This window comes from Apodemus sylvaticus, chromosome 1 (genome assembly GCF_947179515.1).
Source record: "Apodemus sylvaticus chromosome 1, mApoSyl1.1, whole genome shotgun sequence".
Taxonomy (NCBI): Eukaryota; Metazoa; Chordata; class Mammalia; order Rodentia; family Muridae; genus Apodemus; species Apodemus sylvaticus.
The window spans coordinates 24,389,859-24,495,291 of record NC_067472.1 but is presented as its reverse complement, the minus strand read 5'-3'; the positions used below and the strand labels follow the sequence as shown (position 1 = coordinate 24,495,291).

The 105,433-nt window shown below is 43.2% G+C and overlaps 2 protein-coding genes and 1 pseudogene across 2 annotated transcripts; 2 read left to right on the top strand and 1 right to left on the bottom strand.

Annotated features, from left to right (window-relative positions):
- The first annotated feature begins 20,307 nt into the window (after positions 1-20,307).
- Positions 20,308-60,559, top strand: Kif11 (kinesin family member 11). The gene is made up of 22 exons (XM_052186650.1): positions 20,308-20,582; positions 26,180-26,312; positions 26,483-26,580; positions 26,667-26,745; positions 29,681-29,866; positions 29,976-30,100; positions 31,735-31,822; positions 32,089-32,331; positions 36,596-36,691; positions 40,470-40,558; positions 44,345-44,432; positions 45,455-45,643; positions 46,286-46,493; positions 49,438-49,610; positions 51,295-51,420; positions 51,499-51,657; positions 52,744-52,850; positions 53,369-53,648; positions 54,520-54,742; positions 56,580-56,728; positions 57,572-57,691; positions 59,059-60,559. Exons 1-22 carry the CDS (start codon positions 20,506-20,508, stop codon positions 59,203-59,205), a joined length of 3,183 nt encoding a protein of 1,060 aa, XP_052042610.1. The 5' UTR covers positions 20,308-20,505; the 3' UTR covers positions 59,206-60,559.
- A 4,133-nt stretch (positions 60,560-64,692) lies between these two features.
- LOC127685242 (cation-dependent mannose-6-phosphate receptor-like) lies at positions 64,693-65,617 on the bottom strand (annotated as a pseudogene).
- A 12,814-nt stretch (positions 65,618-78,431) lies between these two features.
- Positions 78,432-84,068, top strand: Hhex (hematopoietically expressed homeobox). The gene is made up of 4 exons (XM_052186648.1): positions 78,432-78,795; positions 80,764-80,942; positions 81,138-81,188; positions 83,032-84,068. Exons 1-4 carry the CDS (start codon positions 78,432-78,434, stop codon positions 83,251-83,253), a joined length of 816 nt encoding a protein of 271 aa, XP_052042608.1. The 3' UTR covers positions 83,254-84,068.
- The last annotated feature ends 21,365 nt before the right edge of the window (positions 84,069-105,433 follow it).

The following is a 105,433-nucleotide window of genomic DNA, read 5'->3' as shown; positions in this document are numbered from 1 at the left end:
TCTCAAAAATTGAGTGGATGGATGAATAGATGGATAGGTGGATGGATGGATAGGAAGATGAAGAGAAGGGAAGAAGGAAGAAAATGAAAGAGGCTGTGAGAGCCCAGGCTATCTGGATAAGCTACCTAGGAGTTGTCCCAACCTGGGGGTCTAGAGTACATTTTTAAGACTCCAATAATTTTTTAACCAATAATGTTCTTTAATATTTCATTTTTAGATTTAATTATATATGTGGAGGAGAGGGTATGTGAAATAGGTGCAGGTGCCTTGAGAAGTCAGAAGTATCAGAGTTACAGGCAGAGGTGAGCTACCCACGTGACTACTGGAAGCCAAACTCAGGTTCTCTGCCAGAGCAGAATGTACTCTGTGATCGCTGAGTCATGTCATCAGCTCTCTGTATTTTAATTGTTTGGTTGGTTGATTGGGGTCTTCTGAGAGTTTTTCCTCTACTTTTCCTGCCGAGTCAACCCAAAAGTAAGAAGTTTTATAAAGAGGAGCTCACATGCATTCTGCTTTTGATGTAATAAAGTCTCAGAGCCTCTAATCATTCCTGCTAGGAAGCTGAGGCTTTATTGTGCCTCCAGTGTGGCTACTGAGGCCTTCTAGGTAGACTGTCTGAGAAGAGATGGGTTTTTTTTTTAAACATTTTTTGTTTGTTTGTTTGTTTGTTTGTTTGTTTCGAGACAGGGTTTCTCTGTATAGCCCTGGCTGTCCTGGAACTCACTCTGTAGACCAGGCTGGCCTCAAACTCAGAAATCCACCTGCCTCTGGCTCCCAAGTGCTGGGATTACAGGCATGCGCCACCACCGCCCTGCGGGCCTCCAGTCTTCTGAGGGTCAAGGTACATCTTCTCTGACTAAACCCAGACCCGGCAGTCCTCTGCTGTATATGTGTTGGGGGCCTCATATCTTCATACAATTTAAAAGCTTCTCTCTCTTTATTTATTTTTGTATCTTACTCAGACCTGTGATGCAATTATGCTTTCTGATTTTGTCATTTTACATTAGAACAGTTTTTTCTTTTCCTTTTCTTTGTTTTCATTTATTTGTATCTTTATTTGTGTGTGCGTGCATGCGTGCAGGTACATGTAGGCACATGTTTGCACAGCACTCATCTGAAGACAGAGAACTTGCAGGAGGCACCCCTCCTCCTCGGTGGGTTGTAGGAGTCCTGCTGTTGTCCTTAGACTCTGCACTCCAACCCATCCCAACAGCCTGCCTTTCTTTGCTTATTTATTTATTTACTTAGGTATTTTTGAGAACAAGTCTCATATAGGCCAGACTAGCCTTGAATTCTTATAGCCAAGAATGACCTTGAACTCTTGGTCCTCTTCCTGTTTCCCAATGCTAGGATCACAGGAGGACTGGTGCACACCCAGCCTGAACAGAATCTTATTTTGCCATACAGTAATCATTTGTTCTCCTAAAGCACTTCATTTCCAATATTCTCATACTTGCAAAGGACATATTCTCATACTTATATAATTTTATATATTTTTCTTCCTAAATGTCATGAGACAAAGTAACAACAAAAACATTTACCAATTCATCAAAAGAGAGTTGAGCCTGTTTCGTTTATGACACAATATAACAGCCTATGCATATTATTAACCCACTGTGTTATTTGCTGCAGGTCGTAAGCAGGCTACTGTCGTGGCTGCTTGCATGTTTACTTTCTTTTTTAATGTGTTTCGTTGAGTTTAATGTGTTTTGCCTGCAAGTATGTCTGTGGTGTCGGCAGAGGTCGTTGGATCCCCAGGAAATGGAGTGCCAGAGGGGTGTGAGGTGCCTGCCATGTGGGTGCTGGGAGTCAGACTCTGGGTTCTCTGGGAGAGCTCCGCACTGCGGAGGCTGCTCTCTGGCGCCACCATTCAGACTTTTTTTTTTTTTTTTTTTTTTTTGGCTTTGTTTACCTTTTCTTTTCTCACCAGAGTTTGAGGGCTATAGAGTAGTGCCAACATTTTAGTAAGAACTGGCCAAGTTAACAAATGACCTTGCACAGTGAGTTGTCTCAGTATAGCAAAGGCAAAGGGAGATAAATACAGAGAGCCAAGAAGCTTTCCACAGTAGCTCTGCAATTGTAGTTTGGGATGTAAAAGAAGCTGATCCTCCCCCTCCCTGCCCAAGAACCGGGAAATAGTGAATGGTTAGTTTTTTGTAGAATCCAGTGATGACAGGCTGAACCCAGAGCATTTGTATTTGGGACAGGTAAGTCTACCCAGATGGTGTTAAGGTCTCTCACTAGGCATCTCACAAAGGGGATGTCTATTCTTGAGGAAATCTTTACCTGACTTGCTTATATGAAGTTCCTGGGTTAGTATTCAAGGAAGAGATAGAGAAGTTAGACAAAAAATATAATTCTAGCGGGCGGTGGTGGCGCACAGCTTTAATCCTGGTCCTTGGGAGGCAGAGGCAGGTGGATTCTGTGAGTCTGAGGAGGACAGCTTGGTCTACACATCAAGCTCTAGGAGAGCCAGGGCCACACAGAAAAATCTTGTTTCAAAAAACCCAATCATGTGTGTGTGTGTGTGTGTGTGTGTGTGTGTGTGTATACATACACATATATTGGGGGATTAATACATTTTTTGAAACTACATCCCAGAAATGAGTCAGAAGTAATAGAAAGATTAAGTCTTTCTATTTTCTCTACCAGAGATGAAGTATTGGCTCAAAAGATATCCGCAGTGGGTAACAGACCCTCCTCCCCTATTGGAGTGAGACTTGTTCACTGATTCAGCTGAGGTATGCTCTCGATCAAGGCATCCCCCAAGAACAGAGAAACTTACGGAAGTAAAGCCTTGGCCCACTCCAGACCCAAACCAGTCTAGCTGGTAAGGCTGCGGTGATCTTGAATGGAGGAGACCCCCAAACCAAAACTGTCCACTAACCAGTTATGAAGGCAGTGGGAAACTGACCTTCCTAGGGAAAGCAAAACATATGGTGACCTGTAGTTTCTCAGATCAGGACTGTGTGAGGAGAGGCACAGAGGGCAGCTACCACCTTCAGCCCTATGCTGTGCTCCCTCCTGCTCCAGAGGGCAACGGCAGAACACATTGGAATTCAAACCAGAGAGAGAGGGGACCAGGAAGAGGGAGTCCTCACACTATGTCTGGATTTGTCCTGGGCAAGTTGTCAGTGACAAGCCACAAGGCATGCCAAAAGGCAAACGTGGAAAGGGTCCCAGAAGGAAGGCACATGGCAGCACCTCACCCTTGTGAACTGACCATGGTGGGCTACCTTTCTTCCCCATCCACTTAATGTTCCACCGAAGGAACCGTGACCCACAGAGCACTGGTAGATCGTGGTTACAAACTGAGAGGCGTTGGGACACTAAGTCAATGCTGTCCTACGCAGCTACCTCCAAACTGCTCAGCCAGCCACAGCAGGCACAAAAGTAAGAGAGGCTTCGCTGGATGGGCCACCAAAATGCTATCTAAGCTATTAGATAAGATCGAAGACAAGGGTGAGTTAAGAATGTATCAGGAACAAAATAAGTAAAGAGAAGATCTACTAAAATATACTACAAAGACACAGCCAGCCTACGCCTGGGGAAAGGATTCTATTTAAAAGGAAAGTTGGCGGGGCTGGAAAGATGGCTCAGTGGCTAAGAGCACTGACTGCTCTTCCAGAGGTCCTGGGTTCAATTCTCAGCAACCACATGGTGGCTCACAACCATCTATAATGGGGTCTGATGCACTCTCCTGGTGTGTGTCTGGAGACAGCGACAGTGTACTCATATACATTAAATAAATAAATAAATCTTTAAAAAAAAAAAAAGAGCTGGGCGGTGGTGGCGCACGCCTGTAATAATCCCAGCACTCTGGGAGGCAGGGGCAGGCAGATTTCTGAGTTCGAGGCCAGCCTGGTCCACAGAATGAGTTCCAGAATAGCCAGGGCTATACAGAGAAACCCTGTCTCAAAAAACCAAAAATAAATAAATAAATAAATAATAATAATAATAAAAATGTTTTAAAAAGGAAAGTTTCTAGGTTGGTCACAGGAAACATCTGTATGGAAGTTGTCTGGATCATTAGGCAGATATCTTTTGCTGAGTAATAAACTTTGTAGTGTGAGTTACCTCTTCTGTGTACAACAGTATATAGCTCACTAGAAGTCAGACTCCAAGTTGTCTGGGCCTACTTATCAACTTACAGAATTTTCTACACTAAAATGAGGATACCCTAAGACAAATAGTTGTTAGGGCTTATCTGCTCAACTTTTCCCAGATAAATAAGGCTTCTGCCCCGAGGCACGAGTGGCTGCTCTGACCTCTCAGCCTTCCCGTGGCAGTTAAGAACCTCCTTCTGTGGCTAGACTAGCTCAGCACAGCCTCCTGTCCCAGAACAGTGTTCACTCCCAGGGACCTTTCTCACGATACGCTTTCCATGACTAAAGGCTAACAGGTAAAAATATCTGTAAACCTCTTGGTAGTAACTGTAAATGCATGATGTTAAAATCCTTTTAACATTTTATAATCCTTATTGTGTGTGAGACGTGTGGGTACCATAGTGCATGTGTGGACAATACAATGCAGTTCTCTCTTCCGCGTTTATGAGAGTTTGGTTATTGTGCTCAGATAATCAAGTGCTTTTACTCATCTTACCCACAGTCGCCAGTGCTAACGCACTCCCAGCTTTGGGGGCCTGTGCAAACAAGGGGTCCTTAGGCCTAACCTTCACTGGCATTGTGATAAACTCCATTATCTGGTGGAGATGGACGCACTGTATATGAAAGTGCAATGTTAACAGGGTCAGTTAAAGTTATGGACAGAGAGAAACCAGTACCTTTTGAAGTTCTATTATGGATCTGCCCTTGTACTTACACTTTTCATTAATCCTTGCTTTACTCTCTGTCCAAAGAAGTATTCCTCACCAGAACGGAAGAGCTGTGTCAAGGGAGATTCAATAACTTGCCAACAATTGGCCAAAGCAGTCGTCGTTTTAGCCAGGTGGGGCTGATGCCCAAAGTTACCCTCAGCTACTTAGTGAGTTTGAGGCCAGCCTGAACTACATAGTGGGACCGTTCTTAGCTCAGTTGTAAACTGACTCAGGGTCCTAAGGTGCTGAACATTTAACAGTTACCAAATGGCAATCAGAGGCAGTGGCTCCAAGGTCCTTATCTTATACCAAAGAAGATCAAAGACATGGACCCTTAAGGAAGAATGCAAAGAAGTGAGTTTTCTGAAGATTTACAGAAAGGTGAGAAATGTGAGAGAAATTTCCAAGTATGTGAAGAGGAATCCCAGAGAAGAAAAATCCAAGACCTTCCTTTGTCTAGGGTTTCCATGGACAGAACCTGAGTAAAGTCTAAGGTCATTGCTACAAGATTTGCATGTTCTCCTGATAAACATGGGCCACACTGATGGAGAATGCCCATACTCTATGCATGCCCCCTGGCCCAACCAGGGAGATAGATGTTCATGTCCTCTTCATCACTGCCCACCAGTAAGCTGTGACTGAGCTGAAGCACGGTGATCTCAGCTTCAAGGTAGGGAACTAGGCGACATCCTGGAGCTGGGAATAGTTAATCCGCTTTGGCTCCCAGTGAGTCGAGCACCCTACACACACACACACCAGTTAATTTTGATATGCCTTGACTAGCTCACTGGGTACTTTTTTTTTTTAAAGATTTATTTATTTACTTATACTGTAATATAGAGACACTGTAGCTGTCTTTAGATTCTTTTTCTTCTAGCCCTGCCCGGCTTGCGCACTGTAGCTGTCTTCAGACACCTCAGAAGAGGGCATCAGATTTCATTACGGATGGTTGTGAGCAACCCTGTGGTTGCTGGGATTTGAACTCATAACCTTCGGCACTCTAAACCGCTGAGCCACCTCTCCAGCCCTCGCTAGGTACTTCTAAACCTCCCCACTGCTAACACACATTCCTTCCAGGTATTCCTGCCTTAACACGTTCTAAATCTACATTTTATCTTTGTTGCCTTGTCATTTTCTGGGCAGCCCTCCTTTCTACCTACATTGCAGGATGATTTTTCTCCTTCATCTCTTAAATCTGACCCCTCTTCCTAGGAGTCATGGATTCTTTTTTTTTTCTTTCTTTCTTTCTTTTTTTTATTGAGTATCTTCTTCATTTACATTGCCAATGGTAAAACCTTTTCCAATTTCCCCCCTCCCAAAAGCCCCCCTCTCCAAAGATTCCCAACCGCTCCTCCCACCCCTGCCTCCATGTATATGCCCCTCTACCTGACACACTCCCACCTCCCCCCCACACCCCTGTCTGTTTCCCTTTGTTGGGGCCTCTATTGAGCCTTTATCTGACCAAAGACCACTCCTCCCACTGATGCCCAACAAGACATTCCTTTGCCACATTTTTGGCTGGAACCATGTGTACCCCTTGGTTGATGGTTCAGTCCCTGGGAGTCTTGGGGTATCTGGGTGTCCGAAGTCATTGTTCTTCCCATGGGGCTGTAAACCCCTTCAGCTCCTCCGGACCACCCTCCAGATCTCCAGATCCTCTGTTGGGGACCCCAAGCCCAGTCCAATAGTTGGTTGCTAGTTTCTGCTTCTGTATTTGTAGGACTCTGGCAGGGCCCCTCTGGAGACAGCCATGGCATGCTCCTTTTAGTACACGCTTCTTGTTGAAGTGTGGGGGTTTGGTGCCTGTTTATAGGATGAATCCCCAGGTAGGGCAGTCTCTGGGTGGCCTTTACTTCAGTCTCTGCTCCACACATTGCCTCCCTTATTGCTCCTGTGAGTATTATGTTCCTTTCTCAGAGGAACCATAGCACCCTCACTTAAGTCTTCCTTCTTCTTGAGCTTCCTGTGCTGGGTGAATTATAAATTGTTTATTTTGAGCTTTTGGACTAGGATCTGCTTATTAGTGAGTGCATACCATGTGCGTTCTTTTGTGACTGGGTTACCTCGCTCAGGAAGACACTTTCTAGTTCCATCCATTTGCTTAAGAATCTCATGAATTCATTGTTTTTAATAGCTGAATAGTACTCCATTGTGTATATATACCACAGTTTCTGTATCCATTCCTCTGTTGAATTCTTTCTAGGTTCTGGCTATTATAAACAAGGCAGCTATGAACATAGTAGAGGATGTGTCCTTATTACATGTAGGAGCACTTTCTGGGTATAATATGCCCAGGAGTGGTATAGCTGGGTCCACAGGTAGTAAGTACTATGTCTCATTTTCTGAGGAATCACCAAACTGATTTCCAGAGTGGTTTTAACAGCTTGCAATCCCACCAACAATGGAGACATATTCCTCTTTCCCCACTTCCTCTCCAGCATCTGCTGTCCCCTGAGTTTTTCATCTTAGCTATTCTGACTGGTGTAAGGTGGAATCTCAGTAAAGATCTTTATTAACCCTACATCTGATAGAGGCCTAATATCCAGTGTATACAAAGAACTTAAGAAGTTAGTCTCCAGAGAATCAAATAACCCTATTAAAAAATGGGGTACAGTGCCAGGTGGTGGTGGCGCACGCCTGTAATCCCAGCACTCTGGGAGGCAGAGGCAGGCAGATTTCTGAGTTCGAGGCCAGCCTGGTCTACAGAGTGAGCTCCAGGACAGCCAGGCCTATATAGAGAAATCCTGTCTCGAAAAAACCAAAATCAAAAAAAAAAAAAGGGGGGGGGTACAGAGCGAGCTAAACAGGGAATTCTCAACTGAGGAAACTCAAATGGCTCTAAAGCACCTAAAGAAATGTTCAGCATCCTTAGTTATCATGGAAATGCAAATAAAAACAACACTGAAATTCCACCTTACACCAGTCAGAATGGTTAAGGAATCATGGATTCTTTGATTCTTTCTTTCTCCCTCCCTCCCTCCCTCCCTCCCTCCCTCCCTCCCTCCCTCCCTCCCTCCCTTTCTCCCTCCCTCCCTTGCCTTTGTAATCCAAAAATCCCGCCTCCATCGTCTCCCTGCCCAGCCACTGGCTGTATGGCAATTCCTTGGTACCAATCAAAGCTAGCTGGGGGCAGGGGACCCTCAGTGTCTAGAAGCCTGGCTTTTGGGAGTCGAATTAAGGCAAAGCATTAGAACCATTTCCCAACAATGTCCTGTATCAAAAGCAAAAACAAAATTGGAACTGAGAATTTAGCACAGTTGGTCAATCCTCATCTAACATGTCCTGGGTTTGACCTGTAGCATAACCCTGAGTGTGGCCCATTCCTATAATCCTAGCATATGGTAGGTAGAAGAGAATATGGAGTTTGAAGACATCTTCAGCTAATGAGTTGGAGGCCAGCCTGTGCTACATGAGACCTTGCCTGAGAACAAACAAGCCAAAAAACAGAACAAAACCAAAGAACAACCAATGATAACATCAACAAAAGAAAGTGGACAAAGAGAAAATCTGTGCTAGACTGTTTCCCACTCCACAAACACCTACACGTCTGGCTCAGAAGAAAAAGACATTAATGCCCTGAAATTGTTCCTTGCCCCAAATGGAAACAGTGCATGCTTATTACAAGTATCCTTTTATATTCATGTAAATTATCTACCATCTCAATTATTCTTAATTATTTTTAGTTTGTCTATGCTAAAAGCCCTGTCTACTGGCCCATTTAGAATGGAGTTCACCATATGGACCTGAGCCAGGAATTCCTAATGAGCTGGATGGATCAAAGAAGAAGGAAGCAGGCAAGCTGACAAAAGCTAACAGTGGGGATTCTAGATCAGCATTCACCTCCTAATTGGTGACCTTCAGAAAGAGAATGTTTTTAGAGTTTGGTGGATGTAGCTCAGTTGTTGCATACCAAGCCAGTATGCCCAAGACCCTGGTGCAATCTACAGGACCATCTAAAAAAGTTTTAACTAATCTAAGGTATGCCGAGAGAGAGAGAGAGAGAGAGAGAGAGAGAGAGAGAGAGAGAGAGAGAGAGAGAGAGACCGTAGTTACACAGGCATACAAGAATGCACACACACTGGGGTTATAGCTCAGGGGCAGAGTGCTTTACTAGCTTGTGAAAGACCTTGATCCAATCCCCAATACTAAAACTAAAACAAACCAAAGGAAAAGCCAAATCTCTTGTATTTTAAATATACTGAATCAAAATGTTCTGCTAATTAACTCAAGACAAATAATGAACCAACCCCCACATTTTCTTTTAGATAAACTCTTGAAAGTAGCTCAGGCTCACTTGGAATTCACCATTGTGTGCTCCAAACTCATAATCCTCCTTTGGCTTTCTGGGTGCTGGATTTCAGGTCCTAGAACACCCAGTCAGAGTTAGGCTTTTTTGTTTGTTTGTTTGGTTGGTTGGTTTTTTGGTTTTTTGAGATGATTTCTCTGAGTAACCTGGCTGTCCTGGAACTCACTCTGTAGACCAGGCTGGCCTTGAACTCAGAAATCTACCTGCCTCTGCCACCCAAGTGCTGGGATTACAGGTGTGCACCACCACTGCCTGGCCAGAGTTAGGGTTGTTTTTTTTTTGTGTGTGTGTGGGGGGGTGTTGGTTGTTTGTTTGGTTGGTTTTTGGTTTTTTGGATTTGGTATTTTTTCGAGACAGGGTTTCTCTGTATAGCCCTGGCTGTCCTGGAACTCACTCTGTAGACCAGGCTAGCCTCGAACTCAGAAATCCACCTGCCTCTGCCTCCCAAGAGCTGGGATTACAGGCATGTGTCACCACCGCCCGGGGAAGAGTTAGTTTTAATTATTCAACAATTTTTACTGAATAGAAGTAAATAGACAATAAAGTTACAAAGACCAGAGTGAAAGGGTTGGAATGGAAGGGCATGGTCCCCATGAGAAGGGATACCTAATGTCCTTCTGGTATTCTGAGACAGAGTCTCCTGAAGGCCAGGACGGCCTCCAGCTCTCTATGTAGCTGAGGATTTCTGTGCTTGCATTTCTTTCCTCCTGCCTCTACCTCTGAGTGCTAGGATTACATATGCGTTTCCATAACTAGTTTAAGCAGGGTTGCAGACCAAACCCATGGTTTGTATATGTAGGCAAGCACTCTGCCAATAGAACTACATCCCAGCCCTACAGAGTCTTCTATATATGCATATATTATGCATATATATGCATATATAAAACCACCACCGCCCAGCTAGGCCCCAACTTTCTAAGTTAGTGTCCTATAGCTGTCACAAGAGATCAACACCACAAAATTGGTGGCTTAAATGACAGAAATTTATTCTTTCTTGAGATCAGAAGCTGGGCGGTGGTGGCACATACCTGTAATCCCAGCACTCTGGGAGGCAGAGGCAGGCGGATTTCTGAGTTCGAGGCCAGCCTGGTCTACAGAGTGAGTTCCAGGACAGCCAGGGCTATACAGAGAAACCCTGTCTCAAAAAAACCAAATCTGCCGGGCAGTGGTGGCACATGCCTTTAATCCCAGCACTTGGGAGGCAAAGGCAGGCAGATTTCTGGGTTCGAGGCCAGCCTGGTCTATAGAGTGAGTTCTAGGATAGCCAGGGCTATACAGAGAAACCCCGTCTCGAAAAACAAAAAACAAAAAAACAAAAAACAAAAAGAAAAAAAGAAAAAAGAAAAAAGAAAAAAGAAAAAAGAAAAAAACAAATCCAAAAAAAACCCCAAAAAAGAGATTAGAAGTTCAAAATTGCTGGGTAGTAGTGGCACACACCTTTAATTCAGCATTCGGGAGTCAGAGATAGGCAGATCTGAGGTCAAGACCAGTTGTTCCACATAGTGAGTTCCAGGACAGCCAGAGCTACACAGAGAAAACAGAAAGAAGAAGAAAAAAAAAAATCAAGGTGTTTGCAGATTGCAGGGCCGCACTTCCTACAATGTCTGGGAAGAAGCCATGTCTTGTCTTTTCCAGTCCCTGCAGTTACCAATATGCTTGACTGATGTCAGTCCAGGAAGCATCTGTCTCCACATTGCTGCCTCCTGTGTCTTTTCCTCTTCTACCTCTTATGTGAACATTTATCATTGGACTTAAGAATACAACTGATTATTCCAGAATCATATCATCTCTTCTCCTTGAAGAAAAGCACACAGCTAGGGCAGAATTTTCAAATAATTTAACATTTGAAGGCTTCTAGAATTTGAGTGTGACGTGTGTGTGTGTGTGTGTGTGTGTGTGTGTGGTACGCATGTGAGTATGCATGCTCACATATGTGGTTGACACATGTATGTGGATGCGTGTGCACATACATGTGAAGGCCAGAAGTTGACCATAGGTGTCTTTTGTATGTTTGCTCAGGATCCCACCCTCATACTTGCAAAGAAAGGGTTTTATCTGGAACCATCTTCCCAGCCCCTAGAATGTGTCTTTAGTTACCAACACCCAAACTACTACACCACATTACCAGCTCCTGCTCTCCCTAACCTCAGTTCTCACAGCCAACTGACGACTGAAATTCTGTCAGTGCTCCAACAGCTTCCATGTCCGGTTAATGCCATTGTCTTCATAAAACTCCCTCATTCTCACTCCTGGCTGAGCAGCTGGGAATAATCTCTTTGATCCAAGCTGTCAGAGTAGTTAGCCACTCTCCAAAGGCTCTTGTTTAGGTTGTAATTTCCCTTACTTGCAACAGGTATTCTGGAAGATGCCAGAACTCACTGTCTTATTACATCTGAAACAAGCACAGTGCTTAGGAAACACAGTTGCTGGGTCAATAGTGATTCAGTTGATTCAATCCATTTACAGGAAATCACTGGGCAGTGGTCAACATGTTAAATCAGCATCACAATGATGCAATTGGCAATATTTCGAATGAGACACTTGAGGAAAATTTACCTAATCTTTAATTTGTTGTTGAAACTAGGTCTTGCTAATTAATCTTTACCTAGGCTGTCCTCTAAACAGTGGCCCTAAGTGCTAAAATTACAGACACATGCCACCATGCTTGGCTAAGACCTGACCTCTTTGATAAACACACTGCAATATGAAGAAGAGACAGAGGAACCTGTGGGTTAAAAGACGGCTCAGAATCAAATCATGGCAAATGTTTTATAAACAATTATATAAAGGCCGGGCGGTGGTAGCGCACGCCTGTAACCCAGCACTCTGGGAGGCAGAGGCAGGTGGATTTCTGAGTTCGAGGCCAGCCTGGTCTACAGAGTGAGTTCCAGGACAGTCAGGGCTATACAGAGAAACCCTGTCTAGGAAAACCAAATCCAAAAAAACCAAAGAAAAAACAACAACAACAAACAAAAAACAAAAAACACAATTATATGAAAATGTAAGGAAATTAAAATATGCCAACATTTTTTTGTTTTGGTTTGTTTCCTTGGAGACAGTGGCTGACCTATAACTTGCTATGTAGACCAGGCTGGCCCTAAATTCAGAGATATACTTGCCTTTGCCTCCCATTTTAAAAAAAAAAAATATGATTGTACTCTGTGTCTTCTTAAGTTTGTGATTTTCTTGCCTTAGCCTCTTGAGTGCTAGGATTACACTATTCTACCCCCAGTATGTTTTTTCTGTTTTGAGCTAGGACCTCATGTAGCCTAGGCTGGCTTTGAATTCACTGTGTAGTTGAGAATGATGTGTCCAGCTTTCTAAACCACTCTTGAAAAGAAATCTGGGTTTTTCTTCCTTGATTTTGAGATTGTATTTTAATTACTTTCCACTCTTCCCTTTGCTCCAGATTCCCTTCCCACCACTCCTTCACATCCATGACCTCCTTTTCATCAACTTTATTGCATACATATATGTATTTGCATATACATATATTCCTAAATTTAACCTGTAAGATACTTGTGTGTTTCCAGGACTGACCATTTAGCATTGGACAACCAGTTGGTGTTCTCTTCCCTGGGAAAGAACGTCTCTCCTGCTCCCGGCCTTATCCAGTTGTCTGTAGCTCTCTGTGTAGGTTCAGACCTCACAGGCTTTTCTCCATGCAGTTTGGTTTGACATGTTTATTGGGGTCTTCCTTATTTAGCTTACGTTTGGGCTGTTGTGTTGGTGAGACTTTACAAGTATAGCTTCTGAAGTCCCCAGGAGATAAAATCTCATAGCAAAGCCCCTGGCCTTCTGGCTCTTACAATTTTTCCACCCTGTCTTCCGCAGTCTCACCCGAGCCTTTAGTGCAGAAGTTGAATTGTAGATGTATCCCATCCACAATTCTGCATTCTAATCGGTTTTGGTTTTCTGTAATAATCTCTGTTATTGCAAAGATTACTTGCCTTGCTGAGGGGTGAGGACTACACTTATCAGGCTAGCCCCTGGAGGAGGGCATTCAAAGTCTGGGTATGGAGTGGGATGGTGGAGGTGGCACAAAGGGTCCTGTGGGGTGTGTGTGTGGGTGTGTGTGTTATCCTGAATGACTGGAAGATACTATGAAGCCCAGATTGACCTCAAACTCAGAATGATTCTCCTGCTTTCAGCTTCCCAAGTGCTAGGATTCCAGATGTGAGCCATTGCACAGGGCTTCCTCAAAATGAGTCTGAAACATTCATACCAAGCATTACTAAGTATTAAGCTCTCAGAGTTAAGACCATTATATGATGATGTTAGCATGAAGACAGACAAACAGCCATGAAGTGCTGAGCAATACCTACTAAAACTGTGCTTTAATATAGTTATTGTACTGCCTGGTTTTGCATGTCAACTTGACACAGGCTGGAGTTATCACAGAGAAAGGAACTTCAGTTGGGGAAATGCCTCCATGAGATCCAGCTGTGGGGCATTTTCTCAATTAGTGATCAAGGGGGGAGGGCCCCTTGTGGGTGGTGCCATCCCTGGGCTGGTAGTCCTGGGTTCTATAAGAGAGCAGGCTGAGCAAGCCAGGGGAAGCAAATCAGTAAGTAACATCCCTCCATGGCCTCTGCATCAGCTCCTGCTTCCTGACCTGCTTGAGTTCCAGTCCTGACTTCCTTTGGTGATGAACCCTTTCCTCCCCAACTCGCTTCTTGGTCATGATGTTTGTGCAGGAATAGAAACCCTGACTCAGACAGTTATCCATAAGCTAGTCCATAATTTCAGTTTTAGCTATAACTAAGCACAACAGAAAGGAGAAAAGATTTGAATGAAAATACATGTGCTATAATGTTCATAACTGTTAGTTATAGTCCCAAACTGGAAACAATCTAAATGCTCACTAACAATAAAATACACAAAAACTAAATATGCATGGAATGCTCCACAGTAACAAAAATGAGGAAAAATGAAGAGAGGAAGCAGGAAGCAGAAGGCATAGTAATTCAAGGAGATCCTTGCCTATGAAGCAAGTTCTAGCCCAGGCTGAACTACATGAGACCCAAAAAAGCAAACAGAAAGAGTAAAGATTAAAAATTCAACGTATGGGCTGGAGAGATGGCTCAACAGTTAAGAGCACTAGCTGTTCTACCAGAGGTCCTGAGTTCAATTCCCAATAACCAAACCACATAGTGACTCACAAGATCTGATGCCTTTTTCTGTTGTGTCTGAAGATGGTGACAGTATATTCAAATACATACAATAAATAAATACATCTTAAAAAAACAAAAATAGCTGGGCAGTGGTGGCGTACACCTTTAATCCTAGCACTTGGGAGGCAGAAGCAGGTGGATTTCCAAGTTCAAGCCTGGTCCACAGAGTGAATTCCAGGACAGCCAGGGCTACACAGGGAAACCCTGTCTTAAAAAAAACCAAAACCAAACCAAACCAAACCAAAACAAAACAAACTGAAACAGAACAAAACAAAAAAAACCCAAAATAAGATAAAAATTCAACTTATTTTGTGTAGAGAAAGGAATACAAGGGGTCTTGAGAGAGTCTCTATGAGGAAATGACATTTATATTGTCAGGGCAATGTAAAGACAATTGTGAGATCAGCGGAGGGAAAAACAAATGTGGGAAATAGCAATAGAAAGTATTCCAGGAGAAAATCTGGTCAGTTCCGGGCCTGATAGGAAGCCAGGCAACCAAACAGGCAACCTCCGCTTTCCTGTTCTCCACTGACCTTTGCTACTGAGCCTGTACTATTTAAACCACAAAACAGTACTCCAAAGATGGATCTGGGAAACTTTATACTTTTTTCCCTAAAGACAGGGTCTCATATAGCTTCAAACCTTGAACTCACTATGTGTGAAGGATAACTTGAATGTCTAATCACTCTGCCTCTACCTCCCTAGTGGGATTCTGGGTATACAGTACCAGGCCTGGTTTTATGTGATATGGTTACCAAGAGCTCTGTGTAAACTAGATGAGCACTTGATCAGCAGAGCTGCGCTCCTGCACTATGTAAGCGCTGTAAAACTACTTTTTTTTAACAAAGTTATAATAAACTGTGCTTTCTTCATAGTTTACAAGAGCATGCAGACATATGCATTATTGATGTTCACACCTACATTCAAACCCACAGACATAAGAGACCCTAACATGATCCTAGCAGCTACAAAATACACACTTAAAATTAAGAATGGCATCTGCAGCTGTTCACTAAAGAGTATTGTAGACATTACACAAGAGTCTTAAAAGGTCTTACAAATAGGAATGAGGCTTAAGGGCAATTTTTAAGGTCTTGGAAGAATGCTTAATTTATGTTAATCCAGAATGCAAAACCACTGATTTGTGATGTTACTGATTTTAAATATATATACAGACAACTTGAAAAATTATATCAAGATTTAATAGTGATGTGTGCTGGGAAGTGGAAATCTAATATGTAAGAGGTACAGAAGCAAGAACTCAGCAAATGAGTGAAATGTTCAATGAATTATTCAAAAGCATTTCTGAGAACTGAAGGGAGTTGCCAGGCTGAAAGGATTCTGAATGTGTGGTCCAATAGATGAAAGCAGATTTGGATATAAACTTATGATTGTAAAAACTCTAACTTACCCACTAAATGTAGTACTGAGCTTCAAAAAGGCAAAATACCGACTTAATAAAAATAGTAATATTGGGGACTAGAGAGATGGCTCAGTGGTTAAGAGCACTGACTGCTCTTCTAAAGGCCATGAGTTCAACTCCCAGCAACCATATGGTGGCTCACAATCATATTTAATGGGTTCTGATGTCTTCTGGTGTGTCTGTAGACAGCAACAATGTACTCATAAAATAAATAAATAAATCATTAAAAACAAACAAAAACAAAGAATAGTAATATTGAGTATGCTGGATAGAGAGTGTAAAGGTTGGTAAACTCAGGGTCCAAATCCTCAAGTCTATAAGTCAGTAATCAACATTTAATAATCATGAAACAAAACGAAAGAGTGTGCAGAAATTCCTTACAAAGCTGGAAATATACCAATATTAATTTTTTTTTCAGCCAGACAGAGGTGGTACAACACCTTTAATCCCAGTGGTTGGGAGGCAGAGTCAGGTAGATCTCTAATTCCGAGGCCAGCCTGGTCTACAGAGCGAATTCTACGACAGCCAGGTTTACACAGAAAAACCCTGTCTCGAAAAAGATAAAAAAAAACAACAAAAAATTTTTTTTTCAAAAACTTGGAAGTGATTGCTTCTGGCAGGGGTTTGGAGGCATCAAGGCAGGAAAATTGCTGTTATAAATGTTCTAAAAATATTTAAGATGTTTTGATTTGCCTACATTTTACTCTAAGGAAAAAAATCTTGGGCTGGGGAAATGGCTTACTCGATAAAGTGCTTGTTACTTAAGCAGGAGGACCTGGGTTCTGAACACCTGCACTGATGTAAAAGCCACGTGTGGTGCGACACCCCAAGGACAACACTGGGGCTGCAGAAACCGGAGATTCCCTAGAGTGTGGTAGCCAGCCAGCCAGTCCAGCTGAAATGGCAGGCGTTCACCAAGACTTTGTCTGATAAGATGGACGACATTTTCTTTGTAAAGTAAATGAATGAATGAAATTGCAGAAAAATAGATCAGGGAAGTGTAACATTCAAAGAAGTGACCAAAACTCAGAAACAAAGCCATAACTGGGCAGGATTTGGTGGTGCACACTTTTATTCCCAGCACTTAGGAGCAGAGGCAGGAGGATCTCTGTGAGTTTGAGGCTAGCTCAGTCTACAGAGGGAGCTCCAGGACAGCAAGAGTTACATACAGACCCTGTGTTAAAAATAACAAAATGCCGTAATTATATCTAATAGCTTTTGTACTAATTTAAAAAGAAGGAAATTTTAAAACAAATACCAAACTATTTTTATACAGATTATGGGTGCCTGTTTCATGAGTAGATCATTTAATTGAAATATTTATTAATTTAATAATATATATATATATTTTCCAAGACAGGGTTTCTCTGTGTAGCCCTGGCTGTCCTGGAACTCACTTTGTAGACCAGGCTGGCCTCGAACTCAGAAATCCGCCTGCCTCTGCCTCTGCCTCCCAAGTGCTGGGACTAAAGGTGTGCGCCACAACCACTAAGCTAAAAATATACTTTTCAAGACAGGGTTTCTCTGTGTAGTTCTGGCTGTCCTGGAACTCTATACTAGACTCGGCAAACACTCAGAGATTTGCCTGCCTCTGCCTCCAGTATTGGGATTCAAAGCATGCACCAGCACTGCTCAGCAAATGAACCTTAAAAGCAATGACCCCCTCAATCTCTTGAATGAGAAATGCCAGGACAAATCAACAGGCCACGGCGTTATCTGGGTAATATGAATGTTAACTACACTTAGCATGGTAAAAATAATTGGTAAGGGTGGGCAGCCTTGTTTTTAAGTTACCAGGGCATCATGCATGTAGGAAGCTCTCGTCAGCTGAGCCATATCCAGTCCTGTGCAGACTTTCAAGACAGAAATGTGGATTAACTTCATTCAGGTTCTCATTTGAGTTGAGGTCTCCAAGGGCAGTGTAAAATAGCATTTCAGAGATGGCCACTGCTTAATGCAACAACTCTTATGCATATTCACAGAGCCTTGATATCTCCTGTAATAAATATATCTGAGTTTTTCCTCCCAATCCCTGCTCCCAGAATGACAACTCTGAGACTAATTATTTATAAATAAATGCGTATGTCATAAACTTTGGCTTGTTCTCTGACTTGCTCTTATTATAACCTGAGTTCAGGTACCTGCTGGTTTACGTCTCTCTCCTCAGTGTTTCCTGGTGAATTTCCCAAGCCTCTGACTATTTCCCAGAATATTCTCTCCCCTTGCCCGATGTTCTGCCTCCTATTTCTTGCCTCAGCTCACTGGCCAGAAACTTTTTTTTTTTGAGACAGGGTTTCTCTGTGTAGCCCTGGCTGTCCTGGAACTCACTCTGTAGACCAGGCTGGCCTCAGAAATCCTCTTGCCTCTGCCTCCCAAGTGCTGGGATTAAAGGCATGCGCCACCACAGCCTGGCTGAGAGTCTCTCTTACAATCTCCATTAGCATTTATGTTGTGGTCCGGACAACAGGTACAACCCATTTGCATTGCCTGCTCTACAGTAAGAAGTAAACAGAGATATTTCGAAAGTCAATAAATGTGCACTGAGCAAACCAAAAAATTAGGTGGGACAAACAGTAGTTTAACAGCTTGGAATTTGAGGTCAGAAGTAACTGAACTTTTCTCCTGATGGTTAAAGCTCTATGGCTACAGACATTATGTTTACTTGGCCTGTGGGTTAACTACTGAAATAGTAGCTCCTATTGCAGAGTTACTCTGAATAGGTAGATGATATGCACAAATCCTTTATTATAGTCAGCCCTCACAACTGGTAGCTCTCTCCAGTAGTGGAGGCCCTTGGTGGGCATGCTGTGCACACCTGTAATTTCAGCCCTAAGCGGGGTCGGGTGAAGCATGAACATTTGCACGTGTCTGACTGGATAGTGCTCCATAGGGGGACATTTAAACTCTTTGTGCTTCTGTTGTTTTTCTGCTTGTTTTTTTTGTTTGTTTGTTTGTTTGTTTGTTTTGGTCTTTAATCCCAGCACTTGGGAGGCAGAGGCAGGAGGATTTCTGAGTTTGAGGCCAGCCTGGTCTACAGAGTGAGTTCCAGGATAGCCAGGGCTACACAGAGAAACCCTGTCGCAACAAAAAAAATCAAAAAAAATTTTTTTCACACACACACACACACACACAATCACGTTTAAGGGTTGGGAATGCCCGTTAATGGTATAGTACCTTCCCAGCATACACAAAGCCTTAGGTTGGATCCTCAGTGCTTCCTAATGCTTTCCAGGAGAATGATGCTGGTATAGGGACAGGCTGAAATTCTGCTGTCCAGAGCTGTCCCCCAGGAAAAGGCATCGTCTTTCAGTCTTGGTAATTTATCTCACAGCTCAACCTATATAGATATGCTTTTGGGCTTCACTTCAAGTCAGAGAGGTGAAAACTTTTACTCTTTGTAGTTCTGGCTCAGACTGTAAATAAGTGAATTTCTTTGTACCACCTCTTGTTTGTGTGTGTGTGTGTGTATCTAGCATGCAGCAGACCTGATAAATCAGATAATGATAATTTTACTACAAGGAAACCCAAACTATAAGACGTTAAATATTTTCCTTCAGGCACCAAGGATATATTTACTTTGTAAATATATGTAAATGTCTGTTCAAGATACTGGAAAACCAGCTAGGGGTGTAGATGGTAGAGTGCTGGTCTAGCAGCTAGAAGCCCTGGGTTTGATGCCCAGTACAGTATAAATGGGTATGGTGGTAAATGCCTGTAATCTCAGCACTGGGGAGGTGGATGCAGGATGATCAAAGCATTCTCAGCCATCCAGAGAGCCTGAGGCTAGCATGAGCTACATAAAACACATCTCATAAAACCCCAAAACAATGTGAGACAAGGACCCAGATGATATTTACATTAATGTAGAAAAAAGAACACACACTTTGTGAGATATTCTGAGATAGCAGTGAGTCTCTGGGGCTAGTTTTTGGAGACTGGGTTTCTCTGTGCAACCAGCCCTGGCTGTCGTGGACTCGCTTTGTAGATCAGGCTGGTCCGGAACTCAGAGAGATCCTCTGCTACTCCGCCCGGCCTCCGCGGGTAGTTTACCAGTAGACAGTTGGCTATGCTTAACCCAGAGGACCAGGGATCCGGACTGTGGAAGGCGGGTATTTGGAGAGGTCGTGGACGCCTTCCCGGGTACCCGCTAGTTACTTCAGAGGCTAAACCGCATTTAAGATCCGGTGAAACAGAAAAGCAGCTCCGGGAACCTACTGAGGCGGAGGGATCAGTCTGTTTCCCCGGCCCCCACCTACACTTTAAGCGGCCCAGACTGCACCTCCACAAACCTCTCCGAGTCGTTTGTCACCTCTACGGAAAGCGAGAGGCCTCGGAGGGTGGGAAGGACGCAGCGAGCGAAGCGACGAGGGCGTCTTAGGTCCCAGCAGCCCGCCAGAGGCGGCAAAGAAAGCTTGCACAGCGTACTTCGGCCTAGAAGAGCCAGCGTGCACCGCCCTGCACTGCCTCTGGCCACGCCCAGTTGCGGCCACGCTGACGACACGACGTCCCATGATGCCTTGCGCGCTGCTCTGCTATTGGCCCGTAAGTCGTATCCTTTTTTAAAATTGAGGCGCCGAATCGTTGCTGATTTCTGAGCAGAGGAGGTTCGTCCTCTCCGGATCTTGCGGGGCGGTGGCCACGGCCAAGAGGCCTGCGTGGACCTCGGGGACGCGGAGCTGCAAGTCGCGGTTCTCCTGGCCTTGGCGGCACCGGGCGAGAAGAGGCGGTGTCGGGTTCTCACTTTGTCGGAGTCACCGCCAGGCCGGCAGGTTTTGGCTCGACCGTCATGGCGTCCCAGCCGAGTTCTTCTTCGAAGAAGAAAGAGGAAAAGGGCAAGAACATTCAGGTGGTGGTGAGATGCAGGTAAGGAGAGGCTGGGACGAGCCCGGAAGCGGAGGCTTGGCTGTTGGGCTCCCTCCTGCGCCGTTCCGGAGAGCGCTGTGTTTACCTTTCTGAAGGAATCTAAATCATCCATTTCTGGGGCTCCCCGTGTTTTGTTCGGTAAGAATGCTACTGTGTTCAGTTCTAAATTAGGGTTTGTTTCGGAGGGGAAAGGATGTTGGTGTTGGTTCAAGTTAAGCTGCATTCACAAAGAATTCGCTGAAAAGTGCGTTCCCTTTTAAAAGCCAATGTCGAAAATTTAGCTGTCATTGCCCTCTGCTACTCCGTCCGAGTTGTCAGTTTGGGAATAATGCTTCATACTTACTTTGCATGTAGTTTGGCGCTTTCCTTGGGGTTATTTCCACTTCGGAAAGAGCAACAGTTCTTTATTCTAGATGCAATAGCTTATTCACTTCTACTAACCGAGTAGATATTGCTGAATTTAAGTTAAGATGTGAAGTGGGTTTATGAAGCTCCCAAGCTAATGAAGGTACACGTCTATGGTGCAGCATATTTCTTTCTTTCTTTTTTTTTTTTTAATCTGCCTTTGTTCATAGACCAAAAGAGTTGTGAGTAGAGGGAGGATGTAGGGGTTCAGCTCTCCCCGACTGACATCCAAATGACTTACCCAAAATTTTTAATTTTTTGAATTCTTGTGATGTTACCGAGGCTGGGCTGAAGCTATATGTTGGCATACTTTACTGTCTCAGCCTCTGGGTAGTTTAGCTGAGATTGCTGGGTGACAAGTGTGTACCACCGTGTCTGCCATTTTGGTGGGATTTTGTTTGTTTGTTTTGGTTTTTTGTTTTTTGGATTTGGTTTTTTTTCGAGACAGGGTTTCTCTGTATAGCCCTGGCTGTACTGGAACTCTGAGTCCAGGCTGTAGACCAGGCTGGCCTCGAACTCAGAAATCCGCCTGCCTCCACCTCCCAGAGTGCTGGGACTACAGGCATGCGCCACCACCGCCCGGCCATTTTTTTGTTTTGTTTTGTTTTGTTTTTGTTTTTGTTTTTTCTGAGACTGGCCTCAAACTTGGACTAACTCCCTGCCTTAGTTCTGAGTTTTGGAGTTATAAGCTATTCAAGTTTGAGGCACCTGATCCAAGTTCTTAAACTAGGTGTCAGAGAGGGGGTGTGGCAGCAACCTCTAGTCTAGCCAGACACGCTTAAATTGCTGCACCCTGGAGCTTTAATTAATTAATTAAAAAGATTTATTTGTTGTTATATGTAAGTACACTGTAGCTATCTTCAGACACACCGGAAGGGGATGTCAGATCTCATGTGGTTGCTGGGATTTGAACTCAGGACCTTTGGAAGAGCAGTCAGTGCTCTAAACCGCCAAGCCATCTCACCAGCCCTAATTTAGTTATTTAATTTGGAACTTTCTTTTTAATCAACAGGAATGCAAATATACTTAAGAATTTAGTAAAAACAAACAAACAAACAAACAAATAAATAAATAGAAGAATTTAGTCAGGCAGTGGTGGGGGGCACCTCACCTCTAATCCCAGCATTCAGGTGGCAGAGGCAGGAGAATCGCTGAGTTCGAGGCCAGCCTGCTCTACAGATCGAGTTTCAAGACAGCCAGGGCAACAAAGAGAAACTCTGCCTTAAAAAAAAAACACACACACACACACATATATATGTTTGTGTGTGTGTGTATATTTACTTTTATATATATTTTTAAGGGTGTGCTTTATATGAGTACACTGTAGCTATCCTCAGACACCCCAGAAGAAGGTATAAGATCCCATTACAGATGGTTGTGAGCTACCATGTGGTTGCTGGGAACTGAACTCAGGACCTTTGGAAGAGCAGTCAGTGCTCTTAACTGTTGAGCCATCTCTCCAGCCCCAAAATTTGTTTTTAATAATGTGTACATGTGTGGGTATTTGCATACATATGTGAGTGTCTGTGGAGAGCTGAAAAGCATCACCTCTAGAATCTAGAGTTACAGGTGGTTGTGAACCGCCACCAGGTGTGGGGACTAGAAATAACTCCAGTTCTCTACAAGAACAAGAAGTGTTCTTAACCTAAGCTCTAACCCAACAAATGCACTTTTTTTTACAGTTATATTGCAGTATTATTATTATCATTATTATTAGGCAGTATTGTATTTTCCGTGTGCTATTATTTCCTTTGTTACTTACAAAATATTTGAGACATAAAAGAATACCAGCACTAGGGAGTCAGAGGCACCTTTGTAACTTGTGCTTTTATTTATCCTTCAAATTAAGAAAAAAAAACATCTCCTGTGTCCATATTGTCCTCCTACATTTCAAGGCTTGCCTTAAGAATTTTTTTTAACATTTTTTTTACCAGTGAAAAACAGTTACACGTGTCTGTTACGTACAATAGTTTTGGCATAGGTTTTTCTTTTTCTTGTCTGGTTAGTCTTTTCACTGTCATGTAGTGTTCCTGCAACCAGTCTCATTAAGCTTTAATAAGCAATAAGTGAGGCTTTCTTAGGCTGTTGTATGTGGCTGTTGTATGTAGGTTTGTGTTTGGTGGCAGGGTCTCTCTATGTAGCTTTCTGCCTGGTCTCCCACTCCTCTGCGTCCAGGCTTGAAGTCAGTGCAGTCAGTGCTCCTGTGGCGGCCCCTGAGCTATGGTGATACATGTGAGAGTCACCATTGCTTGGTTTTGATGCTGTTGCTGTGCCTTTGGTGTCTTACCCAAGGAATCATTGCTAAAGCCAAAGTCGCCAGGCTTTTTCTTCTGTATTTCTCTTAAGTTTTACGGTGTCAGGTCTTAGGTACAGGCTTCTGGTCCACTCTATGCGATGGTAGGTGAGCCCCTGGCTTCAGTGTGTGGGATACCCAGTTTATCTGTCACCCTGTTACAAAGACTGCTCAACGGTTTTGGCTCATTTGTCTAAAATCATTTGCCCATATAGGAGAGGGTTTATTTATGAGCACTCGATTCCACTGGTCTGTGTCTGTGCCAGTCCTGTATAGTTTTGACTGCTTACACCTTTAGAATAAATTTTAAAATCAAGACTCGTGAGTTCTGAAGTTTTGTTGTTGTTGTTGTTTTGTTTTGTTTTTTTGTTTTTTGTTTTTTGTTTTCATGTTTGTTTGTTTTTAGTTTTTTGGTTTTGGTATTTTTGAAACAGGCCCAGGTTTTTTTCCTGCCTTAGCCTCCCAAGTGTTGGGATTTACCATAACTGGCTTCAGTAATAGTTTATAATTTCCATTTAACAAATCTTTTAAACTATGTGACTAAATTAATTTATTAATTTCTTTTTTTGTTTTGTTTTTTGTTTTTTTTCCGAGACAGAGTTTCTCTGCATAGCCTTGGCTGTCCTGGAACTCACTCTGTAGACTAGGCTGGCCTCAGAACTCAGAAATCTGCCTGTCTCTGCCTCCCAAGTGCTGGGATTAAAGGCGTGCACCACCACTGCCCATATTAATTTAATTCCTGATGTTATTTTAAATTGAATTACTTTTGTAATTTTCTTTCTAGACTCTTGCTAGGCTGTGTTAGTGCAACTGATTTTTACATGTTAATTTTAAATCTTATATGATGTGTATGTCAGTGCCCGCAATCATGTGCTACAGGGTGTGGTGTGTGTGTGTGTGTGTGTATATGTGTATGTATGCATGTATATAAGTGGGTAGGAGTTTGGGTGTCCCTGGAGTTCAGAGGATGTTGTAGGATCCCCTGGAGCTGGAGCTGCAGGTGATTGGGTACAGTATGGGCTCTTCACTCTTCACTGCTGTCTTTCTAGCTCTAGGTTTTTGAGTTTTGATTTGTTCACTAGGGTATCTTTACTATCTATCATATAGTAAGTACATGATTGAATATTTGTGTAATGACACAGGCTTTACAAAAAAAACATTTAAAGACCGTTAGTCTACCTCTTACCATTTTGGCTTGAAATTTTATACATATGAATTGAGGCCCAAATTGGTGGAGTTGGGAATCAGCAAGAACCTTGCAATTCTAGGTAGAGAAATTGGGGTAGGAAAATAGTAGTTTGGAAGTATTTTTTCTAGTACACTCACACTCTCCAAAATATCTCTTAAGAGTTTTCAAAACTCTGTTTTCCTTCCTGGATGGCCTATACCTTGCTATGTAGACATGCTGGCTTATAATTCACAGACTCCTGCCTCTGCCTCTGCCTCCTGAATGCTGGGTTTAATGGCATGAGTTTTCATAATTTTTAGCAATATGTGATCTGTATAAATTTATTACTCTGTCCTAACAATTTGAACATCATTCATTCAGGAGCTTAATCTCATGTTGATGCTAGAAAGTAACAGATGCTGGGAATCATAGAATAATTGGAAAAGCTTTAGTCTTTGGAAAGTAAATCTGTTTTGCTTTATACTTGTAGATTACCTCAATATATTTTGGTTTTAACTTGGATTTTAGTGAATTCTCAATAATGTTGTATATTCCTATGAGTAATATGCATTCTTCTAGGCTTCAGTATAGTGGCAAAATGGTGGCATTACTATTACCCAGAAGTTAAATTTCCCAAGATCACAAATTTGTTCTTCTGACCACTCAGTTATATGCTAGTGAATGGGGTTGGGAAGGAAGGTTGAGGTATGCACCTTAAATATCATCTTGAGGGAGAGAGGTTTTCTGTTTAGACCTTCCATACATAATGTGCATACTCAGTGGGGTAAATAACTCAGACTGTTCCCTTTGGCTCAATTGTGTGTTAAGTATGTAAGTATTTTATGGATTCTACTCTGTGGATTGTAGTTCTTGGGTTTTTTTTTTTTTTTTTTTTTGATTTGTTTTTTTCCAGACAGGGATTCTCTGTATAGCCCTGGCTGTCCTGGAACTCACTCTGTAGACAAGGCTGGCCTCAAACTCAGAAATCTGCCTGCCTCTGCCTCCCAGAGTGCTGGGATTACAGGCATGGGGGTTGGGGGGGGGGCAGCTGGATCCTAGTTCTTGATAGGAATTCATGCGGATCTTCTTTGAGGCTTATGGGTAGAAGAGTGTTGTGAAGATGAGTTCCTGAGTTTTGTTTTGAGACAAGTGCACATGTGCCTACTGAGCTTCATCCTTAGCTCAAAAAATAACCCTTTTAGCCAGGCTACCTGTCTGTTTCCGAGAAACCCTGTCTCGGAAAAACCAAAAAAAAAGAAAAAAAAAAGTCTTATGGTTTTCAGGAAAGCCTGAAAAAAAAATAAAAATAAAAAAGATTTAAGAAAGAACCCTTTTCTCCCCACCCCCTTTTAAGATTTATTTATTATATGTGTAAGTGCACTGTAGCTGTCTTCAGACACACCAGAAGAGGGCATCAGATCTCGTTACAGATGCTTGGGAGCCACCATGTGATTGCTGGGATTTGAACTCAGGACCTTCAGAAGAGCAGTCAGTGCTCCTTTTGTTTGTTTGTTTGTTTGTTTGTTTTAAGACAGGGTTCCTATGTGTATTCCTGGCTGTCCTGGAACTCATTCTGTAGACCAGGCTGACCTCAAATTCAGAAACCCACCCGCCTCTGCCTCCCAAGTGCTGGGACTAAAGGCATGCACCACCACTGCCTGGCAAAGGAAAGTGTTATTATTTAACTTTACTTAACTGAAAGTCTCTAATTGTGTGTATTTCCTTTTACAGACCATTTAATTTGGCAGAGCGGAAAGCTAATGCCCACTCAGTGGTAGAATGTGATCATGCGCGTAAAGAAGTTAGTGTGCGAACTGCAGGCCTGACCGACAAGACCTCAAGGAAAACATACACGTTTGATATGGTGCTTATCTTCTTCTTTTCTTCGATTATTCACTAACGTAAAGTGATTCTATGGAAAATGCATGCTTCTGAGCTTCATTGTCAAGTTTGATGAGCTGGTTTCTAATAGGCGAGTTATTAACATGAATGATGTGGTTTCAGAGCTTTCTTTCTTTCTTCTTTTAAAAATAGGTGTTTGGAGCATCTACAAAACAAATTGATGTTTACCGAAGTGTTGTGTGTCCAATTCTAGATGAAGTTATTATGGGCTATAATTGCACGATCTTCGCGTAAGCAAAGCAACTTCTCAAGTTCAGAAGTTTAGATATGTGTCTTTGATTTTGACTTAATACTATTTTTTTGAAATTTTTCATAGATATGGCCAGACTGGCACTGGAAAAACTTTTACAATGGAAGGTGAAAGGTCACCTAATGAAGCATATACCTGGGAGGAGGTATTTATTGCTTATGATGTCCTTTTATCTCAGTTGTAGCAAAAATTTAGCCAACTGAAATTTGTTGATGGACCTGTGTTGAAATGCAGAAGATTAGAGAACTGTACCAACCCTGAACCTTGGTTCTTTATTGTGCTAAAGAACAGTAAGGAGTAGATTAGTGAAGTTACTGTTGTGTCAGAAATATATGGTCTCACTGGGAGAGAGAAGACCAAAATGTACAGTACAGTTAAGTGACAAAAAGAGAGGATCTTCTTAGACTCCAGAAGAGCAGGAGCAGAGTGCAGTCTCTCCCCTATCACCCTGTTTCATCTGTAGGGAAATGATTAATGTTTATGATTAATGATTATGTCAAGACTCATAGCAGGTACCAGAAATAGTAAACAGTGCAGACATTATGTTCTTTCTTACATATAACATCTAATTTGTAAATTAAGTACAATAAAATTTTATCAATAATAACTAATAATATAAGAATTGTAGCAATATACTATAGTATGTTATTCAAATATGGTTTCTCTGTCTTAAAATTTTATTATACTTTTACTTTGTCACTTAAACAAAACACTTTATATTTGTCTCTTTGTTATCCTCAAATTGCCAGAACCACACCACTGCTATTGTGCTTTAGGTCATAGTTTAAAAATTATTATTGTTGATGAACATAATTTTTTTTTTCTATTTTGGGTTTTTTTTTTTTTCCGAAACAGGGTTTCTCTGTGTACCTCTGGCTGTCCTGGAACTCACTCTGTAGACCAGGCTGGCCTTGAACTCAGAAATCTGCCTACCTCTGCCTCCCAAGTGCTAGGATTAAAGGCGTGCACCACCACCGCCTGACGATATTATTATTATTATTATTATTATTATTATTATTATTATTTTAAGATTTATTTTATTTATTGTTATATGTAAGTACACTGTAGCTGTCTTCAGACACACCAGAAGAGGGCATCTGATTTCATTACGGATGGTTGTGAGCCACCATGTGGTTGCTGGGATTTGAACTCAGGACCTTCGGAAGAGCACTTAGTGTTCTTACCCGCTGAGCCATCTCTCCAGCCCCGCGATATTATTTTTGAGACAAGATCTTATACTGTAACCCAGGCTGGACTGGAACTCACTATATATTGCCCTTGGGCATGTAATATTTGTTGTATCTCAGGCTCCTTAAACTAGGATAATTTGAAATAAGAGTTACTCAAATCTTTAGCATTGTCCTATCAGAACAACAGATATTATAGCCAATAGTGCTACCAAGTGGCTAATAGGCAGGAAGCATAGAGAGTATAGATGCATAGAATCGGGGACGATTCACATCCCTGGCAGGATGCTGTGTAAAAAAGTTAAATCTGTTTTTCCTCCGAGCTCCTGCTCCTGCTCAGAAAATGACAACTCTGAGAGTAATTATTATTAAATGCCTAGGTGATAAGCTTTGGTTCATCCCTGATTAGCTCGTAGCTTACTTAACCCATTCAAACTATTCTATGTCTTCCACATGTTAGTTACTTCTCCTTAAGTCCTGGCCCACTTCTTTGAAGTCTCCTCAGCATCTTCCTCAGAGTCTCTCCCTTCCTCTCTTTTTGTTCTCTCAATATTTCCCAGAATCCTCTCTCTTCCTGCTCGTGTCCCATCTCCTGTTTCACCTCATTGGACATAGGTGTTTTAATTGACAGGTGTGATCCTCTCTACAATTGTGTATTACTTTATCATGCTACTTAGAACGATGCCCAATTTTTAAATTTAAATTTAACAGCTGTTTTTCAGTTTTTTTTTTTTTTTTTTTTTTTTTTTTTTAGTTTTTCCAGACAGGGTTTCTCTGGTTTTTCAGTATTTTTCCATTTAATATTTTAGATTATGGTTGACTATAAATTAGACCAATATGACTTGATTAGTTAATTAGGTTTTAGTTTTAAATTTGCCTTGCCATAGGTGTCTCTGTGTCTCCTCCTCCACACACACACACACACACCAAAGTGTGAGGATGCTCAAAAGTCTTTTATCAGATGATACATGTTTGTACGTATAATTTAAATATATATTTAATAAGTTTGTACTTATAAGTTAAATACATATTTTCCCATAGCTTAAATCATCCATAGATTACTTGCTATACCTACTAAAATGCAAGTACTATGTAAATAATAGCTATACTCTATTTAGGACAGGGGCAGAGTTGTTTGTTCTGAGACTGGCCCTCTCTGGCTGGTCTTAAGCTTGTTGTCTAGCTGAGGCTGACCTTGAGCTGACCTTTTCTCCTAACTGCTGGATACATCCACCACACCCAGCTTTGCTATGTATGTGAGGGCTCTATCTGCATGTTTGTCTGCCTGTCGGAGAAGGGCATCAGACCTCATTACAGATAGTTGGTGGCTGCTGGGAATTGAACCTCTGGAAGAGCAGTCAGTGTTCTTAAATGCTGAGTCATCTCTCCATCCCTCAGATATAATTTTTTTCAAGTATTTTTTGTGATTGGTGGAATGTAGAACAGCTGGATGGGAAGGGTTAACTGGCTCTTATTGAAATATACTATAAGCCAGGTGTAACGGCTTGTGACTGGATGCTACTACTAGGGTGCCTGAGTTAGGAGAATTGCAAATTAGAGCCCAGGCTAGGCTATATAGTAAACCTTAAATAAACTAAACTTAGGTATGATGGTGTGCCTCTATCATTCCAAATACCCTGGAGTATGAGGCAAAAGTATCTCAAATGTAGGCCAACCTGGGCAATTTAAGGGAGAGTCCTGTCTCTACAAAGAAAAACAGGGATGGGAGATATAGCTGAGTGGTAGAGGACTTGCCTAGTATGTGTAAGACCTTAGGATCAGTCCTCAGTGTTGCAAAACAGTAATCAACTCTGCAGGAGGTCTTTGTCATATTTTAACTGTATAGTAAATGACATTTTGAGTTTATTTTAATTCTTATTAATATAATTTCAGGATCCTTTGGCTGGTATAATTCCACGTACTCTTCATCAAATTTTTGAGAAACTTACTGATAATGGCACTGAGTTTTCAGTTAAAGTGTCCCTATTGGAGATCTATAACGAGGAGCTTTTTGATCTTCTTAATTCGTCTTCCGATGTTTCTGAAAGGCTGCAGTTGTTCGATGATCCCCGGAACAAGGTAACTCAGGGTTTGAGAAGGAAAGGTTCCACATTTCACTGTACAAGTCTTTTAAAAGTCAGTGTCCTTTTCTTAATAAAGTAATAGATGTTCTTTGATATTTGATTAGAGAGGAGTGATAATCAAGGGCTTAGAGGAAATTACCGTACACAATAAAGATGAAGTCTACCAGATCTTAGAGAAGGGCGCAGCGAAAAGGACGACCGCAGCCACCTTGATGAACGCTTACTCTAGGTGAGAAGCCATTGTTTCCTGTGCTCCCTTTTCCTTTTACTAAAACTTTGGAGGCAGCAACTTAGGATGAGTCAGGGAATTGGGTCACAGAGTAGGTGTGGTGCTATAAGGGGAGTCCTTGGTGCTTGGCACCAGGTTCATAAAGAGGCTGGCAATACTGGAAGATTGTTGAGAGGATAACAGCGATAAGTTAAACTAGTGCAGAAGTATTAATGTTCTAAAGACATTCCTTTTCAAATGATCGTCTGCTGAGTGTGGTGTGGTGGTTCTCATGTGAAATTCCCACATTTGGGAGGCCGGGGAAATGATCCTGAGTTGAAGATAAGCCCTGTATGTGTAACTGGGCCAGCTTGGGCTATACAAGCCCAACATTTTCTTATTATCTCTAACCTGTTGACTCAAAAACCAAACCAAAGCAAGGTGTGGTGGCACACGCCTTAATCACTGCACTTAGGAGGCCAGGCAGGTGGAATTCCAGGCCACTCAAGGCTACATAGTAAGACTAAGTCTCAAAACCATCCATAAACCAAACCAAAGAGTTGAACAAAACTATGCCCCCACCCCATCCCCCAGATAGGGTTTCTCTGTATAGCCCTGGCTGTCCTGGAACTCACTCTTTAGACCTGGCTGGCCTCGAACTCAGAAATCTACCTGCCTCTGCCTCCTAAGTGCTGGGATTAAAGGCATGGGCCACCACTGCCCAGCTAAACAAACATCTCAGTTTTCCCAAGTCAGTTGATATTTATGCTTTTTGTTGTTTTTGTTTGTTTGTTTGTTTTGAGACAGGGTTTCTCTTTATAGCTCTGGCTGTCCTGGAACTCACTCTGTAGAACAGGCTGGTCTTGAACTCAGAAATCCACCTGCCTCTGCCTCCCAAGTGCTGGGATTAAAGGCATGTGCCACCACCGCCCGGTGATATTTATGCTTAATTGCATTAATCCCACAATCTTGAGCTAGAAACTCGTGGGTAGAGCTAGCTGTTGATCTATGGTCTCTTAAGGTACTTGTCCTGCAAATTGGGCTATCTGAGTTTGAGCCCTAGAACCCAGCCATATAAAGGTAGAAGGAAAGAACCAGCTCCACATACATAGAATGTGCCCTACCCTTACTGTGCACAGGCTCAATCCACACATAATGCTTCTTAATGTTAAATCAGTGGATAATAATAGAAAAACATAAGAAAATAGAACTCAGGTATATAGTTTGCACCTTCCCTTTTCTATAATTAACATAAAATAATTTTTAAAAGTACAAAGAAGACCATACAAAATTACCATAGTCTCTAATGCTAATGACATTAATAAACACATTGATGTTCTTCTGGTTGGGAGTCATCTGCTCTGAAACACTCTTCAGATTTGCCTGAAAATTCTGTGTGTGTGTGTGTGTGTGTGTTTTGCTGGGGATGGAACCCAGGAACTGCAAAAGTTCTAGGGTAGTTTTGATAGCTTCTTTGATAGGGTCAGTATTGTAGGAAACAGGGAGAATTTTGTCTTTCTAAGTTCTGTTTTCTGATTGATGGTGTCTTGGCCCTCCCAGTTGCATTCAGAGCTTCCCATCCTGCTTTCAGTATTTGATAGGGAACAACTAATGTTTCCATTGTAATGAGTAGACAACTTTATCTTGTTTTCTAGTCGTTCACACTCAGTGTTTTCTGTTACGATACACATGAAAGAAACAATTGACGGAGAAGAGCTTCTTAAAATTGGAAAGTTGAATTTGGTAAGCATCCTGCCTGCTGCCACTGTGCTGTTCTTGATTACTTCCTAGAGAAGCTGAAATCCTCACTTGTGGACAGTATTTTTATAGTTACTTCATCAATTTGCTTTGAAATGGGAGAAGGAATTTGTTGTGGAAAATGTATTTTGCTACAATTTAGAACATTATATAGTATAAAATATATAAAAGAATACAAATATTTGAATCCAAATTTTAACATATCCAAATTTGACTTTTCTTTCTTATTTTTCTTTTTTTTTAAATTAAAGGTTGATCTTGCAGGAAGTGAAAATATTGGGCGTTCTGGAGCTGTTGACAAAAGGGCCCGGGAAGCTGGAAATATTAACCAGTCCCTCCTGACTCTGGGAAGAGTTATTACTGCTCTTGTGGAAAGAACACCTCATATTCCTTATCGAGAATCTAAACTAACTAGAATCCTGCAAGATTCTCTTGGGGGACGTACAAGAACATCTATAATTGCGACCATTTCCCCTGCATCTCTCAATCTTGAGGTAAGCCCTTTGAGAGAAAGCAGCACCTGGGGGAATAGCCTGCCTGCCTGCCTGCCTTCCTTCCTTCCTTCCTTCCTTCCTTCCTTCCTTCCTTCCTTCCTTCCTTCCTTCCTTCCTCCCTCCTTCCCTCCCTCCTTCCCTCCCTCCCTCCCTCCCTCCCTCCCTCCCTCCCTCCCTCCCTCCCTTTCTCTCTCTCTCTCTCTCTCTCTCTCTCTCTTTCTTTTCTTTCTTTCAATTTGGTTTTTTGAGACAGAGTTTCTCTGTATAGCCCTGGCTGTCCTAGAACTCACTCTGTAGACCAGGCTGGCCTTAAACTGAGAAATCTGCCTGCCTCTGCCTCCCAGAGTGCTGGGATTACAGGCGTGCGCCACCACCGCCTGGCTGGGAATAGCCTTTCTTAACTGTCATATTTTTAGAGTTCATTTACTGGCTTCATTTTATATTATAATATAGAACAATCTTGTACAAGAAAAAGCTGGTTATGACTTCCAAAGTAGTTTTTTAAAATTTTTTTTGTTTTCGTTCTTTCTTTCTTTCCTTCCTTCTTTCTTTTTCTTTCTTCTTTCTTTCTTTCCTTTCTTTCTCTCCTTCTCCTTCTCCTCCTCCTCCGTCTCTTCCTTCTTCTTTTGGCTAGTTTTCTTTTGAAATAGGAATTGTGATGTCTTTCAGGCTGACCAAAACTCATGATGATCTCCTTGCCTCAGTTTCCAGAGTGTTGTGATGGCATATGCTGTCAAATTGGCTCATAATTTTCTTTTTTTTTTCTTTTTTTATTGAATATTGTCTTCACTTACATTGCCAGTGGTAAAACCTTTTCCAATTTCCCCTTTGCCTAAGACACTCAACCCCTCCCCCTCATCCCTTCCCCTGCCCACTCCCACCCCCCACCCCCTACCCCTCACCCCCCACCCCCAGTTTCCCTTTGCTGGGGCCTCTGTTGAGCTTTTACCTGACTAAGCACCATTTCTCCCACTGATGCCCAACAAGGCCTTCCTCTGCCACATTTTTGGCTGGAACCATGTATGCCCCTTGGTTGATAGTTCAGTCCCTGGGAGTCTTGGGGCGTCTGGGTGGCTGAAATCATTGTTTTTTCCATGGGACTGTAAACCCCTTAAGCTCCTCTGGACCATCCTCCAGCTCCTCCATTGGGGACCCCATGCCCAGTCCAACAGTTGGTTGCTAGCATCTGCCTCTGTATTTGTAAGGCTCTGGCAGGGCCCCTCCGGAGACAACCATGGCATGCTCCTTTTGGTATACACTTCTTGTCGTCCATAGTAGTGTTGGGTTTTTTTTTGATTGTTTATAGGATGAATTCCTAGATAGGGCAGTCTCTGGGTGGCCTTTACTTCAGTCTCTGTTCCACACATTGTCTCTCTTATTGCTCCTGTGAGTATTTTGTTCCCTTTATTAGAGGAACAAGAGCACCCTCATTTAAGTCCTCCTTCTTGAGCTTGGTGAATTGTAACTTTGAACTTTTGGGCTAACATCTGCTTATTAGTGAGTGCATACCATGTGTGTACTTTTGTGATTGGGTTTCCTCGCTCAGGATGACACTTTCTAGTTCCATCCATTTGCCTAAGAATTTCATGAATTCATTGTTTTTAATAGCTGAATAGTACTCCATTGTGTATATATACCAGTTTCTGTATCCATTCCTCTGTTGAGGGACATCTGGGTTCTTTCTATCTTCTGGCTATTATAAATAAGGCAACTATGAACATAGTGGAGCATGTGTCCTTATTACATGTAGGAGCATCTTCTGGGTATAATCCAAGGAGTGGTATAGCTGGGTCCGCAGGTAGTGCCATGTCTAATTTTCTAAGGAATCACCAAACTGATTTCCAGAGTGGTTTTACCAGCTTGCAATCCCACTAACAATGGAGAAGTGTTCCTTTTTCTCCACATCTTCTCCACCATCTGCTATCCCCTGAGTTTTTCATCTTAGCCATTCTGACTGGTGTAAGGTGGAATCTCAGTGTTGTTTTGATTTGCATTTCCCTGATAACTAAGGATGCTGAACATTTCTTTAGGTGCTTTAGAGCCATTCAAGTTTCCTCAGTTGAGAATTCCCTGTTTAGCTCTGTGCCCTTTTTTTAATAGGGTTATTTGACTCTGGAGACTAACTTCTTGAGTTCTTTGTATACATTGGATATTAGCCCTCTACCGGATGTAGGGATCTTTTCCCAATTTGTTGGTTGCCGTTTTGTCCTATTGATTGTATTTTTTGCCTTACAGAAACTTTGCAGTTTTATGAGGTCCCTTTTGTCGATTCTTGTTCTTAGAGCATAAGGCATTGGCGTTCTGTTCAGGAACTTTTCCCCTGTGCCCATGTGTTCAAAATTCGTCCCCCACTTTCTCCTCTATAATCTTCAGTGTGTCTGGTTTTATGTGTAGATCCTTGATTCATTTGGACTTGAGCTTTGTACAAGGAGATAAGAATGGGTTGATTTGCATTTTTCTGCATGCAGACATGCAGATCAGATCTCCAGTTGATCCAGCACCATTTGTTAAAAATGCTGTCTTTTTTTCCACTGGATTTTGTTTTTTTTGTTTTTTTTGTTTTTTTTGTTTTTCGAGACAGAGTTTCTCTGTGTAGCCCTGGCTGTCCTGGAACTCATTCTGTAGATCAGGCTGGCCTCAAACTTAGAAATCCGCCTGCCTTTGCCTCCCAAGTGCTGGGATTAAAGGTGTGCACCACCACCACCTAGCTTAGCACTTCATTTTTTAAATACAGATTTATTTAGCTTATGTATATGAGTAGAGTGTCACTGTCTTCAGACACACCAGAAGAGAGCATTGGACATTGGATCCCATTACAGATGGTTGTGAGCCACCATGTGATTGCTGTGAATTGAACTCAGGACCTCTGGAAGAGCAGTCCATGCTCTTAGCCACTGTGTCATCTCTTTAGTCCCTATTCTTTTTGTTTGTTTGTTTGTTTGTTTTGTTTTTTTTTTTTTGTTTTTTTGAGACTGGGTTTCTCTGTGTAGCCCTGGCTGTCCTGGAACTCACTCTGTAGACCAGGCTGGCCTCGAACTCAGAAATACACCTGCCTCTGTCTCCTAAGTGCTGGGATTACAGGCATGTGCCACCACGTCTGGCCCCCATTATTTTTTTATGGGTGCATAATTAATTATGTACATATAGGTATTGTGTAACACTGTTTCTGGCATCTCATGAACAAATATCTACTCACCTCAGCAACAAATGTCACCTCAAAGAACACAGGCCAGACCAAAGTAAAGACATTACCAAAGATCAACTTGGTGAACTAATGGGTTTTATTGGGGTAACTTACAGTAGTAATATGAGTGAGGTTACTTATATGATCAGATATCACTCAAAGACATCTGCATCACCAATCGCCTCCCATCCTCAGTGTGCATTTGCTCATGACAGCTTAACTTGCATACAGCTCAACAAGCTGACGAACGTCTCCTCCAAGTGGGTGGCTGGTGTCTGTCTCTCTCAGGCAGCAAGGTTTGTTTGGTAGTAGCTCTGCTGGTCTGAGAGTGTCTCTCTGGGAGGGGCCCACTGTGTCTAGTTCAAGGTCTTTTTGGTCTGAGTGAATCTCTTGGTAGTCTTTACTACTTATAATACACTTAGAGAGGGAGGGGCCTGGTGTATCTGTTTCAGGAACTTCAGAAACCTGCATTCTTTTATTTCCTGAGCTTCTCTGTACTACAGAACATCATCCTTAATGAATTTCCTTCTAAGACCAAAGATTTTATCTTTGAGAAAATTGTTTCTGTAGTAAAAAAAAATAAAAGGATGTTTTGTTTGTTCACCAGCTGGTGGAGTTCATTGAGTTTAAGACCTGTGTAGGAGGCTTGAGCTGCTGGCTCTGTTGGTAAAGTGCTTGTCATACAAGCTTGAGGAGACCCGAATCAGATTCCCAGTTTTTACATTGAAGCTAAGTTTGGTGATGCAGTTCTGACTTTGGGAGGAGACATTCAGATCTCTGGAGCTCACTGGCCAGCCAGTTCAGCCAGTTCAGTTCATGGTCATTGGGAGGCACCACCTCACAGCACAGGTGGAGTGTGCTGAAGATGTGCCACCATGTCCCGACGGCTTCCACACTCACCACACATACAGCACACACAAGGATACAACAGTGGGTAGATAAATACGATCACACACTAGATAGATATGATCAAACACAGATAGAAATTAGATTGTAAATTATGTAGTACTTTTTAAATAAGAATATCTTTATTTTCACCCCATGCCCTCAGTAATTATTAACCTTTCCTTTTCATAACAGGAAACTCTGAGTACGTTGGAATATGCTCACAGAGCAAAGAACATAATGAATAAGCCTGAAGTTAACCAAAAACTCACCAAAAAAGCTCTTATTAAGGTAATTATGATTTTGTTTGGTTGGTTGGTTTTGGCTTTTTGACAGGGTTTCTCTGTGTTCCTGGCTGTCTTGGAACTTGCTCTGTTGCCCAGGCTGGCCTGGCACCTCTTTCCTGATGCTCCCCCTGTGCAGCATCTTTTGTACTGGGATTATAGGCATGAACCACCATGCCTGGCTTATCAATATGCTTTCTATAGAGAGTTTGCCTTTCTTACACATTTCCTAGACAGAGAATCATTAACTATTTTGGCTTTTGCTTCTTTCTTTTACTTGGTATAACATTTGAGATATAAAAATGTTGTTTTATTAGTAGTTTATTTCTTTATACTGGTGAATAATATTCAAGTATATGGATGATACTATATATCAACCAATTGATTATTTCCAAAAATACCATAAGATGCTTGTAGAATTTTCTCCATTCTTCTTAGCTCTAATTCCTGTACTCATTAGTCTCACAATTCTACAGAATTGTGTAGTTTCAGAAGTATTATTGAAGGAAATTGTGTATAGCTTATGAACTTTTAGAGTTCTCTTTTTAAATTTTGTAGTATTCTCTGGAGTTTCACCGAAATTGTCATGAATTTTGATAGGTTTTTTTAGTGTTGAGTAGTATTTTATGGTATTTGTGTGCTATTTGTATAATTTTTGCCACTCTTGAATGATTTATTAGAATAGCTTCATTTTTTTTATTTCAAATGAAACTGCTATTTATATTAATTTGTAGAATTTGTGTAAACATACATGTCTGTCTTACTTTCTTATTGCTGTGAGGAAACACCATGACCAAGGCAACGTATAAAATAGAGCATTTAATTGGGGACTTGCTTACAGTTTCAAAGGGTTTAGTCCAAGATCATAGTGGGGAGCATGGTGGTAGGCGGGCGTGGTACTGAGCTCACATCTGATGTGAAAGATGGAGGCAGAGAGAGAGCAGGGCTGAGCCTGGCATAGGCTTTTGAAAGCTCACCTCCAACAAGGCCACGCCTCTCACTCCTTCCCAACAAGTCAACTGGGAACCAAGGATTCAAATGTATGAGGCAGGGGTTAGGGGACCTGGGGGATGGGGGGGGGGCATTCTCATCCAAACCACCACAGGACAATTACTGTGTGTCCATCTGTGGTCATGCCATGGCATGCCTGTGGAAGTCTATATCTCACAGTGGGTTCCAGCGGTTGTTGGGCTCCTGTGACAAATGCTTTTACAGCTAACACTCCTCCTCTACACTCAGACTTTCATAGCTTTGTGGTAATTGTCTGAGTGAATTAGCTGTGATACATGGTACCTGGATGCTTCAGGTTTTTGTTTTTGTTGTTTTTTTTTTGTTTGTTTTTTTGTTTTTTTTTTGATTTGGTTTTTTTGAGACAGGGTTTTTCTGTATAGCCCTGGCTGTCCTAGAACTCACTCTGTAGACCAGGCTGGCCTCGAACTCAGAAATCCACCTGCCTCTGCCTCCCAGAGTGCTGGGATTACAGGCGTGTGCCACCACCGCCCCGGCTTGATGCTTCAGTTTTTAAGGAATGACTAAAGTAGTTTCTTGTGATGGTGTGAAGTTGAATCTCTGAAGCTCAGGCTGGCATTGGACTCTAACCCTCTTGGCTCTGCTTCCCCAGTGCTGTATTACCCAGTGCTGTATTACCCCAGTGCTGTATTACCCAGTGCTGTATTACCCCAGTGCTATATTATTACCCAGTGCTGTATTATTACCCAGTGCTGTATTACCCCAGTGCTGTATTATTACCCAGTGCTGTATTATTACCCAGTGCTGTATTACCCCAGTGCTGTATTATTACCCAGTGCTGTATTATTACCCAGTGCTGTATTACCCCAGTGCTGTATTATTACCCAGTGCTGTATTACCCCAGTGCTGTATTACCCAGTGCTGTATTACCCCAGTGCTGTATTATTACCCAGTGCTGTATTACCCCAGTGCTGTATTATTACCCAATGCTGTATCACCCCAGTGCTGTATTACCCCAGTGCCGTATTACCCCAGTGCTGTATTACTCAGTGCTGTGTGCAGGCCGCACCACTGTGCTCAGCTCTGATAAGCTGCTCTTTAGAGTGCCTATATAATTTGGCCTTTCCACAACAATGTAGGTGATGTACTTTCTCTACATCCTCATCCACATTTGGTGAGACAACTGTTTTTCCCTTTGGCCATTCAGAGAACATGTGGTGGGTTTAGTTATATCACTGGGTCTACTGTACATTTCCCTAATGACCAATGATGTTGGACATCTTCTTGTACTTGCTATTTATGTGTCCTCTTTTGTTACTTGTTTTGTTCTGTTTTTTCAAGACAGTTTTTCTGTGTAGCCCGGTCCTAGAACTCACTCCTGTAGACTAGGTTGGTCTCAAATTCAGAGGTCAGCCTGCCTCTGCCTCCTGAATGCTGGGATTAAAGGTGTGTACTTTTACCATCTGGCTCAGATGTCCTTTTTGGTGACATGTTCATGTCTTTAGCACTATTTTCCAATGGATTTTTTGTTCTTTTATTGGGGCATTTTAAACGGGTTTTTTTTTTTTTTAAAGAATTTTTTTTAATGTGTATGGGTGTTTTGCCTGCATGTGTGTGTACCACATCTATGCGGTGCCAGTAGAATCAAGAAGAGAGGGAGTCAGCTTCCCTGGAGCTAGAGTTAGTTATAGATGGTTGTGAGCCAAAATGTGGGTGCTGAGAATGGAGCCTAGGTTCTCTGGGTGAACAACCAGTGAGCCATCTTAACTGCTGAGCCAGCGCTCCAGCCTTTAGGTTCTAATATAGTTTAGTTATTTTGTTACATGTAAGCTTTTCTGGATATTTGATGTTTGCAAACATGGTTTCCTCCTTTGTTGGATGGCTTTTCATCTTCACACAGGCTTTTGCAGAGCAAAAGCTTTTAATTTTTTGAGTTGTCTAGTATATCAAATTTTTCAAATTTATGTGGGCCTATTTCTGGACTGTGTTCTATTCCATTCATTTATTCATCTCTTTTCCCACCAATACTACTTAGTTTTAATAACTGTAGTTGTATAAGAATTCTCAAAGGTTGTCCTGGTTAGTTTTTTACCAGCATGACACAAGCTATAGTCATTTAGGAACAGGGAACTTCTATTGATAATACATGACCAGACCAAACCAACTTATAGGCAAGCCTGTGGGGTATCTTTTTTTTTTTTCAGTTAGTGATTTCAGTCAGTTAGGCAGATGATCCTGGGTTCTGTAAGAAAGCAGGTAGAGCCAGCCACGAGGAACAAAACCAGTAAGTAGCACTCCTCGGTGGCCTCTGCTTGAATCCTGCCTCCAGGTTCCTGCCTGGCTTTCCTCAGTAAGGGAGTGTAAGCTTGAGTAAATACTTCCTTCCCCAAGTTTTGTTTGATCATGGTGTTTTATCACAGCAGTAGAGATCTTAATTATTTAAAGGTAGTTAGTTTATAATGAAAACATTTAAGGAATTTTATTATGGCCATTGAAAGACTATCCACTACTGCCCAGCTGGATTTTTTTTTAAAAGCATTTCTAAACAAATTGGTATTAATTTTAAACTATAGTTATAGCTGGGGGTAGAGATCTACACATGTGACCTCAGCATTTCAAAGGCTGAGACTGAAGGTTGCCAAGGACAGCCTGGGCTGTGGGGTGAAACCCCCCTTCTTAAAGTATGATTGTAACTTTTTATGTTTGAAAATCATAAAGGGCTAGCATGTTTTATTTCATGCATATGCTTCCCACACTGAATGATAGAACAAAAACCAACTAACTTGTTACCTATCTGTAACATTCCTCTTGCATAGGAGTACACTGAAGAGATCGAGCGTTTGAAACGAGATCTTGCAGCAGCTCGTGAGAAAAATGGAGTGTATATCTCTGAAGAAAGTTTTAGGTAAGACTTTGGTTATAGAGTTAATTTCTAAGGTATTTTTGGATTTTGGTTTTTTGAGACAGTGTTTTCTTTATAGCCTTTTAGTTCTAGAACTCACCCTGTAGACCAGGCTAGCCTTGAACTCAGAGATCTACTTGCTTCTGCCTCTTGAGTACTGGGATTAATGGCTTGCTCTACTACTGCCCAGCTGGATTTTTTTTTTTTTTTGAGCATTTTTACTTATTTTAAGCATATGGAGGGTTTTCCTGCCTGTATGCTGTATACCCCATTTCAGGCAGTGATATAGGGGCCAGAAGAGGTGGCCTGAAGATGGACTTTAAACCCTGTGAGCTGCCCTGCTGTGCTGGGAATCAAACCCAGTTCCCCAGAGGAGCAGACAAAGCTCTCACCTGCTGAGCCCTCTCCCCACTACCCTTATTTTTGTTTTTGGAAGTAATTTTACTATGCATCTTCCAGGCGGGGCTGAAGCTTTCTGAATCACAGTTACTGGAATTATAGGTGTACCAACATACCCATTTCTAAAACCATACTTTAGATAACAGTAGCTTGAAGTAAAATTTACTAATGCTGCAATAAAGAAATAATGTCTACTGCCCATAAGTGCTTATTTTGGTTTGACATTAAAAAGTAGTTTCTGAGCCAGTGTGACGGCTGTGGGCAAAGATCCTTGCTGCAGACTCAGGACTGGAGTTTGATGTCTGCAGCCCACTTTGTGGAAGGAAAGATCCTGCTTCCACAAGTTGTACTTTGACCTCCACACCTGTACCACAATATTTGTGCAGGCTCGAGTGTTGTGTGTGTGTGTGTGTGTGTGTGTGTGTGTGTGTGTGTGTGTGTGTGTGTGTGTGAAGAGATGGGCCCAGGTAAAGGTGCTGGCCTCCAAGCCTGAGGACATGAGTTCATCCCTAGAGTCCATGTGATAGAGGAACCAACACCCCAGAGTTATCATCTGACCTTCATGTGTATGCTGTAACACATGTGCCATCTCCCTCCCTAAATAAATGCTTAAAAACATACACATACAAATACTGTTATCATACTTTTTAGAAAGTCTTTTAGCTGAGTTTGTATTTAAAAAGATTATTGGTTTATGTGAAAAGTTATAAGACTAGTACAGAGAAATCCCATGCATCATGGTTTTTCACTCATTTATTTAGGCAGGGTCTCATGTAGTCCAGACTGGTCTCAAACTCATTGTGGAGTCAAGGATGACCTTTAACTTCTGATCCTCCTGCCTCTACCTCCTGAGTGCTGGGATACAGGCATGTACTACCTTGCTTAGTTTTATGTGGTCCTGGGGCTCAAACCCAGGGCTTTATTAATGCTAAATAAGTACTTCACCATGTAAGTCACATCTTCAGTCAGCTCTTTTATTTTTATTTAAAACCGAATTTTGCTCTGTGGTCCTAGCTGGCCTTAAACTCACTGCAGGTCAGGCTGGCCTTGAACTTATAGGTATTCCTACTGCAGCTTTCTAAGTACAAAAATTATAGGATAGGCCATAAATACTATATGGGCTTCCATGTATTAATTACCCAGTTTCCACCAATATTCCTTTATATAACTGTGATTCAATAGTAAATTTAGGAGACTAACACTGGTAGCACATGTATGGATTCTATACCATTGTGACTTACGTTTACATTTGTGTAACCATCACTGCACTGGAGATAGGAACCTCTTTTTTTTCTTCTTTAAAGTCATTTTCAATTTCTTTTCTTCCATTACCTCTATCCTCTGACAGTTTAACACTTGAGCTAAACCACCAGTCAGTCAGTCGTTTCTGAAATTTCCCAACACCCAAGAAATCAGCATAACTCTTTAAGTGGGTCTGGAAGGCCTGTGAGTTTTATGGTTAAAAGTGCTACTTCGGCCTGGAGAGATGGCCCAGCAGTTAAGAGCACTGACTGCTCAATTTCCAGCAACCACATGGTGGCTTACAACCATCTGTAATAGGATCTGATGCCCTCTTCTGGTGTGTTTGAAGACAGCAACAGTGTCCTCATATACATGAAATAAATAAAATAAATCCTTAAAAAAAGGAAAAACCTGACCTTTCCCTATGTATTTTGCCTTTTCAGTATTTCTTGTTCTTGTTAATTCCATCACTATGAATAAAGATTCCTAAAGCTTAAAAGTTTTCCTGATACACCCTATCTCAAAAAAGCAAAAGAAATGAGAAAACAAAATTGTTTTTCCTGATAGAATCCATGCATAATTCCACATGACTTGAGAGATTCCTAGTTCCTGAGTGAGCTTGAAAGTTTCTGCTGGTGTCTAGGTCTGAGAACAAGACTGGCCCTAGCTGTGCAGTTGTGGCGCACGCCTATAACCCCAGCACTTGGGAGGCAGAGGCAGGTGGATTTCTGAGTTCGAGGCCAGCCTGGTCTACAGAATGAGTTCCGGGACAGCCAGGGCTACACAGAGAAACCCTATCTGGTGGGGGAGGGGGGAAGAAGACCGGCTCTGTAACTAGGGTCTTCTCCACAGCTCCCTACTGCTACAGTTCCTCAGCACATTTGCTAAAATGTCATGATGTAGAAGTTCTAGCCAGGCGGTAGTGGTGCATGCCTGTAATCCCTCTGCCACTTGGGAGGCAGAGGCAGGCGGATTTCTGAGTTTGAGGCCAGCCTGGTCTACAGAGTGAGTTTCTGGACAACCAGGACTATATGGAGAAACCCTGTCCCGAAAAAACCAAAAATAAAAAATACAAAATATAAAAACAAAACAAACAAAACAAAAAAGAAAACCCAAAACAAACAAAACAAAAACAAAGAACTGTCTGGTATAAGGCACCTGAACTGCTAAAGCTGAGAAATTTTGCCCTAGAGAATCTCACAAGTCCTAGTACTAGTATAACAGTGGTACTTGTACACCTAGTCTTATATAACAGTGGTACTTGTACACCTAATACACTGTGAGTGGGACATCCCCTGTAGATTCTGAGGATCGATACTGCTCTATATACCTACTTTGAATCAGTCCCTTAGCTGGTTTTAGTCTTTTATCTCACCTATTTCTTGTGATGCTTCATGTCTTCAAGTCTTAAGCACTTAGAACACTGGGGGCATTTTTATATTATGTATCACTGCTCACAGCCTCTTAGGTTATATCCTGCCCATCTCTACTTTGTATTAACTTCCCCACTCTGTCATTTTTTCTATTTTCTCAACATAAAGTTTTATTTTATATGTATTCTATGGTGCTAGGGATCAAATCCAGAGTCTCTTGTGTGTGCTGAAAAGCATCCTATCACTGAGTTACTTCCTAGCTCCTTAGCATATCAAGTTAGATTTGTATACACATGCCTTTCTTCCATAGAGAAAGGTTCTTAGTTTTAGGGTAGAGGTCAAATAAGAAATGTTGCATTTATAAAACAGGGAGGGGGCTGGAGAGATGGCTTAGTAGTTAAGAGTACTGGATGCTGTTCCAGATGACCCTAGTTCAATTCCCAGCACTGGCATGGTGGCTCACACTGGCTGAACCTCCAGTTGCAGAGGGATGCCCAAGGACACCAGGCTTGCAAATGGTACACAGACATATAAATGTAGGCAAAACACTCACACCTAAACTAAACATAGGTAAGTGTTCCCCCAAAGAGGCTGCATTTGCTTATTGCCATTTATCACTGCCCAGTTATCATCATGAGGGAGAGGAGTGTGGAGATGAGTTTGTGTAGCTGCCATGATATTGTTCTATTATGTTGTATTATTGTGATTTGCAATACCAAAATTTTGTAGGATTTAGAACAAAACATTAAGTATTAAATTTGTATTAAACTTTTAGAGCCATGAATGGAAAAGTAACTCTTCAGGAGGAACAAATTGTTGAATTGGTTGAAAAAATCGGTGTTCTTGAGGAGGAGCTCAGTAAGGTAGGCATTCTGGGTGACACACAAGGTCACTGAAAAGGAACTGCTCAAAGAAGTTTAGCATGCATAGGAACTTTTTTCTTTCAGTTTTTTTTTTTTTACAGAATTTTTTTGATTCTTATATTTAAGGTAAGTTGTATTTTATTTTTACCTTTGTTAGTAATGAAAAGCCTTCTATTTTGACACTTAATACATTTAAAAGAAATCACAGTCAGGCATTTGCTTAATGACTGGGTTATATTTTTGAGAAATGTATTATATGTGATTTCATTATTGTGTAAACACTCTATAGAGTTTACTTGTACAAGCCTTCAAAGCCTGCTACAATCCTAGAATTCATGGTTTACTTAGCTTTTATTTTGAGACAATTCTCATGTAATTTAGGCTAATGTCAGACACATGCCTTCAGCTACCTAGGAGGCGGAAGCAGACGGATCTCTATGAGTTAGAGGCCAGCCTAGTCCATGTGGTCGGTTCCAGGCTTCCTGGGCAACATAGAAACACCCTGTCTCAAGAACAGCAAAACTTACTGTGTAGCCAAGGATGGCCTTGGACTTCTCATCTCTACCTGGATTCTAGCAGCACTTTACTGTGCCTGCTCTTTATGCAGAGCCTGGGAGTGGGACCTAGGGCTTTGCTTATGCTAGGTAAGCACTCTGCCAGTTGAACGTTCCCCCAGTTCCCTTTCAAGGTAAGGATTGCAGACATTGGAGCTATGGGACACTTAGACAGCAGCCAGGCTCTTCCTGTGCCACCCTCCTGGTGCACTTTACTATGGCTGTTCAGGGTCCTAGGGGACCCTGAAGGGCTAATACCACTGCTAGACCTGTAACATGTTTGAATAGCTTTATAGGAGCAGGCCAGATACCATTGAAAATGTTGTAATCAGTCTGACAAACTATTACAATTTTTACATTTGAATAATTTCTCTTCCCTGTATTTTTAACTAGCCAAGTGTTTCACCAGCCACAGCATTTTTTTTTTTTGATTCTTAAAGAATTGTTTAATGTATTTATTACATGTAGGCTACGGAGTTATTTATGGATAGTAAGAACGAACTTGACCAGTGTAAATCTGACCTGCAAACCAAGACACAGGAACTTGAAACCACTCAGAAACATTTGCAAGAAACAAAATTACAACTTGTTAAAGAGGAATATGTCTCTTCAGCCTTGGAAAGAACTGAGAAGAAGCTTCATGATACGGCCAGCAAGGTTTGTCCTCTGTCTGTACTGAGAACACTGAAGAGTAGGTAGAAGTGTCCTTGCTTAAATTTTGATAAGATTTTATCTATTCCAAATGTTTTGTCCATTTATGAAACAATATTATTTAACCCTTTTTAAAAAACTGGAATGAAAGTATTACATATTTTAATGTATATTTTTGAGGAGACTGTAAAACAAAAGAAAAAACATTTATGAACAAACATAACTACTAGGATAAATTTGCAAAGTCAGTTTTCTTTGTACAGATGGTTGACTGGGAGAGAGGGGCTTGGTGGGGACTAAGCCTTCCTGAGCACCTGGTACATTAGCATAAGATTAACTTTCTTTTTTGTTTTTTTGTGGGTTTTTTTTTTTTTTTTTTTTTTGGTATATTTTCTCTGTGTAGTCCTGGCTGTCCTGGAACTTACTCTGTAGACCAGGCTGGCCTCAAACTCAGAAATTGCCTGCCTCTGCCTCCCAAGTGCTGGGATTAAAAGCGAGCACTACCACCGCCCAGTTTAAGATTAACTTCTGATACAGTGAATACCAGCTTGTATCTAGTTCTCATCAGGGAGGGGTCCTTATGGAGCACTAGCACACTGGTCACACTGTTGTAATGTTATCTTCTTTGTTTTGTTTTCTAACATGCAGCTGCTTAGCACAGTTAAAGAAACCACCAGGGATGTGTCTGGTCTACATTCTAAGCTGGACCGGAAGCGAGCCATCGATGAGCACAACGCTGCAGCTCAGGAGAGCTTTGGCAAAACCCTCAGCAGCCTGTTTAATAATATGGAAGAGCTGATCAAGGATGGCAGTGCCAAACAAAAGGCCATGCTAGACGCGCATAGGACACTGTTCGGTAAGTCTAAGCACTTCTGCAGCTGGGCATCGTGTGTGTGTGTGTGTGTGTGTGTGTGTGTGTGTGTGTGTGTGTGTGTGTGTGTGTGTGTACACGCACGCACACGTGTGCTCACGCGTGTGTGCTCACATGTGTGTACATGTGGAGTCCAGAGAACAGCCTTTCTTTTTTTTTTCCCCCTTAGGGACCGTCCACCTTATTTATTTATTTATTTATTTATTTATTTATTTATTTATTTATTTATTTATTTATTTATTTATTATTGAGTTATCTTCTTTTTGGGTTCATTGTTGTTGCTTTGTGGTTTGAGACAGGGCATCTCTGTGTGGCCCTAGCTGTCCTGGAAGTGGCTCTGTAGACCAGGGTGACTTCAAACACACAGAGATCCATCTGCCTTTGCCTCTGCCTCCTGACTGCTGGGAATAAAAGCATGTGCCACCACGGCCAGGCAAACTATTTTATTTTTAGTTACATGTATGTGTGTATGTCTGCATGGGTTTGTGTATGTGAGTGCATGTACCCATGGAGGCTATAGGTGTTGAATTCCCTCAGTGGGAACACCACCACCAGATACGGTTGCTAGGATCAGACTCACCTCTGTGAGTGCTCTTAACCAGCTTCCTATCTCTAGCCCTCCGCCTTAGTGCTGTTAGACAAGATCTTTCATTGGCTAAGTAGAGTAGGTTGGCTGGCTTACTGAGACCCAGGCTAGCTCACTTATGCTCTTATGCTCTCTCCTCTCTCAAACTTCTCTCCTTCTCCCTCCCTCTCCCCTTGTCCCCACTCTCTCCCTCCACTTCCTTTCCCCACACTAGTCCAACTGGTCTCTAAGGCCCCTTCTGTCTCTGCTTCTTAAGTACTAAGATTACAAGAAGAGTATCACTAAACCCAGCTACTATGGTCTTTGTTTTGTTTTGAAGCTGGCCCCAAAGTTGGTATGATGTAGCAAAGGAGGATCTTGAAGGTCTAATCCTCCTGTCTCTCCCACTTGAATACTGTAATTATAGGCTGTCATACCTGGATCTATGTGATAGCAGAGATGGGACCCAGGGCTTTGTGACTATTAAGTGTCCTAACAACTGAGCTAAGTTCCTAGCCCATTCTAGTCTTCCTGTATATGTTTCATATATGTCAATTTCATGGTTTTAATTTTTTATTTTTTAATTTCCCTCATTGTCTGTCTGTTTATCTTGAGATTGAGACATAGTCTCACTAAGTTAACCAATTATAGATCTATCTATCTATCTATCTATCTATCTATCTATCTATCTATCTATCTATCTAGAGATTGAGACAGTCTTACTAAGTTGACCAGTTTGATTTTTTTTTAAATATTTATTTATTTATGTAAGTACACTGTAGCTGTCTTTAGACACCCCAGAAGAGGGCATCAGATCCCATTACAGATGGTTGTGAGCCACCATGTGGTTGCTGGAAACTGAACTCAGAACCTTCGGAAGAGCAGTCAGTGCTCTTACCTGCTGAGCCATCTCTCCAGCCCCAATCAGTTTGAATTTAAAGCCATCGTGTAGCACAAACTGGCTTTAATTTGTGATCCTCCAGCCTCATCTTGCAAGCTGAGGTTTACAGGTATGAATCTTTTTTTTTTTTTGTCTTTTGTTTTTTGGGTTTTTTTTTTTGTTGTTGTTTTTTTCTTTTCTTTTTTTCTTTTTGGTGTTTTTCAAGACAGGGTTTCTGTGTATAGCCCTGGCTGTCCTGGAACTCACTTCGGAGACCAGGATGGCCTCGAACTCAGGAATCCGAACTCAGAAATCCACCTGCCTCTGCCTCTCAAGTGCTGGGATTAAAGGCGTGCGCCACCACCGCTGGCTACAGGTATGAATCTACATGTCTCAAATAACTAATACTATTGTAAACAAACAAAAATCCAACAGCTCAGGAGAGAGTGTCACTAGAACCTGTCCCATTGAACATGTCAGCTGTTTAGGCAAGAGATTAATGCTTTTGCTTTCTTTGCAATAAATTTTACAGATTGTATTTTTTAGACTTTTTTCTATAAAATAAGATTTATCAAATTATCACTAGAAATAAATTTTTTTTCGTTTTTTTTCTTTTTTTTTTTTTGGTGGTTTGGATTTGGTTTTTCGAGACAGGGTTTCTCTGTATAGCTCTGGCTGTCCTGGAACTCACTCTGTAGACTAGGCTGGCCTCGAACTCAGAAATCTGCCTGCTTCTGCCTCCCAAGTGCTGGGATTAAAGGTGTGCTTCACCACCGCCTGGCAATAAATATTTTTAAGAGATGAATTGTTTTATCAAGAGTTTTAAGTGTGTGTGTGTGTTTTAATGCTTCCTTTTGAGATAGAGTCTCATGTAAAAGCTTTACCTCCTGTCTACTATGTAGCTGTGAGGGCGACCTTGAATTACCTTGAACTGTGTGTATCTTAACCTGATCCTTCTGTCTCTACCTTTAAAGTGCTGGGGTTATAAGTGTGTTTCATGCCGGGCAGTGATTTCTGAGTTCGAGGACAGCCAGGGCTATACAGAGAAATTGTCTCGAGAAAAAAAAGTGTGTTTCACAATAATTAGATGTAGTTCTCTCTTTTTCATAAGCTCCTGTCTAGATTAGATGCTAATTTTAGAACATTCCGCTTCTTAAACCTGGTGGCTCACACCTCTTATTTTAGCACTTGGGAAGCTGAAACATTGTTGACTGGTGTTAAGGTCATCTCAAATGAAGAAAAATCTATTCTATCTTTAAAATTATTCTAAGGTATACTTACAGATGATATGCTTTTTAATATGCAAGGGCTTATAGAACATTCATATTTAAATTTTTTCTTGATTATGTAGTAAGAATTCTTTAATGCAGTTATTGCAAATTCTACAATAAAGATTGATTTTGACCTATTGAAGGTGGTCTCAACTCCATTTGAATACATTTATGCTAAAATTCATCTCTCCTTTCTTTCTCTTTTTTTTGTAGGTGACCTGATGTCTTCCAGTGTTTCTGCACTAGACACCATGACCACAACAGCACTTGAATCTCTCATGTCCATTCCAGGAAATGTCTCGACTCGGGTCTCTCAGATCTCTGATATGATATTGGAAGAGCAGTCGTTAGCAGCACAGAGTAAAAGTGTCCTGCAGGGATTGATTGTTAGTAAAACTTTTAATGTTCTTACAGTGATGGTCATCAGAATTAGTATGAACTGCTCTTCCAGCTTGAGAGTCTCTAGACACAGAGAAGGGACTTTTGTTTTAGTCTCCCCCTCCCCCTCAAAGAAAGACTGGTTCTCAAGAGGATATGACTAAACTTTGAAACTGTTTTCACTCATTTGGTGTAGCTGAGAGTTTTCATAGTCCATTGTAGTTCACATGTTATAATTTCAGCAATTGTGAAAGATGGAGACAGGCCGGGTGGTGGTGGCACACACTTTTTTTTTTTTTGGAGAAAAGAAAGATGGAGGCAAAGGATCAAGAGTTCAAAGCCATCCTTGGTTTTTAGTAACTTTAAAGCCACCTGAGGACGAGTCACAAACAAGAGTACCAGTTCCTAGTGAGACTTGTGGTCACTCACAAAGTTCTTGTGATTTCCAGCATCCACATGGCAGCTCACAACTCGTTGCAACTCCACTAGAAGGTCCGATGTTATCTTCTAGCCTCGGAAGGCACTGTATGCATATAGTACACAGACAAAATACTCCTACACACAAAGATAAAAATTGTTAAGTATTATAAACCTCAAAAAGAAGCAAAGATTCTATATAAAGGAAATAAGCAGTATGACCAAGAACTTCTTAGACAGTACAATACAGACTATAGATAAATTGAGCTGGTGAGTTGTCACAGCAGACGGGCTGTCTGTTGCCAAGCCTGACATATGGTCCCTGGAAGCCAGACAATTCAAGAGAACTGACTCTCCTAAGTTGCCCTCTAACTCAGGTTGCCCTGGGTCTCATTAGTCCAGACTGGTTTAGATCTCAGTATAATCATCCTGCTTTTGCCTCTTGGGTTTCATGCATGAGCTATAATGTTTGGCTCCAAAGCCTATGAGTTTTTGGGGTTTGTTTTGTTTTGTTTTTAATGTTTATGTGGAGGTAGGAGGGTATGTACAAGTGAGTGTGAGTACCTGTGGAGTTCAGAAGCCAATCTTGGATTCCCTGGAGCTGGACCCACCTAATATGGGTGCTGGGAACTGAACTCTGGGCCTCTACAAAAACAGCACAGGCTCTTAAGCACTGAGCCATCCTTCCAGCCCCCTAAGACCTACTCTTGATTTTTTTTGGCTTCGATTTTTTGATCAGTAACCTAAGGCTGTTTAAAATTCCTAATGTTAAGATGTACATGTAGATTTTGTTGTTTTAATTATGCTGGGGATCAAACTGGAGTGCTGGATTCTCAACACTTCACTCTTATTTTTCTCTTTTGAACTCTCCATTAGATTGTTAAAACTTGACTAAAAATGCAGGCATCATGGTACATGCCTGTGCTCCTGGTAGTGTGGAGGCAGGAGGGAAAGGGGGCCAAGAGCTTCCTCAGCTACAGTGAGTGTCAGGTCAGCCTGTGCTCTAAGATGCACAGACCTCAGCACATACATACACAAGAGATATAAACACAAAAGAGAAAGCTTAGCAGTTACTATACACTTAGTGAACATTGTTTAGTTACTGGAGTGGGACTAACAACAGGCAGAATATAAACTAGGTATGCAACTGAGTCTCTTTAGGTTACAAAGAATATCAATTCAGAATTTTGAATGTGTTTGTAAATATTTGAGATATATCAACCAAGATAATGCAAATGAACTCATTTTTAAGGAAGTATTTTTTTTAAAAATCAGGATGAACTTGTGACCGACCTTTTCTCTTCCGTGAAGACCATCATAGCCCCTGGTGTGGTCTCCATCTTGAACATAAATAGGCAACTACAGCATATTTTCAGGGCTTCATCTACAGTGGCTGAAAAGGTATACATGTTATCTTCTTAATTCCTCAGATTTGATTGGTTACCTTAAAAAAGAAACTAATTTTTTTTTCCCTCAAAGGTAGAAGATCAAAAAAGAGAAATAGACAGTTTTCTCAGTATATTGTGTAACAATTTACATGAACTCCGACAAAATACAGTTTCTTCCTTGGTTGAATCACAAAAGCTTTGTGGAAACCTAACTGAAGACCTGAAGACAATAAAGGAAACCCATTCACAGGTATCTCTTAACTACCATTTCTAATGCCTTAATGGATTCAATAACCTATCTCTCAAGGCCCAAGGTCACCACAGTTGCTGTTGTTTCTGATGGTAATTCTTAAAATAATTGAGAATACTTACTTTCAAGGGTCTTTGGGTCTTTTGTTTTAGAGACAGGGTTTCTTTGGGTAGTCTTGGCTGTCCTGGAACTCACTGTGTAGATAAGGCTAGCTTCAGAATGCACAGTGATTCACCTGCTTCTGCATCTGAGATTTGCCACCGCTGCCACCTGGCTCAAAAATACTTATTTAGGTGCTTTACCATATCAGGACAAACAAAATGGTCCTTTCCTCCTAGCAAGATGAACAGAATGGAAAGAATGTCTGTAGAGGAAGGCCGCGGCAGCATTTAAAGAGAGAGGGCTGCAGGGTCGTCCCCCTCCCCTGACCTGCAAGTTACTGCTGTGGACTAAGCTCTGGCTCCTCTCACCTCGGCCTCCTGCTCTCTGATTACCAGGGTGATCAGTGCTGCAGCTCCAGCAGCCATTCCTCTTAGGGCCTTAGTAATAACACACAGCAGAAGCTTGGTTAGTCAAGCTAAGGCTACATGATAAGACCCTTTCTCTAAAAAAGAAAGCCAAAGAACTTTTTGGTAATTCTTTACTCTTTTTTAAAAGCCCTAAAATGAAAAAAAAAAAAAAGTCCTAAAATGTTCTTTCAATGTTTTTTTCCATGCTTTCCTCTGTGTGAGAGGTGAAGTTAAAAATGTTTAGTCACTGGCACATGCCTTTAATCCTAGCACTTGGGAGGCAGAGGCAGGTGGATTTCTGAGTTCAAGGACAGCCTGGTCTACAGAGTGAGTTCCAGGACAGCCAGGGCTACACAGAGAAACCCTGTCAAGTGTTTTGTCAGGAATTTATATGGATGAGCTGAGTGTAGAGCTGCATTTGTAACCCCAGCACTCAGCAGCTGAGGCAGGAAGACAAAGCAAGTTAGTGGCCGACCTGAGCTCCATAGGGAGACCATGACTGTGTTACCATTCAATACAGAAGACAAACATTTAGATATTATCATTGTAATCTTTCTCTTCTCACTGTTTCTTACAGGAACTTTGCCAGTTAAGCAGTAGTTGGGCAGAGAGATTCTGTGCTTTGGAGAAAAAGTATGAAAACATCCAGAAACCACTGAACAGCATTCAAGAAATTACAGAGCGGTAAGAAAATTTTAACTTCTTTTAATGTCTTCTGTAAGCCTGGAAAGATATTCAAAAGGAAGAATGACTTCAGATAGTACAAACAATTCTGGTTTGCTTATAAGTAAATTTGTGACTTTTGGACTTTTTGTGTGTATATATATGTATGAATATATCCTTTTGTGTCCACCCCAATTTTGGGAGAGGGTCTCACTATGTACCTCAGCATAGCCTTGACTTTGAAGCAACTCTGTTTCTGTTTCCCAAATGCTGAAACCATAGGCCCAGGGTTTTAATTGCTTTTTGAGGCATTTCACAGGATGACTCCTATAAAATGCTTCTTGTTGGCATTTGCTGATTTTTCTCTTTCAACCTGTGGTTTTCCTGGTCCTCCATGAGTAATTGGTTGCCAGATAACTATCTATGGTTTTGGTGGTTGGTTTTTTGAGAGTCTTACTCTGTAGCTCACATTGACCTGGACCTTGATTTGTAGGGCAGGCTGGCTTCGCACTCACGGTTATTCTGCTATTTTCTTACAGGACATCTACTGATATAATCAACAAAACAACAGTTCACAGTAAGAAAATTCTTGCTGACTCTGATGGATTATTACAAGAACTCAGACACTTTAACCAAGAAGGCACACAGTTGGTTGAAGAGTCTGTGGGGCACTGCAGTTCACTCAGCAGTAACCTGGAGACAGTGTCCCAGGAGCTCACACAGAGATGTGAGACCCTGAGCACAAGTACAGTTCATTTTTCTGATCAGTGGACATCCTGCCTAAGCAAGTGGAAGGAGGAGCTTCAGAACTTAATGGAGGTGATGTGTCTGTACCTGAAGTAGCTTTGGAGAGAATACCTAGAATCAGAAGTAAAAGTATTCTTGACTTAGAATTGATTTTAAAACATAGAAGCTGGACATACTAGTGCACTCATCCAATGCCAGCACTCAGGAGGCAAAGATAGGGATCTGTAGTTCCAGGAGAGTCAGGGCTACACAGTGTGATCCTATGTATGTATGTGACCCTCATAAAAACAAACAAAACACCAGAAGCCCCAAAACATTATATATTCTTTTAAGATATAATGAATAACTTAAGCTTTTGACAATAATAGTAGTCATGTTTATACATGATATTCTTTCATGTTTTAGCATGTCTTTTAGGTCTCAAATCTAATTTACTATTTCTCCCAATTTCTGTTTTAAATTCTTTTTAAAGTTGAATCTTATTTGGTGTGTGTGTGTGTGTGTGTGTGTGTGTGTGTGTGTGTGTGTGAGAGAGAGAGAGAGAGAGAGAGAGAGAGAGAGAGAGAGAGAGAGAGAGAGAGAGGACACGAGTGTATATGGCTGTCCTAGAACTAGCTCTGTAGATCAGGTTGTCCTTGAACTCACTGAGATCAGTCTGCCTCTGCTTTCTAAGTTCTGGGATCAAAGGTGTGGGCTACCACTGCCAGACTATCAGTCTGATTTTTTTTAAGTTAGCCGTTCCTTATATCTGTTACTGGAGTAATGTTAAGGATGGATAGTGAGAAAGATGGCTTGGCAGATCAGAGTGCTTCAGGTTCCAGCACTGTGTGGTGCAGTGAATACAGGGGCTAATTGCTTTGGGAAGTTTCGAGGTAATAAAAAATGATATGTGGGCTAAAAGTGTTTACAAATTTTGTAATGAAAGCTCGCTTGTCCTTTACAGTTTGTAAATGGATGCTGTGAAGCTTCAAGTTCGGAGATCACTGAAAAGATAAGAGGACACACAGCAGTTCTCGAGAACCAGCACGGCTCCTTTGCTGCTCGGATAACTTCTGATGAAGAAAAATTTAAAGCAGGAAGCCTGAAGCTTGATGAAACTATAAAAGCTGGTTTAACAAAGCTTAATTGCTTTCTGCAACAGGAACTGAAACTAGATATCCCAACAGGTATGTTATTTTTACTTTTTAAGATTTATTTTACTTACGTGGGTCATGGGTGGGTGGATATATGTGCTTGCGTGCAGTGCCTTTGGAGGCCAGTCCCTCTGGAGCTGGAAGTAGAGGTAGGAATGAGTTTTATTTACTTTTCATTAAGATTTATGTAAATCATGCATGCCTGTAGACCAGGAAAGGGCACCAGATCTCATTATAGATGGTTGTGAGCCACCATGTGGTTGCTGGGAATTGAACTCAAGATCTCTGGAAGAGCAGCTAGTGCTCTTAAGTGCTGAGCTATCTCTCCAGCCCTCTGTAGTTTTAAAACAAATTTGTTGAAGTTTTTCAAATTGAATTCAACTGTATACAGTGTTAGATACTCTTTGAAACTGAGCCGACTTTTGCCTGACAGAAATTTATCATCTTGCTGTAATAAAATTTAAATATGGAAAATTTAGAATACCAAAATAATTCTAATCCAGTCTTAGCTGTCCTCTTGTCAGTGGCATATTCCTAGAAATTTGGGCACAATGGAATAATAGTTCATAAACATTCAGATAACTGACTTTGTTAAGAAAAAACATTTTTAAAGCCTGGTATAGCTTAAAAGTATGCATATAAACAAGTTAGATATCTTAATGTTTATGAAATTTTATAATTTATTTTCCTCAGGAGGCTGAGGAAAGAAAATTGTCGCTTGGAGACTATCCTGGGCTACATAGCAAGATTCTGATGAAAGAGAAAAAAAAATAAATTGTTGGGTGTGGTGGCGACACTTTATGACAGTACTCAGGAGGAATAAATAGGTAGGATGACCTGGAGTTCATCTTTAGCTACAGAGTAAACTTGATGCTCTCCTGGGCTGTGAGAGCTCCTGTCTCAAAAAACCAAACCGAAGCCAAAAAGCATTAAAAACAAATAAAATTAATGACTATTTAGTCAACAGTGTGTCTAGAAGAATGTTTTAATACCAAAAATACTAGATGAGTTTAAAAGCTAAATCTTATTTAATACAGAGCTCACTGCAGTGTACATTTTTTTTCCACGTCCCTCTTATTTACTGGCATCATTTAAAAATTACCAGTTTTAGCGGAGCAGTGGTGGCGCATGCCTTTAATCCCAGCACTTGGGAGACAGAGGCAGGCGGATTTCTGAGTTTGAGGCTAGCCTGGTCTACAGAGTTCCAGGACAGCCAGGACTACACAGAGAAACACTGTCTCGAAAACAAAACAAAACAAATTACCAGTTTTAAAGATCAGAAATGGCAAAGACCCATGATTGCTAATCTGTTGCACATTGACAGTTTATTAACAATTAATAGTTGACAGTTATTAATAATTGATTCCTCATTGCATTGTAAAGTCATTATAAAGTCCTTGAGTTATATACTTTTTTGAATGTTTTTTGTGGTATATAAATTACATCTCAAAGCTTCCTTTTAAAGAAGTAATTGTGAAGAGTTTATACTAAAGAATATTGGTTTAGTTTCTTCAGTCTTTCAGATTTATCATTAGCTATTAATGGAAATGAAATGCTACGTGAAAAGGCACTACACCAAATTTATAATGAAATGATAACTCCTTTCAAAGCTGGTAAAACTTTTAATTCCAATTCTCAGAATACCCCAAATCTTTCATAAGCTTAATACATCTTTTGTACTTTCTTAGAAATGAAAACTTCACACTTTTGGAGGTAAAATAACTTTTGAGAACTTCAAGATCTATTAAAGATCCATTACTACCTAACAAAATATTGCTAGCATCAACCAGTATGTGCCTGGTTGACGATAACATTAAAAATTATGTTTCATATTTAATTTCCCCCTGCTTTTCTAATGTCTGCTATAAAGGTATGACACCAGAGAGGAAAAGTTATTTATATCCATCAACACTCGTGAGAACTGAACCCCGGGATCAGCTCCTTGATCAGCTGCAGAAAAAACAGCCCAAGCCATTAATGATGCCAAACGACCCCGAAGGCAGCACAAAGACCAGCCAGGTACATTTAATACATAGTTTAGAACTTTTCCATATTGCATGTATGGGGGCACATGTGTGCATGGGAGTGGAGGCAGGAGGTTGATTTTGGATGCCTTCCTTAACTGCTTTCCACTATATATACTGAAGTAAGAGTCTCTCTCTCACTTGAACCCAGAACTACCAGTTACCAGTTCTCCCAAGTGCTGGGGTTACAGATGGGCTGCTGTATCCCCACGATGTTTAGAGAGGGGCTGGGGATCCAAGATCTGGTCCTTCCATTTGAACAGCAGATGTTCACCCTGTGGACGATGGGTGTGGTTGGTTTCATGTAACGAATGTTAGTTGCTTTTTACTCTTCAGTCCTATGCTGCTTTCTGTGAGAGTTGCTTTCTTTTAATGATTAATTTTTAATTAATTAGGCTAATAAATAGTAATAAGAAAAAGCCTATATTTAAGCTGTGAGTACATACCAGACACTGTTCTAAGTTCTTTCTGTGAATGCTAACTTAACCCTTTCAATAACCTTGTGGGATGGCTGCTGTATCTTTAAAATGATCAAGCTAAGAATTGTCTCAGGGTACAAAGATGAAGTTACAATTGGAAGCAAGGCAATCAAGCTCTCAGTTTGTGCCCTGTAGTTAATAGCAATAGATAAGTTAGTATAGAAAAGTAAGAAATTAGAACAAGTACAAGCCAATACATTATGTTTTGTAATTTTTCTAATAATTGTCAAAGTTTAACTTTCCTATAATGCTTCTGCCTGTACCTCCCGAGAGCTAGGACTGTAAAGCGTGCCCAGCCATACCCTGCTTAGTATGATGATCTAGCCATGGACTTACCTACTCATCACTTCTAACTTTAGGACACTGATGAAGAAGAGAGGGAGGTTCTGGAGCCATGCACTGAAGACCTTTTAAATCAAGAGACGTGTGTACATACCAGTGTAGATTGCTCTTCCAGCGGAGGGGTTCCATTTTTCCAGGTAATTGATAATGTATTTCACTCAAATTTTACAACTTAATATGAAGAGACCATGCCTTACCTAGCCAGTAGCCAGGCATGATAATATACACCTGAAATCCCCACACTTGTGAGGCTGAGGCAGGAGCTAGCTTAGACTAACAAAGCAAGACCTGTCTTTTAAAAACAAAGCAGTAACAAAAAACACTGTTACTTTTTCTGGAGGTCTAAAGGTCTCTCTCTGTCCCAGGTTTAACCTGTTACATTTTTACAGATTTCCTTAACTCCTTTATGTACTCCAAGGCAGCTTTACCCCATATTCTTTTAACCCTTTACTTGTTACTGGCCTGGCATAGCTAGTCATTCTTCATCACACCATGTGCCACACTGGCGGCCGATGGATTCTTTTTTTTTTTTTTTTTTTCTCAATGGATTCTTGCTTATTATTTGTGGCGTTTCCTTCTTTGGTGCTGGGGTTAGAATTCAGGGCCTTAGTCATGCTGAGTGATTGAGTTACATCTCTAGAGTTGATTTGCTATTTGTCTCAGTGTTCATAATTGAGCATGCAGGATTTTCTTCCTCAAGTAAGAGGTTTCCAGGGACATAGTGTAAAAATTCTTTATTTTTTCTTTCTTCTTTTTCTTTCGGTTTTTTGAGACAGGATTGTTTTGTGTAGCTCTGGCTGTCCTAGAACTTGCTCAGTAGCCTTCACTTCAGAGGTGTAGAATGTGAAGCACGTTTTCAATAGAGGATAAATAAAAGTCTTGGTGGTGGCGAATCTTCTTCTGTCTGAGCAGCACTGCCGAGTATTAGACTGGGTTTCCAATCATCTACCCGGCAGGTTGAGCACTTCCTCAGCAGCCAGCTCTTCCTGGAGCTTGGAGCACTTGGACTTGGGCTAACCTAACTGTCTCAAGATATCGGCAGTGTCCACCAGGGGGCAGAATCACTGCTGTTGAGAACCACTGTCTTAAAGGGAAATTTGTAATTATGTTTTAGAAATAATGCAAAAAAGTAATATTTCTTGCTAGGTGGTAGTGGCACATGCCTTTAATCTCAGCACTCAGGAGGCAGAAGCAGGCGTATTTGTGTGAGTTCAAGGGCAGCTTGCTCTACAAAGTGAGTTCCTGTATAGCCAGGGCTACACAGAGAAACCCTGTCTCCAAACAAAAAAGAGAGGCAAATCTTTCTACTTCTATTACTGGTAAAATAAAGAAGGCCTTACTTGGTTTAAAAAAAAAAAAAGTTGGTTCAAATTTGTGTTGAGTCTTTGTGTTTTGTGGTTTTCCAATTTAAACTTTTGTCTGTGATACATAGAACTTTGATAATAAAACATTACAATGTCTTGTTACATTATTGTGACTTCATTTCTCCCCCTTAAATCCACAGCATAAAAAGCCAAATGGAAAAGACAAAGAAAACAGAGGCCTTAACCCAGTGGAGAAGTGTAAAGTGGAAGAGGTGTCGGAGAACTCCATCTCCAAGAGCAGACTTCCGCTGCGCGCCTCCAATAAACCTATAGCTGATCAGGGCTAGGGTGTCGTCTTTAAAATACAGCCTGAATCCACAGTCTGAAGCGATGTGAGATGAAAATGGGACAGACCAGACTATGGGAGGCCCACAGTAACCTTAGCTGAGCTGAAAGTCTTTTTTTATAATCCCTGTAGTCCAAGTATGTAGTAATCGGGGTGCCACTTGGGATTTACATTGAATATGTGTGTTTCTAGCTTTTTATATAAAGAAGCTCTTCTGTAACAAGTACTTTTCTTGTATATAATTAAATATCAAATATGGAAATCGTTGTTCCAGGTTTAGACTTGTATTGCTGAATGCCATCTCCTTTGCTGTCTGTCTAAGGCTGCGTTCCATGTGCATTTCCCTACCACGAACCAGCCTTGTCTGTTTTGTCTTGGGCTAAGCACTTTTCTCACTTTTCCTGTCACTTAACCATTTTTAGGCCCACAGAAAGGTTTCCTTATTATGAGAAGCCCAGAGTTTTACCTAGAAATCTTACTTTTCACAGATTACCTCTACAATCATTGTCAAAAATAAACCTGACCCTGGAAGAACCCTTCCTCCGGGGCTTATTTGTTCCTCCTTGATACGCACACATCTCATTCCTTCCTGAGTTCTGACCTGTGTCCTCAGGCTCTCTGCAGTGTCAGCTGCTGTTACAGGAGACCTGTCCAGAGCTCTAACTCATCCTTTGAGGCCCCACTCTAAGGCCTGTGTCTCTTAGAAATGACAAGATTGTTTTCAAAGTACCAATTATGACAATGACTTCTATTTTCTCTATCTTTTAAAACTTTATTCCTTGTATATAATAAAATGTATATATACATTCTCTCTGTTGAAATATTAACCCTTGTTCTTTTGATCTGACAACCCTGTTTCTGGAAGTTGGCCATTTCAAGATAAACCAGAGCACCTACCTAAAAGGAATGTATGCAGAGAGTAAGTGTGGTCACATCAAGTTCGGTGGATACGGTTCAGAGTGATGTGACTTCTTATATTTTTGACACAATCTCACTCTGTAGCTCAGACTGGCTTTGGACTCACTATGCAGCAGGACAATCCTGTGTCATCCTTTCAAGGCCTGGGATTACAGGCACTGTCACTATGCCTGGCTTTAGAGATATGACCTTGTAACTAAGATCTAACCCTTAATAGAAAATTAGAAAAGATGCTACTTTAAGAAATCGATTTTCTTGTGCCATTTCTCCAGCTCATTGTAGAAATAGAAATGTTATTTTAATAAAAATAATGGATAAACTTTTCTGCGAACAGATGTCAACCTAATCTGTGGATATTATCTAATATGCTTTTGATAAATCTCTAATTGGTAATTGTTTTTAAATTTTTTAAATTAAATTATTTTAATTTTTTGTTCTGCCTGCTGTACGTGTGTGCACTACTTTCCATGCTTGGTGTGCCTGGAGGCCAAAGATCCCCAAAACCGGAGTTAGGACCGTTGTGGGCCACCGTGTGTGCAGCCAGAGCTCATAACCTCCCTCAGCGCCGTCTCCCCGGCCCTGAAATTTGTTTCCATTATTTGCTTGCCCATAATTTCTTATTTACCAGTAGTATGTATAGTGGTGAAACGCCTCAAACAGACTTCTTTATAGGTCCTACCAGGGAAGATGTCAGGCTTCCGGTGTACTCCACGACACAAGCTGTACTTCATGTTTTGTAGGGTGGGTCTTTTCCCCATATCCACATCATATGTCCAAGGTATCTGTGCGTGGAGTACACACGCCTCAGTCATGGTTCTCTGCGAATGGCACTGCGACTGTTTTAACTGTCTGACAAGCTACTGAACAGCAAAAGTGATACCCAGAGCTCTAACTTTGCCTGCATATCTTCATGTGCGGTATTATCAGGCACATGGTATCAGCAAAAATGGGAGTGTTGCATGGCATAATGGCAAAGGTTCATAATTGTACAACCTGGTAGGCTGAGGCAGGAGGATCATAAGTTTAAGGTTAGCCTGGGCTACATAGAAGGAACCTGTCAAAAACAAGCAAACAAGAATGCCTTAGTAGATAACTTCAAGGACTTAGAATATTCAAGTGAACTCTGGAAACAAATGTTTAGCCACCCGGCCTGTGCTGAGCCAGAGGGCAAGCCGGAGCAACCGCTGGCTGGGCCTTTTCCCGCTCGCTCTCCAGCTCGAAGCGTCTACAGCAGTGGTGAAGTTGCAGCCGTAAGGCTGAAAGCTACGGCTCCACTGGTAAAGCGGCTGCTGTCCAGGCAGGAGGATTTGACTTTGGATCCCGGCACCCACCCCAGAGCTGAGCAGGGCCTAGCAACAGGCACCTGTAGCCCTGGGCCTGGATAACGGGGAGATGAAGAGGTGGGTCCCCAGAACTGACTGGCCAGTGGAAAAAGTCCATGTACAGAATCCACTGCATGAACATACGAGAAGATGGGGTCCTAGTGATGTTGGTGGCTTTAGTTCCTAAGGAGGAGAGAAGCTTCATTCTCAGCCTGTCTAGAGCAATCTGAAGGACAGACAGACACTATTGGATTAACTCAAATGCAAAGTGGGAAACAGTTCTCACATGATACGGCACAGATGAACAACCCACCTTTACCGAACTTTACCTACAGTTAGGTAAAGAAAGATGCTCATAGAGCCTGGGGACAAGCAGTGGAGAGGGTTTATAAGGTAATGAACATGCCTAAAGTGGGCAGCACACCCAGAGCTCCAGGAAGACAGCTTCTGGCTTCTGGCTTCTGGCTAGTCTGTAGGCCTGGGCAGAGAAAACAAGGTGGTAGATGCTAAACGGCCCAAGGATGCATTGGAAGTGTGAACCAGCACAACTAATCTGCCAAAATGATAGTTTCTTGATTTTACTTTTAGGTGCCTGGTCTTTAAGAAAACTTTATTAAAGATTTCTCTTGGCCAGGTGATGGTGGCGCATGCCTTTAATCCTGGCACTTGGGAGGGAGAGGCAGGCGGATTTTTGAGTTTGAGGCCAGCCTGGACTATAGAGTGAGTGCCAGGACTACACAGAGAAACCCTGTTGCAAATATAATAATAATAATTTCCTTTTGGGCTGAAGAGATGGCTCAGCGGTTAAGAGCACTGACTGCTCTTCAAGAGGTCCTGAGTTCAAATCCCAGCAAACACACAGTGGCTCACAACCCTCTATGATAGAATAGGATCTGATGCCCTCTTCTGGTGTGTCTGAAGACAGCTACAATGTACTCATGCAAAGAAAATAAATAAATCTTTTAAAAAAATTTTTTCTTTTATATGCCTATTCATGGGCAGCATGCATATTTGTGCAGGTGTCCTCGGAGACCAGGAGGTGTCATATCCCCGCAGCTGTGGTTGTAAGCTGCCGGCGCCCTGGGACCTGAACACAGGTCCTCTTGTAAGAATAGCAAATGCTCATAAGAGCTGAGACAGCTCTCCAGCTCTGTCAAGAAAACTTACATTGATAAAGTTTAGAAAAGTCACTGTGTCTCTACAGCCATGGCAAGCAACAGAAGCACAGCCTGAGTGGGGAATTTGATTTCTGGTTAGTACGTTATGTATTCAAACCGGTCAGCTTTAAAACAAGCAGCAGCCTGAAAGGTGGGAAGAAATACGCACTCTCCTTTCACAGCAGAAAGAAGCAAACTGAGGAAGCTTTTCCCGAAGGTGCTGCCACAATTTTAAGCAAGAGACAAAGCAGTTATTAATACTTGGGGCTTGTGTGCACACATACCGTGATGTTTAAGCCAGGTGAGGCACACCTCCGTCCCGGCTCCTCACACTCATAGCAAAAAAACTTTGGAATTTTAAGCTTGAGAGATACTGTGTAGATTTTTGGTGTTGTTCTTGATGTTTGGTTTTCCTTTTTTTTAAAAAAAAAAAAAAAATCTGGGGCTAGAGAGATGGCTCAGCGGTTAAGAGTACTGACTGCTCTTCTGAAGGTCCTGAGTTCAAATCCCAGCAACCACATGGTGGCTCACAGCCATCTGTAAAGTTACAGTGTACTCATACATAAAATACTTATTTTTTTGTTTTTTAATTATTATATTTTTTGTACCAAAGTGGTATATTAGTTTTCATTTAAAATACAGGGGTTAGGATGCAAACAACAAACGAGAAGCATTTTTTGTTTGTTTGTTTTTTGTTTTTGTTTGGTTCTTTCGAGACAGGGTTTCTCTTTGTAGCCCTGGCTGTTCTGGAACTCACTCTGTAGACCAGGCTGGCCTCAAACTCAGAAATCTGCCTGCCTCTGCCTCCCAAGTGCTGGGATTACAGGCGTGTGCCACCACCACCCGGCAAGAAGCATTTAAAAAAATAGCATTTTTCCTGTATAGAAAGAAAACAAAATTTCCACTGCCATTGCAAGGGTATTGAGAAGTAGGAATGATGTCATTTATTTTCTCTAAAGGTAACAACTGGCCCTGCCTTCTCCACATCTCCTGTGTTCAGATGAACTGTGTTGTTACTTAGTGGCCTAGGAGTTCACTATGATAGAAAGATCCGCCTGCAATTCTGGGCAGATGGCCTAAACAGAAAGAGGACTACAAACTCTCTATTCCCATAGATAAGTGGGTCAGACACTTCCCTGAGCCAGCAGGAGGGACAGGTGCAGCAGTGTCCCCACCCATAGCCGAGACCCGCAGAGCCTCTTCTGCTTCCAGTCCCTTCCTTTAAGCTTGGGAAAATATAAAAAACCAAACTACAAACTACAAACTTCCACTTCTGCTTCCAGTCCCTTCCTTTAAGATTGGGAAAATATAAAAAACCAAACTACAGACCTGTGAGAAAAGTGCAACCCAGGTTTACAAGTACTAGAGGGAGATGAGGCTGTCCAGTGAGACTGCCACAGGAGACACACGGGGTCTGTTTACTTTAGAAAAGGACTACTTTAGGCATTTGAGTTACCTCTGGATTTATAACCATAGCCAGGGGGCCCAGGTCAAAGTATCAAGTCACTCAAAGACCTATAAACAATGTGATGGCTAGCGCCTTAGAATCCTGTAGTTGGGAATTTCACATTTTTTCCCCTGTCCTAATCCCACACAAGGGACAATTGGGTGACTGATTCCACACTCAAAGCAAATGGGAGTATTTGGGTTACGGCCAGGCAAGCGCTGCAGAACAACTGTGTGAGTGACACTCAGATCCTCATGGGACTACTGCAGGGACAGGAACAACATGAGGCAACCAAAGGTACAAGCAATCCTTGCTTTCATTACAGAATCCAGTGTCTCAACTTAGGAAAATGTTTGCAGCCAGGGCTCATGGCTTTCTACCTAGTTAGCTGTCCTTGTTCTTCCCGGGGTGCAAGAGGCTACCCCATAGGCCGTCTGTCTGTCTGTCTGTCTGCCTGCCTGCCTGCCTGCCTGCCTTCCACTGTACAGGCAGAGGAAAAACGACAGGAAGGAGCAAAGGGAAGCAGGTTAGGGCCAAATCAAAAGCCAACTGGAAAGCAAGAATATCAACAGCAAGATGAGAGATGGGAGAGAGGCTTGACAAGTCTGGCTGAGTCTGCTTTGGTTTGGGGACTGAAGAAGTACCTAGACATTACCAGCGCAATCACATCGGCAGCAATGATCATCCCTTTCTTCCGACTCTTCCCCAAGCCGGTCATCCCCTGCTCAACAATACGCTCCATGATAAACCACAAGCACATTGCAGGGTTTGGAACCGTACACAAAGTCTCAACCATCAGCTACTAGGTTGCCAAGATCCTGCCGGAAGGCCAGATGAGGAAACCGCTTCGTTCCTTTGGCCCCCACTACCAGTCGCTGGTATAAGAAACCCCAAACGATATAGACAGCAACCAACGATGCAAATATGACAAGACGGAGCCCACACTGAGGGGTGAGACCTCTGGTGAGCGGGCCAGGCTGCGATCCATCTCTAAGAGGTAGAAACAATCATGGACTTTGCCTCGCTCCTCAGACGCTGGATTAAAATTATCTGCTCGTGTGTCGATTGCAGGAGATCATCACCACGATGCCGCTCTCCGCCTCAGTGGTTGTCACATTCGTCACCACCTTTATATATCAGCATGATCCAATTACTTCCATTGAAGATGTGAGTCTCGTTGATTCTCCCCTCCACCGTCTCCTTCTCATTACTTTTGTTGATCTGGACTAGGTCTGCCCCAGAGGAGTGGTTGCCAGCTTCCCGGCACACTCTGAATATGTGCTGTATGTGTCTGAGGCCTGGCCCACAGTACTCTCAAAACTTTTGTCAATCAGTGGCCGTGACCTCTCCAGGAGAGCCACCTCATTCTTTGACTCCTTATCCTTCTCTCCCACCAGGTCGCAAGTCTTTTCTTCTATCTGCCAGGATTCTCTCACAGCCTCAGCCAGGAGTAGCAATCGCTTCAGTTCAGTCCTCCAGCAGCCAGAGAAGGGGAACATCGTGTCACAGGAAAACAGAGCAACCGAAGCTCAGAAGCACCCCAAGAATGTGTCTCTGGGGTTGGGTGATGCGGTCAGAGATCAGGGGTGCGGGGGCGCAAACCCCAGTCCCTCGATTCCTCTCTGAAGCCAGCGCTCCCTAGGCACCGCGGTGTGCCCTGCTCTAAATAAATCTTTAAAAAAAAAAAAATCTGGGCTGGAGAGATGGCTCAGTGGTTAAAAGCACTGACTGCTCTTCAGGAGGTCCTGAGTTCAAATCCAAGCAACCACATGGTGGCTCACAACCATATGTAATAAGATTTGAAGCCATCTTCTGGTGTGTCTGAGACCGCTACAGTGTACTTATATATAATAAATAAATCTTTTTTAAAAATCCGTAATACTCTTAGTCTGAATTTAATTCGTGTGTGAGGCAGGGCCTTGCGCCATGGTCTGCACCTGGGAGGTCAGGGGCCCACTTCGTGGGGTTGGTTCCTGCCTTCCACCTTTATGTGGGTTCCCAGGATCAAGTGAGTCCTTAGATTTGCACTGTTACCCACCGAACTACTTCCCATTCTCCTATTTAAAGAGACAGTCTCATGTATCCCAGGCTGGCTTTGAACTTTGAACTGTGTGGCCAAGGGTGAGCTTCAGTGTCTTGTCATCCTGCCTCTGCTTTCCAAGTCCTAGGACCACGGGTGGGTGTCACCACGGGTGGCTGTCTGCACAGTGCATTATATTGGTTATAGTTATCCTATTCTGGAATACCCAAAGCTCAAGACAGCCTGGAGTTCGGTGCTAGACAAAATTTTAAAATCAACTCTCAGTTATTCTCAAAGAGCCAAAGTAATACAGGAAACTCTCCCCGAGCTGAGAATACATAGGTGAGTATAGGTGAAAGCCCTATGAAAAGGAGCCACAAAAGTCAAAGACATCACTCCGGGTTCCGGTGGTCAGTGGGCGTGAGCAGTGAGGTGATGGGTGGAGCTCAGAGTGTTCTTCCAGGTGATCCACTGAGAGACCTTTGGTGTATCACCAAACACAGATGTTCGCAAAACTAGCCCCAAGTCAGCAGAGGAGGGTACAGAAGGGACATTTAAGCAATAATGCTCAAAACACTTCAGACATGTTATAACATGTTAAATGAGACATGTTAAATGAGAAGTTTATTGAACTCCAAACAAGATAAACTCAGAAGAAAATCACATCAACACACAATATAATGAAACTCTCTAGAGCTGAAGACAGGAGCTTCTTGCAAGTTTGTTATTAGGAGGGAAAAGCTACTGGTGCCCTCACGCTGATTTTGAATGTATACAGTCTATGACGATATAAAGCAAAGCCGCTGTAGCAAGGTTTTGTAGGTTATTGTTTTAACATTGGCGTTAATCTAGGAAAACAAGTGAGCTGAGCCACGCTCTGTGTGTGTGTGTGTGTGTGTGTGTGTGTGTGTGTGTGTACTGCACATACCATGGAACGGGGAGGGGTCAGAGGACAGCTTGCATGAATCCTTCTCTCTGCCATGATGGTCCTAGTCTTCTAACCAAGGTCGTTTACCTGAAGCGTCTTGCTGGCCACACCCTTGTTGTTCTAATGATCCCACCATCCAAATTCCTTCACTTCTTTCGATCTTCCATTGATCATTATCTTCTGGATTCTTACCAGTTCAAACACTATTCTGACTTTAGTCCAATTTTGTGCCTTCAGGTAGATTTCTCAGTGGAAAAAAAATCCAAAAAAGATAAGATTTGAAAACCTGTTAGATTCTAATCTAATCTTATTTGGAATCTTGCCTGGAAAGGAATGTAAAATCTTGCTACTAATGCCTTGTCTTAGAAAACCAGCTAAGAGGCCAATAGTTGTTTGAGACAGGGTTTGTGTAGCCCAAGCTGGTTTCCCTGTAGCCAGGGATTACCTTGAATTTTTAATCCTCTTGCCTTTACCTCATGAGTGCTGGGATTACAGGCCAGTGCCACAACGCCAGGTTCATTTGGGGATTGAACCAAGCCTTCATAGAGTTAGGCTAGCACTCTGCCAACTGAGCTGCATCCCCAGCTTGAGGTTAGAGGTTTAGTTCTGCAGGCATAGCAGTGGCAGGTCACATCCGGGACACTTTCCCTTCAATTCCTCATTGAATCACAGACTAGGTGAAAAAGCAAAACAACAACAAAAACTTTATTTTATGTGTGCTTTGCCTACCTATACGCCTGCACACCATGTTCATGCAGTGTCCTCAGAAGCTGGAAGACAATGCTGGGTCCCTGGAACTAGTGTTTGTGAGCCACTGTGTGGGTGTGGGGAATCAAACTCAGGCCCTCTGCAAAAGCAGCCAATGTACCTTACCTATGACCCATCACGCCAGTCCCTGTAAGCATCCTTTTAAAGAACCAACTGATTTTTTAAAAAAGTGTGAGTACTGTATGAGCCAATTCTATAAGTGCTAACATCTTTTCTTGAATTTCCTATAAAGACCAATAATGAGGCTATTTCATTGCACAAAACATAGGACTTTAAAAAAATAAAATCAAGCTGGGCGGTGGTGGCGCACGCCTGTAATCCCAGCACTCTGGGAGACAGAGGCAGGTGGATTTCTGAGTTCGAGGCCAGCCTGGTCTACAGAGTGAGTTCCAGGACAGCCAGGCTAACACAGAGAAACCCTGTCTCGAAAAAAACAAATACAAAAAACCATAAATAAGTAAATAAATAAAATCAGAAGCTGGGAGGCAGTGGTGCACTTGGGAGGCAAAGGCAAGAAGGTCTCTTAGTTCGAGGCCAGCCTGGTCTACCGAGTGAGTTCTAGGACAGCCAGGGCTACACAGAGAAGACCAGTCTTGGAAAACAGACAAATGAATAAAAATTAGGGAGTGATGGTTTGGCAGTTAAGAGCACTGGCTGCTCTTCCAGAAGTCCCAGCATCCACATAGTGGTTCACAAACACCTGTAAGTCCAGTTCCAGGGAATATGACACCCTTTTTTGTCCTCTACAGGCAGTGCACATATATGGTACACAGACATACATACCCGCAAAACACCCATGCACATAAAATAAATCTTAAAAATGTATATTACATAATGTATTGGGCATAGTGCTGCATGCCTTTAATTGTAGCACTTGGGAGGTAGAGACAAATGGATTTCTGTGATTTGGCTTGAAGCCAAGCCAGCTAGGTAGGGCTACATAGTGAGATTCTGTCTCAAAAACAAAACAAAACAGCCTGCAGAGATGGCTTAGTGATTAAGAACACTTGTTGTTTTTGCAGAGGACCTGGGTTCAGTTCCCAACCCCTCAAAGTGGCTCACAACTCCAGTTCCAGAGGCTCCAGTGCCTCTTCTGGCCCAAAAGACTTGGGAGAATCTGGGGATTGCTGGTCCTTCATCACTGCTGTGGGTGTCATTGGCAGTGTCAGAAGTTGTAAAATTCCCATGACAACAACCATTTATTGAGTGCTTACTATATGCCAGAAATTTACATGTTAACAATGTATTTAACCTTCACATATTGGGGTTGATTTGATGTTATGTATTCAAATGCTAAATTCTGTACTCAAGATCTGGTTGCCCCAAGATGAGCAAATTCACACACACACACACACACACACACACCAGCTTTTGTGCAAACCTTGTTCCTCAAGTTAACTGATCAATAAAAGGCTAAATAGCTGGGCGGTGGTGGTGCACGCCTTTGATTCCAGCACTCTGGGAGGCAGAGGCAGGTGGATTTCTGAGTACGAGGCCAGCCTGGTCTACAGAGTGAGTTCCAGGACAGCCAGGGCTATACAGAGAAACCCTGTCTTGAAAAAACCAAATCCAAACAAACAAACAAACAAATAAATAAATAAATGGCTAAATAAAGCCTATGATTGGGCAGTAGAGAGAGAAAGGTAGGACTTGAGGATGGAGTGAGGGATCTCAGGAGAGAGCAGGGGAGGAGAACAGAAGAGACAAGGAGAGAAAGAAGCCCCATCAGAGGAGATGGACCATGAGCATGTGACCAGGAGAAGCAGCTGGGATACAGGTTAGAATAGCTCCCAAATCTGACCAATTTAGGCTTCCAGCTTATAAATTACGTAGCAGGATTGCATTATACGGGCTTTTATACATGCTAGCTAGAATATACGAGTACATTTACGTTCACAACAACATCAGATCATGAACAAGGCATTACTCTAATCCCTTTGCTACATTCAAAGAAATGGGAGCCTAAAGATGCTAAGAAAGTTGTGGGCGTAGCTCAGTGGAGGAGTGTGGGAATGTGGGTTTCATCACCAGCATCACAGAACAACATCAAAACTCACAAGAGGGGCTGGAGAGATGGCTCAGCGGTCAAGAGCACTGACTGTTCTTCCAAAGGTCCTGAGTTCAAATACCAGCAACCACATGGTGGCTCACAATCATCTATAATGAGATCTGACACCCTCTTCTGGTGTGTCTGAAGACAGCTACAGTGTACTTACCTCTAATAAATAAATAAATCTTTAAAAAAAAAAAAACAACTCACAAGAGCCAGGAAGATGGATTAGTGGGTAAAGGCACTTTTCTATAAAAGCCCAATGACCTTAGATTGATCCCTTACCCATCTAAAGATTCAAAATTTTCTACTGGCCGGGCGGTGTTGGCGCACGCCTGTAATCCCAGCACTTGGGAGGCAGAGGCAGGAGGATTTCAGAGTTCAAGGCCAGCCTGGTCTACAGAGTGAGTAGGTCAGCCAGGACTATACAGAGAAACCCTGTCTCAAAAAACCACACACACACACACACACACACACACACACACACACACAAACGAAAATATCTATTAATCTCCTACCATATGTCAGATTGTGTAGCAACTGGATTCAAATTTCAAAAGGCAAAAACTGGGGGCTTCGTAACGCCACTTCCTGTTTCATCCTCTCGTGTGTTCCCACCGTTGTCCATGTCCTTCCTCTATTATTTCCTGTTCCTTTCTGAGGCCTACGCTTTCAGCTAGGAATTTTGCTTTTAGGTCCAACCTACGTGTGAGTAATATCTTCCCAACTCTCCTAATAATCCCAGATTCTGTTAATGAGCCAGTTTGAAATAATTTCACACGCCTTTGGAATAATTTCACACACCGGGTCCATTTCACAGCTGGAGGAAATGCAGTCTTGAAAGTCAAAGGTGGCTTGACAGCTGTGCAGTCCCTCCAGATCCAGCAGGTAGAGTGGGTGAGCTCACGGCTGCTGCATGCAGATGCCTCCCAGCTTTCGAGAAGTCTCCCCGGCTCTCTCCCAGATCCCCACCCTTCACGGACCCTTAATGTTCCCCTCAATGTTCCCTCACCTTCTTGATCTCTGTCTCTATCTCTCTGTGTCTGTCTTCTCTCTCTCTCTCTCTCTCTCTCTCTCTCTCTCTCTCTCTCTCTCACACACACACACACAGTTCCCTTGACTTCCTTATGACCTTTCAACATTGGTTGTCTTTCTTCTCAGAATAGAATTCTTAAGAGGCAAGGGACCATTCGGTTCTCATAGTCTCCCAAATGACTTTATTAAATCTTAAAAAACAAACAAAAAACCTGGAATCTAGGCTGTTTTCTTTTTTCCTTCAGACATTTTGTTCCTTGGCAATCAAGTCTATCTTTCTGGGGTCTGGGGGTGGGATCCAGTGGGGCAGGTTGGTGGGGTGCGCTGATTAGAAGAACGCATGATTCAGACAGCAAGAGTCCTGCTTCATCGTTTCTGCTACCTTCTCAAGGGCTGTCACCTAGGAGTCTGGCAGTCCACCCTTAGACTTAGATTATCTGTTAAGATATCATCTCTGCTGTTGTAAGGCTTGCTGAAACTCTAGGTTACACACCTAAGGCTTCCAGATGACATCCTTCTCTCATTAGAAGAACTACTAATGTGAAATACTACTTTAGTGAGATAATTACACACTGTACACCTCGCCCCTTATTTTTCCCCTTGGGCGGGGGAGATAGCTCAGTGGTTAAGGCCCTTGCTGAGCAAGCACCTGTGATCGGGTTCTCAGAGCCTTGACAAACGCTGGGTGGACTTGGCAGCTTCTTTATAATTCCAGGAGAGACAAAGGCAAGACTAGCCACATTGGTGAGATATGGGATTGATTGGGAGATTCTGCACACACACACACACACACACACACACCACACATGCACGCACGCACGCACATATTTGACTTTTTCCAGAGACGGTTTCTTTGTGTAGCTCTGTGTGTCTTGGACCTCCCTCTGTAGACCAGGCTGGCCTCAAACGCATAGATCCACCTATGTCTGCCTGCTGAGTTTAATCTCTTCCTGGGTGCGCCCCACTGTGGCTGGCTAAATGATATTATATTGTGCAGACGTACCACATTTTTGCTCATCCACATTTAGATTGTTCACTGTGGGTATTGTGTTTCCATTGTAAATTGCTAAAAAAAAAAAAAAAAAAAAAAAAAAAAAAACAAAAACCAAGCTTTTGTGCGAACATACATTATCATTTCTTGAGTCTAAACCTAAGAGTGAAACTATAGTAGCCCACTAGAACCAACCTTCTGGTATTATAGGAACAGGAACTGTTTGTGTAACCATGCTGAGAATGAGACTATTCCCATTTCAATTTATATTGCCGCCCCCAAGATATAAGGATTCCAAACACTGCATCCCATCAGCCCTTGTTTTCTTTCTTTCTTCTTTTTTTTCGAGACAGGGTTTCTCTGTGTAGCCCTGGCTGTCCTGGAACTCACTTTGTAGACCAGGCTGGCCTCGAACTCAGAAATCTGCCTGCTACTGCCTCCCAAGTGCCGGGATTAAAGGCGTGCGCCACCACCGCCTAGCTCAGCCCTTGTTTTTTACAGACTTGGTGTAGCGTCCTGTGCAAAGTGATGTCTTCCTGTGGTTTTCATTTGCACTTATGTCCCTGATGACTAATGGTGTTGACCATCTCTCTGTGCGCTTACTGGCTACCTCTATCTAATTTTCTGGGGAAATGCCTACTCAGATCTTGTACCCATTTAAAAAAAACTTGGTGTGCTTATTATTCAGTTCATCACCTTTTATACTGTACAAATACCATAAACTATATAGTCTGTGGGTAGTAAAACCCACCCGAGGTAGAGTGCTGTGCAGTGTGTGTGGTAGCTTAGAAAATGTGGAAATGGAACATGATGACTGCCACAGTGCGCTCCTGTCCCCTCTGTCCAGGCTTTGATACCATTCACATTATGGACTAGATATCTGTATTTAATATATTAGTTAAAAAAAACCCTAAAACTCTACTTAGTTTTTATCAAATATTACATAAGATAAAAATGATTTTATATGACACTTAATAAATTGTTAATTCCAACAACTGAAAGGAATGCAGCTTTCGATGTAAATGCAGACAGAACCAAAATGTGATAGCAAAATCCCACCGATGTGTTCCAGCACAGCTAATTCGAAAGTTTAACTCTATGTAGACTTAATTGTTGAAAACGAGTTGCAGGAGTTTACCTAAGTTCTCAGTTGGTAAGTGAGAGGCCAGAACTGCTTTTTCCTCCTGCAAAATTTGTTCTCTTGCACAATAACAATGACTAAAATAAATGGCACCAATTTTTTGGCGAGTCTTGTTTAATTCGGCATATAATTAAAATCTCATGTAGCCTTATTGGCTTTAGTATCCAGCAGAGAGAAAATATTGAAACTCCAAGAGATTTTGAATTAAATAGCTACAGCAGTTTTGTTTTATTAGTTCTGACTGTGTGAAAAAAAAATCATACGGACAACTTTGGAAAAACTGACTTCTTTTAGAGCCCCAAATGACTTTTAAAACAATAAAACAAACTATAAAGCCTACACAAGTGATATTAAAATTATGAAGTTCAAGAAATGTGACATTCGCAAATGTGGTTGTAATTTTTTTTTAACTACAGCAAAGTGGACATGGATCTATTGGGTTTTGAGAAGGCAGTGTTATATAGTTTAGCAGAATTAAGTGCTTCAGTTTGCTGGTGAGGATTATGTAGCTGAGTTGGAATGTCAGAACCAATACCTCTAAGGTCTCCAGCCACTTTCCAGGATCTTCGGCTGCAGCAGAGAAAGGACAGATGCATCTTAACAGGCGCTGACACAACCATCCTGCATTAGCAGTATTTCCCAGCATCTTAATAGTTACTTGAGGAAGGTTTACAGATGTCCATCTTTTTGGCTGGTAGCTACACCGAGCACGGAATAAACAAGGACCATAAACCCATACATTCATGAGAAGGAGGATAAAGAGGTTTGGGGAAGGACACTAAGTGACCTGCAGTGATCATTCAGTGATTCCAAAAGTGGGGGAGAAGAATTCAAAAGATCAAACAAAAGGTTGGGGAAACAGCTCACAAGGAGGAACAGTTTCCTGCTAGTTCAGCAAGGTCCCAAATGTTTGGGTATCCAAATGCAATTTTTTAAAAAAGATTTATTATTATATCTAAGTATACTGTAGCTATATTCAGATGCACCAGAAGAGGGCTTCAGATCTCTTTACGGATGGTTGTGAGCCACCATGTGGATGCTGGGATTTTGAACTCAGGACCTTCAGAAGAGCAGTCAGTGCCCTTAACCGATGAGCCATCTCTCCAGCCCTCAAATACCATTTTTTGAAGACGCATTTAAACTTCAAATAGTAACAGCCCTTACTTGGTCCCCAGAGTCTTTCTGGTATCTAAACCACACTGAATTCTCCATTAGGGCAGCAGTGGGGTCACCTGTGGAGACCTGGATTACATAAGAACCCTCCATCACAGTCTCCAGAGACAAGGCACTAGTGAAATTGTATAGAGACCTAATGAACAATTAACAACAACAGCAACCAGAACCATCAACACTTTTAAAGTTGAGTGGTATCCGGTATGGTGGCTCGTGCCTGTAATCTTAATTATCTGAGACATTGAGGCAAGAGGCTCTCAGGTTCAGTTTCACTCTGGATAACCCTGCCTCAAAACAAAACAAAAACAAACAAACAAACAAACAAACAAAAAGGAAGGATGGAGTTGTGGCTCGGTTGACAGGTTTTTGTTGTTGTTGTTGGGTTTTGCCTCATGCATGCAGCCCTGGGTTTGATTCTTAGTGCTACATAAACCAGGAGTGTGTGCCTGTAACCCCAGCACATTGGGAAGTGCAGGCTGAAGGATGGACATTTGAGATCATCCTCGGCTACAAACTGAGTTGGAGGCCAGCCTGGACTACTACATAAGACCCTGTCTCAAAAGTGGTATTAAATCGAGGGAGGCGAAGCACAGAGCATTTGCCTAGCACAGGACAGAAGCGGGTAGTAAATACGCAACTAACAAGAGTCCGTGTGAGCGAATCCTGCCTGTGGGGCATGTCCACGGAGGCCGGAGGGCACTGTCCGATTTCCGGAGCTACAGGCAGTTCTGGGCTTCCGAATATGGATGCTGGGAAGTGAACTTGCATCCTCTGGGTGCTCTCCAGTCCCATGTTTGTTTTTTAAATCATGTATTTGTGTGTGGTGCCTGCTTAAATTCCTGAGCACTATGTGTATGCAGTGCCCTTGGAGGTCAGCAGAGGGCATCTGGGACAGAAGCAGCAACTCTAGCCATCTCTCCAGCCACTCTTACACTTGCTCTGTGTGTACACAGGTGTCTAAGTGCCACAGCCAGTGGCCGTGTGGTCAGAGGGACATCATGTCTCACCATCAAACTCATTGGGCTTGGAGGCAGGCACCTTTATCTGCTGAGCCATCTCTGACCCAGCACTTTAATTATTTAAATATACAAACTTAAGACTTCTTCTTTTCCAGTTTTTTTTGTTTTGTTTTGTTGTTGTTGGTTTTTTTTTTGTTTTTGTTTTTGTTTTTTTTTGTTTTTTGTTTTTTTGTTTTTTTGTTTTTTTTGTTTTTGGATTGATGTTTTGAGACAGGGTTTCTCTGTGTAGCCCTGGCTGTCCTGGAACTCACTCTGTGGACCAGGCTGACCTCGAACTCAGAAATCTGCCTGCCTCTGCCTCCCAAGTGCTGGGATTATAGGCGTGCACCACCACCGCCCGGCTTTTTTTTTCCAGTTTTTATACTGAAAACTTTGAAAGCTACTGTGCAGTTAAAACTATAGCACAACAGAAACGTGTGCATTCTTCACCTAAACTGACCAATTAATATTTTGTAATGTCTGGTTTATTCTCTTCTTTATGTATACATATGTATATATTTGCAGTTGTGTATATATGGGTAGCTATGCATATGTGTATGGAGAACTACTCGAAGGTTGCAGGTATCATGGCCCACATTCTTTTTTTTTTTTTTAAGATTTATTTATTTATTATATGTAAGCACACTGTAGCTGTCCTCAGACACACCAGAAGAGGGCATCAGACTCCATTACAGATGGTTGTGAGTCACCATGTGGTTGCTGGGATTTGAACTCAGGACCTCCAGAAGAGCACTCAGTGCTCTTAACCACTGAGCCATCTCTCCAGCCCATGGCCCACATTCGTAAATTGCTTGTATGCATCTTAGTAATAGGTTTCCAATATTTAACTCACAAGACCAAAATCAGACCTAACATTGTACCAGTGAAATACTGCCACCTATGTACAATTTATATTTATTCCAATTTTTACCCCAAATCCAAAGAAATGCATTAATTCTATAAGAGCTTGCCAGAATCCTCATCTTCAACGGTTCACTCAATACCTGTGTGTCTAATGAGTCTTTCCTGAACCCACAAAACTGTCTACATTAAAAAGTTTCTCATTATTACTGTGTTTGATGTGTTTTGGGCACTCCAGCCATGGTGCTACAGGGGAAGTCTCTTTCCATCTTCATCTCCCTCTCTCCCTCCCCCCCCCCCCCATTCATGTGGGGTCAGAAGCTGGAACTGGAGTCCTTATGTTTCCAGCATTGGGGAGGGGGGCACTCTCCCATAGGCTGAGCCACCTCACAGCCCTCAAGTGTTTTGTATTTGTTCTGGCTTCCTTCCAGTTTTCCAACCCACCACTCCTGTATTTCACTTGAGTTCAGTGGACTTAGAAATGGCACAATTTACTATGTGTTTTCTCAATTTTGCTATTGTGTATAATGAATGTGTCACCGCGAGCATACGGAAGGCAGAGGATAACTGTGCAATCGGTTCTTCCTTCCACCACATCTTCTGTGGATCAAAGCTCCGGTGGCCTGGCTCTCCCTGACGACGGCTTTTTCAAAAGGCTTGGATAACCCGGAATTTGCCCACCGGAAGCCCCCCCCACCACGTCAAGCAGTCTGTCTTCCCATAGTGTCTGGATAAGAGGTCTTTGTGCTCACTAGAAACCTCACAAAGTTCGGTTCTCCAGGTATTCAGAAGTCTACACTCTTCCCAGAGATGTCTATGGTTCAACTAACAGTGTGAACACACGGATATATATATATCCTTACTAGTCCCCAAGGTTTTAATTCAAATAACAGCGCTCCGCGCTCACTGGTTTGTCGGTGCTAGTAGTTTTTGTTTGTCATTATTCTGAAATATGTCGGTGACTCCATCCCCAAGCTGTTAGGAACCTTTAAGTCAAGTCCCAGCTGAGTCAGGTGAGAAAACCCCAGGGCAATAAACTGACAGAGACTGAACTCAAGTGCTCTTCTGACTTGGAGTCACTCAACACCCTAGGCTCATTGACACCTACTTATCTTTCAAACATTATTTCCTTAGGGAAGACTTTCCCTGTCTCAACGTGACTCTCTCCTTTACCTCAAACGAGGGGCTGGAGCTCCCTAAGGTTTCCGACCCTTGTACACGATTTCCCCCTGTATATATGTTACTGTGTTCGCTTCCTGCTTCCACCAGAGCAGAGACTGCCTCTCTCACTTGCTAATGGCGCACAGTAGTTGCTCAAAACATAATGTGAAGTGAAACTCGGAGCCAGGTCCTCTTCAGTCCCATTGCAGCTGAAGATGTAATTCCAAAGGATAGAACTAAATATCTCAATTGGAAAAAAAAAAAAGTCAGGGAGTTTTTCTATTAATAGAAGACCTTAGCGGAAACTGCCCAACTCAAGGTGTGGTCACCGCAGGCGGGCGTCAATCAAGAAAATGCCCCTTTGCCCTAGAGGCGAGCGAAGCCGCTCAGAGCCGCAGAGGCCACTGAGCAGCGCGCCACGGCTTTGAATAGAAAACACGTGTAAAACCTCAGGGGCCGGCTGCGCGCAGCTGTGTCCTTCAGGGCCCCGGGACCGAGGTCCAGGAGCACCTCCCACCCCCATTCGATCGAAGAACACTACATGGCCTCTGTCCCGCGCCGTATGACCAAGATCTTGTCTTGATATCGGTCTAGAACATTTTCCGTTAACATCCAGGGAGGTGACCGCGTTAGGGGATCCCCAGATAGAGAGTCTGGAGCACCTGCAGTCTCGCTGTCAGTACCCGTCTGGGACGCAGCCAACGGCTAGGGTCTTGTCCTTGGAGCTCCGAGCTGAGGAAGTTCCCCCGTTCTAGGCCAGGCCACCGTTACCCCAAGAAGCACAGCCCCCTGGGAGGTGGCTCTGGAGCCCGCAGGTGCTGTCCTGCCGGCGGCCTCCTGGCCCGCAGAGTCCCATTGCTTCTCCAGGTACCAGAGTTCCAGCACTGGCGCCATCCCGCCGGGATCCGCGCCCCGCGGCGCGTGCCGTGTGTTCTCTTCGACGGTCGCAGTCGCTCTCTCGGTGCCTGGAGCCTCTGGGAGCGACGCCGGTGGAGGAGCACCCGGGCGGAGGGTCCCTGGGGCTCCGCAGCCCGTGCGTCTCGGGGGCGGGAGCTGGACTGGCGGGGGCGGGTCGGAGGGGGGGCGGAGGCGAGTCCGAGGGCCGCGCCATTGGCCGCAGGGCCTGGCGGCAGGAAGGGAACCGAGCGCAGCCCCACCCCGCTGCTGCCCGAGCCTATCGCCTGGAGCGCAGAGCGCAAATAAATGTAGCGCGGCGGCGCCGGCGGGCAGCTCTCTCCGAGGGGCTGCGGAGCAGCCATGCAGTTCCCGCACCCGGGACCCGCGGCTGCGCCTGCCGTGGGAGTCCCACTGTACGCGCCCACGCCGCTTCTGCAGCCCGCTCACCCGACGCCCTTCTACATCGACGACATCCTGGGTCGCGGGCCAGCCGCCCCCACGCCCACTCCCACGCTGCCGTCCCCCAACTCCTCCTTCACCAGCCTCGTGTCCTCCTACCGGACCCCGGTGTACGAGCCCACGCCGGTCCACCCCGCCTTCTCGCACCACTCCGCCGCCGCGCTGGCCGCCGCCTACGGCCCCGGTGGCTTCGGAGGCCCTCTGTACCCGTTCCCGCGGACGGTGAACGACTACACGCACGCCCTACTCCGCCACGACCCCCTGGGTAAGGCGGCCAGGGCCGATCGAGGGCGTCCGTGAGGAAGGCGCTCCCGGCGGGTGGCAGCGCGCGGGAGGCGGCGGGGGGCGGACGGGAGGCGCAGTGGAAAGTTGGCGGCGAGAGCTCGGAGCGAGCGGCTCGCGGGTGCGCGCGGAGCCAGGAGGCGCGGGGCCCCTGGCAGCGCGCTGCTGGTGCTGGGACGCTCGGCGACTCTGATTGCTTTTCCTGCACCTTGCAGACGTCGGGCCAAGCATAGTCGGGAGAGACCTGGGGCTCCTGGGGAAGTGGAGGAGGGCGGCCCTGGCCACGCGTGTCGGCCCGGGAGGGGCTCTCTTAGCGAGCGGCACTGGGAAGAGGACGTCGGGGCGCCCCGAGCCTGGCCCCTGCAGGGCAGGGAGAGCAGCTGGCCCGGGCGGTTCCTGGGCTGGGCTTGGTTCAACAAGGTTGTGCAGTGAAGGAGCCTGACCCTTTCCGTTCATACAGGAAATCTTGAGTTTTCGATAGGAGTAAATCTGGTTTCTGAAGCTGTTAAGTGTTTTCCTGGCTGCATGAAGCAGACCCTTCCCCCGGAGTAGTGCACGCTGCTGATTATTTTATCGACATCCTCAATACAGACAAATTCAGGAAACACTCGACGTCTGATAGCCAGGATCCGTTTTTCTGATATTGTTCATTTCCTCTGTGTGGGATGTGACTTTATGGCAGCTAAAATAACCAGTTGCTTCCTCTCTGCCTCTCCCCCCCCGCCCCCCATCTTTGGAGGCTGTTTTGCACCAAGTCTGAAGCCTGACGCAAGCAAAAATCTCGAAAAAACAATGCCAGCTTTCAAAATGTTTAGGTGTAGGCTTGCGGACATAGGGACGGACATACGCACCACCATCACTTTGGAGTAGGAAAGGGCAGACCCCGAACAGATACGAAGGGCTACACATTGACTGATGGGATTTTCGTGGCTTGTCCTCCTCACAACAGTCCTAAAAATAAATAAGTAATGGTGACCGGGTTCAGGGCCACAGTCCCTCGTAGCCAGTCGGGTCTAGCGTGAATAAGAGGGGGCTCGCCAGAGTTTAAAGTTAACAGCTTGTCAGCTTAACTGGGGACCTCGGAGACAATTAACATTTTAATGAATTGGCATTTTAATGTCAGCATTATTAAGAGCAGCCTCCAGCGCACCTCTCCTTACCGCTACAGGATTTGGGGTGTGAGTGTCAAAATTTTGTACATAAAATTTGTATTTAAAAATTTCAGCGTGCAGTGTGTGTGTGAGAGAGAGAGACAGAGACACTGGCCCCCTCTGGAGCAGGATAGGTCCTGGGCAAACGTTTTCACATAGCTCGCCCTGGTTTCCTTGGGTTTCTGCTAGGCCTGAGCAGAAGGAAGCAAATTTTTTTTTTTTTTTTTGAGACAGACCAACAGGAAACACATTGACGGAAATGTTGCCATAGCCCACGGGGTGGCTTTAACTGGCCGCCCCCGCAGGCCGAGTGTGAAATCAGAGGAGGCAGGGGTGCGCTCCAGCCGCCTTGGAGGCCCCACTCCATTGGAGGCCTAACCCCAGCGTCCTGCGAGGGCTTCTGTGCAGCCAGGCCCTGGGAAGTGTAACAACCCTTCTCCTCTAAACGCACACTGCGTCTTTTGCAAAAGTTAGTGCCCACTGAAGAGTCGGTTCGGTTAACTAAGATAAGGTTTAAGCCCGGCAGGGGTTCTTTGGGGGTTTAAAAGATTTGTTTGCATCTAGCCACAGGTGTGTCGGGCGGGTAGCACGATGTCCAGAGGTGATCCGTGTGGTAGAAAGGTTTAGCTGACTTTGTGCGTTGGTGGGGAACGTGGAAACCATCCATACTCCTGCGCGTGTATGTGATGGGAACATGGTTGTTTTCTGCTTCCCCGATTGTGTCGCTTGGGACCAAGTAGATCTGGGAACTGTTCAGAGGGGCCCAGGGCTTTGGTTAACCACAGCGCTCTGGCCCACAGGCAAGCCCTTGCTGTGGAGCCCCTTCCTACAGCGGCCTCTGCACAAAAGGAAAGGCGGTCAAGTGAGGTTCTCCAACGATCAGACCATCGAGCTGGAGAAAAAGTTCGAGACTCAGAAATACCTCTCCCCACCTGAGAGAAAGCGGCTGGCCAAGATGTTACAGCTCAGCGAGAGACAGGTCAGCCTCCCCTCACCCCCCCCCCCCAAGCACAACATCAGACTTCAGTGGAGCTAGCGGGGGTGTGGGGGGAGCCGCTGTGTTGCGGGGCACATTCTGTCCCCGGCCCAGCTCCAGGGCCCCTTAGCCCCAATCCCTTCTCCCCAGGTCCCTCAGGATTTGGGACTTTCTGCAAACCTGCTTTCTTTCCTGTAGGTCAAAACCTGGTTTCAGAATCGCCGAGCTAAATGGAGAAGATTGAAACAGGTATCGACATGGCTCTGTTTCTATGGAAATAAATGTTTGTATCATGTTATCTAAATGCGGAGCCCTGTTATGGGGTTGTATGCAAAAGTCATTTGAGAGACTATTTAACTCTTCACCTTGATTAAAAAAGCAAATACTCCTGCTGAAATTCAGGATGAGTTGCTCAGGTGTCACTAATGCTAAAAGCACCTAATGCAGTTCCTATATCCATTATGCCAGGGTTTCACACACTGGCCAGTAAACCTCCTGCCTAATTGTTTTATAAACCCCATATGTTGTTTATCTCATTAACGCAGGAAAGATAAAGTAATTGACAGTAAATGACTTAAGTAGTTATCTTTGGGAGAAAATTGTTTCTTTTATTTACACACCCATAATAAAACCAGGCAGGACTCAGGGTAAACATAAAGACACAAACACTTTTAAGTCCTATTTGCACTTTTTTTTTTTTAAAAAGAGAAGACTTAAATATCAAAGAGGTTTAAAAGTTATTACCTATCCTTTGCTGGCTCTTAAAATGAATATGAAACCCACAAAGAAATGGCCACACCTGTTTGGAAAGTAACTTAAACTTCCTAATAGTCTTTCGATGACCTTGTTAAGAAATATGTGAGTGAGAAGAAGGGCCAAGTCCCCCTCCAGAGCAGACCTGTTGACTTAGAGCTAAAGATTTGCTTTTGCTGTCCCACTCTGGATGTTCCCAGAGTTATCTGACAACTACTGAATGGTTCATCAGGTAGTGCTTTAAATGACAGGTAGGATGGTTTGGGGCAAAGCAGTTTAGTAATGGGGAAAGTTAAATGTAGATTTTAAATCGTACTGTTCATACGTTTATATACATACATACATACATACATACCTACATATATGTTCTTTGGGACAGCATTTAAATATGTATATTTATAATATATATTTATATATATCATATAAGTATATAATATATAAATTATAAATATGTATAATATAAGCATATAATATATAAATATATATATATTTAAATGCTGTCCCAAAGAACATTTTGAAAGAACAAAATAGCTTCCTGGAGCTTCGTTGATCTTAACTGTTTGAGGATTCCCTCTCTAACCATGCACGTCCTTTGCAAACTTGGTGACTACAGAATGGCAGTGCTTCTATATCATATGTACAACCATATCAGACAGACATCTGCCTGCTTAAAAGTCCACTGGCTGAGCTTGGCCCGGGACTCGTTCCCCTAGGACTTTTATTTAGAGTAGTGCTTTCTATGTAATATGGAAAACCATTTTTTGCCCCAGAAAATTTTGCCTAGATTTTTAAGCAAGTGGCAAACTCTTTTATCAATATTATTTTGGTTCTGTGATTTTATTTTTATGATTTTTGTGATTTTATTTATGCTCTCCTTCCTCGTCTCCTTCTTGTCCTCCTCTTCTTCCTCCTTCTCCTCCTTTTTTTTAGGGGGTTAGGTCTTCAAACCCAGCCATTAATAATGATTGTACTTTTAAAATGATAGAAGACCCTGTTTGGGATGATATCTAAAGAATAAGAACTGCGTTGTCTGAATTGAACTGAGGTTTTTTGTTTGTTTGTTTGTTTGCTTTTTGTTTTGTTTTCTTTTTTCTCTCCTAAACTTCTGCAAATCTTGAACTCTCGAGTCTGTGATAAGTGTATAATCTCTCTGGTGTGACTGCTTCCCTCCTCTTTCAAATGGGGAAACGAATCACAAGTGTGTCTTCTTAGGAAAAAGATTTTGACGAAAATAGTTATTAAACTAAACTTTGTAGGCGTGCTAAAGGCTGAAAAACAAACCCACTTTGATTGTTGTGACTCTGCTCTCACCAACCTGCATCTTCATCCCATCATCCAGGAGAATCCTCAAAGCAACAAAAAGGACGAACTGGACAGTTTGGACACTTCCTGTGACCAGAGCCAAGACTTGCCCAGTGAACAGAATAAAGGGGCCTCTTTGGAAAATTCTCAGTGTTCCCCCTCCCCAGCCTCTCAGGAAGACCCCGACTCGGAGATCTCGGAGGATTCCGACCAGGAAGTGGACATTGAGGGCGATAAGGGCTACTTCAATGCCGGATGACAGTCATCGGCCGTGACAGTGTTTAGAAACTGGACATTAGAATGATGTTTTGCTACAGACAAACTGGAAAATTCTAAGAGAGAGAAATATCATTCTTTCAGAGTTTTGAAAATATTTGGTGCACTGGCTAATTAACAAACATGCATTGCATTGAGATCTTACTTAATTTTGCTTTAACATACAGTATCTATACCAGTTTTAGGTTGTTTTGATAAAGTGACTAAAATGTGACCTCATTTTTAAAAAGTGGATTATTTCTATTTATGAGAAGTAATTTGAACTTTTGTCTAAAGTTTAAATTATAACTTTAAAGGTTTTAGGAGGCCGTTCTTGAATGACTTTTCCTGAGTCTGTAGCTAGTCCCTTGACTTCAGAGGTGCACTTAGAAAGGGGGGCAACATTTGGGGATCCCTGGAACACTTTCAAAGGGCACACTCTTATGTGACATCTTGCATTGATGCCTTAACTCCAAAACCATTTCAGAGCACTTGGCTCCTGCTGTTTGGTCTCATAAGCAAGACAGTTGATAAGATTCTTAAAATCTTGTTTTGCTCAGCCAGTGCCTCTGACCCTGGTGTTAAGGGGTGAAACAGTCCCTACTGGCAGGGAGACTGACTCCTTTGTGACTGATCTCACGGGAACTAGAAATAGCAGGACAATTAAATGTAAGTAGATTTGTAGATACTGTGTTTTATAGAAACTTGTGTCTATAACATGTATATAGAATTATTCATTGTAAAAACCCTGCCAAAATGATGTTTGATTTTTTTTTAATTTAATGAATTAACTTGTGTATACACTCATCATCAGATGAATGGCCCTGTTGCAATTCTCATTCTTTGGTTAAAATACCTAGACATGACACCAAAAGAGCCTTGGTGTGTGTGCATGTGTGCTTGCCGTAGGGAATATTAGAGATAGGGCGCCCACCTCCTAGAATATAAATTCGAGCTTTCTTTGCTGGGGCTTGTATGTGTGTGTGTGTGTGTGTGTGTGTGTGTGTGTGTGTGTGTGTGTCTGTCTGTCTATCTGTCTGTCTGTCTGTCGGGACCAAGCAGGGTGGGTTGGAGCTGCTACTGAGCACCATCGATTAGTATGTCAGCCACCGTCCTTGACCAGCGTTGAGTCAACAGTGTGTCACACTCAGCGGGAGCCTGGCTGCTGTGCTCTTTGGGGTAAGGCAGGGATTGGAGTGGTAGAGGAGGGGGGTATTTAGGGGGGTTAGCAGGTTCCAGTTGTTAATTTAGAAGATCTGGGACCATGAAAGCTCATGGCCAGAGAGAATTTGAGGGCCACTGCCCTGAGTTCCTGGCAGTACCAGAGCTTCCTGTGCGACCAACACTCCTCCTCACACCCTGATGTGGGTTTCCCTTAACTCCTACCAGTGTTGGGTAGCGGACAGCAAGCAGAAGCAGGAAGCTTTGGGAGTGTCAGGAATTTGATGGCTGAAGGGGGGGATGGCGGTAAGGTCCAGGAAGGGTGCTTGTGGGAAAAGGGAGGAAGAATGTTGATAAACCGTGGATGTGGGTCAGGGCTCTGACAAGTGGTATTAATCTGCATCCAGCTACCTGTCTGGCAGAGCTCAGGTCTGACAGCCCTCCCACAGAGACCTGTTGAGAGGCCCAGAACATTCTTTTAGCTTTGGCTAAAGTAAAGAACCTGTGACAGAATCTGTCCAAAGAACGCTAATACACACAATGACATTCAAGACAAAGTCCTCACATCCTGCCTTTTTAGAAGGCCCTGGAATTACTGGTCAGCTAGCTTTCCAGAAAATACTAAGCACTCACTGACTGGTCCTTAGGCAGAGGGGCAAGAGCAGGCCTGGAGGTTTAAAGATCTAGTTAGGAATATTAGTTCTTTGTCTCAGAACAAGAGAATGGCCTAGTTGACCTACATGACTCTTTCCGGGGGCCCTCCAGTCCCAGCTCAGTTCATGGTCTATGTTGTCCCCCCTTCCTTACATCTTTGTGTTGGAGCCCAAAGGAGCCTTCCGTTCAGTGGGAAAGTCTTGCTTCCAATCATCTGCAGTCTCCAAGCTCCAGACCTGCTTAATGGTACATCGAAGTTTCAAAGGCCACAGTCAGTCTGGTCTCAAAGTCTGTCTGTATCCCAAGTTTCGGAGAATGAGACATTGATATGGAGTTAAAAACGATCCTGAAATCTCTGTCTTCCGTTACTGGAGATAACCTCCAGGTGATGTTTACTGTGCAGGAACTGTATCATGACTATTAGGCACAGGGACAGCTGCATGAGTATTGATTGACATCAGAAAAGCTAAGGGGTGAAATCTTGTTTTAAAGTAGACAGTTTGCTGAAGACATGCTGCTTTCACATTGGAAGCTAGCCCAGGCTGCCCTCAGGTTGCTCTGAATCTAAACGGGCATGTCCTTAAGAATGGAGAGTCTGTTGGTTGGAGGAGGCCCTCTCAGAACCCTGGTTAGGGATGACTTATAAAGTTCCAGACTGCCAGGGGATATTTACAAATTCCTCCTACAATCCAGACATCCTTCATTTGTTTGCCCTTTGGCTATTTCATGTTGAAGCGGCAGGTATGACCTTTACAGCACAGCTCCTGTCTTGTTTTTAACTCTTTTTATCAGGAGATTCAACCTGAAAAACGGTTATCATTTAGCAGAAAGGCAAACAGAAAAGCACACTTTTGTAAGCAAAACGTTAATGATTGGAAGAATTGTCCTAATTTCACCATGACAGTGTGTGATTAATCCCCTGGGTCATGTACTTATAGTTGAAGTTATTCAGTTTGTTGCTCTTTGATATCCAGAATCCTAGCTAACTTAATAGGGTATTGATTGTGCTGGGCGTTGTACTTTGACTCCTTACACAACATCACTTTTAAGGATGACTAGTCTGTTGCGTACTATTTTATTTAGACAACTATTGCGTAAGATTTCTCTTTTCTTTTTTATGGTTTCTCTGGGGTGAAAGCTGATAAGACATCTTGTGGGAAAAGAGGAAACCATCACTGAGAGCGAAAGTACCTGTTCTCTTTCAACATTTCTGACAAGCTCTTTCGTTTGTGGTTTTATCACTGTGAATATACAGCTTGGGTTAAAATGTGGACAGAACAAGGATTCAAGAGGACTACTTAGGTTTGGGGGAAGCGCCCTTAACCAGCATATTGTCCTTTTTTTTTTTTTCCCCTCAAGATAGGGTTTCTCTGTGTAGCCCCTAGCTGTCCTGGAACTCACTCGGTGTAGACCAGGCTGGCCTCAGTTCCAGGCAGGCGGAACTCAGAAATCTGCCTGCCTCTGCTTCCCAAGTGCTGGGATTAAAGGCGTGTGTCACCACCGACCCGGCCATATTGTCTTGTGGGAATGATTTATCTTTCAAATCAGTCATTTGTGATCCTGTGACTAGAGGTAATACATATATATATATATATATTAACCACCCTGGAAGTCACTGTATGATTTGGATAGGGGCTTTGTTCTCCTGTGATCAAAATAATCACACACCATTCTAACATACCTTTCATCTCCTTGGGTTTTTTGAAACTCTAGTTGGATTCTGTACGTGGCTGGTTTGTCCCTTGATTGTTCGTTTGTTTGTTGGTATTGTTAATATAAATATGAAGCACTTGGCGGATTCCTTATCAGAACTTGAAGGTCCACAGCTTTAGTGATGTTTGTCTGATGTTTGTCGCAACTAGCTTAAGAGATAGGCAAGCAGAAGTCCCATACCCCTCCCTAGCTGCCTGGGGACCTGAATTCTTGCCTCTAGCCCTTTGGATACCACGCTTGAGAGGAGGCATCTGTACCTGGAGCCTTGTGAACACCATGGCCGAAAGTCCAGATTCTCAGCTGCAGCCCGGAATCTTCTGAAGCTGTCTGTACACATACAAACCTCTCCAGTCTGAGCCGGCTGTGGGAAGGAGAGCTCGGAGCTGGCGTTTCCTGTCTGCAGAGGATCATGACTTTAGAGCATCCGTCGGCCACTGGGAGGTTTTCAAGGCTGCAGATGGTTTTCCTGTATAGCTCTTATCTTTCTTTTTCTTTTCTAGGAGAAGGGGGAGGTCATGGATAATTTAGGGTGATTTTTCCGGATTAAAACGTGAGGGCTGATTTCCATCACAGAAAGTTTATGCACTTGTGGATTTTCTAACCTTTCTTTAGGATTCCTTTTTAATTTGAAAGGGGAGATTGCCATTACAAAAAAAAATTCCTTAAGATATGCAGATGAATAAACAATGAAGAGTTAACAGTAAAGGGTCTCCTCCCTGTGTTCACAAATACTTGTAGGGAAGAGGGGAAGAGAGGCCTGTTGGGTTTGTCTCAACCCTTTTCCTTCTTTATTTTTTGAGACAGGGCTTCTCTGTGTAGCCCTGGCTGTCCTGGAACTCACTCTGTAGACCAGGCTGACCTAGAACTCAGAGATCTACCTGCCTCTGCCTCCCAAGTGCTGGGATTAGAGGCATGCACCACCACTTCACATTTGTCTCGAGTTAAATTTTTCTTTGATAGCTTACCGGTGTCCTTCCATCTTTCCTTGTGCTTCCCTTTTTTGTCCTTACCCAGTCTCCTGTACCTAGCATGCTTTATACTCATGTAGTTTGTCTTCCTGTTAAGAACAGAAAATGAACAACTCTTGAGATGTCAGTGTCTCCTTGAAATTTGTAGGAATATTCAGTTTTCGGCTAAGGTGAGAAACATGTGATGGAAGGCAGGAGACTTAGCTTCTAACCTTGTGGCTACAGAGCTTCAGTGGATTGCGGAGCCAAGATAAGAAGTATTGTGCTGGGCGGTGGTGGCACACACATTTAATTGCAGCACTTGGGAGGCAGAGGCAGGCAGATTTCTGGAGTTTGAGGCCAGCCTGGTCTACAGAGTGAGTTCCAGGACAGCCAGGCTACACAGAGAAATCCTGTCTCGAAAAACCAAAACCAAAAACAAAAAACAAAAAAACCCCAAAACCTAAAAAAACAAAACAAAACAAAAAACCCACAGAAGCACTGGGACAGAAGCAGAAGGTGAATAATAGAACAGATAGGATGGAAGGCACCCCTGGGGCTCGTTCAGATGCTTCAGAGACCCAGGAAGAGTCAGCCAGGGCTCCTAATTTGAAGAAAGGAGATGGTATGCTTTCTCATCAGAGGGATTCCCAGCATTTCAGGTCTGGAGGTAGAAGAGGGGGGATTAGTGTGAATTTATTCATCAAAGGTTTGTGGATTTCAGGATTTTGGGTAAGGGATTGTAGACCCATGCTCTTCCTCTGCCAGCCACCGAGTTCTGGCTTTGGCTCTTTGGATTTGAATTCCTAGTTCTACCTGAAGCTCCCCTCATGCCTGGCTCCTTACATTCACCCCACCCCGACCCCAGCCATCCTGTGTATAGCTACAAAATCCTCTTCTCTCTCCCAAATTCCTTTTTCTCTATTTCATTTACTACACTAGGAAACATTTTCAGGAGATCCAGGCAGGGAGGTGGAAAGTTCATGGCCTGTCTGGTCAACAGAATGAGTCCCAGGCAGGTCTGGGCAACTCAGTGAGACCTTGGCTCAACAATGCAAAATGGAAGGAAGATTAGAGTTATACCTCAGTGGTACATGAGGCCCTAGATTCAACTTCCAGCACCAGCAAATACTGGGGTTCTCTGTGTAGCCCTGGCTTTCTTGGCAATCACTATGTAGACCAGGCTGGCCTCAAACTCATAGATATCCACCTGCCTCTGTCTCTCAAGTGCTGGGATGAAAGGCACTAGTCACCAAAGACCTGACCTAAATATTGTGTAACATCTTTTCCTGTTCTATCTCCATGGAACACTGAGGTCGTTTCTGTTATCAGCTTCATTGTTTTCTAGGTAAAGAAACTGTCACAGAGAAGTGAATCTACTGGTGTCATTTATTCAGACACTGCAGTGGAAACCTCACTTAATCTGCTGAGCCTTAGAAAATGGTTTGTTCTTTGCTCATCAGTTTCTTTCCCTCCCTCCCTCCTTCCCTCCCTTCCTCCCTTCTTCCCTCCTTCCTCCCTTCCTCATTCCCTCCCTTCCTTTTTCCCTTCCCCCTTCCCTCCCTCCTCCTCCTTCCCTCGCTCCCCCTCCCCCTCCCCTTTCCTCCCTCCCTCCCTTCTTCCCTCCCTTCCTTTTTTCCTTCCTCCCTCCCTCCCTTTCTTCTCCTCTCCCTCCCTCCCCTGACCTGGGTCTGAGACTTGGTCACATGTAGCTCAGGATGACCTTGAACTGCTGGTCTACCTGCCTTTACCTGCACCGACTGGGATTACAGGTACGAATCACCATCTTGGCTCTATTTATTTATAGGACAATTGTATCAGGATGGGATTTGTTAATGTGCATTTGTTTAATCGTTTGCCTTAATGCACATCTAGAATTAAAATGTGGGGACGGGATATTTTTGTGGATGTAGCACATTTCTTCTACCTGGTAACTAAGCCCAAAGGAGCACTATTTCCTTGTTTTATGGTGGGAAATGAGCATAGTAAAACACGTGATCTCGCTTTGATTTTGTTTTAGAATGAATATTCTAAGTTAGTATGTAAGGTCATGGCTTTTATCATGGGGTCTTCATGTCTGTGGGTTCGCTTTGATTTTGTTTTAGAATGAATATTCTAAGTTAGTATGTAAGGTCATGGCTTTTATCATGGGGTCTACATGTCTGTGGCCTTCATAAATTCTCTCTTCCCCTGTGCATCCTCTTGGCTCTGGCTGGCCCCCTTCCTTCCTTAAGTCCCTTTTTTATCACATGTACCCCCCCTTACTCTCTATTTCCCACCTCTGTAAGACCCCTTCCTCTCCTTAACTGCCCACTTCTAATTTTGTCACACACCCTTCCCCCCCATCCTCTCTGCTGGAACAAGGTCTCTGTTATATAGCTTTGGCTGCTCTAGAACTCTATGTAGTCCAGGCTGGCCTCAAACTCCCAGGGCTCCACCTCCCTCTGCCTCCCTAGTCCTGCTGCACACTTTTAGGACTAGATTCCATGCATTTTACTCATTTTGCATAATATAATGATTTCAGGTTGTGTCCATCTTCTTGCAAATTCATGATGTTTTCTTTCTTTTCAGCTATGTGGGAAGTCCATTGATACACACGATATATTTTTCAAAGCATTCAAAACCTGTCTGCCTCTAGTCTGTGTTTATTCATGTTTCCAAGCGTCTACTGTATTTGTTTTGGGTCATCCATCCACATCTGTTTTGCGAAGAACTCTAAATGCTGCATGACAGTGGCTTCTGAATCGCCAGCACCCAGCTCTGCATTTGGCTTAATTAAATATTGCATTTGGCTTAATTAAAGCTTTTAATGAATATCATACGACACAATGAAACTGAAAGCTGTTTCTTCCCTGAAAGACAAGGGAGACTTTCCTCCCTCCTCAAGCCCCGCAATACCATGACATTTTCCTTTCCTTGGCCATAGGAGACACACCTCTAGATGGGCCAAGGAACACAGCATTTCCTCATGGGTCCTAATGCTGGAGAGAGTTGGCAGGCATTTGAATGGGTAGGGAGAGGACACAGCAGCCCGTAGAAGCTGAAATAAACACCCAAAGAGCCTTCCCCATTTTTACAGCATATATTTTAAGAGGAAGTGCTTCTGTGGTTTTTATTGGCTGTCTTTCCTTTCCAACTTGGCCATTTCATTCAAGCTCTGATTCATGCCTCTTAATTTCAATCAAGAGTTTTATTGAAAATGTGTCAGTTCACGACGACGACGAAGAAAGACGCAGTTTGGGGCAGCCTGTTGCTACTATTTCACCAGCATCCCCATTGGATGAATGGAAGAGGAAACCCAGATGTTTTTCATCGATTTCTGAAAGTATTGTACAAATCGCAAAGAATAGAGACCCCACTTGTACAAAATTTCCATTTTCTTTAGCTTCGAGTGGAATCCTTCTGACACACTTTCCATTAATTGTAAATTAGACCATGCTAATTCAATTAATGTTTAAAAAATGTCCCCTGAGTATAGGTTCAGCTGTTCAGAGGAAGTGGTTTCTTAGACACCTGCCTCCCATAATGACTTGATGTTACGTAGGTGGAGGTGAATGGGGCAGCTATAATCCTGCCTGGTGGTGTTTAGTTAGTTAAATGAAGGTAAAATTGTTAGCTTCACCAAGCAATTACTTGATCTCATTAAGGTCTTTAAAGACTCTGGGACGCCATCTTGCCAGAAGCAGCTGTTTGTATTTAGCTGTTATTTCAGGCACTAGGCGATACATGGCACTTTTCACCACCAGGGAATGTAAGCCTATGAGTTCTTTTTTTTTTTTTTAAAGATTTATTTATTATATATATAAGTACACTGTAGCTGTCTTTAGACACCAGAAGAGGGCGGTGCATCCCATTATGGATGGCTGGGGGCCATCATGTGGTTGCTGGGATTTGAACTCATGACCTCTGGAAGAGCAGTCAGTGCTCTTAACCACTGAGCCATCTCTCCAGCCCTATTGTTCAACATTTTATTTGAAGTACCATGTTTACAAGTTATGTATTTGTTTTTTAATCAATAAAATTTTAGTTAGTTGTTTTTATTTGATTTTGGTCAAGGTTACTAGTCTAGGCTCACTAACTTTGTCTGTAACTAAGTATGATTTTCTTTCCTCTGCCTCTCCAGTGGCACACGTGCACTGGTTTACGTGGTGTTGGAGACTGGAACCCAGGGCCTCATGTGTCTTCGGCAAGATGCCTACCACTAAACTACAACCTGTCCCTCCTGCTGCTTGACATATTTTATCGAAGCATAAAAGCTCTACCACAGAATTCATAAGTTGCACTTTTCACATTTTCTAGCCAGATTAATTTTTTATCTGATGCCTTTATTAGCATATACCAATTATACATAACTGATATACACACATGGTATATTTGATCATACTGAACCCCCATCCCCCCTCTTGACTTCCTCCCAGTCCTGCTGATCCCCTTCCTTTACCTTGCTAGTCCCTCCTGGCCTTATTTTTATCTCCAATGACCAAAGAGTTTTCTGTGGGTCACTTATGGAAGCATGACTTAGATACAAAAGCATGGATACCTTGTGTGTGTGTGTGCGTGTGTGTGTGTGTGTGTGTGTGTGTGTGTGTGAGAGAGAGAGAGAGAGAGAGAGAGAGAGGGAGAGAGAGAGAGAGAGAGGGAGGGAGGGGAGGAGGGGGAGGGAGAAAGGGAGGGAGGAGGGATGGGGGAGGGACCGAGGGAGGGAGAGGGACGGGGGAGAGGAAGGGAGGGAGGGAGGAAGGGGGAGAGGGAAAGGAGGGGGAGGGGTGGGGAGGGAGAGAGAGGGAAGGGGAGAGGGAAAGGAGGGGGAGGGAGAGAAAGAGGGAAGGGGAGGGAGGGGGAGGAAGAGAGAGGAGGGGGGGAGAGGGAGGGAGGGAGGAAGGGGGAGAGGAAAAGGAAGGGGAAGGACTGAGGGAGGGAAGGAGAGAGAGAGAGAGAGAGAGAGGACAATTTCCTCTTGCGTTTGTGTTATGAAATGTAATGTGGGGAGGGGGTACCTGAGAAATCACGCCATGCAACACATCTGGTATGGGAGGGGGCCAGAGAAGGACAGAAAGGAGGTGGAGAGATTAGCTGGGGTTGGGGGTGGGGTGGGGTCGGGTGGGGAGGAGACTGGGTGGGAACAGAGAGAGAGCGCTAGGGTGGTGAGCAGAGTCACAGTGGCTGCAACAGGAGATGGTGATGACATAAGCAGTTGCTAGGTTCCTGGGAGGAGTCTAGTGGAATTGATTGCTTTTTATTGTTGTGTTTGGTTTTTTTTTTTTTCAAGACAGGGTTTTTCTTCTTAGCCCCAGCTGTCCTGGAACTCGCTCTACAGATAGACCAGGCTGCCCTGAAATTCAGAGAACTGCTTGTTTCTCTGCTTCCCAGAGTGCTGGGTTAAAGGTGTGTACACCATCACTGGGCTTTACTAAATTTATTTTTATTGTACTGAATTTTACTAATTTTATTTTATGAGTATTTTGCCTGCATGTATGTATCTGTATCACATGCCAGTGGACACCTAGTAGAGGATATTGAATTTCCTAGAACTGGAGTTGCAGATGGTTGTGAGCTGCAATTGTGGTGTGTGCCACCGATTCTGAGAATTTGTCCTCTGCAAGAGCAGTAAGTGCAGTTTACTACTGAGCCATCACTTTTGCCCTTAAAATTGGTGTATTTCTAACTTATTTATTTATTTATTTATTTATTTATTTATTTTCTGTAGTGTTTGTATGTATACATTTCACCTGGGTACAAATGTGTGTGTGGAGGCTTGAGGGTGGTGTCAGAGGTCTTCCTCTATGACATTGTTACTTTATTTGTCTTTTTTTGTTGTTGTTGTTTTTTGTTTTCTTCCGAGACAGGGTTTCTCTGTGTAGTCCTGGCTGTCCTGGAATTCACTCTGTAGACCAGGCTGGCCTCGAACTCAGAAATCTGCCTGCCTCTGCCTCCCCAGTGCTAGGATGGCAGGAGTGTGCCACAGTGCTTGGGTTTCCATGTGGGTGCTGGGGATTCAAACTCAGCTCCTAACGCTTACAAAGCAAGCACTTTTGTGACTGAGCCATCCATCTCCTCAGCCTCTTTATGGTGATTGTCTGTTCTCAGTGTTTTCCCAAGCAGAAACAGTTACTGTGTGCTTCTGTCCTTAGGGAGGTTAGCTATGGTGTGGTATTCAGTTCCCTCGATTCCTTGGCAGCTCAACTCTGACAGGATAAGAAAACCTGATCTTGTAGGCTAGCCACCTTTTCCTTGTTAATGAGGAAGCAACATTCTTGCATGGCTTTCGACAGTCCGAATGGAAGATGAACCTCGAGTCTCAAGCTTAAAAACGTTTCCATAGAAACTGTGAGAAATACACTTATCTAAGCCATTGCAGGAATACAGGCCTATAGTTCCAGCTTCCTTAGCTATAGTCCCAGCAGTCCTTAGCTGTCTCAGCTAAGGCTGAGGCAGGAGGATTGTTTGAACCTAGGAGTTGAAAGCTAGTTTAGACAATGAAATGGGTAATCTCTCTCTCTCTCTCTCTCTCTCTCCCTGTGTGTGTGTGTCTTTTTAAAAAAGTGTATGCGTGTGTGTGTGTGTGTGTGTGTGTGTGTGTGTGTGTAGGTGTGGGTGGGTGGGCACCCTCTTAGAGGCAAAGGAGAGGTGGGATAGGGGGATAGGGGGTTTGCAGAGGAGAGACCAGGAAGGGGGACAACATTTGAAATGTAAATATATAAAATAACCAAATAAATAAATAAATAAAATAGACTAGATTCAGAGATTGTGGGATGTGGGAAATAAAGGATTCAGGGGTAAACTAAATATGAAAAATTTGGCACATTTTCTCTTCTGGATAGCTACACAGCACAGTACCACCTTAAAGGCTTTGAGAACTCCTTTAGAGTAGAGAAGTACATTTAATTTCATCTATCACAATATTTCTAAAATTTGCTTAGTTATAGAAGTCTCTGCTTATGTAGGGCTCATTATTTCTTTTAGAGTTAATTTCCTGTGAAAAAAGTTTGGTAAATAGAGGTATAGAATGACGGTATTTTGTTTTCCCTGGGACTCTTTCAAGTCTCTTAGGTCCTAAGGCTTTGCTCTAGGAAACCATAATCCTTTGGGATAATACCAGCATCCCTGGGAATATTCTTAGAGCCAAAGGCCATCCTGAAGACAGGCTGTTGGGTGGCCTTAGTCAGTAGTTAGTGATTCATCTTATGTTCTGCATCTGCAAGGTGCAGGCCCAAGCCTGGTCTGGAAGCACAAGCCTGTCATGCCAACTGCTTAGAGGGTGGAGACAGGAGAGCAGAAACCTGAGGCCTGCCTAGACTGCAGAATGAGTTCAAGGTCAGCATGAGCAACTTAGTAAAAGTCTATTTCAGAATGTAAAAGCACAGGTAATGTTTTTTTGGATGTCCACTAATGGCCCTGTAAATATGGGGCCCTGGGTGACTTTGAACAACTAGTGACAGTTTGACTGTTCATGATCTCAACATCTTAGTTCCCCCAGTAAAGACACTAAGGCCTGTGAGCTTCTGCTGAGGGCTTAATGCATAAACACACACACACACACACACACATGCATATATATACACACACACCAGCTCATTGGAAAAGAAATTACTTAAGACAGCCCAGGACCAGATATTGGCAAGCCCCAGACTTAACCACATGACTGGAGTCCATAGTCCTCTGTCCTAGTCCTGTGTACTCACAGAAAGATATGTGAAGATATTAAGGTATGTGGCTATGTCTTAGTAGGAGTTGGGAGAGGAGAGGATGTTTGGATGACTAAAATATAAATATGAAATTTTTGTCAAAATAAAATGTTAGTCTTTAGAACATCCCACTTGCTCTCCACTCTGATATGCCCTTCCTGGTCTGTCTAAAATTGGTAACAAATCTCTCCCTGGCCACTGAAGTTACGAATGGCTTTGATGCTGTGGGTGGGGCCAGTCGTGTAGGCGATGCTGCTACTGAACAGCAGGGCTGGATGGAACTGTTAACTGGTTTGTTTGTTTTTGTTTTTTTTGAGACAGGATTTCTCAGTGTAGCCCTGGCTGTCCTGGAACCCCCTCTGTAGACCAGGCTGGCCTGGAACTCAGAAATCCACCTGCACCTGCCCCTGCCTCCCAAGTGGATGGAACTATTTTTATGGCCCACCTTGTGCTTGGAAGTTTCCTAGGCTTCTCATGAAAAGCCTTTAGCTTCTGGGCCCTGGTCTGTCTAGTGAGTTCTAAGAGTGGGACTTCTGGGTGCCTGCCCTCCAGGTCACAGTGGCATTATCATTTCTTGAAACAGCCTGTTAGTTATCTATAACAATGTTCCTGTTAGTTATCCATAACAATGTTCCTGTTATCCATAAAAACCCAGTCAGGCCAGCTTCCTGGGATTAGCAAGCTAACTCTCCAAGCTAAGCAAATCTTTGGTAAACATTGAACAGCTTTGCAAAACATGCTGCTTGAGTCAGTGAGTGGACAGGTTTTTGAAAAGTCATCTTCAGAAACGGGATTCACGGGTGATGGGTGTAGCTCAGCAGTTTGAGGCCTGGGTTCCGTCTCCAGCAACGTCTAACTGGACCTGTAATTCTACCACTTGGGAAGTGAAATCAAAATGATCAGAAGAGGTAAATAAATATTTTTTAAAAATTAAAAAAAAAGATAGTCAGAAGAAAAAGCAGGATTTGTGTACCTTAATATCTCCACATATCTTTCTGTGAGTACACAGGACAGGGACAGAGGACTATAGACTCCAGCCATGTGGTTAAGTCCGGAGCTTGCCAATATCTGGTCCTGGGCTGTCTTAAGTAATTTCTCTTCCAATGAGCTTATGTAACAGGCCATCAGTAAATGTCCCTGAACTTTGTCAGCTCAGATCTTACTCAGGCAAACCAAATGGCTGCTTCTCTTTTCCAATTTTTAGAACGTAGACGATCAGCCAGGAGTGTTAGCACACACTTGTATTTGGGATGCAGAGGGGAACCTGTGCAATCAATGTGTACCCAAGACTTGGAGAGCTCATTTGCTAATCCCCGGAAGCTGTTCTGGCCATCGCTGTGGATAGCGTAGGATTTGAGGGCATTCTTGGCTACATGAATGAGTTTAAGCCAGCTGGACTTGTAGGAGACTATCTCAGAAACGAGCCAGTCAGTAACTAAGAAAACAACGTTGTCAAAAATAAAGCCAATACTGCAGAATTGCAAACTTCAGGAAAATAACCAAGGCTCACCTGGCACTGCCTGCGTGCCGGGCACTGGCCGGAGCTTCTGCCATTGGACTTTGAGAATATTCTATTTTATATGTGTGAGTGTGTTAGAGATTTATTGCCGTGAAGAGACAATGTGACCAATGTAACTCTTATAAAGGCAAGTATTTAGTTGGGGCTGGCTTACAATTTCAGAGGTTCAGTCCATTATCATCATGGTAGGAAGCACGGCCGTGTGCAGGCAGACATGGTGTTGGGGGAGCAAAGAGTTCTTTTTTTTTTTTCCTGAGACAGAGTTTCTCTGTATAGCCCTGGCTGTCCTGGAACTCACTCTGTAGACCAGGCTGGCCTCGAACTCAGAAATCTGCCTGCCTCTGCCTCCCAGAGTGCTGGTATTACAAGCGTGCACCACCACTGCCTGGCTACCAAGAGTTCTACATCTTGATCCAAAGGCAGCCAGAAAGAAATGATCTTCCACAGACAGCCAGGAGGAGGGTCTCTTCCACCCTGGGGGGAACTTGAGCATAGGACCTCAAAGTCCAACCCCACAGTGATACACTTCCTACAACAAGGCCACACCTACTCCAACAAGGCCACACTTTCTAATAGTGTGGCTATTAGACTTGCCAGGCTATACTCAAGTCACCACTGAGGTGTTTGCCTGTATGTGTTGTCTGTGTACTGCATGAATACAGTGCCAGGGGAGGCAGGAAGAGGGCACTGGATCCCCTGGAACTAGAGTTACAGAAGGTTGTGAGCTGACACATGGGTACTGGGACTGGAACTTGGCTCCTCTAGAAGAGCAGCCAGTGCTCTTAACTGCCGAGTCATCTCTCCATCTTCTCCACCACTGAACTTTGAGAAAACCCTTTGAAGTCGCTACTATTGCACTTTGTACAGTGAGAAATCTGAATCTCAGAGTGGCTTCCTCGCTCTCCTGAGCTCATGCAGTGAGCCCTCAACCCAGAGAGGCTTACCGCAAGCAAGACTTACTGCTGTGACTGTGGTATACATTATCCTTCTGTCAGCAGGCTGGAGATACTGAAAATTATCTGCGTTATAAAGATACCGACAAATGCCTCTTGAGTGCATCTGGCAGAAGACTCCTACTATGTATTAAGGATGTCTAAGAGGCAGCTCTTTCTCTTATAGGGACTTAGATATACTTAGGTTTATTTAGATACTTAGGCCTTAGGCTTACACTGCCATATAGCCACATGAGCAGGACACTCAATGGCAGGCTATGAGAAGGGACTTCCAGGAAGAGGTGGCATTGATAATCCCCTTGGATGTCAAATACTGCACATCTGAGGAGAGAAGAGAAGGGCAGTCCCCAGATGCCACTGGGTATAGGAGTGTGTTAAAATCTGAGGCCTGTCCCCTGCAGGCTACACAGCTTCATCTTTGGGTCTCAGTTTCCAAACTGGGAGGGTTGTATGCATCTCTCAAGGCCATGGTGAAGATAATGCTTTATTGTTGTTTTATTTTACGGAGACAATGTTCTGTTATGTAAGCTGGTCCAGACCTCTTTATGTAGAGCAGGCTGGCCTCCAGCCCACAGGACTAATGCATCTGAAGAGCGTAAAGGAGAGGCTGGCTGGTACGCTGGTCTCACTCTTGGCTTCCTGAGAGTCATTTCTGGGGCTGCCGCCCAGCACCTGTCTGGGACATCTGAGAACGCAGCCTTGCCAGGGCTGCACTTCAGTCAAATGATTAAAAGGGCTTGAGCCACTTCAGCTCCCAAGACAGTTTGTAAAGGAGATGCGCTCTGAGGACGAATTCAGTAGTGTGACGAGGGGCTACTGTAATTGAACAAATGGCTTGTTTATCAGCTTTCTATCTGCCTCTAACAAGACCATGTGAAATGAGGCATTAAATCCCTGGTGTTTTAAAAAAAGAAAAGAACGACAAACACTAGCTAATTTACTGGAGTAGAACATATTGAGCCAAATGTTTAGTTTTGCATTAAATCTATATCTGACATTTTCATTACAAGGAGCAAAATGTAGGCTTTATTGATGTTCCAGTGCCCATCTCAGATTAATGCTTAACGTCGAAAACTGGGCATGAAATCGCAAATGTATCTGCAAACACACCCAAAGGGGCCACTAAGTGCTGTGTGCTCACTCCCAGCCAACCCTGCGGAGGCTGCAGAGTGTTATTGCAGGGCCTATTTGGTGGCACTCGCATCAGCTGTGCTAGGCAATACCCCTGATTGCTTAGTTAAATATCCTCCTAGAGAGAGGGAGAACATTCAACACATGACAGGACCATATCATTTTTATGTAATGAACAGTTAAGTCATAATATACTTCTTGATTCTCAATTGATATTCCCGGCAGCAATCAGGTGAGTGGCCTCTTGAGAAACAGACCCTAAAACTAAAAGGAAGCCTGTTCCATTACGAGAGAAGAACTTTTATTTTTTTATAACTTTAAACCTTAGCTGACATGTTCTTTATATCCGGATATTCAAACAGTGACGGAGTTCTATTTGTGTATCTCTCTATTTACAATAATAAACTTCAAATATTGTGTAAATGAAAATGTTACATCTGTATGTCAGGAAGCAGGCTGTGGCCATTTCTCTGGAATGAGTCAGGTTCCTTGGGCTCCCAGCTCTGGTGTGTACTGGTAATTTTTGATTACCAGATCTATATGAAATTGGAGCAAAAAAAAAAAAAAGGCTACATCCTCAAAAGAAGAAAATCACAGTCCCAGAAGAAAAAAAAATCAAAGGGGCATCGGGAGCAGTGAACTATACACATGTAAGTCAGTGAACTATGCACACTGTGTGACCCAGACTAAGATCGTCGATGTCTCTTTAAACCTAAACCTCCTTATAGATAAATCTAGGTCAAAATATGGATACTGGCACCTCTTTTCCAACATGTAAACATGAATCTACTTGTGGACCTCAGTTCTCCACTGACGAGATGAACAAGCTTCCTCTCTGTGCCTCCTTTGCCTGCCTGCTGTGCCCCACGTCTCCTGGCAAGCAGTGAAGTCCATTCAAATTGTTATTGCTGTGGGTCCCACCCTCCTTAATGCCTTGGCCCTTTAATACGATTCCTCTTGCTGTGGTGACCCCCAACCATAAAATTATCTTTGTTGCTACTTCACAACTGTAACTTGGCTATGTTATGAATCATAACGTAAATATCTGTGTTTTCAGATGGTCTTTAGGTGGCCCACAGGGTGAGAACCCCTGTGTGGTTGACTTCCTGACCCAGGGCCCACTTGATGCCACTCAGTGAAGAACTATGATGGGCACAGAGAGCTGTATGCCCTCGGGGGACATGGGAGGGTTGTGTCCCTGGCTGCTGGGGCACCTGTCTGCTCGCTTCTAACAGCCCTCCCTCTGAAAAGGAACGCAAGTGGCAGGAGGGAACCACAGCCTGGGTGTTCTTTTCTTTCTCCCTTCTCCCGTCAATCCTCCCCTCCCTCCCTCCTTCCTTTAATCCTCTCTTCTTCCTCTTTTTCTTCCTTTTTCCCCCTTCCCTATCTCTTCCTTCTCTCCTTGAATCCCTCCCTGTCCCAGGGGTCAAGCTCAAGGCCTTTGGCATGCTAGGCAAGCAGAAGTGACAGCTCTAGCACAGGGCCACATCACGAGCTCCTCAAAGTCTGACTGTTCTTAAACAGTCTGGCCTTTTTTGTTTGTAAGTTTGGAGCTATGCAGTGGCAGCCAGCTCTGAGCACCCCGCATAGCCTTGGATGACTGCCTTGTTAGGATCTTATAGCTGTGAAGAGACACCATGACCAAGGAAACTCTTATAAATGAAAGCGTTTAATTGGGACCCGCCTACACATTCAGAGGTTTGGCGCCTTATCATCATGGCAGGAACCATGTCAGCGTGCGGGCAGACTTGGTGCTGGCTGAGAAGGAGCTGAGAGTTCTACATCTTGATCTGAAGGTGGCCAGGAGAGGATTGTCCTTCTGTAGGCAGCCATGAGGGGACTCTCTTCCACAGTGGGCAGAGCTTGAGCACAGGACCTCAAAGAACCACTCCCACAGTGACACACTTCTTCCAGCAAGGCCATACCCACTAATAGTGCCACTCCCCATGGGTCAAGAATATTTAAACCATTGCAGAGGCTTAGACCATTATTGTCATGGGCAGTGGCGCGGCAGCATGCAGGCAGACTTGGTGTTGGAGAGGGAGCTGAGAGTTCTACATCTGGATTGGCAGGCAGCAGGAAGAGAGAGACCCTGGGTCTGGTTTGAGTATCTGAAACCTCAAAGTTCACCTCCCTCCTGCAGTCACACATTTCCTCCAACAAGGCCACACCCACTTCAACAAGGCCACATCTCCTGATAGTATCACTCCCTATGAGCCTATAAGGGTCATTTTCATTCAGATGACCGCAGTACTCAGCAATAGCCCTGCAATATTGCTGTGGGGGCTAAAGGACCAATATCTACGAAACCTTTAACAGAGGGCTTGGCATGATCACGGATCAAATGTTAGTTATTGCTATCACTGTTATTCATAACATATGATGATTTACAAAGGATCACGAAGGCTCTTTGATTAATGAGTTGCAACACTCAAAAGTGTGTGTGTGTGTGTGTGTGTGTGTGTGTGTGTGTGTGTGTGTGTGTAGGCAGGAAGAGGGTGCTCGATTCTCTGGAGTTGGAGTGACAGGTGGTTGTGAGCCATTCTCTTGCCCTCAAAGAGTTCTTATAAAAGGGGCCCACTCAGTCTTACTCTGGCTTTAGAAAAGATCAGGAATAAAAGAAAGAAGGAAGTCAAGCTTTGGGAGGGACCCGAGGCTTCTGCAAGGTGGAGAGAGGTGCAGGCCCGAGGCAGCAGGGGCAGCTGCTGTGGAGCAGAAGCCTGAGTGGCAGTCAGCAGAGTGGCGTCAGTGTGTCTCTGTGCTCACCACATTTTCACTTTGCTTCAGTTGGCTTGCTTGGTCTGTCCTAACACTGTGTGTTAGCCTAGGCTGAATATATTCCTCACTGTTCTGGAGGGTAAGCGCCGAAGGTCAAGAAGTCGATGCATCCAGCGCTGGGTGAGGCCGCTCCATGATATATATGTGACTATTTCCATCCCATGCCCTCAAGTCTAGAGACTAGAGAAAGACAGGAAGAAAGGTTCTATAAGGGCATAGACACGTTACTTCCTCCCTGGAACTCCACTTGCAAGACCTAATCACCTTCCAACACCTTGCAACAGCACATTCAAGTCAGGATCTTGGCCTGTCAGTAATGTTCAGTGGGACAGACCCAAGGTAAACCCAAGATCTTGTTCACTAGATGCCCCGTAACTCTGAGGGCCACACTACTAACAGTTTACGAAGAGGAGAAGGCCCAGTGCATATAATACACATCTAGGCTCTATCCTCAGCACCCACATCTGGTGGTTTGAGTGTGAATGTCCCCACGGGATTGGGTATTTGAATACTTGGTCCCCAGTTGGTGGTGCTGTTTGGGAGAGTTAGGAAGTGTGGCTGTAATGGAGGAAGTATGTCACGGGGGTTGGGGGGTGGGGGGTAGTCTGGGCTCTATAAGAATGCAGGCTGACTTCTTTAGTTCTTTGTATATATTGGATATTAGCCCTCTATCTGGTGTAGGGTTGGTGAAGATCTTTTCCCAATTTGTTGGTTGCTGATTTGTCTTTTTGATGGTGTCCTTTGCCTTACAGAAACTTTGTAATTTTCTGAGGTCCCATTTGTCAATTCTTGATCTTAGAGCATACAATATTGGTGTTCTGTTCAGGAACTTTCCCCCTGTACCGATGTCCTCCAGGGTCTTCCCCAATTTCTTTTCTATTAGCTTCAGAGTGTCTGGCTTTATGTGGAGGTCCTTGATCCATTTGGAGTTGAGCTTAGTACAAGGAGACAAGGATGGATTGATTCTCATTCTTCTGCATGCTGACTTCCAGTTGAACCAGCACCATTTGTTGAAAAGGCTATCTTTTTTCTATTGGATGCTTTCAGCCCCTTTGTCGAGGATCAAGTGGCCATATGTGTGTGGGTTCATTTCTGGATCTTCAATCCTGTTCCATTGATCTGCCTGCCTGTCACTGTACCAATACCATTCAGTTTTTAACACTATTGCTCTGAATACCCAAAACATAATCCATACATCAAATGAGGTACAAGAAGAATGGAGGAGTAGTCCCTGGTTCTGGAAAGACTCAGTGTAGCAGTATAGAGCAAAACCAGAACAGGGAAGTGGGAAGGGGTGGATGGGAGAACAGGGGGAGGGAAGGGGGCTTATGCGACTTTCGGGGAATGGGGGGGCCAGAAAAGGGGAAATCATTTTGAAATGTAAATAAAAAATACATCGAATAAAAATAAAAAAAAAATAAAAGGGGAAAAAAAACTCAGGAGATAGCAGGTGTTGGCGGGGATGTGGAGAAAGAGAAACACTCCTTCACTGCTGGTGGGATTGCAAGATGGTACAACTACTATGGAAATCAGTCTGGCGGTTCCTCAGAAAACTGGACATGACACTTCTGAAGGACCCTGCTATTCCTCTCCTGGCCATATACCCAGAGGATTCCCCGGCATGCAATAAGGACACATACTCCACTATGTTCATAGCAGTCTTATTTATAATAGCCAGAAGCTGGAAAGAATCCAGATGTCCCTCAATGGAGGAATGGATACAGAAAATATGGTATATTTACACAATGGAATACTACTTAGTAATTAAAAGCAATGAATTCATGAAATTCTTAGGCAAATGGTTGGAACTGGAAAATATCATCCTAAGTGAGGTAACCCAATCACAAAAGAATACACATGGAATGCAGTGACTGGTAAGTAGATATTAATTAGCCCAGAAGCTCTGAATTCTCAAGACACAATTAACATATCAAATGATACCCAAGAAGAAGGAAGGAGAGGGCCCTGGTTCTGAGAAGAGTTGAATCAGCATTATAGGGGAGTACCAGGACAGAGAAATGGGAGGGGGTGATTAGGAAATGGGTGGAGGGAAGAGGGCTTATAAGACTGATGGTGGTGGTGGGGAACCGGGAAAGGGGAAAGCATTCTGAATGTAAACAAAGAATATAGAAAATTAAAAAAAAAAAGAATGCAGGCTGAGATGAAATCTCAGGGTTGTTTTGATTTGCATTTCCCTAATGACTAATGATGTCGAGCATTTTTTAAGATGCTTCTCAGCCATCTGAAGTTCTTCAGGTGAAAAATCTTTGTTTAGTTCTGTACCCCATTTTTTAATAGGGTTATTTGGTTTTCTGGGGTCTAACTTATTGAGTTCTTTGTATATATTGGATATTAGCCCTCTGTCAGATGTAGGGTTGGTGAAGATCTTTCCCCAATTTGTTGGTTGCCGATTAAGATTTCACCTTACACCAGTCAGAATGGCGAAGATTAAAAACTCAGGAGACTGGAGGTGTTGGCGAGGATGTGAAGAAAGAGGAACATTCCTCCACTGCTGGTGGGAATGCAAATTGGTACAACCACTCTGGAAATCAGTCTGACGGTTCCTCGGAAAACTGGGCACGTCACTTCCAGAGGACCCTGCTATACCACTTCTGTATTCCCCAGCATGTAATAAGGACACATGCTCCACCATGTTCATAGCAGCCCTATTTATAATAACTAGAAGCTGGAAAGAACCCAGGTGTCCCTCAATGGAGGAATGGATACAAAAATGTGATATATATATATATACACAATGGAATACTACTCAGCCATTAGAAACAATGAATTCATGAAATTCTTAGACAAATGGATGGAGCTGGAGAACATCCTACTAAGTGAGGTAACCCAGTCTCTAAAGATCAATCATGGTATGCACTCACTAATAAGTGGATATTAGCGTAGAAACTTGGAATACCCAAAACATAATCCACATATCAAATGATGTCCAAGCAGAACAGAGGAGTGGCCCCTGGCTCTGGAAAGGCTCAGTGCAGCAGTATAGGGCAAAACCAGAACAGGGAAGTGGGAAGGGGTAGATGGAGGAACAGGGGGAGGGAAGAGGGCTTATGGGACTTTCAGGGAGTGGGGAGCCAGAAAAGGGGAAATCATTTGAAATGTAAATAAAAAATATATCGAATAAAAAAAGTGAAAAAAATGTTTAAGGTACAGAAGCAAGAGGATAGAAAAGGATATGATGGGAAAGGAGAAGCATTGGGTTGGGGGAAATCAAGCAATAGGAAATATGTGTGAAAATGCCATACGGAAACCTGTAACTTTGTAAGATAATAAAATATACATAAAATGGTGGGTATGAAAAAAGAATGCAGGCTGAGAAAACCATAGGGAGCACGCCAGTAGGCAGCATCCCTCCATGTCTCTGTATTGGCTCCTGCCTCCAGATTCCTGCTTGAGTTCCTGTCCTGACTTGCTTTGGTGATGAACAACAATGTGGAAGTGTAAGCTGAATAAACCCTTTCCTCTCAACTTGCTTTTTGGTCATGATGTTTGTGCAGGAATAGAAACCCTGACTAGGACAGACACTGTCTTTTAAAAAGCAAGGTGTCAGAGAGTGCCAGGTGACATTGATCTCTGGCTTCCAGAGATGGGCACACCTGCACATCTGCTACACCTGTAATTACAC

Excerpts from the sequence above, each read along its gene's own strand:
- Kif11 (XM_052186650.1), top strand. The coding sequence starts at position 20,506 with ATGGCGTCCCAGCCGAGTTCTTCTTCGAAGAAGAAAGAGGAAAAGGGC. Across the intron at positions 31,823-32,088 it reads AAATTGGAAAGTTGAATTTG|GTTGATCTTGCAGGAAGTGA; the intron begins GTAAGCATCCTG and ends TTTAAATTAAAG. Across the intron at positions 45,644-46,285 it reads TTCATGATACGGCCAGCAAG|CTGCTTAGCACAGTTAAAGA; the intron begins GTTTGTCCTCTG and ends TCTAACATGCAG.
- Hhex (XM_052186648.1), top strand. The coding sequence starts at position 78,432 with ATGCAGTTCCCGCACCCGGGACCCGCGGCTGCGCCTGCCGTGGGAGTC. Across the intron at positions 80,943-81,137 it reads TACAGCTCAGCGAGAGACAG|GTCAAAACCTGGTTTCAGAA; the intron begins GTCAGCCTCCCC and ends TCTTTCCTGTAG. Across the intron at positions 81,189-83,031 it reads AATGGAGAAGATTGAAACAG|GAGAATCCTCAAAGCAACAA; the intron begins GTATCGACATGG and ends CCCATCATCCAG.